We start from the raw sequence: 111251 nt of genomic DNA, 5'->3' as shown, positions 1-111251 counted from the left end.
GGAGTCAGGAGCTGGTTTCAGATGCATTTGTGTATCCCTCTTTATGACAGGTAGAGGAACCCTGGGGAATTTTTTGATCTTGAACTTTTAAAAAGGAAATTATGAACTGTTAAATTTTGCCCGTACTTTACAGAACAAGATGATTTTATTCACTGTAGCAGCCAAACTGCTGGCTCCTCCAGCTGTGCCAGGACTACAGTCGGTGCTTGCAAGCACCAAGCTGGGGGTGTCACCTCACTAGAGCACCATGTCCCTCTCAAACTCTTCGTACCCCACCTAGGTCTAGTCTCTCTTCACATCACACTGAAAAAAAAACCATCCTAGAGGAGGCACGTCACCAGTTGCAATGCAAGGCTCTGCTTCTGTCTGAGAGGAGAAGGACTATATCATCCCACAGCCCCCGGGGAGCTGAGGGATGGGATCAGGAAGCTTCTCCTTGTCCCAAGGGTCAGAAGCTCAGTGACCACAGCACTGCCAGTGAGGGCAGGGAGATGGACAGAGAGGAGCTGTGTGTGTACCAGTCTGCAGCCAGCCTCTTGCCATCAGCTCTCCAGCAGTGCAGGAACTGTCCCTAGCGTGGTTTCGTCTACCCCAGGGACACTATGTTGGGCCCTCTGACTGGAAGAGCCTCTTTGCAGGTAGTTTGGGTATTCTGCTTTCGTAGTCTGATGCCCAGTTTGTCTTTCCATGACTGAAATTCTGGTAACACTTGTTCCAGATCATTGTATTTTAAAGCATTTTTCTTTTTTTTTTTTTTTTTAAATGTTGTATCATGTTCTTTCCATTAAAATCAATAATATGTTGGGTTTCTTTTGTGGAATACATTTTTGCCTCTTACCACAAGTTTTCAGCAGGTGCTGTTAATGGGCTTGTCCGGATATTCATACATGAGCTGCAATGAGTATAGATCAATGTAGGGCTGGGAAAATCTCAGAGGTAAATCTGCAGAGAGGTAGTGGAAAAGTCCTAAAGTCTGCTCAGGATGTAGGCAGGAAGAAGCTGGCAGGACTGCCAATTTTGCCACGTTAACAGACTTTAAAGTAAAAATTGTCAAAAGCATAAACTAGTTTTGAAAAACTTGGCTTGGCTTTTCAGTGGTTTTTTTTTTTTTTTTTTTTTTTTTTTTTGGATCCTACGGTTGTATCTATGCAACAAAAGCCATCAATCTATTCCTGGGAGTGCTGCTAAGGGGACACAGAATCACCAGCCCTGAGCAAAACAGCCACATCTATTACACAATGCGTCTCCTGAGTTCCTGCTCTGTTCTGCCATTTTGAATAAAGTGGCCTAGCATCATTCAAACACTGCATGTCAGACACGTAAAATCCAGTTTTCTAAAGCAGTTCTTGCCTGCTCTAGCTTCAAAATTATCCTTTCCTTTCTAGCACTCCTGGAAGTCCAATGGCTCATTTGTAACGCTTTGTGCCTTATAACTTCTGAATAAAATTGAGTGTTTGCAACAAAGTGTTATTGCAGACAATATAAATTCACTTGAAGACAATCACTTCTCTTCATTGGATAAGTTAGTGTCCTCTGAGAGACAAAACATGACTGGGAAGCTAAAAAGAGTGTTGTAACACTTACATCAAAAACTGAAGAAAGGTGGCAGGTATAGCTAATTATAGTTATCCCTGACTGTTGAATGATTAATTAACTTAGATGCAGTATGATAATAGAGAAAAACTTTTTTTTTTTTTCAGTTGCTTGAAATCTTTCTATAAAATGTGCTGATTGTGTCAGTCTTGAAGCTACATATCAACAGGAAAATAGCATTCTGTTTCAAAAATGGCTTTGAAATCAAAAGTCATAGTGGTATTTCTAAAGGACCTTTACCTTTTAGTTGTGAATATTAAAAACCAAACCAAAACAAAACCAGTCATATATGCCCTGGCGAAATGGCTTCTAATTATATTTGTCTCTCATTGCCTGAGAAACCAAGGGCAGAATATCTGCAGGAATTAAACTATCTTTTAAGTTCCCTTGGTTGAAGAGCAGGACCAGGGTGTAACTCAGTCTGGTGAAGACTGAACTGCATCTGCCTGCTTTATTTTTAAGTACTTACATAGCTAGGAAGTGCCATTCAATGAATAATATCAGCCTAATGTTAAAATAATTTTTAGGATGAATCATAATAGATTGCTTTTGTATTTGGCATGCAAAAAGTATATTAGTTCTTCTCCACATAAAAATACATATTTGAAAGACTACATTATGCTAATCATGGATCTTCTACCCTAATATCCTATGCCATGTGTGATTTTTCTTTATGCTCCCGGAATGCCTCATCCTAGGGGCAAGTTCTCACACATTTATGGTACCTTTTGAAGTTCAGTTGAAGCTATTTGACTTGGATCAGGCTGACACTACTGGTGTTGTCTTCACAAAAATAAGTGAAAGCACAGAGAAAGAGACAACTTCCCTCATCACCTCGTCCTGCGTTATTTACTGTTGGCACAGGCATTTTAAGTCATGTACAAACACAGAACTGCCTACACACCCTGCTTTCCTGAGCTCAGCAGTGGGAGAAACAGTGGTGGAATGCAGCACAAACCTATTTCACACCTGATTTAAACTGAATATTTTTTCATCAATGTTTCATTAAAAGGGTGATATATGTTATTCCTCCAGTTCTCCCATAAACAAGCCCATCCTTATTTACCACCAAACACGTGTTCTTCTCCTCCAGATTCAAAACCTTGTGAGCCATGAATTACAAGAGCTCTGTTATTTATTGTTTTGCATATTACTGGCCAGGAATCACTTGAGGGAGGAAAGGGGGGTGAACAAGTGAGATTTTGATGAATTTTGGATTACTTTTGATTGTGGGATTAAACTAAAGGTTATTAACTGCACTATTAGGCAAAGAAAAGGCAAAAGCTCTGTTTGCTTTTCATGCTTTAACAGGATGTGACACAGTCATCGCATTTGCTGGGAGAGGCAAGAGTAGATAAGACTTGCCGAGGAAGGAAAGAATGTCTGCCCTGCAGCCATAGAAACGCTTTTTATTTTTTACATTTCTCTTCACCACCTGCCGAAGTGATTGATATTTGCCTGTAGTTATTTGTAGTATTTTTGTTTAACTGCACCAGTGTACTTTGCCAGGAATAGGAGCACTCTGTCCCCAGCTGTACATCTATTCATTTAGAGGAAGACTGTGCATGGACAAGAACAGATCTTCTCCAGTTTGACATGTTCTCAAGGTTATGGAATACCAAATCCTAAGATACTTCAGCTCTGATTGAATGCCCAAAATAGCATTAAACTAATTAAGTTTTGTTATCATTGAATAATAATTATACTGCATTGAATGGCAGTCAGTAGAGAATTCATTTTTGTTTGACTTTTTTGATTAAACTAGCATCCTGTCTAAGAGAAAGTAAATCATCTTGGAGGGAAGTCATGGCTACAGTGGGGACGCAAACCTCTCAGACATAGACCAGGTATGTCCATGAGATAAATTCATGAGCTGTACAGCATGTGCAGGGAGAGCTCTGCCTTGCACCCACAGTGAGACCATCTGCATGCTCCAGGGGAACTTCTCTGCATACAGCAAGTAAGTCTAGTATCTCGTCCTTTCTGAGCAGTGTCAATAAGGTATAGATATAATAAAAAGAGGAGACAAGGCAGAATAGTTTAGGTACGCTTTCAGAACTATGGAATTTTTACCATATGAGTCTATGACAGAGCCAGATGCATTGAGAGAAAGATCAGTGACTTGCAGATACACATGCACAGCGTAGGGAAACAGAATTTGAATTCTGAGTGCTTTTGCTGGAAGAGAGGGAAAGAATATTGCAAAAGATGAGGATTTCATTTACTTTCATGATCAATTCTCATTCTTCCTTAACTTCCACAGACCAGGATGTTTATTCATCCACGTGACTTGGTGCACTCAAACATAAAGACCACGACACTGGTCACAGTGCTTCTGCGGTTGCTTCAAAGCACGATAAATCAGGATATGCCTATAGATACAGTCTAAAGGTCTCCTGATGATTAAAATGAGATCAGTAATTTTAAAGCAAGCAGTGTTTGAAAAAAGGTAGCTGAGCCTCAAATCAATGGGTATGAAATATTATAGAGAACGTTTTAACACAAAAGGGGGAGGTTTCTATTGACAAAACTTGTTCATCAGGAATGAAATAGATCCTCAGGCTGAGCTCCACTAACTTCAGCCTGGTTACAACAAATTACACAATCCACCTCTGAACAGAAAACTCAGATACTTTGTTTTATAATGTATAAATGATCAACAAAGAAATCTGAAATATATATGCTAAAAAAAGTCTAATAATTTTACATGCTTCACAGAAATGTATTTAGGTAGTTGTACATCTCAAAATTTGAGTAAACATCAGAGGTTAATCAAACATTAACTTAATTCCACAGGTGAAAGATCACTCTCATATACAATTAGGCATCGTATACAATCCTTGCTGAAAAGCAGCAATTCATGGAACATGTCACTTCCACTAGCTTTGAATTATATTGGAGTTATAGCTAAGCAAACATAGCGAATGCAGTGTGTAAATGTTTATGAACACAATTCAAGACCTCTCTAGCTAACATAAAAGAGATCAAAATATAAAAAGATCTGGTAATTTGTACCGAGTTAAAATAGGTATTACAGATTCTGTGTAAATAATGCAAAGAACTCTATACCAAATCCATAACGTTTTATTTTGCAGTCACTTAGTATATTTTCTGAATTCTAGATCTTGGATAATTTAGTGTTTTTTGTTTGTTTTTGTCTTGAACTTGTATTGTCATTAAATGAGCCTTTCCCAGCTCTGTTCCCTACTTGTAATTTTAAGCTCTTATCAAATTAGCCTTAATCCCAGTCCAGAACTCAAACTATTTGTCGCATGATCCTCTTCCCCAAATGGCAGACCAACCCAATACCTTCATGTAGGATGATCTGTTGGATCTTCATTGTCCAGTTGCATTTTTCCTCTAATTTGTCAAAGTCCAGGTGAATTTCATTCCATTTTTATTGATATTTTTATTAATCACAGTTAAATTGTGTTGTAATTAGACATCTTTTTCGTGTCTTCCTACTGGCACACAATTGCTTCTGCAATTGGAGAAATTTGTCCATGTTCATTCATGAGTTCTGTTCAGATGCCCCGTAAAAGTGGGCAATAGTTAGAAAGACTATCTACTATGCAATTTAGATAATCAAAAGTAGATAAAACTATTGTATTATCTTAAGTAAACCACTATGACTTGACAGACATCACTTAAATAGGCAGAAATAGAAGAATGAGGAAGAATTTTGGCTAAGGCACATGTATTGTATCAAGAACTGCATCCCTTTCATGAGAAGTAGCAAGAGAGCAGGCAATGGATACAGGCAACACCATACTGAAATATACATTTCTGATAACAATTTGTAAAGGGTATTGGATTGTTTTTTCCATTTTTCTTTAGTCAGCAGAAGTTACATGAAGTAGAAACTTTTGCCTCTAAAAATCTTGTTCCTTTTAATGATTCTTACACTACAGGGACCGCTTTTTGTAGTAAGCCTCTCTGAAAACTACTGTCACTGAGGAAAGATAAAGGAGTATGCGTGCAGAAGAGGGAGTGAAGCTGCACAGCACAGTCATAATTTATTACCTCTGAAGACTCACAGTGAATTCCAGCTACAGACATATTTTAAAAGTTTTCTCCAGAAGCTAAAAATATAATGAACTCAGTTTACAGCTTTCTCACCCTCATGTGAAACTTGAAACTATATATCCATACTTCCAGTCAAAACTAGAAAGTGCATTGCTTCTATTTATTGCTTTAAAAGCTCCTTACCCATTGTAAGTACAAAGAAGGCTCTCAGCTGAAGGTGATGTGTCTGAGAAGATGTGCCAGAAGCTGGGGTTGAAAGGAAGGGCTGGAAGGTGAGCAGCAGAGTGGGGACCCTGGGCTTTGGAGAAGCAAACGGGGCCTTGCTCACGCATTGCAAGGCAGGATCCCCCGTGGAGCTGCTGTGAAGGGGAATGATGCCCAAGGGAGTTTCCAGGGAGAGATTTACTGAGAGCCTGGTAATGAACCATCTAGTAATGCATGAAGCCTGGGCACTTCAGGAGAAGGCCTGCATGGCTGCAAGGGGAGTTTCTTGGTGAACTAGCACAAAAGAGGGAGTGGAGAAGAGTCAAAACCAAGAACAGGCAGCAAACAGGAGTATAAAAGCAGTGCTAGGTACTTTGTGTCAAAATCAAGAAGGACAAAGCCCAGCTGGAGCTGGGACTGCCCAGGGGCACTGATGAGAACAAGACAGAATCTGTAGGCATGCTATTTAGAAAAGCAAGTTCAAGGAAAACAGGGCTCAGCTTCTTTTTCCTGCTGCCTTCACAACTATAAGCTTGCTCCCATACTGCCTGTATGAGCACAGCAGGGAAGGGGAAAGGGCAACCAGCAATGGAGGACCAAGTTAGAGGCTAAGTAGAGAAACTGAGTCTATTAAGACCCATTAGGTTTCCTTTACAAGCTGCTGGAAGGTCTTCCTTGTCTTGTGGGCATGACTGTGAGGCCATTATCAATCTTTAAAAAAGGCCAGGAGGATGACTCAGGGAACTCTGCAGCAGTCAACTTCACCTCAATCAATACAAAGGTCACGGAGCACAACCAGTCATAGTCAGCCCAGTACAGCAAATCATGTGTGACCTGCTTGGTATGATAGAGTGACTGGCTTTGTGGGCAAGGGCAGAGCTGAGGGCATAATACACCTTGATTAGAGTATGGCTGTTGACAGAATCTCCAACGTCCTGCAGCCTTCCCCTCTGAAAACTGAAAAAGGATGGACTGGACAAATAGATTGTTAGAGGGACTGAAAACCGTCCAGACCATCAGGTTGTAAGGGGAGTGGTCAATAACTCAAAATTTGGCTGATAAACAGCAGAACATCCTGGGGTCAGTATTGGCACCCATGCTCACTGCCTTCATCAACAACGTGGCTGCTACACAGAATTAATTCTCAGCAGATTTGCAGATAATGCTCAATTAGGGGAAGTGGCTGATGGTTCAACCCAGAAGGACCCTGAGAAACTTAAGGATTGGTCACAGGCCTCATGATCTCTATGAGGTTCCGCACCTGGGACAGCTGGAATAACCCCCTTGGATGGGTACAGGCTGGGAAGAGACTGACTGGGTTACGGTGGTCCTGAGGGGACCGGTGCACCCTGGGTTGAATGTGAATGTGCAGCATGCTCTCGTAAAAGAAGCTGCGTACTGGGTTAGGTTAGAAGCGTGGCCAACACATCCAGAGAGCTTTGCTGATAATCTCTACTTGGTACTGGTGAGGCCACACCTGTAATACCAATACTGTGCTCAGGTTTGGATACCTCTGGTCGAGAGGGACATGGAGAAATTGGAGAGAAATCAGTGAAGGACTTGGAAGAAGGCTATGGAGGAGAGGCTGAAGGAGACAGACTTAATTAGTTTGCTAAAAGGGAAGCTAAGAAATGATAATAACATCAGTTTACAACTGTTTGAAGGATTATTATGGAAGCAACAGGGCCAAATTCTTCTTTCAGCTAGCTAATCTAAGAAAGCAATTGCCACAATTTACAGCTCAGGGGGTTCAGGCTGGATATCAGAAAACAAAATCAACATGAGAGTAGCTGGGCACTAGAACGGAGAGGTGGTGGAACCTCTGTCACTGGGCCTTTTCAAGATTCAGACAAAGCCACGAGGAACATAATCCGGTGTTGAGCTAGTTCAATTCAAAGATATCCTCCAGAGGTGTCTTCCAACAAACATTTTTATGATCTTGCAGCAGGCCTTAGGTCTTCACAATGCCTTATTATTAAAACCCTATAATTAAAATAATCTGTTTATTAACTTGTTTGGTTTCATGAGTGCTGGTAGAAGATTGTCACCTAGCCTGTTTGCAGAGAGATGACTTTACGGAAGGGAAACACCTTGGTGAGTTATGTAACTGAGACAACACCTCTCATCAACCCACTTTATGGAGATGGTAAAAGCATAGTCAGAAACTTCAGCTAAGGAACAGCATTAAATCCACATCCCTCACTCCCTTGCCACGGCACCCATTCATCTTTCTGGCTTAGTCCCATACTTCATTAAAATGTGAATCTAGACTCAGTCATTCCTTCTGTCATGTCTGAAGCATAACCTAAATTACTAATTAGTCTGGCCTTCTGTTTGCAAAGCATTATCCCCCTTCTTTACTGTGTGGGAAATGCTTTGGTATAAATAGACACATTTTTCTGTGAACTATATTGATTCTATAACATTTCAGCCCCATAATTTCCCATGCTGCATGATACAGAAAACAAGTCTCTCAACTGCATTATATTTTTCTTGCTCTGTAAGGAAATATTGAAGATTATAATTTGCCTGTAAATCCGTGGACTGTCATAGCCTTTATCACTTAGGAATGAGGTACATAGGAACGACAATCCCTCCTGAACAAAATATAATTTTTCCATATTTTTCCATACAGCTTGACACGATGGAGCAGATGAAATTGGAACAGTGCATTTGATGCTTAAATCTCAACAAAATAACATTAAAAAAAAAGATTCTATCCTCATTAAACTGGAGTTATAGATCATCCTCTGAAGCAGAGGAAATTGAAGCAACTAGACCTATGACAGATGACAGAATCCTGGTCCTACCACTATGACGCTCTAAGAGGCTGCAGACTTTGTTCTAGCAATGCCGGATGGTGCAGAAGAGAAAGCTGGACCTGCATACTTTGGATCTACAAAGTGGACTTAATACTTGCAAGAAGCAAGTTGCCATGCTAATGAGAGTCCACGTGATTTCTATAATCTTAGGCAAGTGACAATAAGGTCATTTATACTCAACAGGATTTTCATGTGTCACCTTTTCAGGTGTCACAGGTAGAACTTGTTTTACCATATTCAGGGGAACACTGTAATTTGCTAGTCTCTTGACTAGAGGTGTGGGGTGGTTGGTTTTTTCTTACCAAAAAAAATAAATCTCCAGAGAGGGTAATATATATGCATATATCCTACACATATAAATTCTTCTTTTTGTTTTGGATTTGGCTTTAGATCCAGTATTCTAGGTTTCCATGGAGAAATGGTAGGGCATAGCATGTCCCTAGGAGAGGAGCAGAGCAGCCATGCTAGGAGAAATTAGAACCAGAAGACACATGATGAGATGCACCTTACACACTCCCAAGTTCTGAGGCACCTGGCTGATGTCATTGTGAGGCCACTCTCGTTAATCTCTGAAGGATGACAGCCACCATGGCAGGTTCCCGAGGAGTGGGAAAAAGCACATGTCGTTCCTATTGTCAAGAAAGCCAAAAAGGAAGATTCAACAAACTACAGGGCAGGTGGCCTCACCTCAGTCCCAGCGAAGGTGGTATTGCAAATCCTCCTAGAAATGATTTCCAGACATAATAAGAATGAGAAGGTGTTTGGGAGTAGTCAGAACTGGTATACAAAGTGGAGATCCTGCCTACCCTGTGACAAGGTGATATGAGCGGCTTGGTGGAGGAAAGGAGAGCAGTAGGTGTGGTTTATGTTGACTTGAACAAGACTTTCAGTGTTGTCTCTCATAACATCCTCAGACAAGATGATGAAATATAGACTACATAAATGGACAGTAGTGTGGACTGCAAACCAACTGAGCTGCCAGGCTCAAAGGGTTGTGATCAGTGGCACGAGGTCCAGCTGGAGGCCAGTCACTAGTGGTGTACAGAAGTCAGTATCGCTCAACATCTTCACCAGTGACCTGGATGATGTGACAGAGTGTACTCTGAGCAAGTCTGCAAGATGACAAAACTGGGAGGAGTAGTTGACACCTCAGATGGGTGTGCTGCCATTAAAGGGGACCTTCACAAGCTGGAGAAATGGGTCAACAGAATCCTCATGAAGGTCAGCAAGGGGAAACGCCAAGCGCTGCATCTGGGGAGTAATAAACCCACGCACCAGTACAGGTGTTGGGGCTTGACCTGGCAGGCAGCTAAGCACCACATGATCTTACAGAATGAACACTCGAACTGATTATATACTTAAGAATAATGCTCTCTATAAACACAAACTTAAAACTAATTCCAAACAAACCTCAAACAAGTGTAAGTGTACCTGTGAAGGCCATTCTGGTATGAGAACTCTTTCCTACCCTCTGTACTTTTACTTTTAGTCTTACTTTTCTCAGCTGGGATTCAGTAGATTCCAAACTGATCATTGAACCTTACCCCGAGTTAACAAACTGAAATCACTGAAATAACAGATAAAAGCCTTTCCACATTCATGCTATGCAGCCAATCCCTTTTGGCAAGCATGTAGTTCTGAAAGAAAACAAAATGAAAAACAAAAAAAACCAACACTTTAATAGATTGAGCTGAACCTTGACAACTTAAAGTTGAAAAAATCTTAGAAGCATAGCCTCGAGACAAAATAACTTGAATTTAACAAAAGTCCCAATCTAAGCTCAAGACATGGGTGCATCTAAGAACTGTCTTCTTGTGGAAGATGTACTTGTTTCAGAAATCCACAGTGACAGTCTGAATCTCATTTATTCTCCCAAGTCAATGGCTATTAACAAAACCAGCTTTAAGAGCACACAATTGAAAACTTTTTCACAAATAATTCACAGGGAATCATTGAAACATGAGAATTGTTTTATTTTCCCAAAGGTTTTCAGGTCTATGTGACTGTGGATATGAGAGTAACCAATACTGCAGTCTGTGGTGCACTTTTCACCAAAGATAGAGGCACATCTGGTTGCACCAAAGATGAAAGGTAGCCTCAAAAAAAAAAAAAAAAAAAGTGAATCTATACACTTATTCTGCAGTATCTACCAATCATATTTTTTTTCACTTCACACAACTCCTCCGCTGAGACAGAGTCCCTCAGTTACCTTCTCTAACAGGGAGGTCAGTCAGGAGTTCTCTTATTCTTGGAGTCAAGTTTATGTCCTGTGTTTCAGAGCCAGCAAGCACTCCAAGGGCTCAACAGTGGACAAGCCTTCCAGGGAAACCTGAGACTTGACTCCTGAACATAAAGGCAATCTGTACAGAAGAATGAGCAAGCTAGAGAACAGTGAATGCTTTAGAAACTTCAGGCACTGGTAACACTTAGCCAATACAAATGCAGCTGACTGAAGTTATACTCCCTTTGGTAAAACAAAGTATTAGATTGATAATAAGCTTCAAAGAAACATATTCATTTTCAAATGAAGTTATTGTTAGCCAAAGTAAATATGGAGCAATGCTGCAGGGAGCAGAGCAGAAAGCTAGTTGCCTACTAGATCAGCAGGCAGATGGAAATGAATGTAGCGTTCAGTGCATCTGAACGTGAGACTGGTGAGTCCTGCCAGTACTTCTGGTTTTGTGAGATCCACAGGTCTTCTGAAGCAAGACAAGAAAAGAAAGTACCATACAGTATGATATTACAATTAAAGGGAGAATAATTACCAGCACGCTTTAAAATCATACACCAGATGCTTGTTTCAGACTGCAGTGAAGAATGTTGTTACACTGAAACTGCATCTAAAACACCACGTCCGTTTTTGGGCACACAAACACCCGCTTCATAAAGTGCCCAATATTCAACTCTATACTAATCAATGGAAAAGTGGCCTTCAGCACCATTAAGGGAATAGTTTCACAGTAGAACTACAGTGGGGGAAGTTTAGTTGAAAAGACTCCTGTGCCAACACTAATTCAGCTCAGCTCAAGAAAGAACAACGTTTCTGTAGCTTCTGACTTCTTATTGTATAATTTAATAATATTGTCTGAAGAAATGGCATGGATATAATACTTCAGTTAAGTAAGCTACGTGCATTATTATTAATGTGAAAAGTAATAATAAAAATATAGTAATAAAAAACAAGAGGTTCAGAGAATCCCCATGCAGCTCCACCACCACCACAGGAAGCGATTCTGTCCATGGCAGCAGGCTGCTAGCTAGTGAAGCAGGCACCACTGTACCTTTATGGAGAGAACAAAGATGTGAAGTCTTTTCAGATGGAGTGGGGAGTGCCCATCAGGGGCCTGGATAGAGTCTGGATTTAGATCTGAAAGTCTAGCACTTTCCTAGTAGGTGATGAAAATAACTGACCCAAAGTTTTTCTCAGCCCTGAAAGAGGAATCTATTTTTCCCTTTGTAACCTACTCTTTAAATATTCTGCTAGTACATACAGTGCTCTCAGTGATTTGCAGCTGTTTGTAACAGAAGAACAGATTCCAAGGGGAAATCACTTTTTCACCAAAAAGAACAAATCTTGAGCTGCTATCCTGAAGCGATGCCACTGAAATATGTATTTCTGCGTACTCGAAGACTATGACCTGAAGTTCAAGGGGAATGCCCAGCCCAGATTCCTGATACAGCCCCAGAGCACACATGCAACCCTGGTCACTTATAGAATCAAAAATCTGTTCCCGGTCTTCTTCTGAACAACTCCCTTCCTTGCTCCCCATTTTCCTATCTGAGAAGGGAAGGCTGTGACATGACAAAGTGAGCTCCAGCTGGGGAATCCCCAAACTGGTAAGTGTTGGCAGTGGGAAGCTACAGAATAAGAAAGACTTTATTGCATACCACCTGTTTCCTACATTCTTCTCTACCTGCTTTTGGTAATCACAAACAGGATGACAGGGCCTAGACTACCCTTTCAATCGGACACAGACTGGCTAATTTTCCATGTTTATGAAATACTTTGTTGATATTCCGAAGCTGAAACATTCCAAGATACTGCAAGAGATGCAATGCGTTTTACTTAGAGACCTGTTACTTAAGATTCAAATGGGACTAATGGGGAAGTGCAATAAAATGTGGTGGAGACGGGAGGTGGAACATTACTCTGTCTGCCACCTCTGGATTTCTGAATGCAGAGGTTGGACTTTAATGGAAACAGCTACATAGTGGTGTGGGTGGAAAATCCATGCTCAGTGCATTCCAAATCTACTTACTGTGCTGGTGATTTCCCTTGGGCACTCCATCTCTTATCACATATAAGCAACAGACTGCTGCTAGAAGAAAGATTTCAGTCTAACAGAACAGTAGCTGTAGACTTCAGCAAATTGTGTCAAGATAAGATACCTCTAACTGAATTATGGTTAGTGAGTTATGTACACTCTTTGATGTAGTTGCCATACAAATCAGTTCTGAAAATATTTCTGAATATTAAATTGCCTGTGGCTTGACAAAACATTTAGCTACAGTATGCACACCAAGTTATTTTGAAACAGACAATTAGCTATGGCTTATGGTTAACAAACAGTCCTTGATCCTTTGAAATTTCTGGAATAAGACAGGAGATCAGCTAAACACCTTTGCTTTGTATGCCTAAGATCAAGTTACACATGAATGCACTCCAGTTGAGGAAAGCATAGTTTTGGGAGAGAGAAAAAATAAAACTTGCTTAGATAGCTATTGGAAGGACCATTAAGCATCATCCATTGTAACGATGTCATTAGGAAAACTGGTAACCGAGTTCCTACCAAGGTCACCCATGGTGCGTTGAGGTAAAAATCAAAAGAATATTTTTAAAGGGAGGACACAGAAGGTAAATTACCAAGGCATATTAAGCTATTAGGAACAATGCTGTGTCCCCACGATGACAATACTTCTCATGATAAAGATAACTGGAAAAGTCCCTCGTGAAATCTCAACGATAAACAGTATGAAACAACCAGTCTGTAACGTGTGGATAGCAAAAATATATGAATCAAAAGAAATGCATGCACAGAAAGAGGATGTAAATAGTCTTACGAGTCTTCTGATCTGAATAAACACTTGTGTATCAGGAGAACATGGTTTCTGCCAATTTCTCTTGCAAGAGTTGGGAAGAAATAAGGCCTCAGTGAAGATTTTTCCCTGTTTTAGCATATTCAGACCTAGAGAAAGCTATAACAAGACACCTTTTGAAGAACACAGTAGTCCCAGCTGGACTAGCAGTAGCACTGAGGGAATGTTGGCAGAGCCTCCTAGTGGGGATGTGGCATAGAGACAGAAGACTGCTGACCCAGGACCATGTAATGGAAGAGCGGTCTCCAACTTTCATTACCAGCACAGCTATCCCTGTAGGAAGATTTTGCAATGACACTTAACTAGGCCACCAGACATTATGTGGGAAAAATTACAAGTTCAAGAACTTCAAGCCAGAAGAAACAGGTTTTCACAGGAAAATGAAAACAGATTTACTTAGCCTTGTTGTGCAAAATGAAGAATATGAGACTGTAAAATAACATTTATATGCTACCATATGTATAACTGATTATAAAAGTTCAGAAAAAAAGGGAATGAAAATACCTCTTGAAACAAGCATAAAGATCATTTTGAAGGCTGAAAAACTAAAGATTAAGTCAGAAGACATCAGTCTACAGAAAATGATCAGAAATAGTCATGCTTTCTTCTCAATCTAAATCAAGTTATTTGATACTTGGCACTCAAGCTGTTTCTTCTAACTGTTTCCCCATGCCCTAAATCAGACTCACAGTTTCAGTGTTTCTTTTCCCCTCTATTCTCTAACACTGCATAGGTAAGGCTGCCTATAACACCTATATATTCAGTTACTGGCTATATTCTTCTCTTTCATAATCGTGTAGTATTTAGTGTATGATAATACAGGAAATACTACAGTTAATGTTGACTTTCACAAGTTTACAGCAGTTTCAGTCAAAATACTGTTTTTCCTCTCACAAATCAACTTATCAGCAAAGCAACAGATTAGATCAAAACCTAAAGCAACATTTTATGAAGCATGAGATCACTCTTCCCACCTTTGTAGACGAAAAGTATGTCTAGCAAGACAATGGCATCAACTCAAATTGGGGAGAGGAAAGAAAGAAGAGGCAGTCTGTTGAGGTTTACAGCTTAAACAGAGGAGCACCAGCTGTTCTTGTTACCCCTCTCCCCACTGTCCAGTTCTTTCACAGTTGATAGTTGTATACCAATACACTCGTACCAGCATTTTTTCCACTTACAGGTGGCATACTAACCTTTTTAGTGAGTGTTGGATAATATGAAAGGGTTCTGTGCTGAGTGGTCAAGCACCGGCACAGGTTCCCCAGGGAAGTGGTCATGGCATCCTAACCTGTTCACATATCCAGGATTGCCCCATCCCAGGTACAGAATTTGCTTGTTAAATCTCATAGTTGGTGATTGCTCAACCCTCCAATTTGTCAAGATCTTTCTGGAAGGCTACTCTACCTTCAAGGGCATCAACAGCTCCTCCTAATTTAGTGTCATCCACAAACTTATTTAGTATGAAGTCCTGCATCCAGATCTTTTATAAAAGCATCGATGCTTTTATATTTATTTTTATATTTATAAAAGCACTGATGCTTTGACTGCCCCTAAAATGGAGCCCTGAGGGGAAACCCAGTGGTGACTGGCCGCCAGTCTGATGTAACCCCATTTACTATAACCCTGTGAGCCTGACCCATCAGCCCGTTGTTCACCCATCATGTTATGTATTTGTCTAGTTGTATGCTGGACATCTTGTCCAGAAGGATACTGTGAGAAAAAGCATCTAAAGCTTTGCTGAAATCCAAAAAGATTACATCAACTGGCTTCCCTTGGCCTAGCACTCTGCAGGCACTACACTTCCCTTCTTTGCAGATTTCATGCAGCAACTGTAAAGACTCCTGTCACTAGCTCAAGGGTTGTCACAAAATTGAGCCCTCTCTGGAGGAACTGCGTACAACCCAGGCAGGCCCGGGTGCTGCAGGGGAATCCTCTTGTCTCTGCTGATCTTCACTGCACCTACTACAAATAGGGGCAGCAGCATCCATCAAGCGTTGCTGCCAGTGACAGGTTTGCATCCTTAGCCCATGCCTGTGTGCTTCAATCAGCTCGTTCTTTAGGAAGAAGGCAAACTACTTCAAGGGTCTGGAAGAAAAAAAAATCTCAATTCCTGGCAGTAGTTATTAAAGACACGAGGCACCTCAGAGTCCCCAAACCCTGTGATGGAAAATCCTAAGAATTTGAAGCAATCCAGTCACTGCAACATGCCAAGTTTTGGTCGTTGTTGTTATTGTTGTTGATGGTTTTTGGGTAGCTCATCTGCTCCCTCCACAGACTGAACACATAAGGGTATTTTGCCAATGATCAACTTCAAGCTGGAATAAAATTAACCAACCATAAAGAAGAGTTAAAGTAGTATAGATAAAGTAGTATAGATGCTACTGACAACAGAAAAGACTCCTAACAACGTAACAGCCTAGACACACAGTTAACAGGCACTGGACTTGAGCTACCCACTGTTACAATCAGGAAGAGTGAATGTGTAAGAATACCCAGTAAAAGCATTTCAAAAAAAGGATTTACTGTTAGGCACGTGATGCAGTAATAGGTCCCTCAGCTGTTACTGAGTCTCTTTCGGCTTCTGATTAAACTTCCTCTTCTTGAGCTGACAGCCTGAATATAAACCAAATTGCTCTGCAACTGTCCTTTCCGTCTACACGTTTAATAAAATGAAGAAAATCTAATTCATGGGACAGAAAATACAAAGTGCTAGAGGCAAGGCCTACCACAGCAGCATTGAAGAAAACATGCAAACTACTAGAACCGTTGTCTGTTTTGACAACCTATACATTATATATGCAGTTGAAAAGAAAAAAAATCTGGTCACTCAACTTGTCTCTATCTTAGCTATAAACGTTTTAAAGTATTGAAAGGAAAAGCCCCCCCCCAAATACATTTAGCATAATTAAAACATATGGATCCCAAATGCAGCCCAGGAGCAAACAAGCACTTGAAAGGAGAAACACATTTTTAGACACTTCTAGTGGTACCCTGCTGTTAATACCTACCTTCCTAGATGAAGTTTTTGAAAGTACTCATTGTTTTCAGCTAGTTTCTTCATTTGGTTGAGACTGATTATAAAAGTTGATCTTCAACACTAAATTTGATGGGCAAGATACAGCACAAGCAACCTGAATTAGTCAATAGGAATGCTGACTCATGCTTGGTGTGATGAGTGTGTGTGTATCCTCCCTGGCATCCTCCCTGCTCATCTCTTCTCCCACCTTTCCCAAAGGGCATGAACATCGACAGAAATAAATTAAGCTTCGTTTTGCTTTGTGTCAGAATGAGAAAGCATTGCCAACAATGACCTTCACAAAAGCAAGAGGCATCAAATTTAAAGGTACAAATGAAATTGCAATCAGACTACTCCATTATTTCAGACAGTACTTGCCTCTTCCCACAGCTCTTCCAAAACGCTGCGCTTATTTTAATTTTCGAGTCCTAATTTCTAATATTCACTCATAGTGTTCACATGCAAAAAACTAGGCTTGAGCTACCGAGCCAGTAGAGACTCAGGTCCCATGACATTCGTGTTCAGTAATAGCAAATGATTATGGTTTAGGTTGACTGCTCCTGTTATTGAGCAAGCTTCAGCAACCCATCTCACCTGAAAACGAGACTTACCTCATAGCCATGGAGAGAAGCAGTGGTTCACAACTTACATAGCCCGCAAGTCCAATCAGTTTGTCACGAAGAACCTGGTTAGGAGCACTGCCAGGTACCACACCGAGCAAACCGTCACCCTTAGTTAGTCATCAGTGTATTTTCATTGATGGCCACAGTATGCAGTACCACATACAGGCACAGTAGCACATACATCACAGTCATATGTTATACATAACCTATCAGTAGTAACAAGTAAATGGCACACAGCCAAGCAATCATGGGTCACCAGTTCCTCCTCCTCCTTTTGAGGAAGGAAAGGATAATTTATTTATTTTAAAAACATATATATATATTTTTTTAAAAACTTTGTGTCTGGACTATACCTGCAAAGAATTAGGGTGGAAAAGCATTAGGGCTGTCCAAAGAAGCATGCAGCTGCCACCATTATGAGGGATAGAGACAAAGAAGATAAAATCTGGAACAATGAACAAAAATCGTGTTTCAAAGTTTTAATCACAAAATGATCTTAAAATGTGAAACATCCTGGAGAACACAAAGTTTACACTTCAGTAGCAGAAAATTCATCTTTGAATCTCTACTTTCAATTTTACACTACAGGTGAAAAGCCAGCATCAGTTCCCAATATTGAAAGCCTTATTAAAAAATTATTTTGAAAATACTGTTACAGATGGAGCACCTTTCATGGTTTTAGTCAGTAATCTTGTAATCCTCCACCTGGCAGCTACTGTTTTACCTCCTTCTTCGCATGGAGACACTGAAAAGGGAGCTACTTGTACAAGCTGTTTCGCCACCCCAAAAAAAGACAGTATAAAGCTGCCCAGATTGCTCTGTGAAAGAAGCTCTAGCTGAGAATGAGGGAATGTATCGACAAAGACAATGCAGCCTAGCATGAAAACATCAATGAGGTGGTGTTGAGACAGAGCACTAATAAATAGGAAATTTCCTTAAAAGCTCTGAAGAGTTTTGGGTGAGCCAGACACAAGCCTATCACCACCAAGGACTGGAACCAATTCTGCCAGAATTTAGAATTTCATCTTTTTTTTCAGCTCCAGAGCTGAAGTATCTATGATACCAGAGAACTCTGGTACATAGAAAGAAGTTCCTTACAACAGCAGTGTATTTATCTGTATTTCTCCTTAGCACTGACCACGTACTTTACATTTTTCCCCTATGTACAATACTGTTTTTGGCAAGATAAATCCCATAGTATTTTTATCTTCAGTAACATTCACTGGATTTTAATCATTAACCTTTCTGCTAGCACAACTGAACAGAAATCTTCTGCACTTGGACCTCAAGCCCAGTTTTGAGAGCTTTTAACCATTTTCAGATCTGCTCAATAGTCTGAGGACACCAGTAAGCTAGGGAATGGTTTATAAACCTTATCCTGAAACTTTACCGTTTTTATGTTGATTCACAATTGAACTCTATAGACATAGAAAGACCTTATACACTTTAACAACAGGGAACTAAGAATGCTGTGTCAATAGCTCCTTTTTCCAATATTTAGCAAGTTTTACAATGATTATTTAAAACCCATGAAACATTTGGCAAAACTACTCAATACTAAGAAATAATCATCCCTAGAATAAGATCAGATCCAATAAAGGATAGAGATGCTATGAAGAAGGAAAGATATAAGAGAGAGGACATGATCTTAAAAGCTCTGGAAGCTCTAGCACAGAACTTCTCCTCAAAAATCATGTAAAGCAATGAGGCCACTCGATATTTAAAGCCATTTTGTTTTTATCTATTGGGGGTAGTCACTTTACATCATACCAAAAAGACTGTATAACGAATACAAGTGTCAAGAATCAGATTTTTATGGCACAAAAGGAAGTTTTGCATTAACCTGCTTTCAGAGTTGTTAAATACATAATTGAAGACAAACTAAGGCTACCACAAAATAATATTTGCATGATGATATTAGTCTTTATTCAGCTTTTTGACTGACTCCTCCAGTCCAAAGGTGGAGAAGAATCTTTCCATTAATTTGTTTCAGTAATTCATCCTGGATGAAAAGATTCTTTTCCTACGTTTGACACAAGTGTAATTTCTCTTTTACGTCGTTATTCAAGGTTCACATAAACTTTAATGTTGTGCCTTACACTGCATGGAGTTTAAGATTAAAATAAAACTCTACTCTTAACATAACCCTTTTCTATAATGTAAAAATATTCTACATGTTTAACATATCAATAATGTTAAGCATTCACTTTGGGGAAAAAACTGCTTTATGTATTTTTCAGTACAAACCCAACTGCTAATGTTTTGTATCAGGGTATCCCTGTTAAGTTGGTTGCCACCCAGTGTTCATCTTCTGCAACTACAGCTTAACTACTGTACTTAAAATACAGAAGAGCTATGCATACAAGACAGTTTTTAACAACTGCAAATTTGAGATGCTGCTTACTTTTCTTTGTTACTTCCCTCTACCTCTTCACTATGGCAAATTTACATCTTCATAATAATGAGTGTTTTTAATTATCAAAATCAGTATAAAAATAGCAGCATGCTAGTAGACATGAAAAGCAGATTCACGCATTATGAATTTAAATGCAGCTTTCTGCCTTCCCTTTGTATTATCAAAATCTTTTAAAAGTTAACGTCAAGGAAAGGGGTATAAGGACAGACACTGCATAGTATGTTTTGATACTAATCTGAACTGGGTATTTAATCAAAATCCATGATAATTACAGGGTAAACAATTTTTATTTCAAAATACAAGATTAACTGCATTGTAGTGATGAAAGCAGAAGAGGGGAAAATGCAGTCTTTTACAGCCCATGTCATTGTATTTCACTTACATCCAGAGGTAAAAGCTCTAATTGGTGAAGAGACAAAATATTTGTGGCAATTCATTTAGCCTTTGTGATAATCCAGCATTATCCATCTCTAAAGAAATATAAATACTTTAAAACAAACATTGAAAATAAATCCTTTTGATGTAACAAACTACACTCTTTACCGAGAATTTTCAGTCTTCTTAAAAGAAAGGGACTTCACCCAAAAAATAATCGAAATATCAATGTAGAACAATCCTTGGAGGAAGGAAGTTGGAATGTAAACCTCTGTTCCAAATTAGATCTGAAAAATAAATTAAAAAAATCATTTTCTTCACATGATTTTTAATCGATCAGTTCTGTCTTTAAGCTATTTTTTTTAAATAGTCAAAACAGGAAACTTCCTGAACTCACTACAATAATGTTTTTACCTCATCTTGTATCCCACTTTCTCAATAAGCAAGCATCCACTTTCCTCTTACGTCCCCACCACTGATGTTACGCTATTACTGTTATATAAGGAAGCAATTACGCCAATATGCTTACATATAAACAGTACAGACATAAATAAGTGCTTGATTCTCAAGAACAAAAGCCAAAACTGAGTTTAAGGGTAAGGTTCCTAAGTATTGACTATCAAAAGAAGTTTAGTGGCAAAACAGTTTTCTAACCATTCTTCTGACTTGAGCAGCCAAGCAAAGGCTCCACCACATTAACTCTGACTTTCAAAGCCACACTTCTTTCTAAGTGGGCTGCAATGATCCTCAGAGATTACTCATATTTTGTTACTTACACTTGCTCCTTTCTTAAAGAATATTGTAATATTGCATAGCTGAATAAAATTAAAAACAATCCTAGCTGCTCACATTAATATATTATCATCCCACACAAAGATGGATGTTTGGAAATTTTATTCTTGCAATATTCATACAGCAATTTAGCACTTTCAGTAGCTTCGTTATTAAAAGCATGCAGTACTAGAAAGCATTTCTAGCTAAACATTCAGTAAGCTCAACCACTGACAGATCTAAAGGGCAATTTTTCAAGTCTGAAGAAAATTTACCAAGATTTTGATACTTTGAAAATGTGTGATCGAAATTGAGAGCCTCAATGAGGTCAAAATAATACAAGCATTTAAAGAGAATTAGCCGTATCACCAACTCAGAGAAACGACTAAAAAGATGATGAGTTAAAGCATCAGGAGATAATTACAACAGTCTATCCAATTAAGTTAACTCACAGGCTCAGTAAGTTACTACTTATCCTCTGAGCCTTCTGAGTGTGTACACATTCATCTCTCTACTGCAAGATAAAGTAAATCATAGAAAAGATTTCACAGCAGATTCTAATTTGAATTATAATACATTTTACTACCATAAGAATGTGCACAGTCAGTTACTATGGGTTAGTGATAAGCAGTAACACAGCTGAATGTGACAATCTGCAAATTCGCAATTACGATTAGCACGACTAAGGTGAAGCTTTTCATGATCTTATGGAATTCACAGAATGCAACAAAAACTGAGATTTAAGGTATTAAACAAAAACAAAATAAAAATTCCTTCAACTGTTTCTGTACTTAGTATTAGATGGTGAGATTTTTAAAGCTACAGAGAAACTAGGAAGTTGAAACTTACATGGTTATGTAAGTCCTCAAAACATCTGCGTAACCTGTGACCTATTCCAGCAATTGGTGTCCAATATAATTTGGGTCAACATTGTCTATGGCTCATCTTGATTCAAATGAACTGGCCAAATCTGCCCCACATGGCATAGGAACTGACCCACAGGTCTTTGTGCAGGCTCCCTGCGTGGTATTTCCAGACTGCTTCGCAGGAGATGCCAGGAAATCCTACTAGTCTGCTAAACTTTCCTGTATCATCTACTTTGCTTTCCAACATGAGCCCCTTGGAAGGAGCTTACAGGAGCAGTATTTAGGGAGATGTTCCACTCCTTCAGAATCCAGCTACATCCAAGGATCTAACTGGTGAATTTTGTAACTGCAATTCCTCCCCCATGTGTGCACACACACACAATCACTCAATTAGACACTGCAACATAAATCTGAGTCTTTGGGGTCAATCTACTTTGATTTTGAGCATCTTAACAGTTAATGAGAAGACTGCTCTTCATTAAAGTTTTGATATCATGACACTAAGCATACGTGCTTTGCACAGAGGTGAACTAAAAGAGGACTGTAGGACAGAAAAGAGAACGGAACCCTTTTCTGAAGCAGTAATCTCAAACAACTATGAGGATTGTCTGAGGTAAAGCTTTATTCTGAAAAGAATTCCAGGAGCTGATGAAGTGAAACAACAGGTCTTCGAAGCAGTGCAAACTGAGAATGTGAATACACTATCATAAAATTATTTTAAGAATAAAATCCTTGACAAGGTAAGCTATTCTGAACATTAATGTATTGTTTTACTTGTTCTAAAAAACACTGAAAAACAGCTTATTGCCAAAGATGACAAACGTGATACAAAATACATGTCTACTACTTACATCATCAATATCTTCATCATCATCTCCAATATCATCAAACTGGATTTCATCATCATCTCCGGGACCAAATGTGTCTGTTTCATTGATTTTAGCTAAAAAAGCATTTAGAGAAGTTAAGGAATGCAATTATACCAAGTCAAGACACACTACATATTCTTATCCAATATGAACTTTGAATTTAAACTGAGAAGATTCTTACCATGTTCTGGAAGCTCCCCATATGCTTTCAGACTTCTGGCTTCATCTGCATTGTACTTTAGAATAACATCAGCCTTGTTATCCTAAATAAAGATTTATTAGTCATCTATAAAGGAAAAAAAAAAACTCCCTACTAACTACAGTTACTAGTTAACACCTATATTGTTTATGGAATAGCAGTATCTTGTTCCTCTATTTTCTTTAATTCTGAGCTTTAAAAAAAAACTAATTTATAAAATATCTTAATCTCTGGTGGGATATTTAATTCTGTCCTATTCTAAGCCACTTGAGAAGTTCAGTTCCATGCCTTTAAAATTAATCTTTCTTCAGAAAATACGCATAGTGAGGTGTTTGGTGGTCGCTGCGAAAGTTTTAAGCAATTCAATATATGCAGTAAACGACAACACCTTAAATAATTTACAATTTTATAACGTACGTTTCAGAAGCAGAATCTATCTTTGACTAAATTATGACAATACTGGAATTCATGAAAAAACATTTACCTAATGAAAGTTTGACAGTTGTTTTCCATTAGCCTTTACATTAGGTAAAGTTAAATTACTCTTTCCAGAAATTTAAGTAGAAACTATTCAGCAATTAATTGGTCTCTTAAGGTAAAAAGCCTAAACACCAAGGATCCAAAATTCTGATTACCACAATAAAGAGTTTGGTGCTTGGCTCCATCTTCCTTATATCACAAGACCCAAGCATCAAACAGCTACACCTGGAAAAAATAAAAGTTCAGGTGTGATGTCATTAAGGCCAGTGAGATGCCAACAAAGTCACAGGGTGCCATTAAATTTGGAAGAACAAGTTGTACTGGGTATTTGTCATCTAGTCATGACAATCCTTCCGTAATACAAGGAAAGTAAAAATCATGATTTAGAATAACTACACGCAAATTCAAAAAAAATTAGATGGGAATTCACTCAGTATACCTGCTGCAACTTTACGTTAAATAAAGCAGCCTGAAAGTTATTTTTCAGTAGCTAATTACAGGGAATTTTTACCTGGTAGTCTCGTAAGCCAACCAGTATGATATCTGATGTATTAATCCAAACCTGAAAGAGTAAGCATGTGTTGTATTTATTTATATATACACACACGTACATACACACACACTGAAAGACATTAAAATTACACTACAGTTACCGTTTCTACCTTCTGACTAATTAACTGGAAATATCCAATGTCATATTTTAACAGCAGAATCAAGCTTATAAATATCAGTAGATTTATTAGTAATAGCTCCATAATATGCTAAACAAGGTAAATCAAACTTCCTTGAAGGGCTTCTAGCCAGCAGGGTGGTTATTAGGTCATAGCTTTTGCAGAACAACAGAAATACTGCACCAAGCCACCTTTGTGAACTGAGCTCCAGAACAGCAAAAAAATAAAGAAAGGAAGAGCTGGTGAAGGGGGTGATGGACGAGCACAGTGATGATCCCAAGGAAAAGAATGGTGCTGCTTCTAGTAACTGACTATGCTCATCAGTCAAACCAAAGCCAGAAGCCTGCAGAACAGGACACGCGGACATAAATGCACCCGACAGTTCTAGCCCACACTAGCTTGGTTGTTGTAGAAGGAGCCTACTTCAGTTAAGACTTCATTTTGACACCAGGAGTAGTGAAGTGATGCTTTCCATAGTGAGAAATTAATTCTGCAGTGCCTAGCTTTTATCTGTGAGCCTTCTTCATTACCCTCAACAGTTCAAGTAACAAATGTATTGCTGGCAGCTAGTGGGGCTCACAATGACACCAAGATACATGCGTTTACTGGTCTCCAAAAACTAACAGGGAGAAAATCCACAATGAGCACATTGTGGACCATCTGTTTTTATTGAAACCCTTCAGTACCATGCACCATAAAGGACAGAAAGTTGTAACATCTGAAAAGGGTAAGAGATGACACCATCCAAAGATGGCAGAGTTATGATAGCAAATGTAACTTCCCTGAAGGTACAAAGTTTTGCAGATCAGCTCTGCATTTCATCTTTCTAGGAACTGATGAAGTGGACAACGAAGTGATGGCATTTGGGGTGCCTGCAGGAAGCTGTACAATTTTCCTCAATTGCCCTACCAGAACTATTCCCAGGTAAGTCACCAGTGAAAAGATGAAAATACATAGCCAGTTCCTCCCAAGTTCAAACGATAAACTAAGAAGGGTACCAAAACATGATTCTTAATGGTTTTAGGAAATAGCATATAAGACATCTCCCACCAGCCCAGGCTGCCCAAAGCCCCATCCAGCCTGGCCTTGAACACCTCCAGGGATGGGGCAGCCACAGCTTCTCTGGGCAGCCCGTGCCAGTTAGAAATACTAACTGTATTTTGTAAAGAGCTACACACATATTTTATTTATTTTTTTTTTACAACTGCTTATCATGCATAATGCCACTCTTTTCTATTGCAATGCTTCCAAATTACCTTTTTTCTTAGTTTCCCTCTGATATGACATAACCTCTTCACACCATCGAAACACAATGCCTCCAGTCTTCCATTGCCTAACATCTTGATCACCTGGGCATATTCTGAAAGAGACAGGAAGTTTGAGCAAAGCTACAATAAAAAAACAGCTTCATAAAACAAGTGTTAACTTTTGTCCCTGTAACCAAAATCTGCTGTAACAATTCAGCAAACACGAACTCCTGCGAGGACAATTATTCAGCCACACAGGCTGATGGAATTTCGTTGTTGACATTAATGTTTGCAAACACTGGTCCTTCTTGGTTGTATCCATGCTTTTGCTTTCATTACATGCTTACTGAAGATGATTCTTACAGTTACCAGGTTATGCTCAGAGTTTAAGTTAATTATAGCGACACAGTTCCTGTCCTTACAAAATCATGTGTTACTACCAAGGGAAGAGGAGGAAGTGGCACGTTCTGTTTACCCCGCCAACACTCTGAATCCCATCTACAGAAAAAAACAAAACAAAACAAAACAAAACAAAACAACACGTTCTGCTTTTAAGGGCAATTTCTGATGATGTCAGGAACTGTCTGAAAGGCACCCCCGTACTTACCAGGCTTCAGCTGTGGAAGCTTCTCTCCAGCATCCCTCCCATCCTTGCCATCTCTCACGTTATTTTTAATCTCCTTCCCTCACTCAGATGCAGAAATCACTACTGAAGTTCTTTACTCATAGTATTAAAGTTTGCAGTGTAACATATCACCACTTAACTGAAAGGAATATGGCTTGTGAGAATGATAACATTCTCTGACCACCCACACTTGCCAGGAAAAGAAATTTTCTTAATTAGCCAGAGCTGTATTTCAATATTCTACAACCTTGCCATAGCACAAGCTAGACAGTGCAACAAACCTCATCATAATATTAAAAATTGAGTGGATTTCATTAAACAGATTTTACTTGGGAGTTGAAACAGACTTTGAGTTTTATAGGTGCATCAAAATCAACTTGTTTTTACTTACAACTTTCCCAGAATTTCAGCAAAAGATTAAAAAAAAATGCATTAAGATGGTGCTGTCTTTACAGCCATTTAAGGTCAGCACTCTGCCAGTATTTCTAACAAGCCTTAGTTTATTTGCTCTTCTTGCTCAGCTGGGGAAGCACTCACATATATGCAAGCCACTACAAGAGTGTGACACGCAGGCCAGGGTAAACCAAAAGGCAGGTGAGATCACTGTCACCAGAAGGCAGAGGACAGGGGAACCCCAGCCACCACCCTCCAGCTGAATACCCCTGTTGCTTGTTTTGCCTGAACCTGTCCAAGTAAGGACCTTGTGATAATTCCCATTTTAATACCTGTTGGGCATCCCGCCCCCAACCCGGCAGGCAATTCATCTAAGCCAAGAGGGGAAGTGGAAGAATGCTGAGGTCTTTCCAGCCAGACTTCAGAGATCTCAGAGAAGGACCCAGGAAACGCTGCAGTTGGTATAAAACGGAGCAGGACCACGCATCCAAGGGACAGCCAGCAACTGCTTGAAAGAGCAGCTAGGCTAGGTGCTTACAGCCCCTCACGAAGAGCAGCCCAAGGGATCCCCAGAGAACATTTACATGCATGCTGTATTACACATCAAATAATATCAGGGAGGGGCAAGCTTCATTCTTAAGTGGTGAAGCTATTTAATATTTCCCTTTTCCTAACGTCACCCTTCTACTCTCAATCTGTAATTTAGAGTTCAAATACAACCCCAGTGAGAATCCCTTTTTTTTTTCTTCCAGAATAACTTTGTATTTCTCAGACATCCAGATGTTTTGTGTGTGTCACTTACACACCTGACTGAAACCAATGGCACTGACAAATGGTAGTTGACAACTCACCTTGCCCGTCCTCCTTGAACACCAGTTCTCTTTTTTCTGATTCATTCTCATTCTTACCTCGTCGTCTGTTTTTACCTCCTTTACCTACATTTTAGAAGGGGAGAAAACAGTATGTGTTATTACCTGTGAAGGGCCTGGGACACAAGTCCTGTGAGGGGCGGCTGAGGGAGCTGGGGGTGTTTGGTCTGGGGAAGAGGAGGCTCAGGGAAGACCTCATTGCTCTCTGCAGGTACCTGAAAGGAAGGGGTGGGCAGCTGGGGGTCGGCCTCTTCTCACAGGGAACTAGTGATAGGACTGGAGGGAATGGCCTCAAGTTGTGCCAGGGGAGGTCCAGGTTGGGAATTAGCAGACATTTCTTCTCAGAAAGCGCAGTCAGGCACTGGGACGGGTTGCCCAGGGAGGTGGTGGAGTCACCGCCCCTGAGGGTGTTCAAGGAAAGGTTGGACGTGGTGCTTGGGGACAGGGCTCAGTGGGTGACAGTAGTGGTAGGGGGGTGGTTGGGGCAGATGATCTTGGGGGTCTCTTCCCACCTTAATGAGTCCATGAACGCAGTAAGCGCAGTAACCAGACGAGGATTTCCGTGCCTGTTTCCTTTTAACCACCCTCCCCAGCCCTGCCTGCTTCGCTCATCCCCCACTTCCACCCCAACCCCTCCCTGGCCACCAGCACCACAGAACCCCCCTCCTCCTCCCTCCCAGCCCTCCACCCGCCCTCCCCGCCCTTCCTACCCCCAAACCCCAAACCCCTGCCCCCCAAATCCCCCCCCACAACCCCCCCCAGCCGCTGGGCGCGGCGCAGGAGCCCCACACGTGGCAGGCCCCGGGCGGCCCCGCTCCCCCCGGCGGGGCCCGCATCGGGCTCGGGGCTCGGGGCCGGGCCCCGGGGCCGGGGGCTGGGGGCGGGGAGGGGCCGGGGGGGAAGGGAGGGACCCGGGGGGGCCTCACCTTTGTTCTTGGGCATGGCGCAGGGCGCGGGGCGGCGGAGGGCGGCGGGTGGGCCTGGGGGCTCGGCGAGCGGCGGCTGCGCGCGGTAAAGGGAGAGCGGCGGCGGAAGGCGCGGGGAGGCGGCGGGGCCGGCGGGAGGCGCCCCCTGCAGGAGCGGAGGAGCCGCAGCCGCGGGGATGGGGTGGGAAGGGGTGGGGTGGGATGGGATGGGATGGGATGGGGGAGTGGTCGCTGCCCTGCAGCAGCCCACACAGTGCTGGGCTCTGCGCTGGGAGCTAGGACAGCGCTGGTATCACAGCGGTGCTGTGCCTGCTGCTGAGCAGTGCTGGCACCGCATCGGGACTCCCTCCAGCTCCCCAGGGCCAGCAGGCTGCGCGTGGGCAAAGAGAGACCAAGGGACATCACCAGGGCAGCTGACCTAACCCAAGCAAACCCAACCGTGCCATGTGCTGTCACACTCAGCAAGAAAAGAAGCACAGCACCTCTGGGCGCCACGGCTGCCTGTGTTTCATTGGGTGTTCAAAGGGAAAATCCCCACTGCACACCCTGCAACTGCTGCTACCTGGAGTAAGTGGGTAGCATTAATTTCTCAGCAGGCTAGAGCCCGCTTGAAGCCAGCCGCCCAGCAATCCTGGAAGAGATCATGGACTGGCCAGAGGGCAGGGATTTCAGAGTGCCGACAAAAAGGTAACGCGTGCCAAAGGGGCACCAGCACACAAAGAGTTGCCAGAAGACAGAAAGCAGTAGGTGTTGTTCACTGACGGATCCTGCCGTGTGCTAGGGAGCCATCGGAAATGGCAAGCTGCTGTGTGGAGTCCCACACTGTGAGTTGTGGAGGCCGTGGAAGGGGAAGGGGAGTCGAGTCAGTATGCAGAAAAGAAAGCCGTACAACTGGCCCTACAGATTGCCGAAAGAGAAAAATGGCCAGCACTGTACCTCCACACTGACTCATGGATGGTGGCAAATGCTCTGTGGGGGTGGTTGCAGCAATGGAAACAAAGCAACTGGCAGAGCAGAGGTAAACCTACATGGGCTGCTACCCTGTGGCAAGATATTGCTGCCCGGGTAGAAAACCTGGGGGTAAAGGTACGTCAGGTAGGTGCCCACGTGCCCAAGAGTCGCCCTACGGAAGAACATCAGAACAACACAGGGGTGGATGGAGCTTCAGAACTTGAAGTGGCTCAGGTGGACCTGGACTGGGCACGTAAGGGTGAGCTGTTTGTCGCTCGATGGGCCCATGAAACATCAGGACATCTGGGGAGGGATGCCACATACAGATGGGCTCGTGATCGAGGCGGGGACCTGACCCCTGAGGCCATCACACAGGTTACCCATGAGTGTGAGACCTGTGCTGCAGTCAAGAGAGCCACGAAGGTAAGGTCTCCCTGGAACAGGGGGAGATGGCTAGGGTTTCAATATGGTGAGGCCTGTCAAATTGACTATATCGGAGCACTCCCACGTACCCTCCAAGGCAAACGGTACATACTCACCATGGTAGAAGCAACTACTGGGTGGCTGGAAACATTACCTGTAAAGCATGCCACGGCTCGAAACACTTTTTGGGCCTGGAAAGGCAAGTGCTTTGGCGTCATGGTACACCAGAGAGAATTGAGTCTGACAACTGGAGTCATTTCCCAAATAATCTTGACACCTCCTGGACTAAGAGGCATGGCATTGAGTGGGTGTATCACATATCCCTTATCACCCACAAGAGAGACCAAGCGACATCACCAGGGCAGCTGACCTAACCCAATCAAACCCAACCGTGCCATGTGGTGTCACACTCAGTAATAAAAGGTGGGAAAAGGAAGAAGAAGGGAATGGTAGGCTCTCATTGTGAAAACTTCCGTCCTCCTGAACAACAGCTACATGTGTTGCAGTCCTGCTTCAAGGACGTGGTCAAGCATCACTCATTGGTGGGAAGTATAGTGTTACTGCTTTTCTCTCTCTGTGCTTCTGCGGGGCCATTGCTTTTTTGTTTGTTTTTCCTCTCCCCTTACCCTTTATTTAAACATCCTTATCTGAAACCTTGACCCCTTTGTGTTGTATTTTCTCCCCCTTCCCCTTTGAGAAGGGGGAGTGAGAGTGTGGCTGTGTAAAGCTTAGCTGCCCACCTGAGTAAAACCACCCCAGTATGCTGCAAATGTAGTCTAGTGTTAGTGATGGGCACACACAACGGATTTATAACTGGGCAGAACAAATGACTATCCAAGAAAGCAACTTGTAATATGTTTGAAAGTTTATTCATAGTAGAAATTTCAATTTCTTTTGAAGACTACAAAACCTGCCATTAGACAGGAGTACAAGCAACATTATCTCTCCAGAACTGTTCATAGTTATATCTGGAACAGTTCTGATTACACAGTAATAGCATGATTGGAACATTTCCTAGATCAAACTCTGAATAAAACAATCATTTAAAGTATTCAGTACATTTTTTTTAACTAGCATTTCAAATCTATGACAGCAGTGCCAAGCATCTATCAGATGCTATTGTAATGGTCTAGAATAAGGTACAATACCACTGACTTCCTGGAATAGTACCTTAGACTCACTCACGTGCCATGCTGAGAAAACTAGTATAAAGTATGATTGTATAGAATTGTAGAAAAATATTTTATCTGTGATTTTGTCATTTTTTAAAAATGTTTTTAAGTAGACTCCCCCCCATCTAGGTTGCAAAATAATTACATCCCTCATAAGTACACCTTCCCTTTGATTAGGTCAAGAGTATCAAGATAAAGCTAATTTACATCATTTTCATAAGTGAAAATTCATCCATTAACCACTGCTGCTTACTGAGGACCAGCATACATTGAATCCTTTCCTTCCAGTAATAAAAAAGCACAGCTTTAGTTGGTACACCACATTTACAAAAGAAAAACAAAAGAAAAAAAAAACCCGGACACGCAAATCTATTTTCTTATGCCCTAGACTCTTTAGAAAAAAGGTTTTAAATATTCCCTTGAAAAATTCCCTATAAGTTTTATTCATAATTACTGCAACATTGAATGAAGAACTTTGCCCTTACTAGATACAGATGGCATTAAATGAGTATTGCAACTACTCTCTCCCCCGCTGTTCTCTCATGCTCTCAAGTACAGTAATTTCACACTAAAAATAGATGATGGGCTACATATAGGAAATTCACCTGCATTTCTATTTTTATTATTTTATTTTTTTTTAAATCCTCCAGAACTTGGTATCCTGCTATGCGTTGTACCAAGCAGCAGTCCAGCAGGGAATCTAACAGTGTCTCACCCGTACATTCTAATAGAAAGGTGCTAGGATTCAAAGAAGCATTATGTGGATTTCTTTACAGCTTTTAACAAACTGCAGCTAGAAAACCAAAAGTAAATGTGAAAGTTGTGAACATAGATCCAAAAATGGAGGAAAGGTATAGAAGCAAGTCTAGCCTGTAAAATGTACTACCTGCATAGATGGGCCATTTCTAACTTTGTTTAGAAAGCAACTTTGAAAAAAATAGTGGATCTAGACTTCAACACATCTGATACTTCATCATCATACACTAAACCGTCCTGTTTTACTGACATCTAAATGTTCATCCTGTGTCACTACATACAAAACAGTAGCAATATCTGTCAAATCTAGACTAAATTATCAGCTTACTTGAGAATGTAGATAACCTAAAATGCAGGAGTTGACATTGCTTGGCTATTTGACTCATGACCAGTGAGCATGAGAGCTACAAAAAATGGCTGAACTAATGAGATTTTTATATTATTTTAACATGGATAATTGCCAATAGAGAAGCATCTTAATACTTCCTTTCAATCTGTTCTGTGCCAGCTATCTATGCACATTGAGAACATGGGAGAAACTCCTTCCTGAACTGGAATACTATTACCAACACATTAGCAAGTACTGCCATTCCTTTACTTCAACAGTATCACTTTTACATCTTGTTTATTGACTAGATATGACAATATTCAGATTAACACTTTTAAAAACAATTCCAGAAGGCATGATTTCTAGGATTTGGTAAGTCTGACTTACAGTCACTCATAGAACTGAAAATACATTTTCTGAAAAGTGAAGTTTTTTTTTTTTTTTTTAATACCTCTGAAACTGCAGACACTGTCAAACAACAACAAAAAGTCAAGATGGCCTTTTTCTGCTACTAGTTAAAGATGTTTCTTGAACGAAGGGTAGATGCACCTGTACAGCTGAAGTAAACTTCAATGCTAGAGCACCATGTAAGGGAAAACTGCTAATTGCCCTGAAGAACTGTGTGTTTAAGTTTCTGAGATTGATGGTCATTAAGTATCTTTGCTCCTAAACCAATTCCTTAGCCATTAAAGGCAATATATGAAGAACACCATGCATGTAAAAGCAAAAAATATAAATAAAAAAAATACATCTTTGGGGTATTGATGAAGTACTAGATCTGGATTTAGGGAGCCTGATTTTCTAGCAGCTTTGCCAAATAAATGAGATCAGCACTGGGACAAATTATCATCATGGATTAAATATTTAACAGATTTTTAAGAAGGGAAATGAAATGGGATCCTTTGCAAGTTTAACAAAGGGAGTTTTCCCAAAGAACTTGGGAAAACTTGTGTCAGAAGGAACATTCTCACATTCACATAAAGCAAATCTGTGGTGTTGTGAAGATGATTTCCCCTCTGATGATTTCAGGGAAAGCAGCAAATTAATCACTATAAAAGAAATGTTATACTACTATTCAAGAAAACACCTTCTCATGTAAAATCACAGCTTTTACTTTTTCAATTGTACTGGTTCACATAGAGATGTTCACCTGGACCTACGTTTTTTAAAGCTGGAGGTCCTAACAACCATTTTCATATCTGGATCAAGCTGACGTAGCACAGTATTTTGGTGGAGTTGGGTACTCATCCCAGTTCAGACACATTCCAGCGTGCCTTCTCATTTGGGCAATTGAGCTTTCAAGACCAGCTATCAAGACATGTCTTTAACTACTGAAGATACGAGGAGAACAGAGCATTAAAAGTTAGCATTAGTATTTAAAAACAAGTCTTCCACCCCTATTACAAATTTGCTTTCAGCTGTGGAAAAGTGAGAACACTCATTTCTGAACAGTTTTGCTTTACCCAACCTGGAAAAATACTATTTTTCATGGTAAATTACAACGACCTTTTCCAATCCCAGACAGATCAGCATGATTCTCTGTGTTTTGTTTAGGCTGTCACTTAAAATTATGAGAAGTTAACTGGCAGAACATTGGATCCATCAGTTTTCCAACTACAGTGAATGCAGTTTAAACCTGCTTTTTCCGGGCTTATTAGTGGACATTGTTTTGCTTTCTCTTCAATGCTGCCTTTCTTCTATAATACCAACATTCACTGAACAAATCCTCTGCAGCTTAAACAAAAAAGTCACAGAATAGAGCTAAAATATTAACAATGGATTATAAGAATAAACAATATAGAAATGTCCTCTATCCGAAAGTATTTAGTAATGATTCCTGAGTCCAGAGATTAGATGGGGCAAAATAAAAGGGAGGAGAGGAGGAACAGAACACATAGTGAGATATGGAGCAAGTTATCTTTTCTCTGGGTTATATTATCTATTGTATATATAGTATGGCAAGAGATCCACTGTTTAAATTTTGAATACTATAAACAGCATCCTGGTTTTTATAACATGACATGCAGTGTCAAAAACATGGAAATGTAGAAAAAACATAGGCAAGGAGAAATACATATTCATAGTATTACATTCAATAGCTGTTTAACAGTCAGGCTTCTTTTAGAGCTGTCCAACAATGCTGATTAATCCAGGTGAACTGTTTAATCAGACTTAATTGTCAAAATGGTTAATAATATCTAAGTAAAACAAGGCATGTATACATTAAAGAAAACAGCACAGAAATGTGCTGCTCATGAACTGTTTACAAAAACATACAAAATGTTGGATGGCACAAAGTATATAGTGCTAATATAAACAGATCATTTAAGCTAAGTGCTTAACATAAACTGTCCGTCTCTACCTGTAACAAAGAATATGTTAGGGGACAAAAAATATTCCTTATAAAAAATAATGCTATGTGGTGCAGAGTGCTTTATTCAGTGTATTTTTGACAGAGGTGGCATTTGTAATTCTTCTGGTTTATTCAATTGTGAACATGATCATTTTCATCGTGTTTCCACTTGTCACTCCATTTGAAGCTCCAGTAAGATCAGTAACTTGCCATCAACAGTTTTTAAAGCGAGAATAGATGAAAGCAGTAGCAGCAGCAGGAGCAGCAGCATTATAGGTACCAGCTGGGACAGAGTGTGCTTGCAGGTATCTGTCAGATATGTGCTACCTGTCGCCATGATTTGTGCTATCATCTTATACCATGGTACCAAATATCTGGGTGAGGTCACTTCACAGGGCTGTTGAGGTAATTTTTTTTATACCTCTCCTCTGAGCAAGAGTAGAACGGCCAACTGGCTCCAAAACCGGTGACTGATTACGATTCAAAGCAGAATAAGTCGCTGCCATTGCACCCTGTTGTGAGAATGCCAAGGGGGAAAAATGAGAAGATTGCATTGTGAGTGATGCATTTATTATAGATAACACAACATTAAGTATTAGACATTCTGAACAAGTTTTAACTTTCAGTCTATTTTCACCTACGAAACAGAAACACACCACTGCGTTACTCAAATAACAGCAGTATTACACTACAAAACTCACATATAACAAATAATTTTCAGATCAATCTGAAGTGATTTTATCCTGATTAAGAAAAAAACAACAAAAAATAGAAGGTATAAGAAATACTGCAAAATCAAGTTCTCTCTCCATACTTTGTGAAATACTTGGTGGGCCATCTCTGCTTATAACTTCCATAACCTTTTCCATTTTCAACAAAATATTTAAAAATCACCAACATTATTCAGCACATAAGTTTTCTTACACTTTTAAAAACACAACATTGTAAGCCATGGGATCAAAACTTGCTCCACTTTCTACTTGTTTTTGGATGCTAGAAATTTCTAGTAACTGACTCAAACAGAATGTTAATTATATTTTTCAGATCCCTTTAAAGTTGCATGACAGTTGTTGTTGTTTTTTTTCCACACAAAACTGATGGGGTAGTGTGGAATACACAGGAGTAGAATTTTGAAAAAGTTGACTTAAAAAAAAACAAAACACTTTAAAATTAGCTCAACTATTTTTCATCTCCCCTATAGTCACCTGACATTTCCACTTAGAAATTTGATTTTTTTTTTTTAACTTCAGTTTCATACTGGTAAGTTTAACTTCCTTAAAAGTACAATAACTTTCGAACCTCAGAAAATGAGTCTTTTTAAAACATATTATACATGTATTTATGGACAGCAAATGTGCTCTTATGAAATCCTATTTTGTATATAACAAGATCACTTTATTGCTTAAAGCAACTTAAATCAACAATTGTAACTTTTAAACAGTATTTAGAAAAAACACAATCTACAGTAACTTTACATGTATGTCTTTAAATTTTTAATTATTTTCTTTAGAGTTATTATGGCTAAACAGAAAAAAATGAACAAATATCTGCTTGCCTTCACTAAATGTGGAGCATCCTGCCTGTTCAGCTGGTATTGAGGCAACTGGTCACAGTGAACTATCCAGGGATGGCTAAGAACTTGGGCTGCAGTCAGTCTTTGATGTGGGTCAACATGAAGCATTTTTGAAACAAGATCCTGTCAATAATACACAAGGAGTCAATGCAAGTAACAGTAAAACTTCAGCTTTAAAACTTACTACAGTTCAAAATTGAAAATTTTAGTAGTATAAATGTAGGTTCATAACATCCATTTGAAGCAGCTAAAAAGCTGCTGAGCAGTACCTAACACTACATCTTTTAGTTATGCAACTGAATGGACATTAGGCAACACAACTGAGAAATAAACAACTGAGAAAATAGATAATCCTTCCCCTTGCTTATCTTCCCATTGTCTAACAATCTTTCAGCTCTGCATGTTGAAGATTGAATTCTAGTACTTCAACAAATAAACTACTCAAATCCTAACGGAAGAGTATGAGATGAACTGTCTTGTGTAACTCTGAAGAACTCACCCAAACAGAAAAACGTGAAATACGTTTCTAGCCTGAATCAGTGGGGCACATTCTAATATTTTTAGTCTCCTGATTTAGATTTTCTGAATGATTTTTTTGAATGTCATTCTTCCACATGAAGTATCATTACAGCATTTTGTGACACAGATGGTTGCACACCTATGTGAAATGCTGATAAAACATGATCTATTTCTAAGACAATTGTTAACAACTATAGTATAAAGCAGCCCTAATTTTCTTCCTACATGCAAGTGACTGTTGAAACACAAAAGGATCTTAAAAACTTGTTAATATATAAGGGATCAGCTCAGTATTTTGAAGTAACAATAATAACGGATGAAATGTATCAAATCATGTATGATATGATATATACATTATTAGCAACACATTATATTGAAATCTATTTCTCATCCCCCAAAGGAATAAGCAAATATACTTGCCTTTGCTGTATCTGATACAGTATTCCAATAACCACCGCTGAGAGAGAACTTCCCACTACCTATTCGGGCCAAAATCTCCTCTGGGGTATCATCAGGACCATTTGCAAAAGGAGTGTAGCTATTTAAACAAACAATTTCAATGTTAATTACTTCCATAATCTGGACCTCAACTGTTACTATAAATTATTACAATATTCAACAAGTTCAACATAATTAAAGGCAACAGATAGCTAAATAGCTGGAAGAGCATGTATTCTTAAGAGGTATGAAAATGCATGACACTGACTGTTCTTACCATATGTATTCTTTCTTTACTGGTTCTAAGAAACCTAACTATTGGTGGTTCCTGAATTACATAAAGTAGTCCTTAAACCTTCATATCTTAGTGAAGTAATAAAGCTATTATACAATGAAATGTGAAGACTTCATAGTGTATCTGAAAAAGAATACTGTTTTGATACAAAGGTGTAGCAATTTTACTTGCTTTGCTATAAGCATTCACGCTGCTATCAGAACATCCAAAACAAAAAAGAATTATATGTATATTTAAAAACAAACATATTCAACACTTCCTTTAAGAGTTAGTAACATTATCATTATTTGAAAATACTGCAACGCTGCTAAAAAAAAAAAAAACACAAAACAACAACAATCCAGCATAAAAAGAATTTATCTAGCAGGTGCAATGGCAGCTATCTTTTGAACTTGTGGAGCTAGTTTTGAACTTGTTGAATTAGTTATTTGTCATCTTTTACATACATCATGTCTGTTGCATACAAACATTTCTATAGCATTTATTATATCATAATTGCATCACTTCAAACTATTCAACAGCTGAGTTTTGCCCACAATCATGCTTCAAAGCACTGCAATTATATTTGCAACATATTTCCTTCAAAATATATGCTGCTTATTCAGCTAATTTTCACATAAACAACCAGCTCTTACTCCTAAATCACAAAAAGCAGAAATTAAACACCTGAAGTAGATGTGACATGAGGAACTGAGAATTTTTCATATCAGTTCCTGCAAATTTGGATTCTGTTAAAGGCAAAACATATTTAACTTCCACTGCAGTTGAAGTTGAGAATGATCTGTGTCCTACTCTCCTGACAAACACCTTCAATAGTGGGCTTATACATGTATTTCTTTTTGTTTACATGCTTATTTTCTTTTTGCTTGCTATTCTAAAGTAAAGCAAGCCAACAAACAAAAAACACAAACTCTTACCCAGTAAGCATAGTATAAAGCAGAACACCAAGGCTCCATATGTCACATGCAGCGTCATAGCCTTGCCTCTTTAAAACCTGAGGGAGACAAATATTTTTTTCTGCAAAAAAATGCTTAGATTATGCAATAACAACATTAAGCTCTTAGATGTTTAATGTTCTTGAAGTGATTTCACTTGTTATACAAGAATGAAACAAACACCTAACTAGCAAAAAAAAATCCCATCAAAGAAATCGAGGCATTAGTTATCCTGGTATTTACCTCTGGTGCAACGAAATTTGCTGTATAACATGGAGTCATCAGAAGACCATTTTCTGCTCGTAGTTGTTTTGCAAAGCCAAAATCACAAATTCGAATTGACTCTGGATTTCCAGATTCATCAACATAAAGAATATTGCTAGGTTTCAGGTCTCTATGAACAACCTGGAAAAAAAACAAACCACAAAATACAATAAACTTAAGAGGGGAAAGCAGTTTCTATTGTAATCATCTATTCTGCTATTTAATTTCAAACTCATCAGTAATCACTGTCAGATTTCTAGTGTCTGACATCAACTGTAGCATTCTGACACTCAGTGGTATCCAGAGTAGTGCAATTCTAATGTGAAAACTCCACCCCACCACCAACAAACCCCAGCAAAACCACAAACCAAGATGTTTTGTTCTAAGGGGCAAATGCATGTATTTGCATTTTAACATGTACCTATATGTTAAATATACATATCTATACATATACATATGATCTAAAGAGTCTCATATACCTAGGAGTCTCTATATCTATAGGTATATGAGACTCTTTAGATCAGAACCTCTGGCTATCAATACCTTTTGCAATCATGGATGTCCTTAGCTGATGCTGAGCCCGTGTGTCACATAACCACACACCAGTTATTGCAGAGAGGAATAACATATACAGAGAGGAATAACTCTCTGTATTCAATTCTGATAAATTAAATTAACCTCAGTGCAAACATTTATAGCCAAACATTAAGGAGAGTTTTTAATACAGCTCTGTCAAAAAATACAGATATAATTTTCAAATGGACTAACATTTCATAAAAGCCTATACTGGTTCCCCTATGGTTGTTCTGCATGCACTTGAGATGTAAAACACTTGATAAAAAAAAAAAAAAAAACTATAAAAGCTGCCAAAGTTATAGCAGAATCTTATCTTCTCTGAAGCTATGTTGCAATACTCCTTAATAAAACCTGTAAAGTGTAAGGACAATCTTTGAAATCAGATGACCTGTTACACCTATTTTCTGCACAAGACAAATTATCTTAGAAGTCTCAAGATGCATTGCTCTCTGTAAAGAAAAGAGTATATATGGCTCTAGACAGTATATTGGATTTGAACATCTTCTATCAGGAATTTAAGTGAACCTACTATGAAGGCCTTAATCTTCCTGATTGTCCAATGTATTTGATTAATATTAAACACAACTTTTCATGGTTAAATTTAAATAGAAAGCTCTTTTATTCTTCAAAAAGATTGTAGTGGAACATTCTAAGGATGTAATTACATTAGAATGAGAAGATATCCCAAAGTTTCTAAAAGTGATATGCAGAATCAGAAGCTATGTTTCAGGAAAATAAGACCAAGAAGTAAAAGAATGCAGAGGGTCTGCAAATTGTAAAGCCACTTACAATTGAGCCTACTTACTAGAGACTTTTTTTTTTAGCACATGAAATTTGCAATTCCCAGACTTAATAAAATACCTAAAATTACAAATGTGTCTTTGAAGCTGAAAAACAAAAGCTATCTTAAAGAATCAGAGGTGGCAGATGCTAAGTGAAAAACCCTGGCTTGAGATCCCAGTTTATGAAAGAAATGACTCCTGGTAGCCCTCATTTTCTGAACCTTAGAATCTGTTTTTGTCTAATGAGTGAAATATCCCTCAGTGTTCCAAGAGGCAGGAAAAAAAACAGTTTTAATCTAGTTGTGCTTTTTTTTTTTTTTTTTTTTTTTTTTTAATATATGCTAAACAGGGTTGAAAGGAAGTACAAAGATCTGTGGGTTTGTCAGACTGCTTCTAGAAGGAGTCCAAGTTTCATTTTTCTTGGGGGGAAGAACGGGAAACAAGTAAGTGCAAGGAAGAGTAAGTGTTAACAGTCTAGTTCAAATCGAAACCCTAAATATTATTAAGGAAACTTTTTTTTTTTTTTTTTTTTTTTTGTTAGAATAACATACCTTCTTGTACAATTCTGCTTTCCCAAGGGTGAATTTTAAAAATGTCAGATTGTTTAGATTATATTGACATTTTGCCCAGAAATAACACTATTTTACAGCAACAGTAGACAGCAAAAACAATATGCAGGACATTTCAGTTCTTTATTTCTTAGTATCATGTTTTTGATTATCAGTGTCAATCATTACCAGCATACTCCAGATCACATGATACTTCCTGTTTGTGCTTTTTGTGATGTCTATTGTGCTAGCCCTTTGTTGTTTTATGCAAGCCCTTAACACATTTAAAATGGTTTGGGTAAGAGTTAGAAGTATTGCTTAACCTGAAGAGGAGGATTTCCTTCCTTGCTTAGCTATGTTTTCAGCTCAAAAGTATCCTCTGCATGTCCATGAGGAATGTCTTTTGGGAAGGGCTGCAGAGACAGCACACATCCAGAACCTGTCAAATCAGATTACTAACACCATAGTTAAGTGAGCTCCTCTGGTGTCCAAAAAAAATGTGATTGGACTTTTCCAGGCGAGAATTAGATAGACTACTGAATAGACTACTATTTAGCTATCTGACAATCTTTCATGTTGAAGTGTACTTATGATAAGCAGACAAAGTTTCCATAAGTTTCAAAGAGCATGTAGTACAATGAAAGTTAAAATGCCAGTATTTACAAATACCAATATTAAACATAAATGAAAAAAACCTCCCAACCCTCTACTTAAAATTCCCAACACCCCTATTCAACACGAAGACACTGGGCTTTTGTGGCCACGTGGTCAAAAGGAATCAAGTTATTATTTGTTTCTGTACAGAAGTTAAGGTTTATTCATGTCTCAGGTGCTGCTGGCCAAAGATTCTAAGCACATACAGGATCAAAAAACTACTCATAAGCAAGTGCTTGAATGAAGTGATGAATCACACAGTAAGATACACCAGATAATTCTGATCACAGGTTTTCTGAAATAAGAGCTCACAGAAAAGTGCGCTGAAGTATCCTGTGTTTCTTAAAATAATGTGAATACTACTCATTCTGAAGCTTCTTTTCTTGGATAATAATAAAAATAGGTGTTATTAACTTGTCTTTTTCCTTGCACCCTTGCTTTCTGCCTTTTCTGTCCTACTTTTCTCATTTACTTAAAAATGCAACAAAGCTTGCCATTCTTGCCGTGCAATTACCACACTTGCCTTCTCTCTCTGAACTACTTCCTCTGTCTCCAGATTAATATCTTGAAACATTAATTTTCTTTTTCTTAACAGTTTACTACAACTTCCTGATGCTATGGTGCAGGAGTTACAAGTCAAACTTCAGAAACAAGAAGGGGAAGAAATTTCAAGAATAACAGGTGGAAAATAATAGATGTTCAAAGTCTGTAACAGCATGAGGTTGGGACTACAGTAGATCCCATCACTAAGCAACAATGCTGGCCCCAGCACCACTTCTTGGCTTACTTCCTCTCATATTCTATTAGTCATTATCTGCATATTCCACAGAACTGCTCAGAGAGTGTATGAAGGACAAGAGAAACCATTGTGCCATCACTGCTACCTGGACATGTACATGACTGATGATGAATGTTATAATTGTAACAAGACTTTTCTATTGAAATGTAATAATTTACCAGAAATTACTTAATTACTGTGAAGAAGAACATGTAAGAAATTGGGTTTCTATTTCTGAAAGAGAAGAACATTTGCATCTTTAAGCATTTTCTCTGAGGTGAAAACTTACCCCTTGAGCATGGAGGTATTCAACTGTTTTTGTTATTGTGAACAGAACAGCACTAGCTTCTCGTTCTGAGAAAAATTTTTGCCTAAGAATTTTATCCAGCAGCTCTCCTCCTTTCATAAGTTCTGTTACTACATACACATATTTTCCATCATCATACACCTGCAAAAAAAGTACATAGAGATGTAAACTTCAAAAATGCTGCTTCTGTTTCTGTGAAATGCACAGAGATAGTGCAGGAATGTCCACAAACTTTTTCCTTAGATAAGCCACTTCAATTACTTTTCTCATATTTCTTACCCCACGCAGTATTCACACATCCTTCATCTTCAGAAATAAGCACAAAACAATCTACAGAAAGGTGCTACAGTAATGAAGTAACTCAAAAGTATTGGCACGTAAAAGTTTTAGGACAAAAAAGGTTGAGTAACACGTAGTTGTCCTCAAATAGCTGCATACATATTTAATAACTGAAACATTAAACCAGACATGGGAAAAATCAGAAAAATAAATGGAAATTAATCTAATTAAGCAAAACTAGAGCCAATTCTAGAAGCAATTATTACACTAAATTGCAAATATGAACGGAGACCATTCCAACCAACTAGTCAGAAAAACATTGACCTCAAGTAATCTGTGTACAATGAAGTCAATGTATACAAAACTGTTATTTAAAAACACACAATTTATACCTAGTCCTTCACATAAAGCCTACACCAAAGTCTAAAATGAATACACACACGCTTTTAGTTATGTAAAATATTTGTACATAGCTTTCATCTTCTCGGGTAACAATAGTTGAGAGGTTATTTACAGTACCACCAGAGGGCACTACAGACTAAACTATAGCAAAACACATTTTAAACATTTAATTTCACTTTCTTGGAGTTTTGACTTAACTCAGAAATTGTTTTTTACTGTATAGAAACCTTTCATACTCTGTTCCTTGTTGTTATTTCAATCTATTTTTCATGGTGATGTTGGAATTGTTCTCTTCTGTAATGTGTCAAGAAATATCAAGAAGTATCAAGAAATAAACACTAGCTTGTGTTTAAGTAGAAACAATTATTCAAGTTGTAGCAAAATAGATTTAGGAATAGATAACAGCTAAATTAAGCAAGCTTTTATTCCAAATCCTCTGTCAAATTATCTGGCAAATACATGCTACTAAGCACTTCTAATAACTACAGTTTGGTTTCAGTCTGAAAATTCAAATTTTCTAAGCTTATAAGTTTTTGTTCTCTTTACTAAAAGGATTATTTTCTCACCAACTACAAAAAAGAGGAAGAGCATTAGATAAGTCTGCAGGCTTTCACAAGCTTATGATCTTAAGATGACAACAACATGACAGGTTTTTAAGTTCTTCTTTAACAGCAATTTGCCCCCCATTACATATAAATGACTAATCATCTGAATGTGTTTAAGATTTGAAATATTACACAGGTTTAAAAAGTAGGATTATATAATTCTAAACAGTAAAATGGTGTTTTAGCTTGCCTTTTTTATTTTTTTTTAAATATTTTTTAAATATATGTATATATATTTAAATGCTGCCTCTAATCCCAGTATAGCATGAGGAAACAAGTTATTTCATTTGACGCTGTGAAGCACGCACATCTCACTCCTGCAGGGGAACATTTGAGCAAATCTGCATTTGGCTCCAACATTTGCTAACCCTTGCTGGCCCTGCTTTGCTTGGAGGAAAGCAAAACAAAAACACACCACCAAAACAGCCCTCAATCTTTCTCCTTGCCCTGATCTCTCTAATCAACTTAATTCCAGGAAGCTGTTTGTACCAAATAAATACTCTTGAAGTTTCCTTCACCATCAGGTGCACTGCATTATGTTGAGATCATAAATGCACTGTCAGTTTTTAGAATGAATTCCAGGGACACCCCAAAGATCAGTCTGTAAGAAACTAGAGTGAAAACCAAAAGATGTAGGCAACTGAAGAAAACAATACAATGGAGAGAGAGAACACCGTTTTCATAAAGTGAGATAAGGTTTCACATACAATATTTGGAGGTGGTTTTTGTTGTTGTTTGTTTTTTTTTTTTTTTGTTTTTTTTTTTTTAGTCATAAATAAGCACTTAAAGAGGAGGACTAGATATACTGCATTCAGGATTCCAAAAAGCTTCTGAATAGATTATTCAGCCAATGTTTTAAATAAAAATGGGCCAGAAGTTCTGTTACAGAACAGTATTAGGCAAAAAAAAAGGGAAAATACATATAATGGTCTGGCACAGGAAGTTCCTAGGCAATGGACTGTTGGAGGCTCTGTGCTTCCTCAGTTCTTACACCGTTTCCTAAGCATCCACTACTAACCACCATCAGAGGCAGGATATTGGATAAGAGCATTTGATTTAGCACAGTATAACTCCTTTTGTTTATGTGCTGTGTAACTGAAAAAAAAAACACTGATAACAATCGGAAGGAAAAACCCTAGAGGATCCTGCACTGCAGAAAGAATTCACTGTTCTGAATATCCATTGTTTTAATCCAAACACCTTACAATTAAATTCCATTAAAAAAAGGTCAGGGAAAAGTGAGAAATTCCATCTTAAGTTGAATTCAAATATTACTGCTTTTTTTTTTTTTTTTTGGAAGACAAGAAGAAAATATTATTTCTTGCAAAACAGTAATTTCCAAGACATGCACTTAAATGCCAGAAAATTTGTTTTAAAATTTCAGAATAGAAGTAATTAAACTTTGACGTGGAACTGATTGAAAAATTTAGTTAAATCAACATTAAATTTTATTTACATAACATGTGGTATTCCACAATGAGTTTGAGGTCCAATGGCCTACCCCTCCTTATTCTTTCCTCTGAAAACATTATTATGGGACATGCAAGCAATCTGCCCCAAGCATCTATACGAAAACTTAAAATAACGTTAAATTCAACGAAAACTTAAAATAATGTTAAATTCATACAGTACTGGACATTATACAAATTCATAATACATACGATTCCTATGTCTCTTTCCTTGCACTGGACATAATTCCACCAGCTTTGCCTGTGGAATTGCTCTGAAGTAAAAGTAAGTGAGAATTACAGTCATTTCTCTTCTCCTTTGTGGACTTGAGTTTTTTTTTTTTATAGTAACCTTTTGCACTTAGTATATTACTGTTGGTTGAACGAAAGATGTCTCCTACTGGAAGATAACTGAGAATTATGAAGAATTAATCACAAAGGAGAATGATCTGGCATAAGAGGCAACTAGTCAAGGCTGCCTGGGATTCTCAAGTACTTACCAGATAAGTACTTGTAATTCCCTGTGTTTCTCTTCCTGCCTGAATAACTACCTTTCTTACGAATTTAGTTAACAGACAAACCTACCACGCAGCACTAAAAGCAAGCTGAATGGTGATGCAGTTTGTGTGAACGTGGTTGCTCTCAGGTTGTATAATTGTCCAACCACATGAAGCAGAACAAAGCGTGGCCGTAATTGTGATCATAGAATACCTGACTTGTGATCCCCAACATGCAATGAGGTATAAGCTTCATGGTTGGGTACTTTGTGTATGTGACTTATTTTGTTGTCCCAAGAAAGGGTCAAAATACGTAACAATAAACCAGAGAAATTATTGTAGACAAACTCTTGGGAGCATTCTCCAGTACTTATTTCCACAGTATTTACAAGCTACTGTTTTAAGGACTTCAAAATAACCGAGAATCTGCCTCCAGTTCAGCTTCCTGGAAATGGCTAGCTCTGTTTTGATTGATGTTTGTTTTTTTCAGGGACCAGAATACCTTCTTGCAGAGTAAAAAATTAATTAAGCATATGTTTTAATCAAAGAAATACAGTTCTCTTTCTGTTAGATAATCAGAATCCAGTGCTCATTATGAAAGAACTCTACCGCCTGACTTGTTATTCTTCGGGTTTTGTGGTTGAAGTGTTTCCATGGTCAGAAACACAACATAGGAAAAAATAACCAGATGCAAACTTCCATACAACGACTGGATAAAGATATTGCGTAAAGAAAAGTGATACGAAGAGGTTTTATCCAGTACTAAATGCTACTCATTACTGTCCATGAAAACTGCTTTGGGTATTTATGCTAACCTCAAACACTCAGTACACTATTATGTAAAAACAAAAAAATTGCTTTTGACTAAGGAAAACAAAGGTAGGTTCAAAGCTAAATGAGCAATCAAAAACCTTGCTTGTGCCTTTAAAAGTACAGCCAATGTTAAAATGAATTGTGTGCTAGTTTTTTTCAATGATGAATTATTTGGCTGCTTAAGCCTACACTGTACAAAAATATGAGCATCTTTAAAAGATGACAATGAGCCAACTCAGTAAAAAAATTGGATATTGTTGAACAAATGGTATTACAACATTTTATTATTAATTACTGAAAATCAATAACAAATCTGAAGCATGTAGTTTTTCATTGCTCAATTAAAAAGTAATATGCAATTGTAACGTACTAAGGGATGTCTTTAACACATCACTTACATCTTTTAGAGTAATAATATTTGGATGCTGTCCATAGCGCAGAAGGATTTCAATCTCCTCTGTTGGATCTCTTTTACTCTTGTCAATGATCTGTAAGAGCAAATAGACATGCAGACATGACTCTTTTTGTGAATATTATGTAGTGCAACACTTCGGTGTGCTCATTAGCAGAAACACATCAGCAAAATTTATCATTATTGGCAAAGGGTATGGAATATAACCAAAACCAAGTTAAATTGGGATAGCGAGACATAGTGAAGAAAGTTGGAAAAAGGTGCAAAGATCTCTCAGCTGAATACAATTTTGGTGGGTAAGTGATCTGATCCCTCAGGCTGTGATAAATTATGCAAGGCTGCTTAGTGGATGAGACTTCAGTCACCCACCATTTAATAAAATAGGAAATTCCTGACCTGAGATACTGGTTTGACAATGCTAATGAACTCCCAAAGCTTTCCCAAAGCTAATCTCAAACAATTATTTAGTGCAGCAAAAGACAAAGAAGGAGAGTAAGGGAATCAAAAATAGGAAGAAGGAAAGAAAGCCTAAAGTTAATTCAGACAAACATTCTATCATGAAACTTCATTTGGATCTCTGGATGCTTGCTATTAGGCTCAGAAGTACTACGTGCGAAAAAACAAACAAACAAACAAAAAAAAACAACCCACATTATTTGGCCCTATTTACAAAGTATTCTTATTCGTAAACATATAAAAAGTCCTTCTCCTTTTTCCTCCTTCTGAAATGTATAATTTGCTCTAATATCTTATGCCTTCTTCCTCCTGACATCCTACAGCCCTTCTGCTAGCAGTGTCATACTAACATACTGGACACTGATAACTTAATTCTTTGTTTCATGATCCCTTGAGTGGAAAAAAGCCACAGAGACAACAGATAAAATAAATGTTACAGCTTAGAGAATTTATGTCAGTAATTTTCTTCCAGTTTCAAGAACTTACTCTAAATCGCAAGCACAGAACTCATATCTGTTCCTGGCTAGAACCAGGATAATGACAAGTATGTGACTACCAAATTGAATTTGGAGACTTTCCAGTAGACAAACTGTGTACAAGGATACAGCAAAAAAAAAAAAAAAAAAAAAAAAAAAAAAAGGCTAAATTTATCTTTGCATTTTACATATGTGAGTAGTCAATTGTTCAACAATTCAAGTAAAGAACTGCTTCATAGTACAAGAGTAGAAGGCTCTGGGGAGACCTTATAGCAGCCTTCCAGCACCTAAAGGGGGCCTGCAGGAAAGCTGGAGAAGGGACTCTTTGCCAGGAATTGTAGTGGTAGGACAAGGAGTAATAGTTTTAAATTAAAAAGGTAGATTTAGATTAAATATAAGGAAGAAGTTCTTTACTGTGAGGGTGCTCTGAGGCGCTGGCACAGGTTGTCCAGAGAAGCTGTGAATGCCCCATCCCTGCAGGTGTTCAAGGCCAGGCTGGATGGAGCTTTGAGCAACCTGGTCCAGTGGGAAGTGTCCCTGCCCACAGCATGGGCGTTGGAATTTTGTGGTCTTTAATGTCCTTTCCAACCCAAACCATTCTATGAGTCTATGATTTAAATATTTTTTCCCTTCCATTTTTAAAGTCTGCTAACCTATACTTCTGTATGTTAACTATCCAGCTCCACAGTGTTATGATGAAAGACAATAAAAATAGATTTCTTATTGCACTTCTGTGAATTCCATGGATTTCAGCAATTAAGAATTCAATGCCTTCAAAGAAGTGTTATAAAGCCTGATAGAATAACATCGAAATAACATTAGAATCCTTATTAAAAACCAGCAAGCAAAGAGATGAAGTTTATTCTGGAAGATACACCACTATTATATATTATTATATTCAGTGTCATGAACTTGTATCTATTTGGCAATTTATTAATCTACTTTGGAAGCAAAACAACATATAAAATTACGTTTAAATAAAAGCAATCTATTATATCTTTTTAAGCGATGGAACAAAATGTAAGCTTTTTCAATGTACATTTTCTACTAGAAGTAGTCATTCAACTCCCATCACTTTTATTGTAATTACACACAGGTGTTTCAAAGACTGAAGATTGCTTTTCATCTCCCGAATCAACACAGATAACAAAACCACAGCAATTCCATACAAAAATCTGCCAGTAATTATTCTATTTGCTTGATAAGTATAATTCACATTAGCATCTAAAATCTCTAGATATTAAGAAAATTAATTTTCTGTGTTCTTTATGGTAAGTAAATCTACAGTAACTACGTCTATGACTCTAAATCCTGAGAACAGTCAGTGTGTTTTATAACAAAATAGTTACCTTTACAGCATATTCCATGTTTGAAGCTTTATGAATACATCTTTTGCAGATAGAGTAAGACCCAACACCAATATCTTCTTTTACTTCATATCCATCGGTAAACTGAATGCTGTTCCTGTGCAACTGCTACCAAAATAACATTATCAATTGATGAATATTCTAAATATGTATAAATATAAATATCAGTAACACGTTTTTGAATTCCTACTGATTTGCATCAAATTTTAAACTGATGGTTACTGTGATAAATTATATATTAGATACATTACAAATAATGCACACTATTTTCCAAATTTACAACATAATGTTTCTGGTTACTGATTTATTAATTTAAAAATAGAAACTCATAGACAAAAGATCTGAGGACTACAGCTAGTAATAAAAAATAGTTTCTATTATCTAAGTAGATGAATGTTAAAGTTTTCTTTACGTGTCAAATGCCAGCTAGAAATTTCAGATTATATTCAATATGATTAGATTAACTGGGATTTTCATGGAACACTCAAATTGTTTCACAGAAACAAAGAGCATAAAGGAGAAGTGTTTCACTCTCGGAAGGAAATGGCGATCTGGTATAAGGAGTTTGTGCAAAGGATGCAAAGCATTTGCAGGAAACCATCTGGGTATCCTGCAGCAGAGAAAAGAGGAAATAAGAGTGAGGAAGTGGTTGAGGGGCACAAAGGAAGAACAACAGAGAAAGACTTTTACAAGAGAAGGAAACCATATACAAAGAGAAAGAATTTGATCCACAGAACTATGTGGGAAAGAAGGAGTACAATGAAGCCTGCAGAAACTGTTGGCAAGACCCGAACTTCTGGACTAGAAGTTATTCTGATGTGTATACTATATCAAACAGCTTCTTAGATCCTCTTCTGTTCTAAAGAACTCTTGAAATTTAACAGTTTATCACAAATGAAACAGGTAATGAGCACAAGCAAGAATATTTCAACTATTTGAGACACTGTATGTGGACTAAAGAAAAGCTATTTTGGTTATGCATAGACTGTTAAACAAAAAAAAAAAAAAAAAAAAAAAAAAAAAACCACAAAAACTTCTCATACACTTACAAAACATCCTTGCAGTGAAACTACAAGGAAATCTAATCATACAGTATACTATTATATTCCTACCTGTACACCATTAAGAAGTTTTCACCACAATTTAGACTACCAGTTGGTTTTCATGACTTAGTCTTCCTCAGTAGTCAGGTATTAAAAGCAGAAAAAGGAGGTGGAAATAGAATTTTTACAGAGGTCTTTCATTTCCCCCCCCTTACATGCATCTACTTTTGTTCTGCTTACTGCAAACTCTCCACTGCTGAAACACGCTTTTAAAATGACCGCAGTCTTATATGGAGTCAAGGCATGCCTCTCCCCTATTCTAGCATGAAGTCACCCTTTCTTGTCTCACACAGGATTGTGCCTAACCAAAGCTTTGTTGTTTAAAAATAAGCAGCATCAGAAGTAATGGAATGTATAAAAATAGTGACACTTCAGGTTATTAAAATTAACAACCTCACAATAATTAATATGGGAAACCATTCTATATCAGTAGGAAGCCAAAGCTTGTGTGTACTTTAACACTGACTTACACGATGCAAAAATAGCCACCAAATGTCACAGATTAGCACTTAAAATAAAAAAGTACCTTGGGAAAGACTGAATATAACCATAGTTCTAAAATACATAGCAGTCTAATAACATCCAGAGAGACTTTACAGTTGTGTTACAGTGCTTCCTACCTGCACTGCCAGAACCAATATTGTGGGGTGTAGGGGAAAGCGATCAAGATGTCTGTATTCCCCTTTGGCTTATAATAATGGCTAGATATTAAAGAGCAATTACAATTCAGATGACAGAATGTTTAGAATGTTTTCATTTAAAGGGTTGAAGACCGTTCACACTCACAGCTGCTGAGTAACGAAATAGGTCCTGCACCTTTAGAAATCTTGTTCAGAAAAATAATCCAATCCTTGCTTTTACTGAATAAAAAGCTGATAATGACTTTGTCATGACATTTTATGATGAAGGTAAAACCCCCTCCACCAAGAGACAGTAACACTGTTTTATTAACTTTTTAATATGTTTATTTTATTGTTAAATTTGATGTACTCACCTGGACAATTGAATGCACTCCAACTGTCTGCATTGATTGGCTTTCATCATCTGATGCAATAGCTACAAAACTAAATCCACGAAAAAGTTGATGTGCATTAGCACTAGGTGGAATACCAGGCGAATCTGAAAAACATGTCATCTACTTACAAGCACAGTTTTTAAAATGAAGAGATTATGTCTATTCTGAAGAGTAAAATACAACCTTATTCTATAAAGCACACAAACTAGAATTTGTAGAAAGTTTTTCTCAGGCCCAAAATACAAGTAAGTACTGAATTGTTTTGCATATGCCATGCATAAACACCACTGATAACTAGCTACTACAAAGATCATATTATTGTCAGAATATTTTGTAAGTTAAAAACTGCAGAAAATCTGCAGAAAGTGTTTACATATACTAACGTATGGATGAGCATATTGTTGTTATATTTATGGAGGAGTAGTAGTACTCAGATTTGGTAACTGCCCATCAACACCTACAAGAACAAGATGCTTTACGTAAGTTGAAGAGGAACAATGTTTCTAATTTCTGAACACATAGATTGGTTCTTCTCTTTTTACCTTTTGGAGTTTTAGCTGTAAACTCAGGATCAAAATAAAATGTATCTTCTGGTCTGCCAGTTGCAGGTTTAAAAGGAGGATGAATTTCTCTCCTGTACAATTTCTACAGAGAAAGATAGCCCAGAATGGATTAAAAAGTTGTATGACACCACCAAATACTTTCTAATTAAGAAGCTTATTAATTTTATTTTGAATTAGATACTCACATTCCAATCTATTTTGGAAAAAAATGGATGTCTCTTAATTTCTTCAACTCCATCTGGACCTGCTCCTTTTATAAGGAAGAAGTGATTTTCTTAGTCAAAAAGAATTACTAGCAGAATTATTATTTCTTATTACTACTTCATTAATTTTAGAAACGTGAATAGCAAAAACAGTAATATTCTATGATCATTAGAAAAGCAAACAGGCTAACTATGTTCTTGCTTCAAAGCCTGTTTTAGACATGAAATTGCAAACTTATTTAGTCAATCTAATGTCATTCATGTTACCAGAATTATGATCCAATTTAAAATATTCAATTAAAAACTTTACCTAATCTGTTTGCTGGGTTTCTTTTGAAGAGCATTCGCAGAAGACTCTGTGCTTCAGGACTCAAAAACTGGGGCATTCCAAGTTTCGCCCTATAAAACAAAAATAATTAATAGCATACAAACATATTAAGGTAAGAATTAACTTTGCACTTCTCCTGCCCTTTGTCATTCAACAAATCCAAATCACAAAAAATAGCATCACTGAGAAATTGCCTTCAGACATCAGAAACAGGGTAAAAGTGCTGTCAGTCATGTAAACCTGTAATTTCATTTTTTTTTTCCATTTTGTGTAGTATAATATTTTCAGTAATGACTTGGGAACTTACACAGAGGATGTAAAGTGTTAAAAAAGAGGTAAAAAAAAGTGGTAGAAAAGAATAGTTACAGGATAACAGTTTACAAACTTGTATTTTTTGTAATCCATTTTGATTGCAGTTTTAAACAAGTGACATCAAGCAAGCAGATCCATTTGACGGTATGATAAAACACATCTTAGAAGGTGTAAGAAAAGCACCATGTATGACATATACCAAAAACACCTGGGCAAAACAACGGAAAACTTGAAGATACAAATTGAATAAAGGTAGGACAGATCTTGCAAGATGAGCAGGTCAGAGAAAGATCACTTTTTTTTTTTTTTTTTTTTTTTTTACCCCGCCCCCCACTCTCCATTTCATTTCAAATACTACTTTGCAGCTTGCCAGGCTTGAATTTCAGATTTTAGGTTTTGTTAGTTGCCATTTCATTTTGAAATCCTCACCCTTTCCCCCCCCCCCCTCCTCGTTTAATAGTTTCTACAGTAATTTCATTGATACTAGGGTTTCATTTTTTTTCCCTTATAACCATTTTCTAATGGTCAGGATGGATATAATTCCCTCCTTTCCATCTCTTGTTCAACCTTTAGCTTATACTTGTAACAATCCACAACAAAAGCTTTCTCTGCATTTCAAGCAGACATGCTTTGCCTTGCATTCCAGCCATTTGTAGAAGTCCACCTTTGTCACTTCAGCAACTACATCCTTACTGCCATCAATTCACTATTCATTGCTTCAAAAAACTGTAATTTATTATTATTTTTTTTAAATTCCCTTCTGCATGAAAGTATTGGGGAAGAAAAAAAACACGATGCCTTTTTTGGGCTCTTCACTACAGGCAGATCAAGATCACCTGTACAATGGTGGAAGCCAACCAGCATTTCCCTGATTGCCATGCACCTTTAGCAGGGGAATTCTTATTCATGCACTTTATATGCATTTATTTCATTGCACTTAATGTCATTCCTACTCACAGCAAAGTAGCTGAGAGCTATACTGTAGGAAGGAAGCAAGGAACACATTGTCTGCAGATGCGTAATGGTATCTATCGTTTGTAGCAAAACAATGTTTCTGAAGGACAGAGAACAGAACTGAATACCACAGAACCCTGCCAGGGTGGGTGGAAATCTTTGCCCTGCTATTATAATCTGAAACAGCTCCAACAGTTGTGCTGGACGTTAAGTACTTTGAAAAAAAATCTAACACCTGGCAAAATATAAACCACAATTAATCTTAGAGAAGTAACTCAATAAACAAAGGTAGAACACAAAGAATTGCTAGATGAATGCTATGTACCCCAATCTATAGCGCAGTGAGTCAGAGGACCTCATGTAAACCAGAGACTAAGACTTATCACATCCTTTCCATCATGAAGCACTTTGCACAAAATCCTTTAGTGGCCACTTGACACAGCAGAAAGAAAAAGCAGTCCCCAGGTCCTGAGAGTTCCTAGGTTATAAACTACATGAGTGACAGCATTTTTTTCTGAAATTCCTGATGGACAAAGACCAAATTTTATATGAAGGCATACCTTCAGTAAAGGAGACAAGATGCTTAAAAAAGTTAACTTTATTGCTGCCAACTATGCTTCCCCCCCACCAAATTGGAGAGCTTCTCAGTTTTAGGAAAAACACACAAAAATAAAAACTTGTCTCAGCAGCATTGTGAGAAATAAAGAGCCCAGGAAAATGCGTTGTAAAAAGAATGCATTTTTTGTGGATTTTCAGGAACACAAGGTAAGAAAAGCAATATATCTTATATGATACATTATGAAAATATGAATTCAGATGCACACCTGTACATTTTCAATGTTTAAGAAAAAAATAAGGAGAAATATAGTATGTTAACTAATATATGGAAAATAATAAGAAAGCATACTGCCATTCACTAATTCTTATGGGGCTGGACAAAAAATGTGAAAATATCAGAAGACTTTAAGAATCCTTTTTTTTTTTTTTTTTTTTTTTTCAGCTGTTAATGTTACCGACAGCAAAACAGATTTGTATGTATGTAATAAGCAGAACTGTATGGAACGTTAAAACACGTACGAAGTCTTTCTTCATACCACATTTTTTGTGCAGCTCTATGAAACAAGTAACAATTAGAAAGACCAGAAAGTGAGGAAAAAAAGTTGAAAAAAGCATTAGAGATACACGTTCAGATGAAATCTGAAAGTAATTATGAATGTCAATTAACTTGCAAGGAGGATATTCTACATGGCAGCTGAACACAGAAGATTTTTCTAGCAACAGTGGAAAGACTGAGGAATGGAGTGGACTCACATGAACAATAAAGAGAAAGATATGACTTGAGACATGGATAGAAAAAAATGTATGGCTCCTGAAATAAGTGTGAGTGAACAAAACTATCAGACTAGTTTCTTGTAAACAGGAGGTGGGCAGAACTAGTTTACACTTGCTGTGAATAGATAGAACCTTTTAGTTAAAGACATTCAATAATCATGACATGAAGATTTGAATTGGCATGGTGTTGAAACAGTAGTAGAAATTAGCACCAGTAAATACATTTACAAATGGAAGATGAGAAAGAAAAGAGAGGGCAAAGAAAAACAATGTGTATGCATCTTGAATGTAAAAATCAAGAAAAAGAAATGAGTTTGTTTTCTAGCAGTTTTCACTTTGAAATTACTTAGAAAAAATAAGAATTTCATATTGTTTTTTAAAAATAGTTTGTTGGTGCAAAAGAAGCAATAGCTTCAATATATAGGTGGACATGTGGACAAAAGATGAGATAAAACAATGAAAAAGGAAACAAACGAGAAAACTAGTAGTCTTATGAGCTTCCAGGAGAAAAAAATAAAACAAGAAGCAGTATTAGTAAGAAATGGTTGGACACAGAAGTGAAATTATGGCACGATAAAACAGAATTGTTTGTACAGAGTTAGGTTACAGTCTTGAAAGTGGGACTATTATGTCATAGGTTTAATTAAGGAGAAAAAGAGCAGGCCTTCATCAGCAAAAACAAAAACGTTAACTGCATGAAGGAAAGTAATTTCCACAATAGAGTTAATGCAAAACCTATACTAGAAATAGTCAAGGGGAAAATTGTAGCTTGGGAAAGTCATAGGAAAGTATGTAAGGGAAGATGCACGTTAGCAAATGGGGAAGTTTCAGGGAAGCAAGTTGTTGGCAGCAGTAGTAATATAAAAAAGTAGGGTGAGGAGCTGGTAAGAAAGAAGGATTAAAAGAGAAAGTACTTTCTCAAAAAAACTAAAATGAAACAAGAAAAAAAATGTACAGGGTATCAAAAAGGATAAGAAGGTTAAAGTATTATGGAAATAAGATGGGAAAGATAATATGGTTGGAGAAGTTGTTATTACAGATTAAAGAGCTGCTATGAAATTCTTTGTACCTGGTATGGGGGAGGAATAGAAAGGCAAATTAGATAGGCGGCAAAGGAAATTAATAGGGAGTGAGGATTTACCAGTACCTTTGGAAATGAGGGAAGAGTAGAAATTAGATATTGCAGCCCGGAGGGCATCCCTGTAGAATACCTGATGAGATATATAAATAAGAGTGTACTCACTTGAGAATCATAGTCATGGTTTCTTTTCTGTCTTTCCCTTGGAAAGGTAGAGTACCAGTGAGCATTTCAAACTGTATAGAGTAAAACTTTCATCAATTACATTACCTGGACAAAATCTAATTTTTGACAAAACTACTTAGCATCTTAACCTTCCAAAATTCATGCATGTTAACAATCAAGTCTGTGCAAAACAACTTCTCATTGTACAGCTTAAATTACTATGAACATTGAGCAGCCTCTGCCATTTTAACGCTGCAAAATATTTTCCTATATTAATACCTTGCTTCACATGCTTTCATCTAAACAATTTAGACTATAATCTGTGCATCATTTCTGCCTAAAAAGTCCATTCTTAGAAGACTTGAGCCATACAACTATATTTTAGATTTCAAGAGGGCTGGGGGAGGGAAAAAGGTTCCCCTTTCAAAAGTTAGTGATAATTTCTCCTCATGCAGAGATATTAAAAAAGGTCAATGTGTTTAAAATTGGCATGTACATAGCCTTTGTTGGAAAAGGGAAAAAGGTTAGTCGATTGACAAAGACATGCATGATGAAAAGTGGTTACTGTATGCATACAGTGGAAATAGAGTCTGAAGGAACATATAAGCTACACAGTACATGCATGCACATTCTGCAGTGCCTGGCAGAAGGCACTAGACACTGTTAAAATACTGATCTGTTCTGAAAGTGACTGAGTAAAAATAGTAAATATAAAGGAACTTCTGTTGGGCTGCAGTATTCTGCAGGGATATCACATCTGAGGTACTGAAAGCCATCTGATAGCAGTCATGGCAGCTAACACTGAGGCAAGAATTCTGATTTTTTGGTATAAGAGTTGCAAAACAGTTTAGTTTGATGAAATTTTATGACATACACTTAAAGCTACCACAATTAAAGTAATTCTAAAGGAATTCTCTGGACAGCTTATGCAAGGTTAAGTTATCTTGAACAGGAGGTATCCTCTATTCATTCTTTTTCTGTTATGATCCAAACGTTCAGTCTTAACAAAATGTAGGTTGACATGACTGTACTATTATAAACCTAAAATAAGAGTGTGAAGTTGAAATAGAAGCATTCTTTAAAAATCCTTTTTAATTAAATACATTTTTAAATTTCTTATTACCTTATAAAGTAATCAGAAGAAAAAGGGCTGCCAACTCTGCATTACTGCTAGACACTTTGTATTGCAATTATTCTTTTCACTCATATACTTGTATTTTATATTTTAAATTTAATATAAAGCCAACATAAAAAAGCATTACTTGAACAGTTCTTACCACAATTGTCAGGAAGAGGTACAAGGCTTTAAGCAACACTACCAAAAATAATTCACTTTTTGGTTGTATATACTTTAGATTGATCTGCTTCATAAACTATGCCTGCAGATTTTCATTTTTTAAAAGCAGATTTGTTGTGTTACATGTTTTGCTTACTTGAAGTGCTCTAGATTAATAACAAAAAGTTTCTTTAGCATGATCCTGTTTGTCCCAAGCATACCTTTGCAGAAACAACTCAGCACGTGTGTTCTTTGTCCCACCCTCACTCCCCCTCAAAAAAAAAAAAACATTGTAGTCCAAGACCAACAGATCTATAGTACTTTAAGTCAACATTGGCCTTCCCTAGTCACCATCGTTTACTTATTTCAGCAGGACAGTAAGTACCTCAACAAATGCATAATGCTTCCAAAAACTTAAAATGAATGTTTTTAGATGTCTGGCACTCATGAAAGCACTCGGTGTTTTAAAGGGCAAATTTGAAGTTTCAGCTCAAGGATGGCTTTACAAAGACTTTTGCCTTAGAACAGAAGAGAGGCCAAACTATTTATTATCTTCCTGATCTCAATTTCTATGCTATAACTTTTGCTCATCTAGATCCTGTGTACAGATACCACAGAAACAATGACTTAAATTCTTCTCAATCAACGGAGATTTGAATTAAGAATGATTTAAGAGTGGATACACACAGATTGCCTGTGAAAATTTGCATGTGAACTAGAGATGCAGGCACAAAAAATATGTCTTTGAGAAAATTGCACTATATTCCATGTACTAATTTAGAGAATGTGCTTTCTAAGGTCATATTTTCATATTCAAAACAGAAGCCGAAGTGTTTAAAATGCAGTGCATTTAGACTACACCAGTCATGTCTAGCATCTTTCAGCAATTTTCAATATTAACATGCGCTTCATAAGCACAAAGCTATTGTTTTCAGCTCTGTAAAGTGAAGCTGAAGTTTAACTATGTTTGACAAATACTCTGCCACTAGTTTGCAGTTATCTTTTAATTTACTTACTGGATGCTCAAGGCTTATAGTGATGATAAAATGTGTTCTTACTGATAAAATGAGTGGTTTTGAGGGTGTTTGTGCTTTTCTGTCTAGAGAGAGTTTAGTCACGAGGTGCTACTTTTACATAGTCATTTTTCAGATCACAACAGCATTCTAGATGATTAAAAGGTGGTATGATGACTTATTTTCAGACAAAAAAGTCCTTATACTAAAAAGCACACACATTGTACTTTCACAGTTATATATGTACTACAGAAGCAATAAAAAACACACATTTCCTTTAAAAAATAACAATTAGTTTATCTTTACATGAAAAATGCAAACATTATAAATATTAAAGGCCATTAAAGCATTCCTAAAGTACAAAACATGATCTACTTTTTCCCCCAAAGATATACTTGATACACATTATTTCCCCTGACCGTGCAACTCAACAGAAGTTAACTCCTTCCAGGAACGTTGTAAAGATGACTTTTCTGAGCTACTATATCCCATATCACCTCAGTGTCAATATTTTAGTATGTGCAAGCAAGCGTTGTCATTATTCTGACAAGTTGTGGTATAAATTGTATAAACTGGAGACTAATCGGAAAGTTATTGCTTTTTTTTTTTTTTTTTTTTTTTTGCCACTTGAGAATAAATTCAAATTTAAAATTTGGTTCCATGTCTTTCCCAACTTGGAAGGTACGGAACTTTTCCTGCATATTTTAGTACTCCTATTAGTCTCTGTAACATTCAAACCACAATAGATGCATATTTCAATTCAACAATAACAATAGAATGGCATATTGTTGGTGTTGACATGAGACCCAGTCCGCATAGTTGATTCAAACCCTGCAGTACTGTTTATTAATTTCACGTAATTTGGATTTTTGGTAGTTAGAATTCATTTAAAGATCTCCCTACGGTTCAATATTTGTTTCACCAAACCTTATAAAGCAGTTCTGCTATTATTTGCATTTACCAGAAACCTACCATTAAAACACCAAAAGACCACCAGTCTGCACTCTGTGTATGGCCTCGTCGGTTAACGACTTCTGGTGCCATATATTCCACTGTTCCACAGAAAGAGTAGGCCTTTTTCTCATGATCAATTGACTCCTTACTTAAGCCAAAATCTGGAAGAAAATACAGTAGTTCAAAATGCACTTCTTTAAAATCAATCACAGTAATTACCTTTACCATAATGTGAAAGGTGATGCCTTTACCAGTCATACATACATGTATACACACCTAAATATACACATAGGAAGTACAGATTCCCCCCCCCCCAACTATTGTAGGTCCATAATATATACTTCCAGAACAGAATATATATTTCATTTACTCCAAATTAATTACACTATCTGCTCTGCCTCACAGCAAAATTACATACTAATTAAAATTGCTGATTTTGTTGCATTGCTCTACCAAAAAAAGCGGGAAATTCAAAGTTCATTTTATTATGAACAGAATAAATTCATGCATTACAATTTCCTCTTATTCACCTGTCAATTTGATATGTCCTTCTTCATCAAGCAGGATGCTAAAAAGAAAAAAAAAATCTTTTAACTATTGTTTCAGACAGTATACTGGCAACATTTTTGAAAAAGCAGAACAGCATGCACAAAGACACTGTAGTATGCGTGCATGAAAATGAATCATCAGGAGGAGATACTTTGGAAGTACACTTTTTTTTCCCTTCAATCCTTTATTATTAAAAGGTTATACAACAGAATCAACATACCAGATTTTTATTCAACTATTTGGTTAAATTCAGCATGGAACATAGTAACTTTCATTTTGAACCTTCAGTTTTGGAGACTTGTAGCATGTGTATCTTTTCTTTTTTTTTTTTTTAATCAATTGTGACAATGAAAGATACATTTCTATTTTTCTTAAATTAAGCAAGAACTTATGTTTGCATATGTATGCAAAATCTGTATTAATTTGCAATTATAGTTTCAAAGGATATTGACTACTTTAATTAACATCAAGTAATAGATATTTTCATGTTGTACCAGAGCCCCTATATCCTTAAGCTCTATAGTAAAGAGTAGGCCTTATGCTTCTGTCTATTTCAATCACACAAAAGGTCACACTATCTGAGATACCAGCTGTCCGTAACAACCACTGAATATAATTGTGATTCAAAGCATACAAAGTATTCCAGGGTTAGACTCTATACCAAAGCCTACACTGTGGACTTAGTTCCTCCCGCTTCTCCCATGGGGAGCTGCATTTCCTCCCTGTGATGAGAGGTGACCCAGACACACACTGCTTGTCCATTTCCCCTGCCCATCCCTTTTCCTCTTTCCAGTTTCCATGGTGGGAAACATCATTTCACAGTACAGACACAGTATGTGAGACTTATTGATATCTCACTGTCCAATAATGTGCAATTTCAGCCTTTGATATGATTTTGAATCAGATATTTCCAAGGCTTAAAACCAAGGTTCTTTGATTGGTACATTTGTTTTTTTCTTTTTAATGCTGTATTTGAGGCAGTACCTACTCAGTCTTTTGGCAAGACTTCCTCTTGCAAGTAAATGTCAGCAACATAACCGAGGTTCTCTCACTTTGCCATTTAAAGATCTTTTCTCACCTAGCAAGTCTATTTTTTCCTCACTTTGGAATTACTTAACAGAATGCTCTCAACGTTTACACATAATCCCTTTCCCTCTTCATTTTCAAGTGCAACCTCATGCCCTGGAAGTCTTCAGATTTCTGATTTGAGAATGAATCTTTCCCCTTCTTGTCAGACAGGGCTAAACATTTTTAAATTTGTGTCTTATTTCCAGGAGAGGCACAAACGAACAAGCTACGCTAATGGAAGCCCCATTTAACAGCTGGCTTCTGTAATACTTGTTACTCATTCTTGGTCTTTTCCACCAACACTTTACGTAAGACAGTTCTCACACAGACTTTTCAGGTCCTCCATATAGCCATGACAGAGGATCACCAAGGACATCAGGACTTCAGATTCATTACAGATTTCCTGGCAATGAGGCAGCGTAGGTTAACTACCTCATCTTAGACTCCTCTCCAGGTAGAGTGTAGTACTACAGCATACATAACATATACATACACTGGCATTTTTATCTGAAACATTTAAGTGTTTCAGATGACACTGCTGACATTTTCTTCTTTCCATCTTCTAACACTAAAAAAATTACTGGAGGGAAGAGAACAGGATGCAGTCATTGAATGAGACAGAGATGACTAATGTATTGGGAGGCAACCCTATACTGGAATTTTAGCTCCAAGCTTATTTTAAGTTTTCAGTGTAATTTCTTGATTGTCAATAGGTTAAATTAGCATGTGACGCATTATTTTCATATTTAACATTTAAACTCCATTCTGCTCTTACTGCAGCATATTTTAAAAGTCAGCTTTGGAAAAATGTTTATTGTTAAGCTTTCAAATGCAAATATGTAGCATTCAACTGGAACCCTGTATCATGAAATTGTTCCAAGTTTATCTTTAAGTCCAGAAATTCTACAATAATGACAAAAACAGAAGGCTAAAACGATGTCTTATCCACTGTACACTCTAAAGCACATGGAAAATGAAAGGTACATGTTTCAGTATATTCTTTACTTATAGTAACATGGATTATAGTACTTGGCATATCGCTCAAACTAAATGCTCCTGTTTGAGAGGAAATTAAATTCAACACTTAATTAACAAAACCCTATAAGGTTCTCCCATCTTCTTCCCTGTTCAGTTTATATAGCAAATTTAAATAGAAAATTAAAATTTAACAGTTGGAAAGAGAAGTGCATTGGTAGAAGTGCTATACAAATCAAATTAATACGCTGCATTTACCACAGCAGATTCTTACTTTTCTGGTTTTAGGTCCCGGTATATTATTCCAAGACTATGTAGATGGTCTAAAGCAAGTGCTAATTCTGCTAGGTAAAATTTAACATCATCTTCTGTGAACATCACCTAAAAAAGAACAACAAAAAAAAAAAACACATTATTTTACATACAAAACCTCTAAAGCTTACATCAGCACCAACTGAATGGTCCAGACAATCTGGTGTTACAGAATGTTTCTTCTTAATACTCATATTGATTTTTATAAAAAACTAGAAATTCAAATTGCTTCGTTAGAAAAGGTCTAGAATTTTATAATCAACACTGTTGCACAGTATGTACTTGAAAACTTTTGAAAGCAATATTGTACTATACTTTCTGCAAAACTGAGGTTATTTACTTCTGATTGCCCAAGAGAACAAACAGATATCGAAGCAGGACTGAAGAATTTTGGGAAGCATTTAAAGAATGTGACTCTCTCTTCAATGGATGTGAACACGTTGTTTCTAGACAAATGAACTGAAGTCCAAACACCTGAATTTCTTCTACAAAGTCTAAGAGAGAAGAAAAGCATATGCATCATTTTTGAAGAGCATTTCTCTAAGTACCATCATAAAGGAGTTACATGGATAGTAAAATCCCAAAATGCAGCCTGAAATGAAACTGCAGAAGAGAAAGATCAAAGAATGAACTAAGGAAATGGCAAGAGTAAGCACCGGTAAGATCTTTGGTAACAATCTGCATTTTCTATTAGGAACTAATCACTGCTATGATTCAATGATATCATAGAATTAGAGAATGGCTCAGGTTGGATGGACCTCAAAGATCATCTAGTTCCAACCCTCCTACCATAGGCAGCGATGCCACCCACTGCATCAGGTTGGTCAGGGCCTCTGAACATGCTATTCCTACTATATGAACAACCGTTGTGATCCACTGAGAGAAAAAAAAAATTGCAATTAAACTGCTCAGAGTTAAAAAATAAGTTCCTTCATGACTTGATTCTACCTCAGTTAATATGAACTGCTTTAAAAAAATTAACATCTTCGGATAATTGTCCCCCATGGATTGGGGAAAAAACAGCAATGGGGATCACAGATGACCACTGTTTTAAGCAAGAATTAAAAATAACACATTTTCATCTTAGTAGTTTAAGGAAAGGAGATGATACCAAAGCTTGCACAAGAAGCACTTGCTGATGTTACCTCTACAGAAGAGCTAGTATTTAGTACAGGTACACTGAAGAAGGACGGAAATCTCTACAAGAAACACTTAAAAGCTCAAAGAATGAAAGATCCCATGAGGCTGATAATACACCCACACTATGTTCTTTGAAAACATTGACTGAAATTAATTTCTCCTGAACTTAAACATCTGCAGTGTAGATTTCTAGCTCTGAATTAATCACTTTCTCCTTTGTGGTTAATGGATAAAAAGCAGGAACTTTTAGACTGCAATTCATCTGATCTATCAGATAGATCTGATCTAAAGAAGGGTCAGCCTCTTCACACAGGTAACCGGTGATAGGACTAGAGGGAATGGCCTCAAGTTTTGCCAGGGGAGGTTTGGGTTGGGAATTAGGAAACATTTCTTCTCAGAAAGAGCAGTCAAGCACTGGGACATCCCTGGGGTGTTCAAGGAATGTTTGGATGTGGTTCAGTGGGTGGCAACAATGGTGGTAGGGAGATGGTTGGACCAGATGATCTTGGAGGTCTTTTCCAACCTTAGTGATTCTATGATTCTGAATAGATCAGATGAATTAATATGAGGATGAAACAAATCCAGCACGCCCATTTCACTGTCAGTTATCAACCATTAGCTTAAATGCAGGTACCTATAAAGAACTTATCTGCATTAAATCTTATAAAATTTGAGTGGCTTAAGATAAAATAGTCATCACCAGGAAAGTGTTATACATTCTTTCTTAGGAATTGAGAAAAAAACATGGATTTTTTGGAATAACTACTTCATGTATATCCATGTTTTGACATATCTTTAGATGTAGTAGCAAGAGAAGAAAATCTAAGCAAGGTATAAAAAGCAATGAAGAAATATTGCATGTCTAAGACTTTCAGAAAAGATGTAAATTACCGAGGGTTCTCATGGAAAGACTTTGTGCAAAAAAGCAATGAAGCAAAAACCTAGCTCATTAAAAGAAGACTATTCAAAATTTTATTCAATGAAAATTGAATTATAAGAAGTAAACTTTTCTAATACAGGCAATTTTAGTTTAGGCAATTTTAAAAGTCAAATTTTATCAATATACAATTTTCAAAGAAAAAAGTTTACCTCTTTGGATAAACGTGTAAACAAGTCTCCTCCCCTGAGGAAATCCAAAATAAGATACAGCTTCCCTTCTGTTTGAAAAGCTGAAAAGATCAATTAAAAACATTAAACATTATCTAATTTTACCCATTATTAGAAGAATAATCTACCCAATAATTCACCCTTATTTTCTTTATCTTTCACCCTCATTTTCATTTATTAAAATGAATTATTCTTCTTTTTCCTTGTATATTGTATATTCCTTCTATTTCCTTGTATATTTTAAATGTATTTAAAATTATTAAATGTTTTTCTTCAATGGGCCAAGAAACTCTCATACCATGTGAGAGAGAAACAAGTCATCAATGGAATGCCTGAAAATTTAAGCTATACCTTGGTTAATCAACATTTCACTCCAGATTTTGGAAGTACAGATTTGAAAAATCTGGAATATATATAGTCTATCTCGCAAAAGAATGACAATAGTATAATCTAACATTATTTAAGCCACATTAGAGTGACAGATCTGAAACTTGAACTGTAGGAAAAAATGGACTCTAAAAGAAAAAAAATGAATTGAACAATAAAGACTACTCTGTTTATCTATTTTTTTTCTTGTTTACTTTCTGCATAATGTTTTAAAAGTATTAATTTCCTCCCCCTCAACTTGCGTACACATTAATGGCTGTCCATGCAATAAAATTAAAAGAAGTTTTCTCACCAATTTTAATGAAACCAGAAGTGATACCATTGCACATTTTCTACAGAGCATGGCAAAGGTAAGAAATCAATTTTTAAAAAGTGAATGACTAATATAAAAGATAAGAGGTTTTGGAAAAGAATAGCTAGATACAGATAGGTAAACGTCCTTTCTGATAAAGCAGAGAACTACAGACTCTCAGTCCCATGAAGATTTAAGACCATGAATGAAGTTAACCATGTATATAGAGTAAACTACTACACAGCAAGCCTTTGCACAATCAGGATTTAGACAGCACACATTTTCTATGATTCTCTGAACTACAATATAAATGTTAGGTAGTACTTCAACAAGCTCCCATTTTTAAGATATAAATTATTTTCCCCCTCCAACTCACCATAATGTAACTTGACAATAAAAGGATGGTTAACTTCTACTAATATATCACGTTCCATTTTTGTCCGAACCCGATCTCGAACTACAACAGAACAGGAGCAAGATTAAAAAAAAGTAAATCACATTATGAATCAGCATTGCTCCTATATTTCCTGATGTACTTCACATCACATACTGTGGTATAACAACTGCCTACAGATCCCTGTTGTGTATACAGAAGAGATTCGAGACTTTTACATCACAAAAATAGTATTATGAAATAGATTCAAAAGAACTAAAGAACCTTATGCAAATCAAGCAATACAGCGTATTATTTTAAATTACAATATTAGATCTCAAAGGAAGTTGCAATTACAGAAAAAGAGCATTATTTCCAAATAGTTTCATATTAAGATTTTAACAGTAACTTTCATTTGCTTTCAACTTTGTTCTTCCTAAAACTTGAACCAAATGACACTCCAAACCAACTGAAAATAGTTGAAAAGTGTGATATCTTCCTGCTACTGTCAGTTTTCTGTTCTAGCCTTTTGCATCCTTGAATGCTTACTGCCTCAGAGCATCTCCTTTTCCAGCTGCAAGTCACACTTCCAATTTCAGTGTTTATCAGTCTCCCCATGTGCAGGCAGAACTAGATCCACAACTTTTTATTCATAAGGCTCAACCACCATTAAAATGTGATGAAGACAAACGCTCAAACATCTTAAAAAAGCAACTGCTAAATGACCTTTGACTCCAATTCTCAGCTATTAACAGGTTTGGGAAATGAAAGACTATTGAGGATATCAAAGGACCTTAAATGAGTGGAAATCAATTCCAGAAAAATAGGAAGTAAATAATGAGAATAACTTGTGCCACAATACAGAGTAATCAAAATATAGGAAACTGTTCAAAACCACTCACACCCTAATAGTTTTAAACGTAAGTGAAGTATAATGAGATTTGGCACTAGATCTTAGGCAGAAAAATGCGAAGTTCAACATTTTAGCAGAGGTTCGTAATTCAATGCAAGTATGAAGTTTTTGTTTACATGTCATCTGTGAATATTTTCAGATTAAAACATGTTAAAACTGCAAATCAGTATTATATCAGTAACATCTAAATAATATCAACAATACAAGTAGACTGAAATATTAAACAATAACGTAAAACAATAAATACACATTCTGGCTAAGCAGTTAGAGAACACTTTAATCTACTATAAAAAAAATCTTATGGAATTCTCCAGGACAGATTTGATATTGTGCAGATTTGAACTTATTTTGTTACTGATATCATTTGTGACCAAAACCACTCAAGAAACAAAACATTATAAAGTCTCATTTTAAAACTAATTTTTGCTCATTTAGCTTAAGACACTTAAAATTTCTTCAAATATATCCTACATCCAAGAACAAGCGTCAAAAGTTCTGAAAAAATGTACTGATATAAAAAAAAACCAACAAACTAACTCTTCTTAGAGATTCTAGAATAAAAGAACTCGAATAGTACATTTTTAAATATTGTAACCTCAACGTAAATTGAGCAAACAGTATTAGCTGTCTCATTTGCAATACACAGAAAGTTAAAAAAGGAAGGATATTATGTTTCAGATAACAGCTCAGTAGAAAGTCAAGTGGCAGATACAATGCAACTACTGTTTTAAACCACCACCAATGAGAGGGACCTAACATTTAACATGGCAAAGGACTGAACCTAATTCCCCCTTTAATAGCAATATTGTACTGTTTACTAAATCTCTCTGTGTTTACTACACAAAACAGTTTGATAGAAATAAGTTCTAAAATACAATCTGTAGAATAGCCTGTGTGTAAAGATTATTTTTTGGTAATAATGTCCATGATTTCTCTACCTCCTTGCTCCAAATAGTGCTTACCTTTCAAGGTGGCCTTTTTCAACACCTTCATTGCATAAAGCTGCCTGGCATCTGATCCTGAGATTTTTTTGACAAGAAATACCTGCATGGAAAATTAAAAGAATTATTAAAAAGAAGTAAAGGCAACTCAGATGAATATACTTCGGTACAAAATCTGAGTTTGCTCCTCTTACATTTTTTATATCTTGCTTTCAAATTCTGCAAAGTACAAATAGAAATTTCCTTGCATTTTTACATAGTATTATTTAATTTCATAATGTAAAAGGTTCATTCAAGGCAAAATCTGCCAAATTAATTCTGGTTAAACTTAATTGATTTCAGCGAGTAAAGGGAAGGATGAATTCGGATTCACTTAGATGAAAAGATTGAAACAAAATTCAACTTTATAGTCATACTCTTCTGTAAAAATAAGCTTATTGATGTTAACTTTTTAAGTAGCTCCGTCTTAATAAAATTTGTAAGATAGCATAATGAAAGTGCTAATGAAATAGTTGCCTGATATGAAAATAAATCAGTGTACAGAAGTTGATCCACAAAGTTATGTAAAATAATGTTTAATAATTCATTTTAGCAACATATAAAATAGCGAGAACCAACCTTGTGTCACAAAAAAAAACACAGCTAATACACTTTGATTGAATTTTGCATGTATCTGTGAAGTAAAACCAGCCTCAACTAAAGTGTCTTTCACTTTATTCTTTTGTGTAAAAGGATTTCTTGACTGGAGTTGTTTTTAATAACCCTAAGATGCAGATATATTCTCTACTTTGAGATGAGAAATATACACTTCCCACAGGTTTTCTAGTTATTCATGAAAAAGCACAGAGATATGTTGTGGTAAATGAGAATATTAAATGTGCTATATGAGATTAGTTTTATCTGTTTTTGTAACCCGTCATATTAACAACCCTTGAAAAGCATACAGATTAGCCTTTTAAACTGAACGAGTAGTGGCAGAGTGTCAGTATCTTCCAAACTTTTTAGAAAATAATAATAATTATATATATATTTTTTACCTAAATGCTAAAGCAAGTGAGAAGACAAGCATTTTTACATTATATCTCAGCTGGGTAGTTAAGTATTTTTGCTTTTTCAAAACATGAAAAAGGTCAATTATAGCATTATATTTAGTAATATCAACAGAATTGAAGGGGTTGTTGAAATCATCATTCATTAGCTTACATCTCCTTGCCTCTGAATGATTTACTTCTCCTGATTAGAAGATTTCCAAATAAAAGCTATTATCTTCATTCTGTATGTAATCAAATGACATCAGAAATGACCATTAGGTTTCTCCAGTGTAGTCTTATTAGATCGAGTACTTATTAGACTTGGGTACAAAACTTCGTAATTTATAAACATCTAGATATCCAAGATTAATTGGAACTGCTGCTTCAACAACATGACCAATAGTAAATTTCTTCCACGACAAGAAGTGAACTGACTATTCTAATTTTCCCCAGTATCCAAGATTGGTTTAGCATTGGTTTAACATACTAGAAAGCTAACACTACATTCAGAACTTGAATTAAGGCTAAAAATGGACTTAAAAGCTTTGTTGCTTTTCATTGTAAATTCCATTCTTTCTCAACGATCTCTCTGTCACAAGAATCACAGAATCACAGAATTTTCTAGGTTGGAAGAGACCTCAAGATCATCGAGAAATTAATGTTTTATTTTTAAGTTTGATTTGGACAGTGAAAGGTAGAGGTCACATACACCTATTGAGATCTTGGTGTGGAGAGTACCCACTAAAATGCCAGAAAATGAGTATTTAACAGAAGTTTAAATAAGTATCCAGTTAGACTGTGCCTTAACCAAATTCTAGCATGGGCCTAGCATTAACAATCCAAAGTATATAATAGTTACTTCAACGACTACCACTGTCTAAAATTTATTATTTAAAATTACAATGTATTACAAAAATATATTGTCTGTAGTTTCTGTACTGGTGATAACCTTTGAGTTAGCAACTAGCATTACATACCAAAAAAACTCTCAAACCTTGTCCCTTTCAAACACAGAAAAGTAGTTAAAGCAAAATGACATTCCTTCCTTCACGTCAAATTTTCCATGCATCTTTGAGGTCTACATGCAAACTAGAATAAATTTACCACTTTAGAAGATCTGCCACAATTATGGTGGCACTAATTAGCACTAATTTAGAAAGCAGTTTTGACCACCAACATTGCCTTAATGCAACGAGACTGTTCTAAATATTTCATTCTTCAACACTTTTCAATATGATATTCCCAAATACTACTCCACAAGAGGACTATTACCAACCTTCCCAAAGGATCCTTGTCCGAGCACTTTTAGAAGTTCAAACTGTGACGGGTCTGCTTTCTCGTGTCCTTCCTTTACATGATGAGTTATTGCAATTTCTTTGATATTTCCTTCTTCCTGACAGAGCAAGAAAGATGAGCAAATTTACATTAGTGGTGCATCTTCCTGAAACATTTATAAATTCACAGTACATTAAAAAATAAGTGTAACTGAATCTAACCAACTATATGTTCCCAACAGTAGATAAAACATTCAGCAATAACACTCCCATAATTAAGGCGTTTACAAAAAAAAAAAAAAAATTTACCTGGTACAAAAGGTTGCATTAATTTAGTGACCATGTAGCTTAAACCTTTAGAGACATATCAGAAACCAGACAATAACAGAGTTGACAGAAACATGTCATCAGTACCCAAGTTTTTGTGGCTAAGCCCATGTTGTTTGGTTCATCATCTCCATTTCAGATTTACAACCCAGAGGTGGAAACCAAATTTCCCTTAAAGTTCCCTTAAGGTATGTAATAAGTGGACCAGATCTCTTCAGAAGGTGTTCATTTTTAACACTTGAATAAGGACGACTGTGAGGCAGCAGGCCTTCTAGTCATCTTCCAGTCTTCACTTAATCCTGTATTTTTTTACTAAAAATTTGATAATCCCCTGAAAAACAACGCTGTGTGCCACACAACAGAAGAATTTCAAAACTTATCAGCAATCATTCAAAGGTGAGAAAAAATGCATTCTTATCAGCGTCACCTGAACAACTATCTAGGCATTATACATGACCCAAACTTACAGTCAGTGCTGCTTAAGTAACTTCTATGATAAATACAACAACAACAATTTCAACTTTTTGTGCATTCTCTTCCTATTCTTTCCCTGGGCTACAGTGAATAAAATAAAACTAAGAATACTTTCCCTCTACTTAAACTCAGATTTATTTCACAGAATCACAGAATGGCTGAGGTTGGAAGACAGCTCTGGATGTCATATTCAACCCCCCTGCTCAACATGGACATCAAGAGCAGGCTGCCCAGGCAGCTTTTAAAGACCTCAGAGGATCTCAGTTCTCTTGGCCTGTCCTCATGACAGGTATCTCAGTCCCTCAAACACCTTAGTATCCCTTTACTAAGGGATACTCTCTCCAGTAGCTCTCTAACTCTTGTACTGGGGAGCCCAGAACTAGACATGGCACTCACAGAATCACAGAATCACAGAATTTTCTAGGTTGGAAGAGACCTCAAGGTCATCGAGTCCAACCTCCAACCTAACGCTAACAGCCCTCCACTAAACCATATCCCTAAGCTCTACATCTAAACGTCTTTTGAAGACTTCCAGGGATGGTGACTCCACCACTTCCCTGGGCAGCCTGTTCCAATGCCTCACAACCCTTTCAGTGAAGAAGTAAAGTAGAGAGGAATGATCACCTCCCTCAGCCTGCTGGCTGCAAGGACACTTTGCTGGGTTCGTGTTCACCTTGTGGGCCAGCATCTCCAGGTCCTTCCCTGCAAAGTTTCTTTCCAGCTGGTGGTTGGCCCACTGCTACTGCATGGAGTTACTCTACCCTTGGTACAGAACCATCCACACCACAGTCTGTTCATTGAGCCCATGCTTCATTGGTTTCTATGTAAGGATCTTATGGAAGATTGTCTTCTGTCTTACTGAAGTCAAAGTAGGCAATATCCACTATCTGTCTACCCATTCCATCATAGAACATTATCAGGTTGGTCAAACATGATTTCACCCATGTGAATCTGTGTTGACTAATTGCAAGCACCTTTTCCTCCACACACATAAATAGTTTTCAGGATTAGTAGTTCCCTTGTCTTCTCAGGGGTTGAGGATGACCAGCCTGTAGTTCCCTGGGTCTTCCTTCTTGCTTTTTTTGAAGACAGGAGCTGCATAAGCTCTGCTCCAGTCCTTGGACACCTTTCCCATTTGCCATGATAACTGGAAGATAATCAAGCATGGCCTCACAGTGCCATGAGACAGGTCCCGTCAGCACTCGTGTGCATCCCGACATAGCCAATGAACTTCACATACATCCACTTTAAGTACTACATAACCCATCCCTCTTCCACCAACGGTAAGGTCTTTCTTGCTCCAGATCTTCCCCTTGATAAAAATGTACCAAAATATACAATAATTCTAGTGACAGAGGAGTAGAGGTAGCATTTTAAATATGTGCTTCTGCAGCACTCATTTATGTATTTTTCAAGCATTCGGCAACATTTATGTGCATGAATTATTGCTAAAAGTATAGTTTTGTACAGTCATTTTAATATCCCTTACAAATGCACAGTAACTGTCCATACATGTCTACTGAAACATACTTCTAGATCACTGTTTTTCTTTCTAAGGACTCTTTTCAAAAGGTTAGCAACAAAACTTGGAAACAAACTGCAGACAACAAAGCCTGAGCATGCACATCTATCCACATATAAAATAATTCCAGTGCACACTTTTTAAGAATGCACAGAATGTACTAGCAACTGTTGAAATGAAATAGTGAAAAGAAGAAGAAAAAAAAAAAAACAAAAACAACTGGATTTTTCAAAAACTAAGACCACCAATAAAGACAGGGGCCAATTTCTCTTGTAAAACAGCCGAAACTCCACATGTGCGTGCACGTATGCCATGTACTGCTCCTAATGTCAGAATCTATCCCAAACCTTTTTTCATGAGAAAGTTATGAATACTTCGATCAATCACTCAAACTTGAATCTTTAGAGAGCCTGAAAGAAATGTTGGTTCCTTCTACTTCAGAAAGTAATTATTTGTTGGTGGGTATCTGTGTTTTTATGCTTTAACTTAGCATGTGATCAGCTGGATAACATACTACTTGAACCACTCTCTGCAATCTTAGAGAATCCCAGGGGAGGAGCAGCACAATAGAACAGACTGCTAAGCACATATTCCTTTGTACACTTTGATCTGCTTCAGCTCAACTGTTTTACCTATTAACTCCCTTGGAGTCTTGGGAAAGTATAAAAAAAAAAAATCCAATCTTCTTGTTATCTAGTCACTTTTAAGGACTCAAATTGATCGGGTATGCATGTTGTTTTAAAAGCATCGCAAAAGGTAACAAAGACATGAAAGGAAAGGATATTCACATGTTTTCTATAAACAAACAAAACATATTTTCAAATGCTATGCAATTATTATGTAAGAAACTTTCCAGTGGTTATTTTGGGCACCCTCTTCAAAAACACCACTTCACATTCCTGATGCGAAGTGAATACTTCCAGTCTTCACAGTTCTCAAGGTTCAGATACTTTTCAGTCCTTATAAGGCAGACCTAATATAACTCCCTTATAAACAAACGGGAACTCAGATCATATCCTACTTTAGTAGCTTGTCCTTAACATACGCTTCGGAGCAAGATTTATGATGAATATATACCCACAGATTTGCAGTTTCTTCTTCTTTCTACATAATTGCTGAACATTTGTTATTTTAACCTAAACAGTATTTTGCAAGTGCAGCTAAAAATACAAAAGTTCAGCCTTTTATAGAGAGGAGAATTATATGCCAAAGTAATTAACCCTCACTGTACCCATTACCTACCTGAATTAAAATATAAACCTCTCACACTGCAAAGCTGAAATGGCTATTTCTCAGACACCAGCACTAATCACAGTAATTGATAGGTGCTGTTGTAATGTATACTCCAGAAGAGAAGCCATTCAGTCGAGTGCTGAATTTGCTCTAATTTGCTGATTTTCTCCATTCCTGCTCATTCCTGAGATACTTCGAAAAAAACAGTTGCCTCATGTGATGGGCTCAAATTAAATAGGATGACAGATAGGCTGCTGAAAGACTCTGGTCCTCCTCTCCTTTCTTCCCTTCCCTGACAGCTTTCACACCACTACGGAGACTCACTCACCAGCGCTTCATCCGCTACAGCAGCGGGACAGACCCTTCCTTCCAGTTATAATTACAGTATACTGCCAATCTTTTATTTTGGTTATTTATAAACTTGGAAAGCTCCCTTTTCTCAAGCCTAATACTGCAACATTGTCTAAATAGAAAATTCCAAGAAATTTTTCTTTTTCTAGCCACACAGGTCTTAAGGCTTTCTTCACACCATAAAGTAAAACTGCCATAAAAAGTCACATTTAATATAAAAAAACAACACATATGCTGTGTTAGTCAACTTAAAGTGGTTGCTACTGGCTTCCGTTATTGTGAAACTAAATATAGAGCACAAGGAAATAAACAGAAGGTAACATTACACCGAGTTTCCTTAACATTTCCTTAACAGTATAATAGTGTTAAATCAACACTGTTCTAGATGGGAAGTCAGTGAAAAACAAGTTTGAGTATGAATATAAAACACCACTATTTTAGAATAACTTCCTGCATTGATATCGTTGATATGCATTCACGATTCTGAACTGTGCTGGTCAGTATTTCAGTATAGGTAAGTTCTTAGTAATGTACCTCACAATTTACATCTGTGCACAGGAATACAAACACAGGAGAAGAACACTGAATGGACTATATTCTACAGACAAATCAAATCTAGAAGAGAAAAGCTAACAAAATTTAGAATTCATCAGCCACAAGGGTGACTCATTTTTTCTCTTTAGGAATCAGATGCAAACTGGAATAGGAAATATGCTTGTCAGAAAAAAAAAGTAAAATATATATATATATATATATACACACACACACCTTCTAGGCAAGCAGTAAAAAGCTATTTAACCCTTTTTAGAATTAGGCCATTATTTTTATTGCCTATCACTGGAAAAAATCTGTATTTTATTCCGTATTTTAAGTACTTATTGAATACTGAATGCTTACTTTACTTCTAGTATTTTAATTCATATTAATTTCCTTGATTAATTAACTCTGCTATAATACAAAACACTTGTATTTGTTTCTGAGATCTTATTACAGGAACAACTACTAGATAACATATTAAAAGGAAGCTGGACTTCAAACCCTGAAGGAAGTAGAAACAGAAGAGCCTTGTTAGTTAAACATTTCTCAGTAGTAATGACAAAGGCCAGAGAACCAAGAGAAAAATGAGAGTTTGTCTATACGCAGAATCTCCCATAATTTATCCTTCGGATTTCTGAATTTTCAGCAGCAGATCTGAAAACACGTCTGTTTGTAAAGACGTGACCCATGCGGAATTGGATGCCATAACACACTGCTTGCTTGACGTGAATCAGTTTATCTGCAGACCTTGATCTTGGAAACATACACCTCAGAAAAACTGAAAAGAAATCATGCTGTCTAGGGCTGGTCCACAATACCATTCCTATCATACAGCTTTGTAATTTCCACTTCCCTTATTGCTCTGAGTAATTCTGATGCTTTCACAGATTGTATTTCTTTTCTAATAAATATAGCGGCAAAAAAGAGTACGTATAGGCCTTTTATCTCTACTTTCAGTTCCTCACTGCAGGTGCCACAGAGGACAAACGAAGCTGAACATAACGTGACAGTGATGTGAAAGGAGAAACAAGTAAAAGGGGGGGGCATGAACCAAATTCTTGCATCTGGGCTTAAACCATCTGTAGTCACTTTGAGAAAGCGTTGCCAAACACATACTTATCCAACGGTTGAGAGTGCTGTGTGTGATATGCTCTTGTGCACATCTCGATAAATTTAGAAAAATATAATTAACACCAATTAGAATTCGAACAGTACTTTAAAAACCAGAAGCATGCTTAGTCCATAAATTTTACTTTAAAAATGAAAGAACAGCGAAACAACCAACTATAAATTAAAAAAATATTTAAGTGTATGCTCTGATGCAGACAAAATCATCTGCAAAGAAAACTCTGAATCATCTGAATGGATGGCACAGGAACAGACTTATGTCCTTACTTATATGATGGAGAGGAAAGCTATCAGGAATAAGGAGCATCAGCATATGGAAATACCACAGGCATCCTGCGTGCCTAAAATTCTCAGTTTCAGATTCCTGAATAAATGTATAAGCACAGTGTGAACATGGACAGCGACAAACAGGACAAAAATTCCAAAACACTGGGACAGAAACTGGAAATCTACCAAGAAAGTTACCTTTCTTTCAAAGCTATGTAAAAATTAGATGTGAGTTAACTTAAAAAGAACATCAACGAGTAAACTGTTATGTTCACTTACAGGATGTTTGTTTAGGAAAGGTATCCCTGGAAGATAGATTCCTCATTTCTGGGTACTTAAGATTGTATGAATATGAGTATAAATATTTTTAATAACTCAAATATGTAATCATAAAGAGTTAAGTGTTTAGAGACAAATTAGTTCATTAGCTTGACAGTGAGTGACAAAGATCTGAGTATACACTTGTAGTGGAAGCATACGTTAATTGTGACATATAGACTACACCAGAGGGAAAAAGTAGCAGCTACGTTAGAAATGTGAAGTTTTACAGCCACAGTATGATGGAATGGTATATTTAAATTGCTCCTACACATAGGTGACTTTTAATGGGTGTAAAGTCGTGAAGTGACATCAATCCATAAAGGTAAGAAAGAAATACAAGGAAATGCTTATAACCTAAGCCACCCTAAGCATTCACGTCAAATAGAAGGTGACTCAAAAAACCGGACCCACCCTGAACAAGAAGACTCCCTGCACTCTCTCCCATCAACTTCAGTGAAATTACATTGAAATCAGATAAAATACAGAAAGCCGATCAAAAAACAGATATCCAAACATCAAAACTCTAACAAAGATATGCATGTACAAAGAGACTGAGTAGTGGGTGTGTTAAATCCATTAAAACAGCATGTTTGTTTGTTTTTTAATGCATTTGTGGTCAGCTACGTGCAGAATAACAAGCAGTTTATTTTTATAATACCAAGAGCAAAGACAAGTATATGCTGAGTGCCTGTAGATTGAGACTTTCAGACTTTCTGCGAGAACATTTATATTTAACACACTACAGTGTTCAACTAGTTTCAAAATAATTAGCTTTACAATTTTAGTGACTCTGATGCCTGTTCTTGTATAAAATGAGTCTTCTAGTTGATAACAAACAAAGAAGGGAACAGCTAAATGTTTAAAAAAAAAAAAAAAAAAAAAAGATTATCACAATACACAGAATCTATTAGAAAGCTTCTATCAAATTCAGAAACAGATTTCCAAGAAAATTTTCCTTATTAAGAAAGTAAATCAGGTATGGATTTAGAAGACCCCACAAGTTCTCATTATGAAAAAATAGAATACAGTTGTTTGCCCTATGCTGAATCCTTTGCATCAGGAAGGAATTATGAAAGATAACACACAGCATCCGTATTCAGTTAAGAAAAGGGGCAGCAGTGACTGCAAAACAAGGTCGCGTGTTTGTTTGCTTTCCCAGAAAGCAAATTCTCCTTAGACACTGGTGAGAACCTCCTGGGAGCTGCAGTGAATTTCAGTTGGCAGACAGTTAAGCACCAACCAAAAGAATTTTCCTTCTGCACACTTGCTGACTACATGAAATAAGTCACGAAATACACCATCAAATCTGTAACACCTCAATAAAATATTCAGGGTTGAGAGAAAGAAAGAGGCGATATCCCCTTCTGTGTCTAACAGAGATGGAAGTTTTCATAACTGACACGAAGGAACAAGAATAAAACTGACCCCCACACTTCTAAAAAATCAAAGCATCTGAATGTTACAACAATTTCTGGCCAAAAAATACACCATGGTATGTTTGCTTTTGGAATTCAGAAGCAACTTCCCTATCAGTAGGGCTTTTAAAAATACCACATTTTTCTAATGTGTAATGAGGCTCAGATGACTAGGACAGACATGGCTTATACCCAGTGGGATGAGAACCCAGTGGGATCTCATCGATGTGTATAAATACCTGAGGGGTGGGAGACAGAGGGATTTGGCCAACCTCTTTTCAGTGGTTTGCGGGGACAGGACAAGGGGCAATGGCCACAAGATGGAGCACAGGAAGTTCCGCACCAACACGCGAAAGAACTTCTTCACGGTGAAGGTGACAGAGCACTGGGACAGGCTGCCCAGGGAGGTTGTGGAGTCACCTCTGGAGATACTCAAGGCCCATGTGGACACCTGCCTGGGCAGCCTGCTCTGAGGCTGCTTTGGCAGGATGGTTGGACCCGATGATCTTTCGAGGTCCCTTCCAACCCCTACAGTTCTGTGATTCTGTGGGTGAGAAATCAGTCATATGCAAAAAATAGGTCCTGTATACAAAAAAAATTCTTCCTGGACAGCAAAGGTTGTTGACATGCTGACCAAAAGCAGTAAAAGTGGTGTTAAGACTTTGGCATTAGATAAACAGATTAACAAATTTTAATGTCAAGGAATTATTAAAATTCCGTTCTCAGTGTATCTGTAATTCTGCAGAATACCCCTATTTTCACACAGTATCTCCAACATCCCTAATAGATCTTTCATCTAAAAATACAGGTGTTGATCAGAAATACATTGGTTCCTTATATTAAGGTTCTAATCTAAAGAGAATCCAGAATATCTAAACCAGGTTAAGTAACACTGGAGAAGTTAACTTCAACACTGACGTTCCCGCTTCCAACATTTCCAGGTTTCACCTTCACCTGTTAATTCTGTCCTGCTCTTTTAATCAAGTTAAGAAGGTGCAATCAGGAGCATCTTCTATGTATAGGTACTTACAGACTTAGCTATGTTACCTTAATTTTCCCCTTAAGGTAAGTAAAGGTTAGCTCAGTGTTTTTTTTCCACTGTAAAGCAACCTCACACCCCCTGGTCTTGAAAGGGTCTTTTCGAATCACTTTTTGGTTTCGATAAACTTCATTTTTAATGTTAATTTGGAAGCCCCTGCATCACAGCTGGGCTCACAACTGGCATAGCCCCCTACTACTCCAAGTCCATATCTTCCTGCTCAGACCCACAAGAACTGTGCTTACAAAAGCAATGATTCCAAGCCTGCACTCAGATGAGTGGTAAGTGACACTGCTCATCCTTTCCCAGTCACCAGTTTCCAGTGTTAAACACCACGACCACCTCCGACTCATGCAAAATTCTTTGTTCCTAATACACAATTTAACATTTAACTGGGTCAGTCTAGGTATAATTAGAAAACTCCTTCTAAAAGGACACTATTAATGCACTAAGAAATGCTGGTGGGATTCCACCAAAACGCTCTTTGGGAACTATTTCATTCATATTTCCCATTTAAAATAACATCTCAAAATTCATTTCATATAATATGCTTATTCTGTAATAGAGATAATTTATGGAAGAGAAAGAGCCAGAATCACCATTAGGGAAGTTCATGCTTCTGGAATCACAACTTCAGTACAGCAAAGAGCGTGAAGGAGAGGAAAACCTTTCTGCTACCTTCAATCACAACTAAGTCAGACCAGTGTTGGTGAATATCACCTCAAAGATCAACCATATTTCCAGATAAGACAGCCCTATAGTAAATTTTTAAAATAAGTTACTGAAATAAAGACAGATATTTCAATGGTGTTAGGGTCATCTTTTTTCCTGAAAAGACAGGAAATAGTCATTTCTAAAAGCGTAAAGGGCAGTTTATAGTGACTGTTCAATGAATGCATTTATTCAATTGCCCTAAATGAATTTTAACTTACCTAACAAACTCACTGCTCTATCAGCTTACACTATTGACCATACAACTTTCAAAAAGCAAATCCAGTGAATAAAGAGCTAATTCCAGTTGTCATCTTCCACTTCTAAGCTGAGCACCAGCAAAAATACTGCTTTTCTCAGCTTTCACTTGTAAGTCTTAGCTACGTAAGCTACATAGATTTTTTTCCATCTTCCCTAAGGAAGCAGCAGCTTTGTTTTCATTCCCTCAGTCTTTTTCAGGAAAGTTTTGCTTCCCTGAAAGAAACGACTGTTTTCAAGGCATACATATGCTCAGTACAAGTGAAGGTAAGGATGAACACCTAAAAACGGATTCCCCACCAAGTTGTTAACGCTGCTCCAACAACTGCTGTTGAAAGTCTCCTTTTACTACTTTGTTAACCTTCATTGTACTCAGAGTTCATCTTTCTGACTGTCATGGGCAAAATATCGTTGATTCCGGTAATCAAATACTCAGTATCTCAGAAATGGTTTCTATGATATTAAACCTCGTTTCTAAAGTTACATGAAGCAGTAAGGACAGTAAGCTTATTGGATATCAAGTGATTTCAAAAGGATGACTCAATGCTGGCACAGCTCCGCAGCTCATATACATAATTTCCTTTTCCTCCCCTCCCTTGAGTCAGGAAGTCTCCTAGATGCACTTACTTTCCTAACTTGTTTTGAAAGTAGAATAAATTTTCAGTGTTACCTGAAGAAATAAAATCCATATGAACTACGCATTTTGAAGAAGAAAGAGCCAGCAAACTGAAAACCATTTATTTTTAACGCTTGTATTAGAGCTTATGGAAATCTTTATTAAGTTAAAAATGGGAGTTAAAAGTGTGAGGAATGCACCATGTCAGCTATTTCTTTTAAATTTCAGAAATATTCTATATACATTCACATATTCTATACTCATTATAGTCCTACCTCTAAACTCAGAACTACCCTTGAAAAAAATATCTATGTCCAACAACTATTTCATAACTTCCCATCACTTCAGTGAGCAACATCACTGATGTAAACCACAGCATAAAAGCAATTCTTATATTTGTGACTAAGATTCAAAATTCAAGTCATTTAACAGACCTAGTATGTATTTAAATTTTTATAAGTGTACAATTGCTTTAAAAAGCTGGTTAAAACAGCTACTACTGAAGTAGTAACTATTTTAATACAACAAAAGGCAAAGCATTGCCATGCTTAAAATTAAGCTTATTAAGAGATATTCTGTGTGCATTTTCTTTTACACTAGTACTTTAGCAAAGCAAGAACAGAGAAGTTGTAACTAACAGTGACATTTGAAGTCAGAGTTTTTCCACACTTTATAAACTTTGGTTCTTTTTAGGACAGAAAAATACTTAAAAATATTAGAAAAATCTCAGTTCTATTGACATCGTATTACTTGTGCAGATGGTATCTATTATTTTTACCTGGCAGAAACAATACAATTTCCTAAAAACAAATTTGATTAGCAAGTGCCTAATTTAACAACTAAAAAAAAAAAAAAAAGAAACGTGAAGTCTCCAAAAAAAAAAAATATTCAGACATTAAAAACAAAAATCTCTGTATTTAGGCACCTCTTCTTTACTTTCTGCACCTTCTGCTCTTTTCCGTTCATGGTTTTCTAGCGTACTGCAACAGTTTTAAGGCCCCAGAAGATGCCTATATCCACATTTGTTCCAGGTAGCCAATTCATTCATATGATGAAAACCACAGACCTGGTTGCTGAGACTGAACTCCTCCCATTCTTTTGGTGTTTCAGATGAAGCAAGATAGGAATTTGAAGAACAAGTCCTGTCTCAGAGCACTGCGTCAATGGATAGATGAGGAGGCCCTTTGGATAAACATGACTGGCCAAGGCTAAGGGAGTGATTTTGAAAATACTTTTCCTCTTCAGACTGAAAACACAAAGGCCAGGACGAAAAAAGGGATCCCGTTCCTTCCTACCCAAAAGAACTGCGAGCACTAGGTTGTTCAGCAGGTAAAGATGAGGAATTCACGTAAAAGCCTGATGCTGGTCACCAAAAACAGTTCTGTAATGTCATTTTCTTTTGATCAAACACCACAAAATTATCTCATGAACCAGATTGTGCATGTCAGCATTGGAAAAAAATAACTCACTGGGTGGAACTTTCATTTCCCAGTAACTTTGATACAAGCTTTGTTCCTCTGTAAGCACTGGCATTTAAGAGCACTGCAATTTATTTTTTTTTAAATGAATTATTTTTAGAAATCCATAAACAGATTTAGTACTAATCTATGAAAACTATGAATCTTGCTTTTATTCAATAATATATTCTAAAATTTACATGGTCTGAAAACCCTTAGCTCAGGGTGTACTGTCTAGCATTTTAAAAAAATCAATAGAATTTTAGAGACAATATAGCCAAATTGCCATAGGCAGATAAAATAGTGTAATTTTTGATCACAGACTAAAAAATATCTTTCACCTTGCTCATGGAAAAGAACTAAACTTCATGGCTAAGCTGACAAACGTTTATTTTATAGGGTTACTTTTAAAAAAGCTGTGTATACTGCATCCTATGTTCTATTGTTTTACATTCATGTCCTGTTTCACTGTTTCAGTTACAGCAAGTAAATTAGACTTCAGTTTTTAACACTTACTGCAAAGTTCAAATGAGTACATAGGCCAGCAGATGTTAAATTACTATCCCTTTTATTTACAAACTAGTAGACATGCATTGCTTAGGATGTTAAGACAGCATACAAGAAAGTTTTACACTGAGAAGGATTTGTAGACTTACAGGAGCAGAAACATGAAAGTTGATCTAAGTTTCAGTGAAAATTCTTAAATACATTGCAAAATTACATGTATCGTTAAATAGTTAGGAAACAGTGCACAGGATAATGCAGTTTGTCGCTATAGATTTTCTTAACTGAAAGCAACCTTTATCTTTAAATGTATAGGTTTAACAAATTATACAAATTCAGTGTAAATTATTCTATGCAAGTTATTAATGTAAATTATTGCCTCAAGATGAAATAACCATAACACGAACTACAACACAAGTGTCACTATTCCTAGTTCTATGTTCATAAGTAAATACTAACGAGCCCATGTTATTTTAACTGTCACTCCACAAATAACTACACCTTATAGTTAAAAGGACTACATAAAATTTAACTACTAAAACAAGTTTTAATTTTCAAAATAGAAATATTTTTAATAAAATAAGACTACGAATGAGAAAGCTTAACACATAGCTATACTCATACTTTTATGGGAGAAAATAGTAAGCATTGCAGCATTTTCAGAGGTAAAAACTTCCCAATCAGGCTGTCAGCAGTTACCTTAGAAGTTTCTACAGAATATTATAGGAACACAAACTCCCTCCCACATCCTTTTTTTCTTTTTTTTTTTTTTTTTTTTAGAAAAAGAATATACAGAAGGCTTTGTATACAAGCAGCACTGATCACAAAGCTGTGAAATACCAAAAGTGCTTTGAAACTAGAAGCTTAAGCCCTATCGATGCTCTAATAAATCTCTCCCTTAGCTTTTTTAATCAAGAAACTAAACTCACCCGAATAGAACGAGCACGGAGAGCCAGAAACTTAAACATGACTAAGAAGCCATGATGTTTAGATTTTCTGACTGAGCGATCATAAGTCTAGCAGGGAAGACCAGCCCTAGCGTTTTTGCTGCGACCAGCTGTTCCGGCAATTAGAAAATTTCCTGTCAGGCAAGTCAGACACAGTTGGGGGTGGGGAGGGAGAAGGGGGGAAAAAAAGGTCAGAAAAAAAATAAAAGAAATTGATTTTTTTCCCCCTGTGGTAAAGAAAAACCGGGCAGCGCTGGTACTCATGTTGCTGATGCTGTAGAGATCAGCACAGGAAACTTAAGCAGATTGCCTGATAGCAACATGCTGTTGCAGATGTTATTTATTTCTCGTTCCCAGAAAAAGAACAAAAAAGATCAACATCTATTTCAGAAATCAAGCTCCCAAGCAACATATTGAGAATAGCAACTATTTTAAGTCCTGCTTATGATATTTGTATTTTTTGTGCTCAGTTGCACGAAAATCACTACTCTTTAGACTTCAGTGCAGACAATGTGGTATGCTTATGTTTAGTGACTATTTTTATTTACTAGGGCTGTTCGAGGACAGAATTGACCTTGCATACAGGCCTTTGAAACCCTGCACACTGAAAATGCTACACAGATGTTATAGAGGTTAGGCCAAGATAGACTACAGGAATTATTTGAATTGGATCACCCAGCTCAAGTGTCTGACTTAAGCACAAATATTACAAATGCTCTGTACAAAGTGAATAACTACTTAAATTAATATAAATACCTAAGCTTTCTTTTAGTGTTTCCAAAATAACTTTCAAAATATTTCTTAGAATTAGAATATATTACTTCCAAACAGCTAGAGACCAAGTTTTCAGTTTGATCTCTCTGTGTTTAGTACCTAAGTCACTGTTACGTGTATTGACAACATAAGGATCTCTCGCTTCAGTATTCATTAAAAACCAGCAAATTCTGCAGTCCACGCTCCATTATAATACGTAGCAAGACTGCTTTATTCAAGCAATGAATAAATAAATGCAAGTAATGACATTTAGGTAACAGCATATACACATGCTCAACCAGAAATAGAGCCAGGTGATTCCATTTAGCAAATCTGTACCAAAGGAAACAAGGCAAAATACTGTACACTTCCTGCACAAGACATTAAAACAAACAAACCCTCCAAACTACCTTTCTTGATTGGGATCTAACAAGTACCTGGATTACTGCAATTTTTTTTTTTTTTGTAGCTTTAAATTGCTCTTCATAAGACAAAGACAGTGATTTATTTAAGTGAAAGAACATGTTGTTTCCCTCTGTAAATCACATCCTGGCTTTCTACAGTATCGCTTTTTAACTTCACCTTTAAAACCTGCATTATACACCTCTTCAGCATTGAAGACCCTCTTGCCCAAATGCGGAGCCAAAATAATTCATGGTCCCCAAGCAAAAATGTGCTTTTATGTTCTCTTGTACTTCTCTGGGTGTTCATTTATGCCACATCTACAAGCATGGGTCTTTATATTTGGTACATAAAATTTGAACCAATTGCTGTTATAAATTACACAGACATTCGGTAACCACTACTACACCTCAACTTCTCAATTACTATGTCCTTTTTATACACCAGGGTATTACAGCCTGTTTGGAATAAACAGCCTCTACTACAACAGCAGTAACGCAGCATGAAAAATGATTCAATCTATGCTTTGGGATAAACAAGGCGTCTTGAACACTAGGAGGTTACACAAGGATTTCAAGTATTTCCTAAATGGTACAAGAATTACTTGAAATTGCTCTCTTCACTTTTTTTAAATCCCCAGCGACTTCCCCCTCAAAACTGTAGCATCTCAAGAATTGCAGTTTAATAGCGACACAGAAGTTTACACTTTGAAGGAAAAAAGGGGGGTGGGAAGGTCAGGGGGGGATCATTCAAGCTTTCTCTGCCGTGCCCTGTCAAGCACATGTGTGAATGCACTAAAAGCAGAGTCATCATGAGTCTCCTTCAAATCACTAAATGTACGTAGGATGAACTGCTAAAAGCAGAAACGAAGAGCAAGGGAGACCTACATTAAATATTAAGCTCTTTCAAGCTGGCAACGTACTGTGGGTAAATAACCATTTTCTTCCCTTTTTCTAGGAAGGGTGCGAGTGTATTGCACTAGCAAGCTGTATGTGCTAAGGGCAACACAAATAAGACATTTCAACTGCTACATTCATACAATTACTGACTACTGCTCCCCAAACCTTTTATTTGACCTCCCGGAGAAGTACAAAGCGCAGTGCTCAGGGGTCAATGGGGTTACTTCCCAACAATAGTTCTCCTATAACCGGCATGGGTCTGCAGCAGGTGGAAGAAATTTCTTGTGTTCTGGGAGAATAAAGCCGGCATGGTTCCCAAAGAGCACTACTAGCCAACCAGAAACATTAAGATATACGCTATGTAATTCATTTAGAGAATCTCTGAGAAGAGAGCTTGTCCTTTTAAATATTCCTTCATATGAGAAGGAGACAGGTTAGAGGGCAGCGGTCCCCCAATAGGGAAGCCTGTGATAACGAGGACAAATTGCTCCAGCAAATTGCTCCCCTAACCTTGAAGTCTGATAAGCTTTTATATTACATGCTTATCAAGAAACACAAGTGTCCCCAAAACAAAAAGGAATTTGCTATGCCTGTCAGTGACAGCTGAGTCAATTGCAGGTTGGATTAAAAAAAAAAAAAAAAAAAAAAAAAAAAGCACACAATTCACAATGAATTTCCTCCTCCAAGAGGGAAATACGAAGTGAGCTTGTCTCCCATCCTCCCCTTCTGCACTTCGAATTTGGATGCTCTGAACTTAGAAAAATGAAGGGAAAACGTCATCAAACTTGCAGTCAGGAGTATGGAGCTCACAGCTTCCACAGAAAGCAGGAGAACTGAAAGATGCTGAAGGATGCTGGAGGAACTCCCCACACAGTACAGAACGTGGGAATCACAAAGTTTTACTGAATAAAGTGTGCACACTACAGCTGGACACCCACTTTTACACACTACCAGAAAAACCTGAGGCATTTCCTCTGTGTGGAGTCCACTAGGTAAACCGGACGTTTTCCCGTACCCTCAGCCTGGGGAGCATAATAATGCATGTGAAGTCTTACTGTTCCTAGACAAGGAAGGCTCTGTAGTACAGATTACCTTCAATTATCTGAAAACAAAACAAACAAACAAAAAAAAAACCACAAAACAAACCAAAGAAAAACAACAACCCCATGATTCAAAGATCGAAGCCGAAATTCCTTTAAGTTGTATATTCTTTATTGCAGCGCTGGATGCACGGGGGATCTCTCCACCTATCGTACATACACAAAGCGGAAAGCAGTCTTGAATTTATACAATCAATCAATATTCTACAAGCGCCTAGACATATTCATTACCTATCCCCACCTTCCCTCGCTTCTCATGCTAATTAGCCTTTTGGCACCTTGCGCCTGCATAGAGCCTCCCAAGAATTGTGGGCAGGGGTCTTTGGGAGGAAGATCCCGAGTCTTCCTCGCAGTGTACTTTTCACCTTTGGTCAGGAATCTGCTGAGTTGGCATGCTTCTTAATTGCAGGAGCTGATTCTTGCTAATTCTCCCATTTGTTGACTCTTTATAATGAATTCCAATGTCCAGTTTTGAGATTTATAGTCCTTACATTTGTTTCTTTGTCCATCTGCCGCTTCCTTATCATGAGTTCCAGTGTCTTGTTTTGAGATATACAGTCCTTGTCTGGGGATTGTCCTTGCCTCCCCAATACCTCCTTAATCACCCAAAACAAGAGTACACAAGAACTGAAAAACCCTCATTTGATGAAGGTTAATTGGTAGGTACAGAGAGCTACTTCTTGGAGTTTCCAGAAGCTGAATAACATACTTATCTTCATAACAAACATGTTTGTATAGCCAAGGCAGCAATATTATATTAATCAGAGGGTGTGGCAGTTTCCATCTGCTATTTTGCAGGCTTTTCAGGGCTACCATCTGTTTTCTCTTCATGTAACAAGTAAGCAGATTGACTGTTAATGTTGCTTACATGCTCAAATCATTCAATTTTCTGATCAAGATCCAGAAAGCATGCTGCACCTAAGACACCAAGCACTCATTGATGCCTTCTAATGGATTTTCTGAAAGAGTTTTGCTGTAACCTTCCCTCAACACCTGAGGACATCTTGGGGGGGAAAAAATATCCCAAGCCTTGTCTGCCCTGTATGGGTTTGATGTATAAATTAACCTTTCAGATCAAGAGCGTTGCAATATTTTACAAGTATGCTGTAACTCCTTACGTACAGACCACTGAGTTCATTCTTACATAGGTAAAGTGCATGCATATCAGTTTAAGTCTAGAGAAAAAAAAAGTATTCTGCCTTTTACAAAGGAAAATTTGAGCACAGAGAAGGCATTAACTGGATTTGATTTTTACAGACGTAAATGTTTTCCTTGGAAAACTTACTTGTTCAAGAATCAAGGTACTTTATTGTAAAATATAATTAAACATACATACGTACATGTGAATAAATACAAATATATTTAGTAAAATACAGCAGAAGGAATATAAGAACTATGAACCTCCTTAAAGTCTTAGTTTAGTATTTATCACCCAGACTGTTTCCTTCATTACACACCGGGCACTGTTTCATTAAATAGATTATCTGTTGGCATTAACAGAAACTATGACTTAGTTCACAACAAGGAACACGGTGTTATACTGAATTATGTAATACAGAGTTTCAAAGAATTACATTGCTATGGCTGCAAAGCTTCCTCAATTTGATTTCCACATAAACAGGCAATAACCACACACTAAATAAAGCGTAAGCAATGTGAAAAAATAACTTGACTGTATACCTCATCTCTCAGGAAAATACAAAAATATTAAAATGTCAATGTTTTACACTACTGATAACAAAGTCGAGTAGCTGTTTCTGCTAATATTAGACAGTTCTGTAGAAATTGAGAAATCCTAACCACAGTGCTCTGTGAACACTTGTGAGCTCAATCATTTCCGTAATATCTAAGAAACTCTAGCTAGATCTTAAAACCCCTACCACAGACTTAGGAATTTACATCAAAATGTTGACAAAACCACACATGGAAAATTGAAATATGAATGTTATGCCAGCAAAAGTAAAACAAGCGTATCAAAATTAGCATCAGCAATACATTCACTTTCATGTTAACACACACTTTTTTGCTGAATTACTTCATTTTCATGTTTTATCTTTTCATTGCTGGTGACAACAAATGAGATTACCCCAGATTACTGTGGTTTTAGTGGTACTGCCTGAATAACAGTAGGCACACGAGGATTACATGTTCACATGGGAATTTTCTGTGTAGATTCATATTTGTTCACTAGATTTCAGCTATCTTCTGTAAGACCTCTCTGATTATAGTCTCAAGCTTTCCTCAAGGTCTAAGATGTTTCAAATACTGCACATTTATTGTCAAAATTATCCCATGTGTGTGTGTGTGTGTATATATATATATATATATATATATATATATATATATATATTTAAAGGTTGACCAGTATTTTACATATACTATATACCGTGTATCAGATACCTAGGTATGCATAATGTAGAATGTCAAGATTAGTATATAAAGTTGACTGTTCAAGGCCAGTAATTGGACAAAAACTATTTTGCCCATATGCTTCAAATTATTTTTCTAATGCATTTTTAATCTTTTTTTCTAAGATCATGTTTTCCTCATAACCTCTTCTAATAAAACACTGATAGGCAAGAAAAAGCTCACCACTTTCATACCTCCTGACTGCAGTTTTCAATTCTATTGAGAAAAACAGACATAACCACTGACTTTTCTTTATAAGCCTAGCTTACGTTACCTGTTGACTACAGTCCTAGTTATTTTAGTTATATGTTTTTAGTGAATGGATGAAAGCCACTGAGGTTTAGTTTTCCATCATCCAGATCAGCATGTTTTAATATACTGTTTCATGTTTCACTTCTATGTAATTCTACCTGTGTTTACGTTCTACTTATTTAAGAGTAGGGTTTTGTTTAAAGTTATACCAAAACATACAAAAAGCATAACAATACTTCCCAACCTCCCCCACTGGAGACAGCATTTACTTTTTCATCTCAGTTGCTTGTGCCTGAATTATTTCCACTCTGGCCTGTACTAAAAAACAAACAAACAGTAACCTTCAGTCCCTGTGGGCTACCAAACAGAAACGTATGTCAGCTCATGCAGCTTACAAAGCATTATTAGAAACCACCTTTCACAAATTCTTGGAACCTAGTATTTTTGTATTTTTAATATTGTGCTTAAGCTAGCAAAATGCAATGATAACTGACTAGTTGTAGTACTGCTTTAACAGCCAAATTGAACATAGATTACAAGGGTAGCAAAGTGTGCATCATGATTTTGAGAACTCAAAACATTTCATGTGCTCTGTTAATTAACTCGATCTCTATGGACACAGCAGTAAAGAAAACAACAGTAGATAGCACAAGAGTGAGAAAGGTAGCAAATAAAAGGCTTTAAATTGCTTCCCTTTTTCAGTAATCTTCACTTAAGCTTTCACATCAGGTCAAACTTCAGCCAGTGTATTTGTTCTTGCATTTATTTCCTGCCGGGCCCAGGTTATTTATGACATTCATCAGATATTAAATGTTGACTTAAGTTATGAAGCTAGATATAACCAGTATATTAATTGTAATAAAACTGGAATATTGAGTGATTCCTCGTTTAAGAGGAACAACGCTGAACTATACAGCACCTTGGACTCCTCAGAAATAGGTATGTAACCTTAAATCTGCTGCTTTTCTTACGACAAACCACTGAGTTTGAAACAAATCTGTGCAACTCAGACTCACCTGTCCATTAACTTCACTTTTGGGCGAAAGAACAGGGATCTAACAATTTGAAACTTATCTTTTGATATGCACAATACTAGGGAGACTTCCTATGCAAACAGGATTGCATTAGACTTCTACATTTGTTTTAAACTTCTTATCCAATTTGCATTATCAGCATACTATTCATACATTGACACTGCAAAAGGATGCATTATTTCAAGCTTTCACCCTCTTCTCTCCACAGAGCTGTGGCAACTCTCTATCCTGAGCTTGCATACATTACACAACTGTGAGAATATTTTGTCTTCTGACCTGATGTACAAGAGTCTACACATGCTAGGCCCGTTCATGCTACAGTCCTCAAGTTACAGCAGAGAAATTTCATGGATTATCAGTAACCACATAAGCCGTTTTAGACACAAGGTCAAACAGAAGAATTAAAATGAGTTTCAGCGCCAATTTAACATTAGTCTTTATCTTATGCCAAAACAGACATGAATCACAAAGAAATCTATTGCATCTCAGCTGAGGTAGTATTTTAATAGCTGACAATCAAAGACTACCTTCCTGCTATAACTGAGCAGCTGTAGGTTTTTTTTTTTTTTTTTTTTTTTTTTTGGGGGCAAAAACCTACCCAAAAAAAAAAAAAAAAAAAAAAAAAGATTGTCAGCAGTGATTTAAAACAATTTGGCTTTATTCACTACAACCTAGCAATATATGAAAAAAAAACAAAAAAACAACAACAAAAAAAAACTAAAATACTAGTCTGAAGGATTAAAATGCTAAAACAATCAAACAGCTCAAGCATCACAGAAAGAATATTAGAGTTTTTTTTTTTTTTAATGGCTGCAATCATAGTTAAATAGGTTGCTTCCCCCAAGAAAAGTAAGGGTTTGGAAGTGTCTGAAGAAAGTACAGCAAACCACCTGTAAGTAATCCTACAGTTATTAAATCTTGAAAGAGAAATCTGATAATTGTGGTGGGCTAACCTTGACTGGCTGCCTGATACCCACCAAGTCATGCTTTTGCTCCCCCTTATCAATGGCACAGAAGAAGAAAATAAGAGGTACGAAAGCTTGTGGGTTGAAATAAAGGCAGGGAGATAGCCTACCATTCACTGTCATTGGCAAAACAGACTGCTGGGGGAAGATCAATTCATTGCCAATTAAAAATAGAGTAGGACAACAAGAAACAAAAGACAAAACTAAAAATACCTTATTTCCAGGCTTAACTCTTAACTTCACTTCTTACTTTTCCACATCCTTCTTCCCTGTGACCCCTGAACGGCACAAGGTGTTGGGAATGGGGGTTGCGGTCAGTTCCCAACACTTTGTCTTTGCTGCTCCTTCCTCATACTTCTCTTATGCTCCACCGTGGGATCCCTACCATGAAACACTGACTGCCCCAAGCATGGGTCTCTTCCAGGGGATGCAGACCTTCAGGAACAGACTGCTCCAGTGTGGGCATCCCACAGGCCACAGCTCCTGTCAGACCTCCTACTACAGCCATGGGCTCCTCTCCATAGGCCAGGAGCCTGTTACTGCATGGCTGCAGCTTCCTCCAGGGTATCTCTACCTGCTTCAGTTTGGGGTCCTCCACGGCCTGCAGTGTGGTACCTGCTCCAACATGGTCCTTCATGGGCAGCTTCACCACAGACTTTATCACAGTCTTCTCCATTGAGTGCTAGGGGATCTCTGCTCTGACACGGAGTGCCTTTTCTCCTTCCTTCTTCACTGACCTTTGCAAGAGTTGTTTCCTCACATTTTTCGTCACTCCTCTCTCACTACTGCTGCTCAACATTTTTTTAACCCTTCCATAAATATGTCATCACAGAGGCACCATGAGAATCACCGATGGGCCCAGCAATAACCAGCAGTGGTTGTGTTTTGGAACCAGCTATCTAGCATGGGGATAACCCCCAGTCTCTTCTCAGGAGAGGCCACCCCTTCCACTACTAAAACCTTGTTATGTAAACCCAATATAATACTACAGAAAATATCATTTTAGTGGATAAACGTGTAACAAAAAGGCTCACAGGTAGAAGGTGAAGTTAATAAAAATAAATAAAATGTTATCAAGAAATGGCAATAGTCAGAATATATCAATGAGTATTTGAGCTCATTCATCACTGTTACTAAGATTTCAACTGAAACTGAGTATTTTTTCCGAAAGAAACATTTTAGATAAAAAAAGAATTCAAGTAAGCACTACAGCCTACGTTATGCAGAATACGTAGAACAAACGATCCCCTTTTGCTGTTGCCTTATTATATTCCTTCAACTCTAACACCACACTACTTCCGAGTCACCTGTGAGCACATCCTTTGTTTCTTCACCCTGTGTTAAAGACATAGGAGCCCTGCATGCTATGAGGAGGAATCAGAAGTGGTTACATAGCACAGGCTTTCAATCTCTGACTTTTCACATCAGCTTAAGAGCTACATCTACTACCACTACGCAAGCATGGAAAAGACAACTCACTGATTATCTAAAATGGCTCTGCTCACAACTTCAGCAGAAAGGTAAGCTGCTATGCAGGTTGTAATTATACCCATTTGCATAGATGGAAAGAGGTTTGACCATCTAAATCACAAGCTGAGGTCTGCACAACGTGCAGTATCAGCATATGAACTCCAATATGTTGTACTTCCTCTCCTATGAAGGCAGGCTGAGGAAGTTGGGGTTGTTCAGCCTGGAGAACCGAAAGCTCCACTAGGACCTTATAGTGGCCTTCCAGCGCCTAAAGGGGGCCTACAGGCAAGTTGGGAGGGACTCTTTGTCAGGGGGTGTAGGGGTAGGACAAGGGGTAATGACTTTAAATTGAAAGTGGATAGATTTAGATTGGATATAAGGAAGAAATTCTTCACTCAGAGGGTGGTGAGGCCCTGGCACAGGCTGCTCAGAGAAGCTGTGGATGCCCCATCCCTGGAGGTGCTCAAGGCCAGGCTGGATGGGGCTTTGGGCAACCTGGTCTGGTGGGAGGTGTCCCTGCCCATGGCAGGGGGGTTGGAACTGGGTGATCTTTAAGGTCCCTTCCAACCCAAACCATTCTGTGATTCTATGATACCTCAACCATATCTGGAGTTCCAAAAATTGTGTTTTATCAGTAAGGCCCTTTTATCACCAAGTCTACCAGTCAGCTAGTGCTGTCTGACACAAAACTCCAGATAAATACTAAAGTTGCCTTCTTTGCTGAGAAAGTCACAGGGATTACATGAAGAAACTTGAAGTCACTCATATCTCCACATCACGAGATTTTGTAAACTGCAAGTCTGATATGAAGATAAGGACCTTCTACAGATTACGTATGAACCTTCTGGACTGTGATCTTTAGCAGCCAGCCCTATGTTCAAAAAGCCTGGGTTAAGAATGTCTGACTAATGCCTCTCAATAACAAGAGCAAAAGAAACCGCAGCTTCATGGTCCTTCCTCACCCTGGGTCTTCCCTTTAAAGACTACTGAAACTGAAAAGCAGGGAGGACTAAGGTACAGGCTTTTATAATTTATGGATAACTGAAATTAAAAAAAAAAAAAAAAAAAAAAGTTATGGGGAAGAAAGAAAAAGGATAGATACTTCTTTTTGTGTTCACCTGCCAGTTCAAGCTCAGAAGGACCACTTTGTTCCAGTAAGTACTTCACAACGTATTGGTTCAAAGCACTCTGTTTACTCTTCAGATTGATTTACAGCAAACACGTCAGATCTGTATTAATAGTCCAGCCTTAGCCTTTGGCTCTTCTTCCACTATGAAAGTTTCTACTGTGCATGCTTCAGAATTTAGCAACTCATCCAAGAGAGAACGGTCTTAAGTCACCAGCTAAACTGACACCTACAGCTTTCATCTTCAAGTATCTCTCTACAAACTTTTCTGGATCCCTTTAGATTTGTTAGCTCTGAACCAATAAACAGAAGTTCTTTTCTACATCAAGTAGCCAAAATAGCATCAGAAGAGGAAAACTGGAACCCACAAAAAAAAGAATTAAGAAACCACTGTGCCTCAATTGACTAGCTTTGCTATTCTTGAATGCACTCCAGAGAGACATATCTAAACTTTTCAGCTGGAAACAAACACAGGAAGACGACTTAAAACTTAATGTCTTGGTTTAGTATAATCCTAACAATCTATGTGGAAAGGACGCAGAAAATCTTCCAGGTTAATAAAGACTTATTATGCAAATATTCTAGTTTCGCACAGGTCAAGAAAGACCATAAGAAATGACCAACACTAACAATGAAACAGCAAAGACAAACACTGCCAAAAAATCTCCCAACAGTACAGAAAAAACAAAGGCGAGAGCTGCTGTACACCTTACATACCAAACTAGACGGGGAGAAGCTATGGTATATGCCGTCACTCTGAAAGAATCAGATTTCATACAGTAAGCACACATGCATCTGCAATGGAATCTACATGGAATTTAACCATGAGAGAATCATTTGTTGTGACATGACCACAACTGAAATCTTAACTATTAATAAAGCACATTCTGGAACTCACAGATGTAGAATATTTTCACCTATGCACTGATGAGACTAACAGAAGGCAATGAAGTGCTTTGCTCACTGGCACTAGGAAAAAGTGAGCAATAAAAAAAAAAAGAACCACCAGTTTTAAGGTTTGCAAGGATAAGAACAGAGGAACTCAACCTCCCTCCTTGTTCAGGAATGCTCTACGTAGCCACATTTTACTTTCAAGACTTCTCACTCCCCAGTCCAATTATAATTTCTACCATATTCAGTTTTGTGCTTTCTACCTCATACTAAAAATAGTATGAAAAGCAAGAAAGTTCATCAGAACAAACAGTAGGATACCACATCAGACAAGAGCCAGTGATAAAGAACTCTTAAAAGTATCAGGATCCTACATTGGCTTAAGTAAGCTTCTTGTCAAGTAAGCCTAAACAACAGTGCCTGCAAACTGTGATACCAGTGTGCCAAAATACAGTACTATCTTTATTACAACCATCTTTTACTCACAGTTTGTGGGTTGATATCATCTTCTCCCATAGGTTCATCCACAATTTGCTGTCCATTCTGTAAAAAACAGACACAGCAAGTTAATAGAGGTGCTGAATCCAGCTACAGAAATACACATTGCCGATGGGCTTATACAGCATGTTCCTCTATAGGGTCAAGAGTTCTCTTCAACATATTGTCAAACAAAACAAAAAAATGATTCATTGGAAGTGGGCACAAAAGGCTGCCTATGGCTGGCACATGGTGCCATGCCACTCTGATCCTTATGTACGACGGAATCGGATGAAGTCACAGTAAGAAACATGTAAAACAACTTGGCATTTTAAGTCTGACTACTACAAAGCTAGAGATTATTTTCTATTACTACAACCTCTTCAAAAGCAAATAAATCCAATAGAGACTGAGCAGCAAAAAGCCACATCAAAGAACAGATAAACAGGTTCTTTTTTAGACTAGTACCTTCTGTGGCAACAGTCAGTCCTTACTCTGCCATGAGTACTACAAGAACATTTATAACTACACTATATACTTATAAAAAACTACAAATGCTTACAGTTGCTGGCTAACAAAACGGTCCACTCACTACTTTTAGTACATTCCTAAAGACCATTCTAAAAAGCTTTCAAATGTGAAAAAGCCTGAATGCCTTATTGGTTAACAAATGCTTTCTTTTCCTTGGCAGTGGTTACTACTTGGGGAATCTCTCAGTGGCATTTTTTCCCAGAAAGACTTAGAGTGATATGTATATTAGCAAGCTGTAAGGAAAAATATGTTTCCTAAGGTGTGGTAAAGAATATCACCTGGGGCTTTAAATCTTTGCTTGCTCTTAAAGTTTTACAAAATTTAACGTTCTTTTTGAAACAAATGAAAAAATACCCCAAATAGCCGTGTCCTCCAGTACCAGTGGAGGCAAAGTTTTTTCCATTTTTGCTTTGTGTTCTTTGGGAAAACAATGCCTAATTAATCTATTTTCACAGAACTTTATCTACTGAAAAAGTTACATGGACACATATTTTCTAAATGCCAGAAAGCTACGAAAAGCTGCTAAGCAGGGTTCAGAGATTTGAGTTTCGTCCTGCAAGTTCCTTCCCACAGTTCCGTTTTTCAACAGACTTCTTGGGTGGAACCTTCCTTGTGTTCTGCTGTAACAGCTGCTGATCAACACAGTCTTCTGGCTTGCAAGTGGCTGGAGGAGAATATTTTCTATGAAAAAACAGATTAAACCTCAGCAACTTACGAATCGCAGCCTCCAGATACGCCAAGCATACCAAATGACGATTACCAGCTTCCTAACAAGTTTTTCCCTGTGCATTTTTTGCTGAAAGATACAACTGGATAAAGCTAGATTATGAGAATTATGGATTGCCCAAATATATGCCCAAATATATCACAGGCTTTTTTTTTTTTGTTTGTTTTAATGGGAGGAAAGGAGAGGGCCCAGCTGATTCTGTCTCCAGTGCAGAGCTCACATGATAACACTGCCATTTTCTCATCTGAACTGACTTTGGGAAGATTTTAGAGACTTCTGGTTAGACACCATGTTTCCATGAAGGAAGGAGTAGTAAAAACCAGCTTCACATGTTACCACAGAGGTTACAAGTTACTTTCACAGGTTACTACAGGTTACTATTTTTATTAAATTCACAGTTAAGAGCAGTCAGAATATATCTTCTAATTGTACAGTTAGGGGTTATTTGCTAAGACAATGTTCCAAAGAACCTAAGCTTCCCTTTCTGTAGTATCTTCTGCTTAGAGCATAATAGCAGAGATTGTATTATTCTTCTTTAAGATACACAAAAAAAAATGAAATTATCAAACAGAAGACCGTAAGAACACCAGCTTATCTAAGTTACAGAAACGAGCGTTTCCAATAAAGCTTGTTTACAAGGAAGCATAATTGTTTATACATATGCCATTTCTATCAAGTCACAGACTTTCCCTTTTCTCAAATCTACAGCATACATTAAAGTTAAATTAGCATTTGCATTTTAGCTACGTATCTCTGTACTCTATTCATGCCACAAGATAGCTTCCAGAGGATCTTGTCAATAGGAAAAAACCAAAACGAAACAAAAAAAAAACACACAAGCAGAAAAACAGCAGAACAAGACAATTGACTTCAGCCTGAAAGGAGGAGTTTATAATGTCCTGACAACTAATGATGGCTAAACTCGGGGGCCTAAACTAGGGCAACTTGTGTATCAAAGCCATCTGCTCTAAACTGACTCCACATGCAGAAACAGTGACTTCTGCTACAAGTCATTCCACTGAAAAATAATGTACATTAACTGCAGGTTAAGTAAGACGTTACTAAACATTAAGCCTTAAGATCTCACTTTTACTATTTTAAGGCAACTACAAAATAGTTGAAAGTGGAACACTTTCAAGAAACTTGAGACAAACCTCTCTTTGAAGACAAAAAAATTGAGATCAACTGCTTTTTGAGACAGCTCTAATCTGTAACCCCACTGACTTCAACATCAGTCTACCAGAAGAAACAAAAAGCAGAAAGTTTTCGCATCACAGATAAACTGGGTTGTACAATCTGGTTTCCCTGTCTAATCCTGCATTGCTTTCAGTTACTTTTCACATGAATTCAATAAATGGATTCCAAACACGCTTGCTGGCAGCACGAACAAACTCAAGAAGTCAGCATGTATGCTATGCAGCCGTGTCTGAGCCAGATCACCAGATTAGCAAGATCTTTTTAAACAAGTCTCCCCAAACAATGATTATGCTAAGGAATCACTGGATGGTAGAACCAGTTTTGCTTGGAACAGCCTGAGCCATGTAAGGTAAAGAAGAATATGTAGATGTGATTTATGGTTTGTTGTTGTTAGTTGAGATACTACTAAATAGAAAGCAGCTGTGTATTCAGAAGGTCCACAAACTGTACTGCATTTCTGAAGAGTTAAGATGTAAAGCCAAAAAGTTCACATTGGAAGTGACAATATTTAAACACTTCGAGGAACAAAATCAGCAGCATGCTTAAGAGGTGAGTGAATGAAATAAGTTCCCTCTTGCTAGGCTGAACTTGCTCTAGTATTTAATTAGAGCCAAGGACACGTCTCAATGAGATAACAGACTGGGACTAGATATAATAGTCTGAAGAATACAGGGTAAGAGAAGGCTGAATGCATCTTTTACATGCACAGATTGATTTATTTCAAAAGACTCTAGACCTTGATTATTCTTCAGCTGCACCGTTGCTGTAGCAGGGATGCCAAGCAAGCAGAATAGACCAAATATCTGGTTATTTCCAGTACCCTAACTCCAAAAGCAGTGAGTACCAGGTGTTTCAGATGACAGCACAAGAGAACTGTAATAAAAACAATATAAAAGGTCTACAAAAAACTTCTACTTATCACCTAAACATGTCAGCATTCAAATTACACCACTGAAGTGAGGGCACACACCCCTTATAAAGGTAATCTATAAAATGCTATCCAGTCCACTACAATACAATTTCCTACTCTAACTTCCAGTGGAAACAGCCCTGTTGTTGGAGGTAAATTTCATTCCCCAAAGCTTTTAAACCTGTTGCCACATTTCATTAAGTTGGTAGAATACTTAAACACAGTTAGGTTCCAGCAATTTTCCTGAAGGCACGTAGACAGGAACACAAAGGAGATCCTTCAGGTTCCCTGACCAGGCATAAAGCAGACAATCCTTAGAGAACCTGCATCAGCCAGTTGGTATATGAATGTCAACCTTCAGTATTTCTAACAACCAAAGGCTACAGGTTTGAAACTGAAATTCTTACACCTCTTTGTGTGTGTGTGTGTGGCACCATAGGTTTGGGGACTGATATTGAGAAGACATAACCATAGTAAACCCTTTGTAATAAGTGAGTACATCCAGAAATGCAGTCCACATCTAGCTCACAATCAATTAAACACTTTTGTGAAGCATGGGATAGCCTGCACTCTACACTACAACTGTATATTGATCAACAGTCCTAATGGGACTTGTAATTTTTCTTTTAGTTATAATCAAGTTTGCAACAGTACAAACTTGGGCATCTGCACAATAAAACAGGTACATTCAACTGATTGGCACTGGATCTATGTTTGTAATCTCGTACATAAAATACCTGAAAGAGCATCTGTAACTGCAATTTGGCATTTGCAATTTAGCACAGTATACTTTATTTAATAATAATGTTAGGTACCCATCATTCCCACTACACAGTTCTTTACAAGTATCTAAATCACTAATTGAAATATTAAGTAGACAAAACATTTGTGTCCTGTAGTGCTCACTTCTCCTATTTTTTCCTATTATTTTCATCAGTATTGTTACAGACAATATACACTTAGCATACACTTAAAGTTTATAGATTTAGTTTGGTATCACCATTCTTACATTGCCCTTGCAAATCAAAGTTTTGTTAATATGGACTTCTCTGATCTGGATGTTTTTACATACAGTTTTAATAGATTTTATTATTTTCTTCCTGAAGAATGTGTGTTTGACCATGAAGCTTGTTGAATATTAAACACCAACACATAACCTCTTCCTTCCCCAGAGCATCTTTGTTCTGTGTTTAGACTATTGCTAGATTATTTTAGGATGCTTAAGTAGCCTCTCTGCCAAACATTTTAACTTTTTCCTCCCAACTCCATTTGTCAGTTGTTTTAAATACCCTTATGAAAATAACAGCAGTTATTGCTTTTGGTACAATTTTTCTTCCATTAATCTTAGTATTCCCTAACGATTAATATTAGGCTTGAGCATATAAATCAGTAACCAGTCTACTACTAGTGGACTTCAGCATATTATATGACTACTGAATATTCCATGTAATTGGTGCCTTTTAGCAGAACTATACACACTAATTAAGATGTTGTAAAACAAAAGTGCTATAGACTTAGAGTTTACAAGTGTACAAATAAAGACTTACGAACCGTAAATCAATGCAGGATGACATTTTAAGTGCGTAAATAAGCAGACAAGATAAGAGGTCTGAATCACATGGTGTAAAAATCAGTAGTTAGAAACTATAAAAGGCTAGTATGTGACGTAGGTGATAATCTAATTACTCTTTGGAAGGAGAATTTAGGTAAGTTACCTGAATGTCTGAAGATTCTCCCAGGTAATTCCTAGTTTTTACCTACCAAAACCTTCAAACTTACCCAACAATTTTCGCCAGTTACAGAATTTAATGAAAACTTTTTATTTCCTCTAAACCTTCTGAAAACCAAGTTTAAGATACCAAAAATAAATGTTTCTAAATCTATTTTCTGTATCATTTATCCAATAGAATATTGATCATACGCAGATCCAAGACCTTTTGCTCTCTGGTGTTTTCAGGGGACTCAACTGGCAAACACAGTTCAAGAACCCCGCAATCCCTGACCCGAGTGAAGCTGTAACAAAGCTTCCGGCTTGTTTCAAAGCAGCACAAAATGCGGTGTTCCCTCTGAAACGTTCATAACAAATTTGCTGCTGGTAAAAGAAGGCACTGCGTGGAACTATATTCAGTAAAAGCCTTTCAAGCTGCACATGCTTAAACTTGCTATTCTAAGCAGCAATGCTTAGAAACTCTGAGAAAAAATTCTTAGGTCCACAGAAAAATAGTTGAAAATAGACTGAGGGGACCTTGAGAGGTCATCCAACCTATCTCAGCGCACCAAGGCGTGATCGGCTATTCCTAAAACATCACTCAAGATGTTTATGTGTAACTCCTTCTTAGATTGTAAAGACTTCTTTACTGAAGATTAATTTTAGTTCTTAACTAAAATCTAGGGCCTTAACAGAACCTGAATTGACTCATGCCCTAACTCCCCTGCTAGGGAACCACACACATCCAAAGCACTTACCTTAATCCTAACCTGAATAAGGCTAATTATGTGAGCTATCATCTCAGATTTTCTTTAGCTGTTGTCTCATCGTATACATTCAATGTATTTTGCATATACTGTTAAAAATAGTACAAAGGAGTTGAAAAAACTTCTTTAATTTCCACAAAAACTAAAAGGTGCAAGTGCTTATTTTTATGAAAAAAATACTGCTAGTACTTCTTTACATAAAACTCTGCTACTTCAACTTCCATTAACTGCACATAATTCCCTATAAACTTTATCGACTGAGGTGACTGATTTTTTGCTGAGCGTTAGGAGCAGCGGCAGGACTTCCAACACTTGCCTTTCTGCAGGCAAGCAAGCTCAGACACAAGCCATTAACAGACATTATTTGGGTATGGAGCCCAATAACTTCCTAAAGTTATGATACTTGGACAACTTTAACCTGAACTTTATCTACTTTACAGTGCCACTTATCTCATGACTCAGAAGTACAGAGTACAAATACAACTCGAGTATGACTGTGGCCTAGCTGCCACAAAAAAGCAGTCCCTTTCCTACTAAATTGCCCTTGGCATTTGGCCAGCCCTGTGCCAAGCTAGGTGACAAAAGAGAACTAAAAAAGAGTTTGCAGCTTTCAGTGACTTTAATTCCCTGAATTAACTCAGCTTCAAGCCAGGCAAGTTGCATGGCATTATCCAAGATGCCAAACATATAGTATCATAAAACCTTTGTCCAGGCCAACTGCTTTCTATAGCTAAAACAAGCTCCAAATTACGTATGTTCAGTTGCTCAGGAGAGGAAATAAAAGAGGGATGAGTGATTTTCATTTAGTTCCCTACCTACATGGGAGACAAATTATTACCCATAACACAGAGGTTCAGCAGCATTAGTAAAACACACACCACCTATTATCTGTTCATCTGCTTCAAAAAGGAAGAGATAAGCAGGCAGAAATCACTGACGTCAATACATCCAGACCACTGCCACACGCAGGAAAACAGCATGAACCCCTTCCCTGCTGCTACCAGTGCCCCAAGCACCTCCAGCACACGGTCCCACTGCAGTCTGTAGTCGCACCAGGAAGCAGAAACACTTTGCATCACAGCCTGCTGCACAGCAGGGCCCACCAAAGCCCCCCATGCCTGCCTGGCTCCTTCCCAAGGGAAGAGTGGGCTTATTATGGTCTCTTATGATTAATGTCAGAGGCTGAAATTTAGTTGATGTCAGGGAAAGCATCACCCATTTCTGCTCATTTTGTCACTTAGCCATTTTAATAGACTCTAGAAGACAGACTAAGGTGTGGAACGACTTCACTACTTCCTAAAATCATGGATTTCCAAGGTGCCTGTGGAGCAATGCTGGAGGACAGGAGAAGGAATACTCCTCTGTGAGTGAAAGAAATTAACGTGCGAGTCTGAGTTCTAACAGTAACTAATTTGGCAACCAAGTTATAAGAAATAACATAAATAATATTAATCGTGATCTAATTACATCAAGAAACCACTAACTTCTGAGCCTTCGGGACAAACAAGTTTGGCTTCAAGAAGAACAAAAGGCATTTTTCAAAGCTATGATTTGCTGGACACTTAAAAGCATGACAGAAAACCATTGCCTCACATCTTCTGCATACAGTAAACACAAACTGTTCCAGTAAGTTAATGCTTGAAATTAAATGTTAATAAAAGACCTGGAACCTTCAAAGTTACGTCAGAAAACAGACTTAGATGATGATAATGTCATTTAGGAGACACACGCTACTTTTTACACGATCCAATTGTGTCACTCAAATTAAAAAAAAAAAAAAAAAAAAAGAGAACATATCCTCCAAAAAGAGTTAAGCAGAGCATTAAGCATACCACAGGGGGTTCCTTGCATCAAAGGGAGCATATGGTATCTGTTACTGATAAGAACAGCTAGCAGTAACTTTGTGGTTGAGCCGCTGGAGTGGGTCCCTGGAAACCAGCACTCATCTCCTAGATCTAGAACAGACCCCAGGAATTACACTAGACAGAGTCACTAAGATGTTGCACCTCATTTTCCCATCTGTTAAACAGGACTCTCCCCCCCCCCCCCCCCTTCCAATGGATGAGGAGTTTTGTTTTATTTCCAAGTGTAAGGAGAGAATAAGTAGCATGGCATCATGCATGCAAGTATCTAGCACAATACTTGCAATAATTAACCACTTTAGTTGGCCTAAACATAAAAATTCCCTGAAGAGAAACGTCTCCAGTTTTACTGGTTAAATTATTTCCCCACGAGAAGTCACTACAATGGAAACAAACAGCCACAAGGTTTTGCTGTTGCCTGAAGAGCTGCTTAAGTGTTTTACTATTGAAATACTGCAATGAATTATATCTTAATAACAAAACCAGTGTATTGCACGAGTTCTTAAAGTTGGTAACTTGGCCAGTTCCCAGGATCAATCAACTCATAAAGCTAATATTTTTTGATATGCAGAGATAATGCAATGTCCACCTTAGTCTGTCTATCATTGTAAATCTAAGTGAAGCACTGTGAATGGAAAACGACTACAATTAGTATGACCCTTCAAGCACGTCAGCCAGCTTCCATCTACTGCGCGTTAAATGCCCAACTGTGGCAAGAAATATTATGTACACGACAACGGAAAAAACAATTGTGAGCTAAGAGCTGCCAATGCCCTAGGAAAACTTAGAGAGCAATTTGAGAAATCAAAGCTTCCACGAGGAAACCAACGTGCAGCACTGCGTGGAGGTGCTGAGCAAAGCAGCTGCCCCCTCCTGTCCCACCCATCCAACAGCAAAATATCTCTACCATGCCACATTTAGCAGTAATTTGCTAAACTGAAAAATTCTACAGGTAAAAATCATGCCATTAAGGATCTGAAGGGCTGAAAAAACACCTAAATATCTTTCATGCAGATAGTATGTTTTTCAAGTCAGTATTTACATATATATAGCAACTGCTATCTGCGTCTCTATCACAGTAGTTTGCTGAATACTGGGTAAACTGCTTATTTAGATGAGAATTATACTGCCATTTGCCACTTCTGACACACAGTAAGAAAATTTCACTTGACAGATCTGGAAAAAATACCACCACACCTCAGAACCCACCGTACGGACACCAGCCCTGCATCACAAGTGATAGCTGAGTGCTGTGAGGACACTGCTGGGAATTCTTACTGCAAGGGAGAGATGACGAATGGCCTCCAAAACGCACACAGACCAGCCCCTTTAGGTGATCCTGCTTCAGCATTCCAGCTGTTTGTCTGTCTGGACTGCACGCGAATTTACTGTAAATCCAGCCTCCGTTGTGGTGGAGCACAAGTCTAGCACTGATTGCACACACACCAGCACAGGGTGTACAGAGGGGATCACAACCAGCAGATGATTGCCTGGCCTCAGCAGCAAGAAACCCGATGAACTTCAGAGTCCAGGCCAGAGCTATACATCGACTTAAGAAATGTCACACTGACATCAGAACTGAATTACAAAGCCAAAATTACATCGTGCTGGATTCTTTTAAGCAGCAACTTGACCCTTAAATGCTCGCACCTATTGTCTTGTGTAAGATTCATAAAATTCTGGATACAGGAGATAAAAACAAAGATTTCTGAGAAAGAGAATTCACACCTTCTATTTAGGTACCTAAATAGGTGATGATAAACCCTCTATAGAGGGCAGCGGAAAAAACTGAACTTTCTCCACAGCCAATTTAGAGCACCTAAATTAAAACTCCTAAAGATAGATGGCACAAATGCTTCCCTGGATGCCTAGCAAGCGATATCTCCTTATCATGGCCAACTCTTTCAACATACTGGTGTCCAAAACTTGGCTGCTGTAACTGTATTCATTCTCCTCCAGTCGACATTAATATGCATAGCTGGGAGTACAGATCAGAGGTTCAGGCTACTTATTCAGACATCCAAATACAAATTCAAATCATCAATACTTAATTTGCTTGAAAGCAGATGGCTTGAAAAAACAGGCACATTTTCACCATGAAAAACAAACCTGTGCTTGTTATAGATCTTGAGTCAGCCCTGAGTCAATAAAAGACAGTATAATTCTATGGGCTTTCAAGGTGCTCTGATTTAAAACAAGAAATGTTAAAAAAAATCCCACAATAGTTAATATATTTCCTTTAAATTGCATTGTTCAACAAGTTTACACGTTGAAAACACTGTCAGAGATGCATTGTAAATCACCAAACTATTTGTAACTGTTGAAACAGAAATCCTGCAACTGAGTTCTGAAAACTAGAAATCCGTATCTTATCTAAAGAACTGTTTGCATTATATCTTAAGAAGGACCACGTTTTACAGATCTGCTGTCCTGTACACCTCAGTTGCAACAGCTGTTGATGGTTAACTACGCTGTCTGAAAAACTAATACTAGTTAAAGGTACTGTATTCCTCCTACTGAATTTGCTCACTTATCACAGCAAATCACCCCCTCAGTGGTAGTGGCATACAACTGAATACGGGGCTTCACTGGAAAGCAAATTAAAAAAAAAAAATCCAATATAAAACTCCAGAGAGTTGTTAAGACAAAGGAAGTGTCTGAGCTGAGTTTTAAAGCTCAATAATTCATAATTCCACGTGGATAAGATGGTGTTACAAGAGCTGTGTCAGCACATTTGAAACGTTAGCGGAAACTCTTTACCTCACTATTACAGCTAAAGGCATTACTACTATCAACCTATGACTAAAATCACAATGAGCTTCCAGGAGGACGTATAAAATATTTTTGCCCAAGGACACTCTTGCAGGACAGGGTCTGTAATTATGAGACTGCTACACTATGGATAAACACAACACATGTAAATTGAAATTCTAAGTTATGTATTTAGGTCATTTGTTTATGTATTTGACAGATATCTCTTTTCACCGGAACATCTCCTCTTAAAAAAAACAATTTCAAGTAAGCAACCTTTCTAAGCCTCACTCTTCCTTTCGAGGTTTGTTTAAAACAGTTTTATAGGTGCAGCCTGGTCTTTTCAAGAGCTGGTCATCTATTCTGGACTAGCACCTTACGGTGCAAACCAGTCAGTTCAGTTGCTGTCCCACGTTTTGTTAGTGATCCTGGAGAATTTTTAGGTGTCTTATAAACTACCGTAGACACGTGTCGATATTTTTTAAGTGTTAATGTATTTAGGAAGAGGGAATACACTTTTTTCAAGAAGTTCATGGCAGCGGTTTAAAAACAAACCATGTTCTGAAGTATATTAAAAAAGCAAGTAACAAAGTGTAATTGATCATGCGTGTACACACATTTCAAATGGAGCAATCTATTTTGCTGCCTTTCTGGCATATAAAGCCAGAAATTATTACTTATATCAAGCACAGGTGGTAAGTGTGGTGGATGTCTGAAGCAGCAGTGAAGATCTTTCCTCTAAACCCTCAGCCTAAGCAGTCTTTCAGAAACACCTCTACCCACCACCTTCCCCCGAGCACCACTCTACTGCTGTAGCTGCTCTCCCTTCAGAAGGAGCAGTCACCGAGCCGCTTCACAACTCCATGCGGGCAGCCCCAGCAGCTGGCAGCAACTTAAAGGTCTGCTCGCTCTGTCAGATGAGAACTGCGGATTCCTTCGACTCCCAGAGCTGCGGTCACTCGGAGCAGACAAGCACCAGAAGGACAAATACCTCCGAGAGCGCGGAAACTTTACATCGGCCTCCCTCGCCGCCCTGCTCACCTAAGGAGTAAGTCCTAGCCTCGGACTAATCGCCGGGGGCTGGCCTGAGCCCACAGGCTTCACGCTGGGCATCACTCGGAGCGTGCTGGCTGCGTGTCAGCTGGAGCGGAGCCCGGTGGAAGCTGCCCTGTCAGGGGAGGCTCTTTCCTTCCAGGTGCGAGCCCGATCAGCCCGCACAGAAACACCGCGGGCTGCCGGGGGACCGCAGGGCGAGCACGGCCACCGCGCCTCCAGCCCCGTGGGCTCCCGCTGGGGGCACAAAGAGCACAAAGGAGCCGCGGGCACCCCCCGGGCTCCCGGCTCACATGATCGCGGGGCAGGCGGCGAGCAGGCACTGCCTAACAAGGGCAGGAAACCGCACGGCGCTGCCTTCCCTGCCGGGGACGCTCCCCGCAGCCGCCGCCGCCGAGCGCACGGAGCCCGCCCGCCCGCTCGCCCTCTCGCCACCCCGCGGGGTGCGACGGGCACCGGGGGGGTGGGGGGCAGACCCCGGCCCCTCTCGGCCCTCCGCAGCCGCCCCCAGCCCCTGAGGAGGAACAAAAGGGCCGCAGGTCGCTCCCCGCCGGGGCAGGGGGCGGAAGGGGAGGGAGGGAGGGAGGGAGAGCGCGGGCCGGGAGCAGCGCGGAGCCCCGGAGGGGGGCAGCGCGGGCCGGCTCCCGGCCCCCATCCCGCAACTTTCCACCCCCCCCGCCCCGTACCTCCGCGCCGCTCTCGGCCGCGCTGTCCACAGCCATCTTCTGCCAGGGGTCCGCCAGCTGAGCCAGGGGCATCTTCCCCGCGCCGCTCCCGCAGCCTCCGCGCTCCGGGGGCGGAGAGCCCTACGGCAGGGCGCGGGACGCCCCGGCCGGCTCTGGCTCCGGCTCTGGCTCCGGTAGCGGCGGCGAGCGAGCGGTGCCCGCAGCCGCTGTCCCTCCGTCCCTCCCCGCCGCCAGGCGGGGCCGCGCTTCCGCCCTCCCCCCGGCCCAGCCGCCCGGGCACGGCTTCCGCTCACAACATGGCGCCCGGCCCCTACCTGCCCGCCCAGCGGCGCCTGCGCGCCCCGCCGCGGGGCGGCCCCCGCAGGTGCCGGGGGAGAGGCGGCGGAGGGGCCCGCCGGAGGTTTTAGCTCGTCCCCGCCGGTCCCCCGCCCGTTAAGCAGCCGGGCTGGGGCTCCCCGAAGTCCGTGCCTCTGTAGGGTTGTGCCCGTCACCTCCGCTAAGCGCGGTTCGAGCCGAGCCGTGACCCGCAGGGCTGTCAGAAAGCCCCGCCGAGGGCTGGCGCTGCTCAGGGAAATGAGTCGGGGGAGTGTGTGGTGGGGGGCAGGCTAAAAGTTTGTCTGTGTAAACAGAAGAGGGGATGGAGGTGCTGGGGGCAAGCGAGGGAGACGTAGTGCTGTGCAGAGGACCATTAGGCAAAGAGGGGAAGGAATTAAGATGCAGAAATCTGCTCTTAAATCAACGCCGTTGGAGCGGCGGTTGGGCTGTGTGAGTAAGAGTTAGCTCAGAGCAGATAAGTCATATTTCTGCAGGCCATGAGACGTGAAGATAAAGCTGTCAAAAAGCCCCACAGGTTCTGAAAGGAGTGCCTATTTTACTCCTTTTCATCCTCAGCTGCTAGCTAGTACACAAACACTTGACTTAAACGTATACTGAGATTCAGAAATGTATGCAGTCTCATACGGTTCTCTTAAGATGTTAAGCACTGTAATAAACACCCACCCTTTTGCAACATCAGATAGTTTGGCTGACGCAGAAGAATCCTTGAAACATTAGACCAGCGACTGAGGAGGGGTACGGATGTCAAGCATCTTGTTATCAAAGCCAGAGTTTTCAGAGCAGTGTTTGAGAGGGCTACATCATTTTGAAAAGCCCCCGCTGTACCAAAGCATGTCCAGATTTTACAGGTAACTTGTGCTGTTCCAACTTTGATAGCAGGTAAATTTTTTTTTTTTTTTTTTTCCTTTTTCTGGTGTGTGTGTGTGGCACGGCTAGAGTGCTGGTAGTTAAAAATCAGTTTGTTTGTGTGTGCACAAATGCATGTCCTGTCCACGCACACGTCATTGTGGTGAACACAGGCTACTTCCGTTTCTGCTGGGTAGCATTTTTTTCATCCCACTTTATATTTATGTGAGCGTAAATATCTGTCTACAAAGAGGTACGAAGGAGTAGATGGGGAGTTGCTCATGGTGAATCAGGCTTCAGCTGAGAGGCTTTCATGTCTGGAGTAAAAGGTCAGAGTTGAACGATCCCTTTAAGCCTTCGCTACTGCCAGGAGAAGCAGCTGTGCCCTCCCCTTGCTCACTGCCTGTTCACTTGCATCACCCTCCCTTTTGAAGTGGTGCAATTACTTGTGCTGCCACGTGGTGAGTTAGACCGGGGAGTAGATCTAGGTAAAATCTAATTCTACCGTTTTTGTCTTCTCTGCTGTCCTCAAGCAACAAAACAAACACACAAAACAAACAAAACCACCACCACAGCAAAGCAACAACAAAACAACTAAAATCAACCCCAAAACAAATAAAACCAAACCAACCAAACAAAAAACTTACAACACAACCCTATTGAAATTTGAGTTAAAGATTGAAGAGAATTCAGGATGGCTTCCTTCAAAAACACGGGCAATTTGTAAAACTCTGGCCAGTTGTTTCTTTGAAATTTAGAGCAAGGTAACAAAAAACTGGACAATTAAGTCGTGCTTGGCAGCCTTCAAGCTTAGCCTAACAGCAAGGACTGAGTTTTTTTTTTTTTTTTGGTAGTTTCATTAGCACCAGGTCACTTTAGTCTCAAGGTGGCTTCTGGAACTTTGAATAGAAAGCTCATATTCACAGCAGCCATACAGCATTTGACACACAAATAAGGAAATAAGGATTTTTGAATCCATGTAAAAGTCCATGAAGAAAAAAAGTTTCCATACATCCTTCTGGAAACACAATTTCTGTTCCTTCAGAGGCATATCTCACTTTACTCTAATTGTTACGTACCTGCATCAACTACACAGTCAGGTACATACATCTGAGACTTGCTGTTAGAGAAAAGAATCTGGTCACCTGGAAGGTGGCAACCAAAACAGAAAAAGATATTAACAAAGCTTTTGTTTAACATAATTCAAGCAATCCCTCTTTATGTGGAGATTTTTTTCCTCTAAATTAAAGTTTCCATGATCTCCTCTTTTCCTTTCATATTTGTCTGTTCCTTTCCTGCCATAGGTACCTGTTCTGAATTACTTATTTGAATTTGAAACTCTTTTTAGAAGGAGATTAGGTGTTACATTTCAGGTGTTACTCTGAATTTTTGTATGTTGGTCATTTTCTGTCTTTCCATGTATGCAGTCATCCAATCCAGAAAAAACAGGGGCAAAGATCTTATGTGGTAGCATATAAGAGGACTGCAAACAGTAGAAATCTGACCTTTTCTCAGGCACAGAAATGCAGAGGGTAGGCAGAATTATGCCATTTCATTGTTTGGGTGGGTTGAGTGTTATCACACCACACATTTAAATTTTATAAGGGAAGAAGTTGCATTTGGATCTTAATAGGGGCTACCTTGCAAGAACAGACTTGAGGGCAAAAAAACTGCCTTGAAATTTTCTCCACGGGGAAGAGAAACATACCAGTTAATCTCTGGGAGATGTAGGGCATTCCGTCTTTCAGATCTTGCTAGACTCAGAGTTGGATTGTCCTCACAGTGAGAAGTAAGATACTGAAGGTATTTTGCCTCGAGACAGCAGCTCCTATGTTTCATTCCTGTTCTCTCAGGCCAAAGCAAGATCTTTGTTTCACCCATAGCAGCAGACCTTTCCTTTTAACTTAATTTCCTCTAAGCACAACTATCACCACTTGAATGTAGTCACTGCTATTAACTCTGTCACCAGACTCAGCAAGGGTTGGTTTCACCTTTGCATAAGTGGTTGCAATAATTTTGCATCCACACAGATGTTATACATGCATTGCACCTGAAAAAGTGATCACATTCATTAGGAAGAAGTAGCATATGGCACTGAAATTACAGTACTGTATAAAATCTTGTTAACCTGTCAACATATGAATTAAGTGAGCTTCACAAGCTGCACTTTTTTTTTTTTTTTTTTTAATATATATATTCTAGCAAATCTAAAATCAAACCATATTGAAAGGGGAGATACTACTTGTGAGTCATAGAAATTGGGGAACTTTGCTTATTTGCAGTGGCGTCTAATGCATCTACTTCCTCTTTGTATTTAAGGCAAAATTCTTGGCAAAGTTAGTAAATCACCATAGTCATACCACCAGAAGAACAATTAGTAAGTATAAAAAAGGTTTAGTTTGCTAGTATTGCTATAAGAGTAGTAATTGGAAGCTAGAACTTCCATTTTTAAAATACGAAGAAAAGGGAGGGAACTGCATAGCAAACTGAAATTATGGCAACAAAAAACACAAATTCCACACTTATATAGGTGTAGTGTATTAGGTGTGAATTATTGTGCAGTATGTTCTGATTACAGTGAGTAGAATATGAAAGGGTAAATGCGTTCTGAAAGTGCAAATTGAAATTCAGTTGTAGGTATTATGATCATAGTACTGAGGCATATAATTTGAATTTAATGCACAAAAATACACAGAAGTTACTGTTCAAATTTACATGTAAAAAACATCAGAGGAGTTAAAGAGAAAATCAGTACAATTTGTTTGTTTAGCTAGCAGAGGCAGAGTCTCTTGCTCTCGGGACACCTGAATTCAGTTCCTAGCAGATCACAAAGGACAATTGTGTAATTTGGTAAGTCACTTAATATAGATGAGATTCATCTAAGGACGCTTAATCTTTCTTAATGATGTTTTCAAAAGAGTGAAGAGGCCTTGATTGGGGAAGAGTAAATACATCCTGCCGGAATAGAATAAGGAAGCCTTAGTGGTAATTAGAACTGGTTGCTCTGTGCTTTGGATGCAAATATAAGGAACGTCTCCTTAACCTCATTGGGATATTGAAAGCATGGTTTCATTGATGTTTGGAGAGCTGATGAAGACCAGGGAGAGAAATAAAGTGCTGAAAGAAGTTCCCAGCTGGTGTGAGTTGCTGTAGCAGAGGCACCAGAAGTCGTGTAGTCTGCCCCCATATGTATAGAATCATCTATGTAAACCAGGGTTACAGAGAGTTATAACAGAATTAAAAAGGGAAAAACTGAAGTGAACAACTATTGTGGATAAAGACCTGACCTGGCCTTGCAAAAAAAAAAAAAAAAAAAATCTGCTGAAGGGTGCTTTCACTGTTACAGGCCCCTGGATGATGGCATCGTACTGGAATGCAAACATTTCCTACAATTTCCTCTGGCAGGCTGTTCTTTGAAGTTCTGATCCTGCAAATGTAGTAGAAGATACAATAATGCCAATAAGAATACTTCTAAATCCTACCTATATTAGGGATGTGGTATCTGACTCACCACTTAAAACTCTAGCTTGTCTGTGTATGCATATATATGTATGTTTATATCACAGTACACCGGTATCACAAGAGTAAAGCATAATGGATAAGACTTCATGGTATTGCTGATCTGAGTTTTATCTGTGGTTACAGTACTAGCAGGAAATATTGTGCCTGTGGTTTCTATATCCTGAGTGGAAATGTGGAATTCAATAAAATACGGTCTCATTACCTGTCTCCAACATATGTTCTCATTTTAGCGTTTCTGTACATATGGATAGCTCAGATTTATCTTCCGAGTGACAATGCTTATCCTGTTCACCGCAGAATATGAGAAAGCTTTTGCT

At 38.0% G+C, this 111251-nt stretch overlaps 2 protein-coding genes across 4 annotated transcripts; both read right to left on the bottom strand.

Moving 5' to 3' along the window:
- Positions 1–17845: 17845 nt before the first annotated feature.
- EIF1AX (eukaryotic translation initiation factor 1A X-linked) lies at positions 17846–28177 on the bottom strand. The gene is made up of 7 exons (XM_032198803.1): positions 28089–28177; positions 27145–27228; positions 25285–25388; positions 23869–23919; positions 22860–22941; positions 22661–22752; positions 17846–20459 (listed from the first exon to the last, which is right to left on the bottom strand). Exons 1-7 carry the CDS (start codon positions 28102–28104, stop codon positions 20454–20456), a joined length of 435 nt encoding a protein of 144 aa, XP_032054694.1. The 5' UTR covers positions 28105–28177; the 3' UTR covers positions 17846–20453.
- Positions 28178–30312: 2135 nt separating this feature from the next.
- Positions 30313–106475, bottom strand: RPS6KA3 (ribosomal protein S6 kinase A3). 3 transcript variants are annotated; one of them, XM_032197841.1, is made up of 22 exons: positions 106231–106475; positions 94048–94104; positions 69156–69272; positions 66870–66951; positions 64998–65078; positions 63925–64004; positions 61658–61764; positions 59322–59359; positions 58810–58952; positions 55549–55619; positions 51690–51778; positions 51362–51426; positions 51156–51258; positions 50593–50717; positions 48478–48603; positions 46183–46272; positions 41723–41881; positions 38075–38236; positions 37814–37890; positions 36584–36701; positions 35627–35767; positions 30313–34583 (listed from the first exon to the last, which is right to left on the bottom strand). In XM_032197841.1, the coding sequence occupies exons 1-22, from the start codon at positions 106300–106302 to the stop codon at positions 34461–34463; spliced, it is 2226 nt and encodes a 741-aa protein (XP_032053732.1). In that variant the 5' UTR covers positions 106303–106475; the 3' UTR covers positions 30313–34460. The 3 variants fall into 3 exon arrangements, with proteins under 3 accessions (XP_032053732.1, XP_032053742.1, XP_032053749.1); XM_032197851.1 differs by having other exon boundaries at positions 48478–48600; XM_032197858.1 differs by lacking the exons at positions 94048–94104; positions 106231–106475 and adding an exon at positions 82243–82327.
- Positions 106476–111251: the final 4776 nt, after the last annotated feature.

This window comes from Aythya fuligula, chromosome 1, assembly GCF_009819795.1.
Source record: "Aythya fuligula isolate bAytFul2 chromosome 1, bAytFul2.pri, whole genome shotgun sequence".
Lineage (NCBI taxonomy): Eukaryota > Metazoa > Chordata > Aves > Anseriformes > Anatidae > Aythya > Aythya fuligula.
The sequence above is the reverse complement of the archived record's forward strand: the minus strand, read 5'-3'. Positions and strand labels throughout refer to the sequence as shown.

Excerpts from the sequence above, each read along its gene's own strand:
- RPS6KA3 (XM_032197841.1), bottom strand. The coding sequence starts at position 106,302 with ATGCCCCTGGCTCAGCTGGCGGACCCCTGGCAGAAGATGGCTGTGGAC. Across the intron at positions 65,079-66,869 it reads GAAAAAGGCCACCTTGAAAG|TTCGAGATCGGGTTCGGACA; the intron begins GTAAGCACTATT and ends GTTCTGTTGTAG. Across the intron at positions 38,237-41,722 it reads AATACCTCCATGCTCAAGGG|GTTGTTCATAGAGACCTGAA; the intron begins GTAAGTTTTCAC and ends TTTTTTTTCCAG.
- EIF1AX (XM_032198803.1), bottom strand. Across the intron at positions 23,920-25,284 it reads GAGGGAAACTAAGAAAAAAG|GTTTGGATTAATACATCAGA; the intron begins GTAATTTGGAAG and ends TTACTCTTTCAG. Across the intron at positions 22,942-23,868 it reads TTGGCTTACGAGACTACCAG|GATAACAAGGCTGATGTTAT; the intron begins GTAAAAATTCCC and ends ATCTTTATTTAG.